At 44.1% G+C, this 121896-nt stretch overlaps 3 protein-coding genes across 9 annotated transcripts; 2 read left to right on the top strand and 1 right to left on the bottom strand.

Moving 5' to 3' along the window:
- Positions 1–636: 636 nt before the first annotated feature.
- LOC143815938 (aldehyde dehydrogenase family 3 member B1-like) lies at positions 637–34367 on the top strand. Of its 4 annotated transcripts, none has more exons than XM_077295774.1 (11): positions 637–803; positions 2032–2107; positions 3684–3885; positions 10184–10294; positions 10396–10516; positions 11088–11173; positions 19233–19314; positions 19484–19870; positions 21383–21549; positions 29161–29260; positions 33838–34367. In XM_077295774.1, exons 2-11 carry the CDS (start codon positions 2046–2048, stop codon positions 34032–34034), a joined length of 1515 nt encoding a protein of 504 aa, XP_077151889.1. In that variant the 5' UTR covers positions 637–803; positions 2032–2045; the 3' UTR covers positions 34035–34367. The 4 variants fall into 4 exon arrangements, with proteins under 4 accessions (XP_077151889.1, XP_077151898.1, XP_077151874.1 ...); XM_077295759.1 differs by having other exon boundaries at positions 701–803; positions 2029–2107; XM_077295765.1 differs by having other exon boundaries at positions 766–1490.
- A 97-nt stretch (positions 34368–34464) lies between these two features.
- MMAB (metabolism of cobalamin associated B) lies at positions 34465–57173 on the bottom strand. Of its 3 annotated transcripts, XM_077295814.1 has the most exons (10): positions 57000–57173; positions 53201–53503; positions 46319–46380; positions 46134–46227; positions 43126–43183; positions 37630–37702; positions 36950–37047; positions 36758–36822; positions 36582–36641; positions 34465–34935 (listed from the first exon to the last, which is right to left on the bottom strand). In XM_077295814.1, exons 1-10 carry the CDS (start codon positions 57080–57082, stop codon positions 34848–34850), a joined length of 984 nt encoding a protein of 327 aa, XP_077151929.1. In that variant the 5' UTR covers positions 57083–57173; the 3' UTR covers positions 34465–34847. The 3 variants fall into 3 exon arrangements, with proteins under 3 accessions (XP_077151929.1, XP_077151936.1, XP_077151944.1); XM_077295821.1 differs by lacking the exon at positions 53201–53503 and having other exon boundaries at positions 57000–57159; XM_077295829.1 differs by lacking the exons at positions 53201–53503; positions 57000–57173 and adding an exon at positions 49754–50246.
- Positions 57174–57291: 118 nt separating this feature from the next.
- MVK (mevalonate kinase) lies at positions 57292–89678 on the top strand. Of its 2 annotated transcripts, none has more exons than XM_077295794.1 (11): positions 57292–57424; positions 58023–58111; positions 59378–59528; positions 61049–61193; positions 61432–61587; positions 61673–61776; positions 64107–64152; positions 64422–64512; positions 66135–66251; positions 67297–67450; positions 89090–89678. In XM_077295794.1, exons 2-11 carry the CDS (start codon positions 58034–58036, stop codon positions 89242–89244), a joined length of 1197 nt encoding a protein of 398 aa, XP_077151909.1. In that variant the 5' UTR covers positions 57292–57424; positions 58023–58033; the 3' UTR covers positions 89245–89678. The 2 variants fall into 2 exon arrangements, with proteins under 2 accessions (XP_077151909.1, XP_077151917.1); XM_077295802.1 differs by lacking the exon at positions 57292–57424 and adding an exon at positions 57516–57538.
- The last annotated feature ends 32218 nt before the right edge of the window (positions 89679–121896 follow it).

Here is a 121896-nt window from a genome sequence, read left to right as displayed (position 1 = left end):
CCTTTTTTTCGCTGGAAAATCCGCGCGGATTTGCCAACGGAAAAAAGAAGTACCATGTCAATTCTTTCAGCGGATTCCGCTGCGGGTTTCCAACAGCACCAATAGGAAACTGCAGTTGGAAACCCGCAGTGGAATCCGCAGAAGAAAAAGGACACAAATCCGCCGAGAGAAGCACCGCCGTTTTCCACTGCGGATTTCCCCGAAAAAGGACCGGAAAAATCCGCAGTGAAAAACGGATCGTGTGAACGTAGCCTTAGGCTACGTTCACACGTTCAGTATTTGGTCAGTATTTTACCTCAGTATGTGTAAGCCAAAACCAGGAGAGGAACAATCAGAGGAAAAGTGTAAGGGCTCATTTCCACATGCGAGGCACACGTCCGTGTCTCGCATGTGGAAACCAAGCTCTGGCGTCGGCACAGTGGAGCGGAGCGTGCAGCTCCATGTGTTGCTATGCAGCCGCACGCTCCGCTCTGGAGTGCCGGTGCCAGAGCTTGGTTTCCACATGCGAGACACTGACGTGTTTCTCGCATGTGGAAATGAGCCCTAATAGAAACATATGCACCACTTTTGCATTTATCACCCATCCCTAGAATAAAGCTATGATCACGGACATGAATGAGTTAGTTCAACAGCTTCATGCAAACGTTTTGATTGGATCGTTAGTGACTACAACGCTCATGTGGTCCTATTAGTTGGATAGATTGCTTCTGTCTGAAATGATCCACAATGAATGCTATTAGATGATTATGTCCTGAAAGAATCAAAGACATCTGGAGATAATCCAGCTCTTACGCCATGACTGTGTAAGTTTTCTGTCCACCTATTTAGAGTAATTTCAGGCAAAAGCTATACATTACAATTTGTATCACCAATGTGACCAGGAAGCATTGAAAAGTAAAAATTTTGGAAAAATGTTTTCACATCTCTCAATATTGTTAATTTGTCAAAATGACGATTTTAGGAAAAATGGTTTCCACTCATGAATCAAGCATGTAATTATGTGTAAAGCTTATATTTATGGCTGTATTTCCACATTTGGTTTCGCTGCTGCAATAACCTGGTGTCTCACATCAGGTTTTTTGGCATATGTGTTATCCATTGTTTTTATGACTCGATGATGGACCCATTACAACCAGGTTTTTTGTGAACTGATTAGCGACAGCAAATTTTTTGAATTGTTGTGTCCTACTTTGATGCTTATCAAACTCGCTTATGCAAGGCAATGGCCCCATGAAAAAGAATGCATGGCATTCGGATGTCTTCTGTGTGCTGTCTGTATTTTCCTGGTAAGAGATGGAAGAAGCTAAGTAAACGGATGTACCAAGGACTGTTCTATAAACTACACAATGACTGATTTTCACTTACGAAAGAACCGTGATGTGTGAAACCAGCCTTTTGGGGTATGAGCAATTCTAAGGGGAAAATATGCACATAAAACCACCAACAACAAGAGAAATTGCCATGTTGCGGAATTCAAACATGCACCACAGGTCAGTTTATGCAGCATAAAGAAAAAAACACATTGGGTATGAGATTTCTATAAATCTCATCCAGTTTGTTGGAACTGTAAGATGCTGCATTTTTTTTTTGTTTGTTTTTTTTTCTTTAAAAGCTCATCGCGGTTATGTAACCTTTAAGGAGGTGTAAGATTTGGCGTATATTCATTGATAAATTTCTTTGAGTATTGTACTCTGGCCTAGACGACCGAGCTGATAAATTTCAAACAAGTCTTCATTATAACTCCTGTTCCTGAATATTGACAAGAGTCAAAATGCCAGCAATAAATTGGAGTGAGCAAAATTCTTGTTGTTTTTTTTTTTTCCATACATGAAAATTTCATTATCATTAGTACATCGCTCTGTGCTACTGCTAACATGCACTGTATATGGGTAGAGCGCAATCTTATTACTGATTATTCTGTCCCTATCTATGTTTATCAACCTACATATCAAGGCCAGGATTCACGATTGTAATTGTTTACTTGTACTTAATTGGAACAAAGTTAGTGGATTTTTTTTTTTCTTCAAGCAGACTGATGTAGGACAATGAAAAGAACAATGGATAATTCCTCTCCATCACCCTCCCGATGGTTTAGGGTTTTAAGAAGGTAAGCAGACCAAAATGCTGCCATATTGTTTTATTTTTTTGTTTGTGAAACCCATAAATTATGACTTCACTGATATGCAACAAATGTGCTGTAAATGAACTCTACTTTAGGTTATGTCATGCAGGGGTGGATTAGTAGTCAAGGCCCTGGGCAGCTTAGAAGGCATGGGCCCCCTTTCACATCTTAGGACAAGGTACAAAAAAGTTTAAAAAAATATGGACAAATTATACCAATAAATACACTTACGGTATGTAAGAACAAAAATAAACAAATTACACATTTGGTATCGCTGTGTCTAGACCGATCTGACCTATAAAACTGTCCCACAAGTTAACCCCTTCAATAAAAAAAAAAGTTACAAAACCTGTTCTGTTCTCCGTCTATTGATGAAGATAGACAGGATGCACCCATTCCCCTATCAGTACCATCTGTTGCGACTTCACGACGACAGGCTTCCACCATTAAGGTTTGGGATATGTTTACCACTTACTTCCTCACAGCAGAGGGTGCAACTCCCTGGCAGGAGTCTAGTTGTGGTTCTATGAATTTAAAATATATTGTAATGTTTTTCATGAAAATTCTATTTGTGAATTCAAAAAAGTGTTGTATTTCATACATTCTAAACCCACACGCATAAGGCCTCTTTCACACTTCCGTCTTTTAACTCCTGTCGAAATCTGTCGATTTGTGAAAAAAACAGATCCAGAAAATTTTCTGCTGGATCCTGTTTTTTCCAATAGACTTGTATTAGCGACGGATTGTGACGGATGAACATCCGTTTCATCTGTCGTGGAATGGATCCGTCGGAAAAGTGCTGTATGTCGGGCGGAGACAACGCACAGAGGAACGTTTTTTCTGTACGTCAGAAAATCGCTCAGCGACGGATCCTGCACTGCCTTTTGTTGGCTATAATGGAAGCCTATGGGTGCAGGATCTGTCGCTGACTGTCAAAAGCAGGAATCCGGCGACAGGTTCCGTCTTTTGAAACTGAGCATGCCAGGGAAATTCTCGCTCACACTCTCTCTCCTTTTACTATTGATGCTGCCTATGCACCCCAAAACAATTATAACTATTTAAGGCAAATGTCTGATGGCTGTCTCAGTGGTGGGACCTCACCTCAAACTATCTGTGCAAGAGGGATCCTGCTTTAGTAGTAGATGAGAAATTAAAGATGCTAGAAAGTGAAGACATAAGGCTACTTTCACACTAGCGTCGTGCACTGCACGTGGCTATGCGTCGTTTTGCAGAAAAGCACCTCACAATGGGGCAGCGGATGCGTTGGAAAACTGCATCCGCTGCCCCCGTTGTGCGGCGCATTCACAGCTAGCGTCGGTGCGCCGCGACGTGCAGTGCACGACGCTAGTGTGAAAGTAGCCTTATATGTACTCCGTTTGTATCATTTCCATTTGATAATGGTATCACGTAGCACACTACTATCATGTGCTAAAGATCAAGGCATGGACGTAGATGCCCTGAAAATTGAGACTAGTTCCCAAGAACTATGTAAAAGCTGACTATCTGTTTGCAGTATGTCTTCGGTTGTGTTGCTCACTTCACATATAACCATATGATATAGGACTGTATCTGGTGAAAGCAGTGCAAGAAAATCCTCCACTTCATCTCTGTGTGAAGACATTCTAAAGAAGTCCCAAGAAGCCTTTTCATCAGGAAAAACCAAGCCTTACTCGTTTAGACTGGAACAGCTACAAGCTATGGTGACCATGCTGGAAAGACACGAGTCAGAATTTGTGGGAGCACTGGAGAAGGATCTGCACAAGGTCTGCATTTAATTTCCTTGGGTACAGTTTTCTGCCATTAAATATCATAGTACATATTGTGTGTGTGTGGGGGGGGGGGTTAACCCGCCGTATGCATTTTTATCAGCACACATTGAACTGCAAGGTGATTTCCCCAAAAAAGTTTCTACCTATTGCCAAAGCTTCAATCAAATTATGGGTTCTTTAATCGCTGCATCATTGCAATAGGCATGCTTCATTACATTGGGGAACGCCCCTTAGTAGCCGGAACAGCTATAAGTATTTGCTGTTGGGAATACGAACTGGGATTCCAAACCACACATCTACTGTAATTATTTAAGGGGTTGTCTACTTCTGATTTAGTCTTAATATACTTCTATAAATATTAGATCACTGGGGGTTCGACTTGTGGCATAGCTCCATACATTGTGCAGTGACTATGAGAAAAGTCGGTGTGTGTGTTTGATGAATGTTATCTGAGTATTTATGGTCTAGCAAGCTATTGCACAAAAAAAACTCGAAGCTTGAGGAGAATCTTTGCCCTCACTGAGGGATTGGTGATATTTGTTTAATCCAAAACACCCCTGTAATATTAGTATGTGTTCCATGATTTTCTCTGATCGCCCATGACGGCACCACGGAGAGGGGATCCGCCCACCAAGGACAGGAAACCTACGGATAAAAAGGCGGTACCACTCTCCTGCATCAGTTGGTTTCCTGTCCTTGATGGGAGACCTACGGACTTACCGAATCGACGTGGGAATTCCGGGGCCATCCAGTCCGGTTCAGGCAGCTGGGGTCCCTCTGCCTCGGCTGAGGTGGTGACCCGAAGCGCCACCGCAGGGGGCTAGTGGGCCTCTAGGGTGTGCGGGGGAGGTGACAAGGAGTTCGCGGTCACCTCCCCAGGTAAGATGCAGCAGGCAACATCCAGGGGGGTCCCTCTGTGGTTGCGGGAGGTGCGGCGCGGCCCTCCCCCCCCAAAAAAAAACATGCGTCAGTCTGCACACTGCACCGCCATCGGGCGTGCAGAGCCGCACGGTAGAGACTGCATAGGACCGGGGGCGCCGGTCAGCAGCGCCATATCTGCACTCCCGGCGCCATCTTGCAAGTTCGGCGCATGCCCGGGATTAAGCTGGTCTCGCGAGGCGCCGGCGGGGTGTCGCTCATGCGGATTCATGCTTCTGCGCAGGCGCCGCTGAAGCCCGACTGCGCAGGCGTTCGGTGCTCCTCGCCATCAGCTAGGCGCTACTGCGCAGGCGCGGATAAAAAAAAAAAAAGTGGCGCGAAGGCTTTAAATGGGGAAAGTTACTTCCTCCTAGTGGCTCTGCAACATATCAGCAGGAGCCTCAAAAAAAGCTAATTGCGACTACACCAGAGTGCTGTCAAAGCAGTGACCGCAGACTAGCAGCAATATGAGCGACCCGGCATCTCCCTTGCCAGAATCACCTCCACCTATAGCATTGCCACAGCAGCAGCAAAAAAGGCGACAGCAGCGCCAGGACACCAGCAAAGAACGCCAGAGGTCCCAACACAGTAAAGGGTCCAGTACGGCGTCGGGGAAAAAGCTAGAGGCAGAGAATCCCCAACCGGTATTTATGGGTCCTGGAGGTGGTAAGTGGATCTTCGTGAAAGTCAGAGACAGTAAGGTTATTATTTGTCTTTTAGGGGAGGAAGAGCGTAGGCAAAACAAAGCATAAAATTTGTGCCATCTGTAGAGAAGATCTTCCACCTGCCTGGGAGAAGACGCTGTGTAACGCTTGCATACAGCAGACAGTATCTGAAAGTCTGCCAGGGTTTGCAACCGACTTAAAAAACCTGATTAAGGAGCAAGTGGAAGACACCCTTAGATCCCTAAAGAAGGGGAAAAAACGGAGAAAGACCAGGGATAGGTCTCCGTCTCCGGTCTCAAAATCTGACAGCGACAGTGCGAGTTCAGTATCCTCCGACTCCTCCTCCTCCTCATCTGCATCATCCACTTCTTCCTCGGGGGGGCACAACTGTTTCCCACTAGAGGACACCGATGGCCTCATAAAGGCGGTGAGAAGTACTATGGGGTTAGTAGACTCCCACCCCAAAAAATCGGTACAAGACATCATGTTCGGGGGCCTAGAACAAAAAAAGAGGAGAGCTTTTCCACTTAATGATGCAATTGCAGCTTTAATTAAAAAAGAATGGAAAAAGCCCATGAAAAAGTCTCTCTTAACTCCCAAAAGAAAATACCCTTTTGAGGATGAATCCTGCTCCTATTGGGAAAAAGCCCCCAAATTAGATGTAGCAATAGCTAAAGCATCAAAAAAATTCGCACTCCCGTTTGAAGACATGGGGGTACTAAAAGACCCTATGGACAAGAAGGCTCTTGGGAGGCAGCAGGGGGGGGCTTAAAACCTGCAGTAGCAGCGGTGTGTACATCTCGCTCCCTAATGATTTGGCTAAATCAACTAGAGGGTCAATTAAAAGGGAAGACCTCCCGAGACTCGATACTGAATACTTTACCAGTAATGAGGGGAGCTGCGGCTTTCCTGGCTGACGCCTCGGCCGACTCAATCAGATTAGCCGCTAGGTCAGCAGCACTGGCTAATGTGGCCAGGCGCGCCCTCTGGCTTAAGAACTGGCCAGGCGACCTCCAAACTAAAACAAGACTGTGTACCATCCCCTGTGAAGGAGAATTCTTGTTTGGTTCCACTTTAGATGACATTTTAGAAAAAGCTGGGGACAAGAAAAAGTCCTTTCCTCCTCTGGGCCTCCCCTCTTACCGGAAGCCCTTTCGGAACAAGAGGTTTTTCCGCAAAAACCCGGGGAGAGGCCAAGGGAAATGGGAGGATAAGAGGAACAAAAACAAGGGGTTTATCTTTAATAAAAACCCCAATGATAACAAGAAACCTCCGCAATGAAGGTTCGCCCCAGGTGGGAGGGAGGCTGTCTCTCTTTCTCCCAGCCTGGGAAAAGATTACCTCCAGTCAATGGATACTGAACATCATAGAATCAGGACTGAGGTTAACATTCAAAAGATACCCTCGCCCCTCTTTTACGATGACATCTACAAGGTCTTCGGCAGAAGAGCAGCTGGCACTAGAAAAAGAAGTCATCGGGTTAGTAGAAAAGAGAGTTCTCCTGGAGGTTCCCCCTCAAGAAAGAGGACAAGGATACTATTCTCAGAAATAGAGGGGAAGAAAACCAGACGGGTCTTTCAGAACCATCATAAATCTGAAAAGTCTAAACAACTACTTAGAGGTTCAGGCATTCAAAATGGAAACGATAAAGTCGTCTATCAAAATGCTGTTTCCTCAATGCTTCATGGTTGTCCTAGACCTAAAGGACGCATATAATCACGTCCCAATACACAAAGACCACCAAAGATTCCTCAGGATGGCGGTTCACATCAGAGGAGTCCTAAGTCACTTCCAGTTCTCAGCTCTGCCTTTTGGTCTAGCCATAGCCCCGAGGATTTTCACAAAACTGATTGCGGAGGTAATGGCTCACCTCAGGGAAGAAAATACCTTGATTGTACCATATCTGGATGATTTTTTGGTAATAGGCTCATCCCCGCAGCATTGCGAGGATCAACTGGCAATTGTGATTCATTCCCTAAAAGAACTGGGCTGGCTAATAAACATAGAAAAATCCAGACTAATACCTTCTCAAGTTCAGGAGTACCTAGGTCTCACCCTAGACTCCATAAAAATGGAATGTCGGCTCCCGGAGAGCAAAATACAAAAACTAAAAAGTTTGGTATCAAGGGTTCAATCTCTCCCCTCCATAACACTCCGTCAGGGTATGTCCCTCCTAGGCTCCATGACCTCTTGCATCCCCGCAGTCCAGTGGGCCCAATTACATTCGAGAGACCTCCAATGGCAGATATTGTCAGAACAAACCCATCTAGGAGGGCATTTAGATGGGCGGTTAATTCTATCTCCTCGTACCAGCCACTCTCTGACATGGTGGAAGTCGCAGGAAAATCTTTCCCAGGGGGTCCCGTGGGTAATTCAGATCTCAAAAGTCCTAACTATGGACGCAAGCCCCTCAGGGTGGGGAGCTCATCTGGGCGATCTGGTAGCCCAGGGCACCTGGTCTCCGTCCCTAGCAGACAAATCCTCCAATATGAAGGAACTTCTTGCGGTCAAATTTGCCCTTCAGGAATTCTTGGAAGTCCTTCACTCTCATCACGTAAGAGTGATGTCGGACAACCGGGTGGTAGTATCTTACCTAAATCACCAGGGGGGCACCCGTTCCAAAAATCTAATGGAAGTGACCAACTCAATCCTGCAAATAGCCGAGAGCAACCTCCTATCCCTAACAAGCCTACACATAAAAGGGGTAGACAACTACAAAGCGGACTTCCTCAGTCGGTCCAGCCTAAAACAGGGAGAATGGGAACTGAATCAGGCAATATTTACCCAGATCACAGAAAAATGGGGGGTTCCCAAAATAGATCTCTTTGCGAGCCATCTAAACAAAAAAGTAGCCTCCTTTTGCTCCCTATCGTCTCTGGGGAACCCAGTAGTTGTGGACGCTTTCCTGATGTCTTGGGGTCATCATCTGCTCTATGCCTTTCCTCCTCTCATTCTGATTCCAGCAGTGCTGAGGAAGATTCGGGAGGACGGGGCGCTGGTTATCTTAATTGCCCCGTTCTGGCCGAAGAGACCTTGGTTCTCATGGATGAGGAAGATGTCAATATCCGACCCCTGGGTATTACCAGACCTTCAGGATCTATTGTCGCAGGGCCCAGTCTGTCATCCACAGGTCAAGAACTTGCACTTGACAGCTTGGCTCTTGAAAGGAAGCTGCTAGAAGACAGGGGGTTCTCCCCAGGGTTAATCTCAACCTTGTTACAAAGTAGGAAGCCAGTTACAACGAAGCAATATGGCAAGATATGGAAAAAGTTTCTGTCTTCATCAGGTGAAAAAATAGGGAAAGAAATTCCCCTTAATTCCATATTAGAGTTCCTACAAAATGGGTTGGAGATGGGGCTGGCCACTAGTACCCTGAAAGTTCACGTGGCAGCATTGGGAGCCCTATTCAATTCTGATTTAGCTTCAAATAGGTGGGTCGCTAGATTCATAAGAGCAGCAGGAAGATCAAGGCCTCTTCCGGTAAAAATCGTTCCTCAATGGGACTTAAACTTAGTCCTTAAAGCCCTGACCAGTCCACCATTCGAACCATTACACGAAGCTTCAATAAAAAACCTATCTCTCAAAACCGCTCTGTTAGTCGCCCTCACTTCTGCCCGTAGGGTCAGCGACTTACAGGCTCTTTCGGCTAACCCTCCTTACACACAATTTCTAGAGGATAGGGTCATTTTAAAAACAGACCCAGCATATCTCCCGAAAGTGGCATCAAAGTTTCACAGGTCTCAAGAGATTTCTCTCCCTTCCTTCTGTCCCAACCCTGTAAACAAGAAGGAACAAACATTACATACACTAGATGTACGAAGATGTCTCTTACGCTACCTAGAAGTCACTAAGGAGAGTAGGGAGGATGCCTCTCTGTTTGTGTGTTTCCAGGGTCCCCGGAAGGGGAAAAAAGCATCGAAAGCCACCATAGCAAGATGGATTACGGATGCCATCAGTCTTTCATACTCGGCAAGTGGGATGTCTGTTCCCGGGGAGGTTAAGGCTCACTCGACAAGGGCAGTGGCATCTTCCTGGGCGGAGAAGGCCGGAGTTCCCATAGACCAGATATGTAGAGCTGCTACCTGGTCCTCACCATCTACATTCTATAGGCACTATAGATTGGACCTAATCTCCTCTTCGGACCTTACCTTCGGTAAAAGGGTTCTGGAAGTGGTGGTCCCTCCCTGAATGTACTATCTATGCAATTCTCTCCGTGGTGCCGTCATGGGCGATCAGAGAAAAATATAGTTCTTACCGATAATGGTATTTCTCTGAGCCCATGACGGCACCCGTACATTCCCTCCCTTCACTTATGGGTGCTCACATTAAATAGTGCCATAGTTTATTCATGGTTTATTCATAGTTTATTCATAGTTTTAAAATCACGCGGTATCTCGTTATGCTAAACAGTTAAAGCTAACAAATGTTTTAGTAGTCTCCCATCATTTTCTATGTAAAACAACTGATGCAGGAGAGTGGTACCGCCTTTTTTATCCGTAGGTTTCCTGTCCTTGGTGGGCGGATCCCCTCTCCGTGGTGCCGTCATGGGCTCAGAGAAATACCGTTATCGGTAAGAACTATATTTTTTGAGGCCTTCTTTTGGAAATGGGTTTGTGCATCTAAAAGAGAAGGTTATAAGGCACATACCTCAAGTTTCCCTCACTGTACAGTGTACACCATTCATTGTAGCTTCACATTTTTGATTGCAGCCAAAGTTTGAAACCATCTTATCTGAGATAACTACAGTGAAGAATGAAGCTATTTATGCGATGAATAACCTAGAACAATGGATGATGCCTGAACCCGTCCAGAAGAGTATGGTATGTTTGACCCTCTCGTGCTTGGCGCTGGTTTGCCACTATTTTGCACTGTATTGTTAAACTATGAACTTTCTCCTCCAACCCTGCATTTTTCTTTGCAGAGTTCATTTTTGGATAGTTGCTTTGTGAAGAAGGAACCAATGGGTGTAGTCCTGATCATTGGTGGCTGGAGTTCACCGATACAGCTTTGTCTCATTCCAATGGTTGGAGCAATGGCTGCTGGTAGGGTTTTCTTCCAGGCCATTTGAGGTCTAAGGGGGGAAATTAAGGTCCAAAGCCTACTAGAGTAACATACAACCCTGAATAGATATTACAAATTTTGGACTTTCTATGAACCAAAACATTAAATCGACACCAGCTATAATGTAGGTTTCATGTACAATGTACGTCAATTTTTTTTTTTTTTTTTAATATTTGCTATACTAAACCTTTGTTGTGATAATCCACACCCCTTTGGATAAATCTCACTTAAAAAAAAAAATGGCAAAAAGTCACATTTTCGTGTGTATTCCAGTACGGACAACATTTTGCTACTTTTTGACAATAGAAAACTGGCATAGAGGAAATGTTAAAGTTTCCAGTATCTGAATACTTCTATTCATCATGCATTATTTCATAAGCAGGGTAAAAGCTTTGGGCTCTTTTCTGACTTTTCTTCTCTCATTTACTTCATGTCTTTTCTGACTAAGTTCAGGCTAGTTGGAATATCATTGTGAGCACTCGCCACAAGTGGTTTTACATTTGTGATATTTGGGTAGTGATATTTTGTTAATTCACTTATTCTCTTGGGCAGGTAACTCTGTAGTACTGAAACTGTCACAGACTTGCTCTCATACTGCAGGCCTTCTGCAAACACTTCTTCCCCTCCATTTGGATAACGTAAGTGTGGCTCTGAATTTCAATGATGCCCTATATACTAGTATAAGTTAAGGTTATAATCAGAACGTACAGCAAGTTGTTATCCTGACAACCTAACTCCCTATGTATCCTCATCCCCAGGGCCGGACTGGGACTAAAATTCAGCCCTGGCATTTGAAGTTACACAGGCCCACTTGTCACATGGTGACTGTATAATATCTTTGTACACTTGTAGGCAGGACCGGTTTTAGGCAAAGTGGGGCCCTACGCCTAGGCAAAGTTTAAAATGGGGCCCCAAATGCTAACATATTGCACATCACACAAAAGCATTTCGGTTGTATTTGCATGCGCTGAGTTCAGGCCGCTAAATAAGTTTGATCGTCCATACTGAAGTTGTTCAACGCTTGTTTCCCGGCCTCTTTCCACCGTCTGAGAAAGAATGATGGGACAGAACGATCACTAACAGATCACCATACAGTGTCATGTTATCAGCAGCACATCTACAGTTTACGCTGGCGATGTGCTGCTGAGAACAATGTTTTTGCCGGAACAAAAATCAATCTGAATATGCAGCATTTTACTTGTTTAGTAAAATACACCCCATTGTCCTCCATATATTATAATGTGCACCACAGTCCTCCATATAGTATAATACACTCCCTATAGTCCTCCATATATTAAAATTCATTGCTCAGTCCTCCACAGAGCATAATACACTCCTCATAGTGCTCCATATAGTATAATGCACCTCTATAGTCATCCATGTAGTACAATTCACTTCCCATAGTATAATGCACCCCATAGTTCTTCATATAGTATAACGTATTCCCCATAGTCCTCGATACAGTATAATGCAGCCCACATACAGTATAATGCAGCCACCACCCTACAGAGTATAATGCAGCCACCCCAGAGTATAATGTACCCCCCATAGAATATAATGCAGCCCCCCATAGAGTATGATGAAATCACCCCTCATAGAATATAAATATAATACAGCCCCCCATAGAATTTAATGTAGCCCCGAATAGAATAGAATACAGCCCACCTCCCCATAGAATATAATGCAGCCCCATCAGAGTATGATGCAATCATCCCTCATAAAATCTAATACAGCCCCCCATAGAATATAATACAGCCCACCTCCCCATAATATATAATGCAGCCCCCCATAGAATATAAGACAGCCTCCCCCATAGAATATAATATACCCCCATAGTATATAACACAGCCCCCCCTACAGAATATAATATACCCCCGCTATAGTATATAACACAGCCACATAGTATATAACACGGCCTCCCCCATAGAATATAATATACCCCCTATAGTATATAGCACAACTTGCATAGTATATAGCACAGCCTGCATAATATAGCACAGCCCGCGTAGTAGTATACAGCACAGCCCACACAGTGGTATATACAGCACAGCCCACACAGTGCAATATACAGCACAGCCCACACAGTGCTATATACAGCACAGCCCACAGAGTGCTATATACAGCACAGCCCACACAGTGCTATATACAGCACAGCCCACACAGGGGTATATACAGCACAGCCCACACAGGGGTATATACAGCACAGCCCACACAGGGGTATATATAGCACAACCCACACAGGGGTATATACAGCACAACCCACACAGGGGTATATACAGCACAACCCACACAGGGGTATATACAGCACAGCCCACATCTCATCTCTCCCCCACCAACCCCCCCGATAATGGCCCCACAGTCCAGTTAAAAAAAAAAAAAACACTCTCCTCACCTTTCCTTTTGCCCGCGCTGCTCCCTGCTCCTGTCTCGGCGGCTGCAGTCTGCCCAGGACACAGCAGGTGCGCGATGATATATTTATAAAAAAATTATAACATTTCACTGCTTCTATATTTTAATAGAATTTTAACATTAGCAAAGGCAATGGTTCTGATCTGCAGAACAAAGTTGTTGACAGATCATTCTCACTACACGGTGAACACCATAAAAACAAAACCCAAGCAAAAATGTCAGAATTGCACTTCTTTTTTTCCTTTCTTCATTCCACTGTTATGGTTTCCAATGGCAAGGAAACATCAGAAGCATAGAATAAACGGACAAGCTCTCGGGTGATGGAAACTAGAGCTGACCGCGATGCTAAACCTACACACCACACTAGAAGTAGCCAGGGGGCATTCCTGCGTTGTCTCTAGATGCCGCGCGCCAGCCGGAGAACTAACTACCCCTGGTAGAAGAAAACACAGTCCTGGCTTGCCTCCAGAGAATGTCCCCACAGGAGATAGCAGCCCCCCACATATAATAACGGTGAGAGCAGATGAAAAGACACACATAGTATGAAAGCAGATTTAGCACAGAGAGGCCCGCTAACTAAATAGCAGAAAGATACAACAGAGGACTTCGCGGTCAGCTGCAAAACCCTTCAAAACACCATCCTGAAATTACCTTAACTCATGTGACAACTCATGACACCGGAGTGGTAATTTCAGCCCAACAAGAGCTTCCAGCTGCAGAGATTCACATAAGTGCAAACTGGACAAAACATACAAAAATAGACTTAAGGACTAAAGTGTCCAACTTAGCTGAGCAGAAAACTGGGAGCAGGAACATGCAACAGAATCACTCTGGATACATTGATGGCCAGCATTAGAATGACTGAGGAGCAAGGTTAAATAGGATACTCCCACATCCTGATAGGAACAGGTGAACTGAGAAGGCAAAGCTTGCAGGACACCAGTACCACAAGAGACCACCGGGGGAGCCCACGAACCGAATCACAACAGTACCCCCCCCTTAAGGAGGGGGCACCGAACCCTCACAAGAACCACCAGGGCGATCTGGATGAGCCCTATGAAAGGCACGGACCAAATCAGAAGCATGAACATCAGAAGCTGTAACCCAAGAATTATCCTCTTGACCGTAGCCCTTCCATTTCACCAGATATTGAAGTCTCCGCCTGGAAACACGGGAGTCCAAGATTTTCTCCACCACGTACTCCAATTCACCCTCAACCAGCACAGGAGCAGGAGGCTCAACAGAAGGCACAAGTGGTACCTCATACCTCCGCAATAATGACCGATGGAAGACATTATGGATAGCAAAGGATGCTGGGAGGTCCAAACGAAAAGACACAGGGTAAAGAATTTCCAAAATCCTATAAGGACCGATGAACCGAGGCTTAAACTTAGGAGAAGAGACCCTCATAGGGACAAAACGGGAGGACAACCACACCAAGTCCCCAACACGAAGACGAGGACCAACACGACGATGGCGATTAGCAAAACGTTGAGTCCTCTCCTGGGACAACTCCAAATTGTCCACCACCTGCCCCCAAATACGATGCAACCTATCCACCATGGTATCCACTCCAGGACAATCCGAAGACTCCACCTGACCAGATGAAAAACGAGGATGGAACCCTGAATTGCAAAAGAAAGGGGAGACCAAAGTGGCAGAACTGGCCCGATTATTAAGGGCAAACTCAGCCAACGGCAAAAAGGAGACCCAGTCATCCTGATCAGCAGACACGAAACACCTCAAATAAGTCTCCAAGGTCTGATTAGTACGTTCCGTCTGGCCATTTGTCTGGGGATGAAATGCAGACGAAAAAGACAAATCAATGCCCATCCTGGCACAAAACGCCCGCCAAAATCTGGACACAAACTGGGATCCCCTGTCGGAAACGATATTCTCCGGAATACCATGCAGCCGAACCACATTCTGAAAAAACAGGGGCACCAACTCAGATGAGGAAAGCAGCTTGGGCAAGGGCACCAAATGAACCATCTTAGAAAAGCGGTCACACACCACCCAAATGACGGACATCTTCTGAGAAACAGGGAGATCAGAAATAAAATCCATAGAGATGTGTGTCCAAGGCCTCTTAGGAACAGGCAAGGGCAACAACAACCCACTAGCCCGAGAACAACAAGGCTTGGCCCGAGCACAAACATCGCAAGACTGCACAAAAGTACGCACGTCCCGAGACAGGGAAGGCCACCAGAAGGACCTAGCCACCAAATCTCTGGTACCAAAAATTCCCGGATGACCTGCCAACGCAGAAGAATGAACCTCCGAGATGACTCTATTGGTCCACTCATCCGGCACAAACAATCTACCAGACGGACAACGATCAGGCCGATCCGCCTGAAACTCTTGTAAAGCACGTCGCAGGTCTGGGAAGACAGCAGACAATATCACCCCATCCTTAAGTATACCCGTAGGTTTAGAATCACCAGGGGAATCAGGTTCAAAACTCCTAGAAAGGGCATCCGCCTTCACATTCTTAGTACCTGGCAGATATGAAACCACAAAATTAAACCGGGAGAAAAACAACGACCAGCGCGCCTGTCTAGGATTCAGACGTCTGGCCGACTCAAGATAAATCAAATTTTTGTGATCAGTCAAGACCACCACCTGATGTTTAGCACCCTCAAGCCAATGACGCCACTCCTCGAATGCCCACTTCATCGCCAAAAGCTCCCGATTACCGACGTCATAATTTCGCTCGGCGGGCGAAAATTTTCGAGAAAAGAACGCACAAGGTCTCATCACTGAACAATCAGAACTTTTCTGCGACAAAACCGCCCCCGCTCCGATCTCGGAAGCATCAACCTCCACCTGAAAAGGAAGAGAGACATCAGGCTGGCGCAACACCGGAGCAGAAGAAAAACGGCGCTTAAGCTCCCGAAAGGCCTCCACAGCAGCAGGAGACCAATCTGCAACATCAGCACCCTTTTTAGTCAAATCAGTCAAAGGCCTGACAACGCTAGAAAAACCAGTTATGAATCGACGATAAAAGTTAGCAAAGCCCAAAAATTTCTGAAGGCCCTTAAGAGAAGTCGGTTGCGTCCAGTCACAAATAGCCCGAACCTTCACAGGATCCATCTCAATAGAAGAGGGGGAAAAAATGTACCCCCAAAAAGAAATCTTCTGAACTCCAAAAACACACTTTGTTAAAGGTTCAAACAGAGAATTGGTCCGCAAAACCTGAAAAACCCTCCTAACTTGTTGAACATGAGATTCCCAGTCATCCGAAAAAATCAAGATATCGTCCAAATACACAATCATAAATTTATCCAGATATTCACGGAAAATATTGTGCATAAAAGACTGAAAGACCGAAGGGGCATTTGACAGACCAAAAGGCATCACCAAATACTCAAAATGGCCCTCGGGCGTATTAAATGCGGTTTTCCACTCATCCCCCTGCTTAATTCGCACCAAATTATACGCACCGCGAAGATCAATCTTAGAGAACCACTTCGCCCCCTCAATGCGAGCAAATAAATCTGTCAGCAATGGCAAAGGATACTGATACTTGACTGTGATCTTATTCAAGAGTCTATAATCAATACAAGGTCTCAAAGAACCATCGCTTTTAGCTACGAAAAAGAACCCCGCTCCAAGAGGAGACGAAGAAGGACGAATATGTCCCTTTTCCAAGGACTCCCTAATATACTCTCGCATGGCAGCATGTTCAGGTACAGACAGATTGAATAGACGACCCTTAGGAAATTTACTGCCAGGGATCAAATCTATGGCGCAATCGCAATCTCTGTGAGGAGGAAGAGAATTAAGAGTAGATTCCTCAAAAACCTCACGATAATCAGACAAAAACTCAGGAATTTCAGAGGGAATAGATGAAGCAATGGAGACCAAAGATGTGTCCCCATGATTTCCCTGACATCCCCAGCTTAGTACAGACATTGTTTTCCAGTCAAGGACTGGGTTATGAGTTTGCAACCATGGCAATCCCAGCACCAACACATCATGTAGATTATACAGTACAAGGAAGCGAATCACCTCTTGATGGTCTGGAGTCATACGCATAGTCACTTGTGTCCAGTATTGTGGTTTATTACTAGCCAATGGTGTAGAATCAATACCCTTTAAAGGTATAGGAACTTCCAGAGGCTCTAGATCAAACCCACAGCGCCTGGCAAAGGACCAATCCATAAGACTCAAAGCGGCGCCAGAATCCACATACGCATCCGCAACAATAGAAGATAACGAACAAATTAGAGTTACAGACAAAATAAACTTGGACTGCAAAGTGCCAATAGCAGAGGATTTATCAACTTTCTTTGTTCGTTTAGAGCATGCTGATATAACATGAGTAGAATTTCCACAATAGAAGCACAAATGATTTTTGCGCCTATAAATCTGTCGTTCGCTTCTGGACAGAAAGCTATCACATTGCATACTCTGTGGTGCCTCTTCAGAAGACACCGCCAACTGGTGCACAGGTTTGCGTTCCCGTAAACGCCGATCAATCTGAATTGCCATTGTCATGGACTCATTCAGACCAGTAGGCGCAGGAAACCCCACCATGACGTCTTTTACAGCATCAGAGAGACCTTCTCTGAAAATTGCCGCCAGAGCGCACTCATTCCACTGAGTAAGCACAGACCATTTTCGAAATTTTTGGCAATATATTTCGGCTTCATCTTGCCCCTGAGAGAGGGCTATTAGGGCTTTCTCAGCCTGAATCTCCAAATTTGGTTCCTCATAAAGCAACCCCAAAGCCAGAAAAAACGCATCCACATTGAGCAACGCAGGATCCCCTGGTGCCAATGAAAATGCCCAATTTTGGGGGTCACCCCGCAGTAAAGAAATAACAATTTTTACTTGCTGGGCAGGATCTCCAGCAGAATGAGATCTCAGCGAAAGAAACAATTTACAATTGTATTTAAAATTTAGAAAACAAGATCGATCTCCAGAAAAAAACTCCGGTATAGGAATTTTAGGTTCAGACCGAGGAGCATGTAACAAAAAATCTTGTATATTCTGAACTTTAGAGGCAAGATTATTCAAATTGGTAGCCAGACTCTGGGGATCCATATTTCAACAGATAAAAGTCTGAGCCATTCAGGGGTTAAGAGGAGAGGAAAACAGGAGACTGCAATTAGAGCTGGAGTGCAACTTCAGAGGAAGGAAAAAAAAAAAAAGGTTTCACACAGTTCCTTTTCTCTCCTGCTTCAGCCTATAGATTAAACATTTGGGCTGGCCATACTGTTATGGTTTCCAATGGCAAGGAAACATCAGAAGCATAGAATAAACGGACAAGCTCTCGGGTGATGGAAACTAGAGCTGACCGCGATGCTAAACCTACACACCACACTAGAAGTAGCCAGGGGGCATTCCTGCGTTGTCTCTAGATGCCGCGTGCCAGCCGGAGAACTAACTACCCCTGGTAGAAGAAAACACAGTCCTGGCTTGCCTCCAGAGAATGTCCCCACAGGAGATAGCAGCCCCCCACATATAATAACGGTGAGAGCAGATGAAAAGACACACATAGTATGAAAGCAGATTTAGCACAGAGAGGCCCGCTAACTAAATAGCAGAAAGATACAACAGAGGACTTCGCGGTCAGCTGCAAAACCCTTCAAAACACCATCCTGAAATTACCTTAACTCATGTGACAACTCATGACACCAGAGTGGTAATTTCAGCCCAACAAGAGCTTCCAGCTGCAGAGATTCACATAAGTGCAAACTGGACAAAACATACAAAAATAGACTTAAGGACTAAAGTGTCCAACTTAGCTGAGCAGAAAACTGGGAGCAGGAACATGCAACAGAATCACTCTGGATACATTGATGGCCAGCATTAGAATGACTGAGGAGCAAGGTTAAATAGGATACTCCCACATCCTGATAGGAACAGGTGAACTGAGAAAGCAAAGCTTGCAGGACACAAGTACCACAAGAGACCACCGGGGGAGCCCACGAACCGAATCACAACATTCCACCTTGCAAGATCTTCTCCAACCAACCCAGCCACTCACCCTCTCACCACCCTGTTCATCTTGCAAGAAACATGCCTTCATATGGCAAGGTCAATGGAAAAATAAGTTACGGGTCTTTGCTTCTTGGTCCCAATTTTGTATCTTTTTTGGCATTCTTCATTTTCAGTCTGCCTGCTTATAGTGGGAATACACCTTTTTATTTGGTTAATGCATTATGAGCCTGACGTTACAGGTCTTCAGTGTTTCTAGCCCACCTAGGTTCTCATGACATTTATTGTTCTCTGCTCTGGCCTTGTGTAATACATGTCAAATATTTTATTTATTGATTTCAGAACTGTTACCAGCTCCTATCCGGACAACACATTGAACTACTGGAAATTCTGGAGCACAAATTTGACCATGTCTTCTATATAGGTATTTGTTTGCATATGAAATACGATTCGGCAAATCTAATATACTAAAATGAAATGCAGAATAAGATGGTTACTAAAGACACGCCTAGTGTGATGGCAGTTAAATTTCCATTCTACATTTCAGGAGATAGGGCTTTAGTCATCTAACATGTATGGTCTTTATGTTGTAGGTGACAGTATGACGGGTCGGCAGGTGATGCAAGCGGCAGCCAAACATATGACACCTGTATCTTTGGTCCTTGGAGGAAAAAACCCTTGCTATGTGGACAAAACGTGTGACCTTGCAGTGGCTGCTCGTAGGATTGCATGGGCCCGGTTTGTTAATGCAGGCCAAAACTCACTGGCTCCAGATTATGTTCTGTGTGCTGTGGATGTCCAAGATTCTCTAATCCATGAGTTGGAAATATGCATCCATGAATTCTACGGGAAAAATCCTCAAGATTCCCTGCACTATGGGCGCATGGCAAGTTTAGACCAATATAGAAGAGTGAAGGATTTTCTATCCTGTGGTCAGGTGGTCCTTGGGGGACAGACTGATGAGAGCGAGCGATATATTGGTAAGGACTAGGTTGCGACATTAAATGTAACTTTAAAAAGTCCGTGAATTCTAAATCCATAACATTCCCTTGTACACTTGTGGCAAATATGGCCAAAGGGCAGGAAATCAAATGTAATCAGCAGTGGTCCTGCGGCTGTTTTAAAATGGAGAGTTCGCCTTAAGTGCATAGACACAGGTAAGATGCACTACTTTGGTCAGCCTTTATCCACAGCCCTACCTCAGTAAAAAGTGATTTAACTTCCCACTGCACAAGCTAGTAAGAAAAATCGTTGAGAAGTGCATGGTAAACGTATGTGTGAACACATGCTGATGCCTCATTAGAGATGAGCAGAAAGACTCTAAGGGTACATGACCACAATCAGTAATTGCTGTGGGTTTGATGCTGCATATTTATGTAGTGCCCAGCTGTTACAGCATAGTGGATGGGATTTCTAGAAATCCCAATGTCCACTATGCGTCTATAGTTGCCTGTGGCTCACCCACGGACACTGACATGCAACATGTCTTTAAGACCGCAGCATGTCAATTGCCCTTGTGGAGACTAGCGTCTTCGCAAGAGACATTTCATCTAGAGAATGTATTGGATGCTGTGAATCCGTACGGTTCAGTGAACACATGTAGATTTACCTGCGTTCAATAGAAGGCAGCTATTTGGATGCAGCGAACATACACTGCATCCAAAACGCTGCTAGTTCTGGATTGTGGGCATCCGGCCTAAGAACTCTGCTCCAATGGCCACTTTATCTGTGACCTCTGGACCAGAGCTGTGCAAAACTCTTACTACTTGCAGCCTCTATGATATAGCTTCTAATTGGCGTTCTCCACATCATTACATTGCGATGTACGCTTGAGGTCAAGGGGGGACTACAGATGAGATCGGAACAGGTGCTGGGGATGACAAATGTGGGAGGAAGTTCATAAGGCTCTGGTTCACCAGCCATGGACTACTGGCAGGACAAGGGTCCCGAAAATCTATATACTCAACTCTAGCCTCATTGAATGGGCCAAATACATTTTCACTCAATCCAAAGTGTGTGCTTGTGGAACCGAATAAGGCTCGGTCTGCTCCAGAAGAACACTTTAGGCAGGGTGGATAGATATCTGGGCATCATACACATATGATATGACCCTGTTATAGATATTTGGAATGAATAGAAGTTGAAAAATGCACTTCAACTACATAATCATGATGTGCAAATCCACCCTTTTTAAAGGTATTTTCTAGAAAATAAAGACACTGGGGCTACAACTTGTGAACGCAACCTTAAAGGAGGTCTAGATTAAAATATAATACATAGATTAAAATATACTACCTAGATTAAAATATACCACCTAAAGAGCAGTTGCCTATTTGTCAACATTGTTGTTTTTTTGTTTGTTTTTTTTCACCCACAAAACCATTATTTAGTCATTATGAAAAATTTGGTATTGTTGCCTTTTTTTTTTGTAATCCTGAGTTATCTTCTCTGTAAAGAATAAAAAGGGGACAAAAACCTATTCTATTATTTAGCTCCAACAGTTCTGAGTGATGTAAAAGAGTCAGAACCTGTTATGAAACAAGAAATTCTTGGTCCGATCCTCCCCATCTTGACCGTAGACTCTTTGGAACAGGCAATCCAGTTCATCAACCAGAGAGATCGGCCCCTAGCTGTGTATGTTTACTCTAACGACGCACAGGTAAGACGTAAGAGTAGTTGTATGAAATGCGATGCAAATAGAATCTGCATATCTACTGTAGATTGTATGCGATCTGCGACATGGTTTTGCTGTGGATGTCACTCATTGCAATATGTATTCTTGAATTTTTTTTTTTTTTTTAAAGGGAACCTGTTATGTTGAAAATGGGAGGGAGCAGATCAGAATGATATACATTTTTGTGGGAAAAGTTTCAGTTAAACGCTGAAAGAATGAACACACAGAGGTAGCTGTCAATCACTGAGCTGGAGCATACAAACGCCAGGTATTTCAATGAATGAAATACTAGTTGGACCTCAGTCAGACGTCCGTGTTGCGCTCACATGTTTTTCTTGGATAGAACATGTGCCCATTATAGTCTGGTGCTGTTCACATGGCCAGGTTTTGGTTTTTTTTACAGTGTTTTGTGTTGTGGTTTTTTTTTTTTTTTAAATCCAAAATGCTGATAACACACACTTTTTCCACATACACCCCAAAAAAAAAAAAAAAATAATGGATGTCTGATTAAGGTCTTATAATAATGAATCTTTTCCAGCAAACCTATATATCATTCTGTTCAGCTTCTTTCTCTATACCCTGCAGTCCACAGATCAGGCTGCATGTAAGTCACCGGTTCCCTTGTAAGTCTGGTTCCACAGCATATTTTATATGCTACATGCAAATCCAGCCTTGGTCATAAATTTCTCTCTCATTTACATAAAAACTCTGTTTTATGGAGCTAGAAGAAATCCATAAATCTGCTGCAAAAACTCCATTCAGATTAAGTGGACTTTCAGCCGATTCAACAAATTTCTGGCAGTCTGGCCTGAATTTTAGCTTGCGTGTCTAAACCCGACCTTGGTCAGTCGTGACTAGAGATGAGCTTCCTGGATCACGCCGGTCGATCAGTTGTTCGGCACCGCAGCTGCATGTATCGCGGCTGTGTCAATGTCTCATGGAGAGCCTGTTTGTTGGGCTCTCCATTCATGTGATGTGACTGTCACACAGCTGCGACACCTACAGCTGCGGCGCTGATCGGCCGGCACGATCCAGGAAGCCGAGTTCCCTCTGCAACTTACTCAAATAAGAGGGAACCCGAGCAAATTGACTCATCTCTAGTCGTGACCTAAGTAACAAAATGAACTTATACTCTGCTGTAAGTAAAAAGCAATAGTGAATATAAATCACATGGGGAACTTAGTAAACACCTGTTTTTAATTTAAAAAAAAAAAACGTAAAAGCCATCCCATGGCCAAGTTGTACTCAATCGTGACAGCCCTAACCTCTAATATTAAAACATTTACCATGTGTCAAAAATTACCTCAGTGTGAATAAGGGCCGAGCTGGACTGGGACCAGACTACGGACACCCAGCAATGGGAAGCTATATAAACGCAAGGCCCAGCTGAAAGAAATAGAGGCCACCCTCTTGTATGCATGGAGTGCAAGAAACTAAAGCAAAACCAAAAGAAATGAGCTGGAGTATAAGTTGGTATACATCAGGGGTGTCAAACTGCATTCCTCGAGGGCCTCAAACCATGCGGGTTTTCAGGATTTCCTTAGCATTGCACAAGGTGCTGGAATCATTCTCTGCAGGTGATTAAACTATCACCTGTGCAATACAAGGAAATCCTGAAAACATGACCTGTTTGCGGCCCTCGAGGAATGCAGTTTGACACCCCTGGTATACATGCAACGTGTAGGAGCCATTAAACAGACAAAACCTGAGATAGAAACAAAACAAACATATACCCTGCTATAAGTAAAAAGCAATAGTGCATATAAATAACACAGGGTACTTAGTAAAGACGGTTTCAAATTGTAAATGTGACTGTCTCCCCACCTTGATATGTAGACGAGCGCAGGATCTGCTGTTTATAGACATGTGCCTATCGTACCAGATCAGTGCATGTTGCTGAGGTTTTTTTTATTTTATTTTTTTCTTCTCCTATTTTGCACACACTGGTGTGCACACTGATAGCTGTCTAAGCTGCAAAGGCTGGGGTACAATGTAACTGCTTCATAAAGGTTACTGTACCATTAGCAATGAATTATAAATGGCCTGTTTATTAATGGCGGTACATCCATTAACAAAAGGCAAGCAATTTGCAATTAATTTCTAGTTAAGTGGCTGCGCTGACCTTGGCCTAATTAATCTGTGTTTAGCCGATCTCAGATCGGTTTCCACTCTGCCGTGGTGTCAATTGTCCATCTCTAATTGTTAGTGAAATTCAACTTTTCTTTTTATTATTATTCTTTTTCAGAATTCCACTATTTTTGAGGGTCCTCTGGTGTTCTAATATGCAAAAAAAAAATAAAAAATAATGCTTGGGTAACGCAAGTTGATTTTGCTAAGTAAAATTTATGGGTGGGAAAATACACTAAAACTATAGCCAGATCCATTTTGCAGTGTCAAAAATCAACACCATGGTGCAGACTGTTATTCTGCTTTAAGGAGTCTGTTACCCACAAAATGTTGGTTATTCTAACTATACAGTCATACAGGGGATTTCACCCTTATAAACAATTATACAAACCCTGTACCTGCTGATGGTGCTTCTGAAAATAACTTTTTTTAATCCATATGATATAAATAAGGGGGCTTCAGTGCACTCATGATGTAGTCATCTGATGGGTGCACCTTTACACTATCTCCATTTACATTTTGGGGGGCTTCTCTCACTTGTGGCTGACAGTTCTCTCTCCAAGAGCAAATGCTGCCCCACATGTGCGCATACGCGCGGATACTGGCTGCATCGGCCATATTCTTCTACCTGGCTCTCTGTGGGGGACATTAGCTATACTTCCTGGTGTATGTATGAGTGGCATCAGCAAAGAGGAACCAGGAAGAAGGAGCTCAGACACTGTGTTCCGGGGAGTTAAAATTCAACAGGCCTAAGGCCGGCGTCACACTAGGCGTATGAAAATATGGTCCGTTTTTTATGGCCGTAATACGCAGTAATTGTCCCAAAACACTGTTCCGTATTCAATGCGAGGATACGATTTTTACGCACAAATTTATCCGCGGGTTATCCTTATGGCTTCCGTGCGGCGTTTTTTTCTCGCAGGCTTGCAAAATGGACATATCATGGATCCATCGGCCCAAATATTCTAAAAAACATATATACAGTGTGTGTGTGTGTGTGTGTGTGTGTGTCTCTCTCTCTTTCTCCTGTGTGTGTATATGTGTGTGTGTGTATGTGTGTGTATATATGTGTATATATATATATATATATATATATATATATATATATATATATATATATATATATATATATATATATTTTCAGTGCTAGATAGCTTAAAAGCCGGTAATACAATTGCCGGCTTTTGCTATCTCCTTCACAAACCTGACAGGATATGAGACATGGTTTACATACAGTAAACCATCTCATATCCCTTCTTTTATTACATATTCCTCTTTACTAATGTAAGAAGTGTCTTTGTGTCAAATTTGGGGGCTGTAGCTATTAAATTAAAGGGTTAAATCCCGGAAAAAATTGGCGTGGGCTCCCGCACAATTTTCTCTGCCAGAGCGGGAAAGCCAGTGACTGAGGGCAGATATTAATAGCCTAGAGAGGGACCATGGTTATAGGACCCCCCCCCCCCCGGCTAAAAACATCTGCCCCCAGCCACCCCGGAAAAGGCACATCTGGAAGATGCGCCTATTCTGGCACTTAGCCTCTCTCTTCCCACTCCCGTGTAGCGGTGGGTGTCATGATGTGTACTTTTGCCCTGTCCTGTATTTGAATAATATGCCATTTGATGTATGTAACTGTTCTCTGGTTTCTATTAGCTGTAATTTATGTATTTTCTTGTGCTGGGAGTCACCTGTAACAATGTCTCCTTCCCCCAATACTTGCAGCCCTAAGCTTTAATGTAATTAAGCTTTGTCAACTAGTGAAGGAATAGCCATTCTTCCTCACAGCAGGTGGCTAGTCAAATGTACATACTACATAGACTAAGCGGAGCCGACCAGCATAGAATCTTCTGGTGGACCCAACCATTGAACAGAAGGTGTGACCCCTACCCCCCTTCATGGGCGGATCCCAGGAGCTCAGACAATCCATTCTTATTTTTGAGATCAGATGTGAGTTGATCCTAAAAGGAGAAGGAGTGGGGATTCTTAGCTGAGGCAAGACCCCAAGTCCATCTGTGACTGCGGAAGCGAACGGGGCGAGACTTGAGCTGAGGACATATCTCGTCATTCGTGAGATTGTTTTGGGATCTGTTGGACTCGTGGAAGGACTATTGCTTTGTTAGCTGGCACAAGGATTATCGGGAGGTGCCCCCGTATCTGTTCTGTGGGACTCGTGGAAGGACTATTATTTCGTTTATCGGGTGCGGGATTACTGGAAAGCACCTCCAGATCTGTTTCTTTACTTGGACTTATTGTGGACTTCTCGTGAACTTGAAGGACTTTATGGATATTTGATGTTGTACGCTCCCTGCTTTAATAAATCTCGTTGGATCGTCCCTCGGCCTGTTGTCCCTTCCTGCTCTGCCGTACACCCCGTCACAGTGGGATATGGGGTAATGAAGGGTTAATGTCACCTTGCTATTGTAAGGTGACATTAAGCCAGGTTAATAATGGAGAGGCATCAATTATGACACCTATCCATTATTAATCCAATAGTATGAAATGGTTAATAAAACACACACACATTATTAAAAAGTATTTTAATTAAAGACACATGGTGTTTTAATATTTTATTATACTCTTAATCCACCTGAAGACCCTTGTCACCTGAAATAAAGTTAAAAAAACAAACAACAATATTCCATACCTTCCGTCACTCAGTCTTGTCCCACGCTGTAAATCCATCTGAAGGGGTTAAATCATTTTACACACGGGAGCTCGGCTAATGCAGCTGTGCTCCTGACTGTAAAACTTGGTGAATGAATGGAATGCAGGGGAATGTACTGTAGTTACCTCGAGTCGCGGTGATGCGCCCTCTGCTGGATGAACTCATATGAACTCGAGCCTGGGAACTTTTCAGAATATTTTCCCACGCTCGAGTTCATATGAGTTCATCCAGCAGGGGGCGCATCACCGCGACTCGAGGTAACTACAGTACGTTCACCTGCATTCCATTCATTCACCAAGTTTTACAGCCAGGGGCGGCTGCATTAGCAGAGCTCCTGGGTGTAAAATGATTTAACCACTTCAGATGGATTTACAGCGTGGGACAAGACTGAATGACGGAAGGTATGGAATATTGTTGTTTGTTTTTTTAACTTTATTTCAGGTGACAAGGGTCTTCAGGTGGATTAAGAGTATAATAAAATATTAAAACACCATGTGTCTTTATTTCATTAAAATACTTTTTAATAATGTGTGTGTTTTATTAACCATTTCATACTATTGGATTAATAATGGATAGGTGTCATAATTGACGCCTCTCCATTATTAACCTGGCTTAATGTCACCTTACAATAGCAATGTGACATTAACCCTTCATTACCCCATATCCCACCTTTACACGGGCGTGGGAAGAGAGAGGCTAAGTGCCAGAATAGGCGCATCTTCCAGATGTGCCTTTTCTGGGGTGGCTGGGGGCAGATGGTTTTTAGCCAGGGGGGGTCCTATAACCATGGTCCCTCTCTAGGCTATTAATATCTGCCCTCAGTCACTGGCTTTCCCACTTTGGCGGAGAAAATTGTGCAGGAGCCCACGCCAATTTTTTCCGGGATTTAACCCTTTAATAGCTAGAGACGCCAAATTTTACACAGACACTTGTTACATTAGTAAACATGAATATGTAATAAAAGAAGGGATATTGAATTGGTTTACTGTATGTAAACCATGTCTCATATCCTGTCGGGTTTGTGAAGGAGATAGGAAAAGCCGGCAATTGAATTACCGGCTTTTCTGCTATCTAGCGCTGAATTAAATATAAATATATATGTGTCTCACTGTTATATTCTATTCTGTCAGTGTGATTTTACTGTACACCGCACTGAATTACCGGCTTCTCTATAGAACACCGCTGCGTATTTCTCACAAGTCACACGCATGGTCCGTGTGTAATCCGTAATTTTCTTGTCCCCATAGTTTCATTGGCGGATTTTTTGCGCAATATGCTTACAAACGCAGCATGCTGCGATTTTCTACTCCAGTAACATACCGTATATTATGGATGCGTAATATACGTCAGATAGGAGCTGTCCCATAGAGAATCATTGGGCCGTGTGCAATGCGTATTTTCTGGACGTATTTTCTGCGCTCATACGTCCGTAAAACTCGCTAGTGTGATGCCGGCCTAATCCTTCCCTTCCCCACATCATCAGCTGGGAGGCGACTATGTACATTAGACTGTCCATCAAAAAGAAGAAAAGTAGGTAGCACTCACCAATCTTTAAAATTCTATCCTTTATACGGGACGGTAGAAGCGCTATACCAGCGCGAAACTGCCGTCGTCAGCACCTGCACACTCCTGCCCTCACACTCCCAGGCCATGATGATTTTTTATCGTGACTGAATTAAGGATGGAATTTTAATGATCGGTGAGTGCTACCTACTTTTCTTCTGTTTGATGGACAGTATTCACGTTCTTTTCTGAGGAGCACCCAAGATCCTAAGGCACAGCTTTAATCTGTATTGCACTCAAGGCGCACAGATCCAGTGAGGCCGGCGGTGCTGTCTGCCTTTTGCACTTGACACGGTGAATATACATTAGACTGTCGGCTAACTTGTCTGTTTGGGGGCTTTAGCCTTTACAGGAGTCGAGAGGATACATAAGTTGCTAGAACATATTGTAATCCTCCTCCTTCTGTTTTAGTCCATAATTTACAATTTGATGCCATAAGACAGGGATGTTTAACTCAAATGCACAATAGGCCAAAATAGAAAATGTAGACAGTCGAAGGCCACCATTGATATTTATTGAAAACCTGTCTATAATTGGTGTTCCTTCTCGCCAAATATAACAATAAACCTTTTTCATATGGAAACAAAATTGACTTTCTTTTGCTAAAACATTGAATCTGGAATAAGCAAAGATTAAGTGATGGAGAACCTCAATACTGCAGGAGAAGTTAGGGTAGTGGGAATGGTAGATGAACATATACATGGGAATGCAAAAGGTGTGGTGACTCTCGCATGAAGTGGAGAACATCAGAAGAAGGGAAGTGGAAAACATCAGAAGCATATAAACCACACCAACTATTCAGTTAATGGTGGGGAGTGAACAAAAAGGGTAAGATCTCAATACATAAGGAAAGCATAACAATGTACAAAAAAAAAATAGAATATACATGAGATGTATGGGAGAGCACAAGGGGAGTGCGTGCTGAAGGAGGGAGAAGAGGAAGGGACGCGTCCGGCTAAGGTGAATGTTGGTCAGGAGGTGCGTCATGTTACTACATGGTGTTTAGTATACAGTGCGAGATCGGAAATGCGGGATTTGTAGTATTAGCTGTGTATGCGCTGTCTACTGGCGGGCCAGCTCTAGTAGACATATGGTATCTTCTGTCCCAAACATAATTACACTGCTGGCTAGATTTGACCCTCGCGCCTGAGTTTAACATCTATGCCATAAGAAATCGCTAAGATTAACATTATTAAGCCTCATAAGCTGATCTTTGTATTTACCATATGTCCCTCTGAATCCAGGTGATTTCAGAAGTTTTGTACAAAACCTCTAGTGGAAGCTTCTGTGCTAATGACAGTATGGTCCACAGTCTGTACACCAGATTACCCTGTGGAGGGGTAGGTGAGTACACACCTTTAACATTGCTACAATAAGTCTACATTCCCACACTGAGTTTTTGATGCATTTCTCATCTATTGGGTTGTGTATGTTGTGTTTTTTTTTTTTTTTTTAAATCTGATTTTAGTCGCGTTTTATATTTAACTGCTTTGTTTTTGATGTTTCCTAGTATTTGGCTTTGAAATAACTGATAGTCATATGAGGAATCTGTGTTTGGTGCATTCCCACTGCGGAAACTCGCTAAACACACATGCATTTTTTTTTTTTGACCTGCAGATTTTCAGCATCTAATGCAATTCTATGGGGAGAGTCCAAACACAAAAATCTGTGTACTCGCAGGAGAAATTTACATTTTGCTAATTTAAAAAATGCACCACAGGTCAGTTTACACAGCGTTGCTGTGGGGTTTATTTTTTTTCAGCAGTGAAAATATGCGGTGTCAAAAAACTCAAGGGCAACCTTATGCCTCATTCATAGAGGGTAATTTTTTTCTAAGGCAAATAGACTAATTTTCATCCACGTTTGATAATGAGCCAAAGAGGGGAAAAAAAACCTAAAAAAAATTTGCATATCTTCTATAAATTTGATTAAAAAAAAAACCTGACAGCACGCGGATTCTTAAAAATCCCTAGACTTAAATCATTTTGATCTGTGACTCAGATCAAAAGTGAATACGCAATCAGGGTTGTCAACCATCCAGAAATTCCATGACGAAAATGTAGCACTTTTTTTTGCTTTGTTCAGGTTTTGTTTTTTTTGTTTTTTTTATATATAAGTTGAAGGAATTTATACCAATTGTGTTGACTGTAATTATCATCAGACTCATGGGCTGTAGACATCACTTATAACCATAATTTATTTTGGTTTTCTAATGTGTCCTTAAAAAGTATTGTTGTTTTTATTTATTTATTTTTTTACGCACCGGTGTCCTTTTGAAAAGCCAGTAATTCATGTGCTGCATACAGTAACCTGTCACTCTGTGATTTTAGAATAGATATATACACATAGGATAGGTAGCTATACAGATGTCAGTGACAAACACACACACACAAAAAAAAAATAAATATATATATGCTTTCTGGCTGATGTTTTGGTCACTTTTGAATGTTAGTTGTGCTATCACACTTGTGGTAGAGACGGACTCTACAACCCACACAAGTGGCTCAGGTAGTGCAGCTCATCCAGGATGGCACATCAATGCGAGCTGCGGCAAGAAGTCTTGCTGTGTCTGTCAGCATAGTGTCCAGAGGCTGGAAGCGCTACCAGGAGACAGGCCAGTATACCAGGAGATGTGGAGGGGGCCGTAGGAGGGCAGCGACCGCTACCTCATCCTTTGTGCAAGGAGGAATAGGAGGTGCACTGCCAGAGCCCTGAAAAATGACCTCCAGCGGGCCACAAATGTGCATGTGTCTGCAAAAACGGTTAGAAACCGACTCCATGAGGATGGTCTGAGTGCCTGACGTCCGCAGATGGGGGTTGTTGTCACAGCCCAACACTGTGCAGGAAGCTTGGCATTTGCCACAGAACACCAGGATTGGCAAATTCGCCATTGGCGCCCTGTGCTCTTCACAGATGAAAGCAGGTTCACTCTGAGCACATGTGACAGACGTGACAGTCTGGAGATGCCGTGGAGAGTGACCTGCTGCCTGCAACATCCTTCAGCATGACCAGTTTGGCAGTGGGTCAGAAATGGTGTGGCATTTCTTTGGAGGGCCTCACAGCCCTCCATGCCATTAGCTACCGAGATGAGATCCTCAGACCCCCTTGTGAGACCATATGCTGTTGCAGTTGGCCCTGGGTTCCTGCTAAGGCAGGACAATGCCGGACCTCATGTGGCTGGAGTGTCAACAGTTCCTGCAAGATGAAGGCATTGAAGCTAAGGACTGGACCGCCTGTTCCCTAGACCTGAATCCGATTGAACACATCTGGGACATCATGTCTTGCACCATCCACCGTCACGTTGCACCACAGACTGTCCAGGAGTTGGCGGATGCTTTAGTCCAGGTCTGGGAGGAGATCCCTCAGACCATCCGCTGACTCATCAGGAGCATGCCCAGGCGTTGTAGGGAGGTCATACAGGCACGTGGAGGCCACATACACTACTGAGCATCATTTCCTTGTCTTGAGGCATTTCCACTGAAGTTGGATCAGCCTCTAACTTCATTTTCATTTTCCACTTTGATTTTGAGCATCATTCCAACTCCAGACCTCCGTGGGATATAAGTTGTGATTTACGTTGATCATTTTTAGGTTTCATTGTTCTCAACACATTCCACTATGTAATGAATAAAGATTTACAACTGGGAAAAAAAAAAAAAATATATATATATATAATTTTTTACATGGATGGAAGAAAAGCCTACAATTCAGCAGCCGCGTAGTGTAAAGGAGATGGTTTGCATACAGTAAATACAAATAGAATAGTTAGATATTCAGATGTCTGTGACAAATACAATTAGTACGGTGTGTGCAGTTTACTGTACATTTAATTAATAGAAGATTATTTTTCTGAAAAAAATGGCGTAACCAGCAGAGGGAAAGCCGACGGCTGGGGGGGCGATGTTTATTGCCTGAGAAGGAGGTAATACCCGTGGAGCTTCCCAGGCTATTTAATATCAGTTCACAACTGCCTAGGCATGGATACTGCCCCCCCCCCCCCCCAGCCCTAAAAGCATCAGTTCTCAGCTGGTGAATATTCATTCCCTTTAGTAGCAGCACATGTGACTGCCCGGTAGCTGCAGGAAGGCTCCGGCTGACACTGTGCTTGCTGTTTAAAGAGCAATGAATACTCATACTCATTGCTCTACGCGCGCACAGTCCCGCTGTGCAAAGCCGTGAGTATTCTAGCAGCTGCCCTTTTGCTTGCAAGCAGTGCATGACGTCCCTGCCATGCTTACAAACATAAAGCAGCTGCTGGCACCGGAACAAGATGCTGCGAGGGTGCGCCGGGAAAGTAAGTATAATGGTTTGTTTTTTAAATGTTTTCTGATGGGGCCATGCATACCAGAATACAATTAAAGATAAATTAATATTCATTGCTCTCCACGCCCATGGATGGCGAATGCAGTGAATATTCATTTCTCTTTAGCAGTGGGCACTGGCGCTGCTCTGCTGATACCACTCCCCCACCTCCCCACCACAGCTAGAGGCGGTACATCTGGACTGTAAGATGCATCCCCCATTTTCCTCCACATTTTTGCAATAAAAAGTGTGTCTTATAGTCCGAAAAATACGGTATCTACCTTTTCTATGTGTATATATCTATTCTATTCTAACCTGTCCTTTTACTGTACACGGCAGATGAATTGCTGGCTTTTATGCTATCTAATAAATATAATTTGTTTTGATGAATATTTCCTTCAAAAACTATTTGTAAATGACAGAGAAATTCTCTATGTAAATGTTTAAATCGCACTGCATTCGGATGCTAGGTGTGAAAAATCAGATTGTAGTAACATGACACTTGGATTACACTCGTGTGACTCTCGGCAGGGAGACTCGGACTGATTTTATTTATTTTTTATTTTTTCATATGTTTAGTGTGGCTCCGGCCTAAAGCCAGAATTTTGCTCTCTTATTAGCAGGTACTATAAGAAATGTATCCATGTTTTCACAAGTTAGTCTAATTAAATTGCCATATTTCATTGTTGGGGTCATTTGTGCAACATTTTGTTGATCATCTTTTAAAGGGGTTGTCCATTACATTTCATTCCAGTAAAAATGGACCCATGAAGGTTCTAATATAGATAAAAACCTTGCTCATCTACTGGCACCAGCTGCTCTCCCACATTGCCACTGATGTCCCCTGGTTTCTTCCTCTGGTGAGGGTGTTAGGTGGCTGAAGTGTCATGTTCCATCCCAAATGGAGAAAGCTAGGAAATTGGCGGTTTAGGCCAGCTACTGTCTTAACCGAGGAGGATGGGATTATTGTTTAGAAAATGGGCCGTTTTTAAATAAATCTAGTTGACAAATGCTTTTTAAAATGATTTTGTAATTATTTGATACATTAAGAGTTGCTCACTAAGGGCCAGGTCACACTAGTGTATAACATGGCCGACTGCTATGCGTTCGATATACGCTGAGAAGGGTAATGAAGGAGATGAATAACTTTCTCTGTCTATGCTGTGCTGCGATCCTCTCATGGCAGACAATCTGAGCACTGACGCTCGGCTCGCGCTTGCCGAATAGTTGTAGCCGAGGGTCATTAGCATATCTCTCCTATCAGATGCCATTCAGTGGTCTGTTTCCAGCCTAATGGACACTCCCTTATTTACTGCTCTATGGCCATCATAAAACTGCACACTAGCCTCTTGGCCCAGCATAGTTCCTCCAATTGCAGCGCTGTCTCCAGTCATGTGATATTTCATGTGACATCTGAAGCCAATCAACTCCACTGTTCTGCAGCAGCCATGTGACATAATGGTGCCGGGCCAGGAGCAAACTAAACGTGATTTTTTTTTTTTTTTTAACGATGGGCAGAGGAGCTGTTGAGTTTCCAGTAGTGGACAATCCCTTTAAACTGTGACTTGTTATTGATTGCCTTAATTTTAGTTTCCATTTGTTGCTTATGATTTGTTTAGGGAACAGTGGTGTAGGCATCTATGGTGGCAAGTTCAGCTTTGACGCCTTCTCTCACAGCCGTGCCTGTCTACTGCGCAGCACTGCCATTGAATGTGTGACTTACCTGCGCTACCCTCCATACGCTGAGAAGCAGCTACGTCTCATGCAGTGGGCCACATCCCTCTCCAGAACAAGCAGCTGGTGCCACATCTTGTAAAAGACTTTTATAGCCCACCTTTATCTAAAGGCTGCATTCAGTGTCCTATGTAGGCATGTGAATGTTACTGCTTTTCAATGTATAATGTCAGTCCTTTACCCGTATTGATTATTGGCAATGTGTCTGTGGCATAAATGATTTTAATCGGTGTCAAAGCTCCGTACACATGCATGGGGAAAAGCAAACCACATCGCTGTGTATCTTTCACTGATCTGCTTTGGCTCTTTGTGCTCGTTACTTATTGGGCCTGTAGAATAAAATGTTAAAGGATTTTGTATTTTGCTTATGTACTATTAAATAATGTATTTTAATTAAACTATTTATATGATCTCATCAACTCTGAGTTCTGATATTGTCCCCATGTATTAACGTGAAAACAGTCAGACCCCCCCCCCCCCATGTGTCAAAATGGTTTAAGAAAGACTCCAAGAACCTTTCAATCTTTTTATTCAGAAATTAAAATACCAATGGCGCCAGTCTCGGTACTTGTATATACAATGTCCAATGCTAGTAACAATTGTCATTGCAACATGTCATGATAAACAACATTGATCCTTTCAAGTCTGCTGCTTGCTCTGTCAAAAGCGCAGAAGGGTCAGTCTGCACGGCCGATATGACTTCGCAGCATGGTCGTGCAGGTGAAGTGTCTGTTTCCCTTCACGATTAAGTGATCGTGTAAGGAAATGGCGGAAAAGCCTCCACGTCAAAGGCTGTTGGGGTTGAACATGGCAAAATGACCAGAGCGTGAATGCAACAACTTATGACCTGAAAACGAAGTATTTTTTTTCTTGTGTAGCCGCAATCCCTACGTCCTCATGGGTACGTTCGAGTGTAGATTGTCTCGGACCTGCCTTCTGACTTGGCGGCATATCTTGCCAATGTGAAAAGGAAATCGCTCAACCTGTAAAAGATCAGAAAAGAACTCTCAACATTTGGAAATTCTAGCATTATGTGTCTACAGACTAAGAGAAAATATTCGAGAACCTTCAGTTAAAGTTTGCCCATTGTATGTAAAATGCTCACTTATCCACAGAACAGGTGAAAATAAAAGCCTATGTAACATCTAGGGGGCTTGCCGAGAGGGCCACAATGTTTGGCTATCTTAGGGTACCGTCACACAGTGCCATTTTCATCGCTACGACGGTACGATTCGTGACGTTCTAGCGATATCGTTACGATATTGCAGTGTCTGACACGTAGCGATCAGGGACCCTGCTGAGAATCGTACGTCGTAGCAGATCGTTTGGAACTTTCTTTCGTCGCTTGATCACCCGCTGACATCGCTGGATCGTTGTTTGTGACACCGATCCAGCGATGTGTTCGCTTGTAACCAGGGTAAACATCGGGTAACTAAGTGCAGGGCCGCGCTTAGTAACCCGATGTTTACCCTGGTTACCAGCGTAAACTTAAAAAAAAACAAACAGTACATACTCACATTCCGGTGTCTGTCCTCCGGCGTCTCAGCTTCTCTGCACTGTGAGCGCCTGCCGGCCGGAAAGCGAGCACAGCGGTGACGCGGTGACGTCACCGCTGTGCTTTCCGGCTATGGTGCTTACACAGTGCAGAGAAGCAGAACGCCGGGGGACAGACACCGGAATGTAAGTATGTACGTTTTTTTTTTTTTTTACGTTTACGCTGGTAACCAGGGTAAACATCGGGTTACTAAGCGCGGCCCTGCGCTTAGTAACCCGATGTTTACCCTGGTTACCCGGGGACTTCGGCATCGCTCCAGCGCCGTGATTGCAAAGTGTGACCGCAGTCTACGACGCTGGAGCGATAATCATACGATCGCTGCGACGTCACGGATCGTGCGTCGTAGCGATGAAAATGGCACTGTGTGACGGTACCCTTAGTCCCACAGATTTTGCACAGGTTCCGTGGTCTGGGGTGAGTAGCCCCACCATTCTAGAAGTAACCAGTTTCCCAGGTTCTCTAGGGAGACTTCTCTGAATATTATTTAACGAGTATAGTATGTGCCTCCTAGACGCCTTAAACTTACCTGGTCAGAAGATTGTACAGGTAAAAATACAAGCTGAGGGATATGTATTTCGCTTAATAGCATTTGAAGACACAACATGTCTTTGGTCATGTACTACATGTATGCAGAAGCGGCTGCGGTAATGAGTTGTGACCTATTAGTACATGTCTGCATAAAATGAAAATAAAGACAGAAGTCCATTAAATTCAACCTTTCTTTATTGCTAGATTTATAACCAGCAAAGTCATGTGTTGTGAGAAAACATCCATCCCTTTGTTAAAATGCTGTTCTAACATCTGCCATTACTACCGCCTATGGTACAGCACTCAGATTGTGGAATGCCCGAACTGTAAAGAACCCTTTCCTATTTAGATGATAAAACTGCCTTTCCTCCACACGTAACGCAGAACATCTGTGAGGTTTTTGGAAAGAATAAGTCATGTGCCAGTCTTTTGTATCGCCACATGAGTATTTATACATGTATATGAGATCGCATCTGCTAAAAACCAATGAATATGGTAAAAAAAAATATTAACATTTAGTTATAAAACAAGAATTACATGTTATACCTGTTCAAGTATTTTCCAATATTTGGATCTGCCTCTCTAGTTTGCAGCAGCTTGAAAGTTCTAAAACGAGAGGAAATTTATGTTAAGTGAATGTCTTAAGTGGACATAAACCGCTGATCCCCAAAGAGCACGTGTAATTGCGGGGAAGGGGGTGTAAAACAGAAGAAAGGTCTTACACTCTCTCTGCTCTCCGGCACACAGCTCGAGCCACATGTAGTGACGCACTAGCCTTACCGCCAGACTAGAAGGAAAAATACAGGTGGTTAGTTCAGGTCCGCAGCCCCATGTAATAATGTGATTGATCTGTTACAAAGTCTAATGACTACAATGAAATAAAAACAAAAAAGTCTATTTTGTGTTGCACATACTGGTAGAATAAAGCTGGTCAGTGGCGGAAGCTGAACGGTGTATTTATCAATCCATTGCTCCAGCTCCCGGATAGGCTCCTCATTAAATGCTGTATGCACTGCAGAAAGATAAGTCGGGACTAATTAATGAGCCACCATATAACAGGTATGGCTGTCGTATTATATTTTTTTGGAATATTGCAACAAGGTCGTATTGGTAGTCCATGATTGTCAGACCAAAGTCCTGCAAAGCATTGACTACCTGCAGCGCCCCTGGCACTTCTGCTGATTAGTAGGCTTAGGGCTCCTTCTCACTTGCGAGAAATACGTCCGAGTCTCGCAGATTAAAACCCGGCTCTGCCGCCGGCACTCCAGAGCGGAGCGTGCAGCTCCATGAATTGATATGCAGCCGCATGCTCTGTTCTGGAGTGCTGGTGCCAGAGCTTGGTTTTAACATGCGAGACTTGGCCGTATTTCTCGTAAGTGAGAAGGAGCCCTTACACAGGCTTCTGGACTGCCGGCCACTGAACAAGTGCCCTGCAAATATTTTTGCTCAGCTCCAATATTGGACATTATGTATCTATATTGTCTGAATGCTGCATCCAATACGTCATCCCCAGTGTTGGTGAAAATTTAGTCTTGAGCTTTTTTGTTTGTTTTTTTCTCACACATGTCAGAAGCTGAATGGCTAATAGATTTACCTTTATGGCTTTCTCTGGCCGAGGATATTGGTGTTGCAATATTTGAGCCAATGTCTTGCAGCATACACTGTATCTGTTGGGGAAAAATGTATTTTAACCTCTGCTAACAAGTACAAATGGCACATTAGATCCAGAGGCTGAAAGCTGACTTTACTTACTGGAGTATTTTGGTTCGGACCATTCCTATTACAAGGGCAGATAAAATGCCTATATGTTGCCGATCACCATATAGCCATACTTGCATTGATGCATTTGTGCTTCAATCACTCTGAGGGTTCATTCCCCTCCAGTATACAAGGTCCATTACTCTTTACCGGAGATGTGCTGGTGACAAACACTGGTTCTAGGTCAGAAGGCAGCTACGGCTACATGGTCACTGCTGTCCCAAAGCTATTAAACGGATGTAATTTGGCTGTAAATAAACAGTAAAATTACAGAAAGCTCGCATGCAAGTCACACGGGACTTACATTGAAGCCTATGGGGCACAGTTGTAACTTCTGACCAAAAGTTCAACAAGGATGGATTTCATTGGCGGCAGAAACCTCATCTTCATATAGTGAAACCAAAGTCACCATATACTGTCTAAAAGATGAAATCAATGAAAAGCGAGCAAGTTATTCACTGGGCAATGATTGCCCTGTGTACAAAGCCCTTTACTAAGTGGAACCTGTCCCATGAAAATACATTCCAATCTGCAGGCAATATGTTAGATAGAAGGGAGAGCTGACTAGATTGATATAGTTTTATACTGAATCTAAAATGTTTGCATTATTTTTTGTTCTAGCAGGCGGTCCTATCAGTGACTGACAGCTATCTCTGTATGCAAACTTAAAGAAAGCTGTCAGTCACTGGTGGCGCCGCCCACTGGACCAAAAATCTCAAATTGAGCAATGAGTTAACTTGCCACTCCAGGTGCCACTAATCTAATTTCCCTGACTGTAGTACTATATTTACCAGCCGCCGCTGTCTTCAGCTTTTCCCGATGCCACTTCGGCCCAACACCGCCATCTTGTGACCACAAGCTAGGTTTCCACCACAAGCTCTCATTGCCTTGTTCTGGCTCCCATAGTCTTTCACAGTAGTGACTTCCTACTCGCCCAGCAAACACTGGAGTGATCGCGCAAGTCACAACCTGCAGAAGACTGACCTGAGCGGCGCTGATAACAGATGTAGATGGCGGCTGGTAAGTATAACACTAGGGTCAGGGATCTTAGATTAGTGACACCACTCCAGCAGTGAAATAAAAAACCGCTGGAGCAGTGCTTTTATTACTGTGCAGGTTCTACTGAATCTTCTCTCACAGAGCTATATATCAATCTACTCTGCATCTGCTATTCTAATTCATGCGCCGGCAGATTGAGCTACAGTATCATAGTGACAGGTTTCTTTAAGAACGAGGCATGTTTCGATTTAGAGCTTTTGTTTTATTTCTCCCTTTCATTTTTGAGCCATAATTTTTTATTTTTTTTTCTTTATCCGTCAACATAGCCATGTTAAGCTTCGTTTTTGCGTGACACTTTGTAGGTTTGAAGAACACCATTGACATTATGCCATGACATACTGGAAAAAGTTGGGTTGAAATGATTAAAAAAAAAATGCAATTCTGCTATATTTTTTTCAGTCTTTACAGACTTCAATTTGCTGTAAAAATGACAATATGATTCATCAAGTCCGTACAATTATGGTGATGCCACACCTAGGTTGATTTTTTTTTTTTTTTTGTATCCCTCATTTTAATGGTTAAAAGCACTATCTTGAAAGGAGAGAGTGAGGAGGGTTTTTGCACAATTAGGGGATTTGAACCTCCATTCATATAATTGCTCATACTATACACTGCAATGCCACAGTATTGTAGTATATAGTAGAAATGACATTCTTCTATGGAGCCCAGGCAGAGGCTGCGCTTCACAGGAGGACTGAGTTGCGGTGGGCCATATGGTAGCTGGTGGAAGAGTACACCAGTAAACAGGCCATTGGAATGCCCTATGCAGAATTTATATGGTTAAAAGAGCAGCAATCTGAGCAAGCTCCAGCGACAGATGCTAGCTGGGTAGTTTCTTTCATTTCAATGGACAACCGCCTTAAGGCTACTTTCACACTAGCGTCGTTTGTAATACGTTGCAATGCGTCGTTTATGAGAAACAAACGCATCCTGCAAAGTTGTACGCATAGACTTTCATTAGCGACGCATTGCGACGTATGGCCACACGTGTTTTGGCGGACCGTCGGCACAAAAAAAGTTACATGTAACGTTTTTTGCGCGTCTTGTCCGTCATTTTCGACCGCGCATGCGCGGACGAAGCTCCGCACCCTCCTCCCCGGACCTTATAATGGGGCAGCGGAAGTGTCGTAAGACTGCTTCCGCTGCCCACGTCGGGCATTACTTTCACAACACACGTCGGGCCGACGCATAGCGACGGCCCCGTGCCAACGCTATTGTGAAAGAAGCCTAACTTATCAGTTTATAGCTGTTACGAAGCCGCGATGGGGTATGTTATATGATTAACCGGACAGTCAATCTTTAGAAAATAATGGTTATTCATTCTGAGATGGAAAGTTATACAATGTTTCAAGATATTCTCTGTACCTCTGCTTGCTGTCTTTCTATGGATACAAAGCTATCCTTGTCCTGATAGAAAAATACACTTACTGTACTTAATCCTGCTCGCATGAATTGTACATTGACTCTTATAGTATAGGTCCCCATACAGAATGGACTCGTTTGCCCAACAGTCTCTGGATGACGGCCTTCCCCCTGTCCCCCTATAGGTGTCGCCAAGAGACAGAAACATTCGACATGTCTGATTTCGGGCTGCCGCTCCCTGGTTCTCTAAGGGTCCCTTTCCACTTGCGAGGAAAACGGACGCGTGCAATCCGATAAAAAATCGGATTGCACTCGGACCAATGTTAGTTAATAGGTGGCTTTTGATTTGCGATTTTTTTCTCAGCCGAAATCGGACTGAGAAAAATCTGGATCGGCTGAGAAAAAAATCGCAGCATGCTGCGTATTGCTGCGATTCTCGGACGAGACTCGCCAATGCAAGTCAATGGGTGCGAGAAAAAAATCGCACAGCACTCGCACCATGCGAGTTCTGTCCGATTATTACGCACCAGTGTCCTTTGAAAAGCCGGTAATTCAGCGCGGTGTACAGTAAAATCACACTGACAGGTTAGAATAGAGTAGATATATGCACATAGAATAGGTATATATACATATATATATGTCAGTGAGACACCTATATATGTATATTTATATTTAATGCAGCGCTAGATAGCATAAAAGCCGCTAATTCAATTGCCGGCTTTTTCTTTCTCTTTCACAAACCCGACAGGATATGAGACATGGTTTACATACAGTAAACCATCTCATATCCCTTTTTTTATTACATATTCCTCTTCACTAATGTAACAAGTGTCTGTGTGCACAATTTGGGGGCTCTAGCTGTTAAATTAAAGGGTTAAATTGCGGAAAAAATTGGCGTGGGCTCCCGCGCAATTTTCTCCGCCAGAGTGGTAAAGCCAGTGACCGAGGGCAGATATTAATAGCCAGGAGAGGGTCCATGGTTATTGGCCCCCCCGTGGCTAAAAACATCTGCCCCCAGCCACCCCAGAAAAGGCACATCTGGAAGATGCGCCTATTCTGGCACTTGGCCACTCTCTTCCCACTCCCTGTAGCGGTGGGATATGGGGTAATGAAGGGTTAATGCCACCTTGCTATTGTAAGGTGACATTAAGCCAGATTAATAATGGAGAGGCGTCAATTATGACACCTATCCATTATTAATCCAATTGTTGGAAAGGGTTAAAAAACACACACACACATGATTTAAAAGTATTTTAATGAAATAAACACAGCGATTGTTGTAATAATTTATTGTTCTCGCAATCCATCAGGAACACCCTCGCTTGGAAAAAATAATAAACGCACAAGATACATACCCTCAGCTGAACCGTCACGTCCCACGAAGTAATCCATCTGAAGGGGTTAACTAATATTACAGGCAGGAGCCCTGCTAATGCAGCTGTGCTCCGTGCTTGTAATTCCCCAGCGAATGAATGAAATGTAGGTCATTGACCTACATTTCCTTCAGTCGCGGTGATGCGCCCCCTGGTGGATGTCCTCATATGACCTGGAGCGTGGGAAAAAGTTCCCAGGCTGCAGTTCATGAGAACATCCAGCAGAGGGCGCCTCACCGCGACTGAAGGAAATGTAGGTCAATGACCTACATTTCATTCATTCGCTGGGGAATTACAAGCACGGAGCACAGCTGCATTATAGCAGGGCTCCTGCTTGTAATATTAGTTAACCCCTTCAGATGGATTACATCGTTGGACCTGACAGTACATCAGAAGGTATGTATCTTGTGCGTTTATTATGTTGCCAAGCGAGGGACTGCAAATGGATTTGAGAGAACAATAAATTATTACAACAACCGCTGTGTTTATTTCATTAAAATCCTTTTTAATAATGTGTGTGTGTGTGTGTGTGTGTTTTTTAACCCTTTCCTACAATTGGATTAATAATGGATAGGTGTCATAATTGACGCCTCTCCATTATTAATCTGGCTTAATGTCACCTTCCAATAGCAAGGTGGCATTAACCCTTCATTACCCCATATCCCACCGCTACAGGGAGTGGGAAGAGAGTGGCCAAGTGCCAGAATAGGCGCATCTTCCAGATGTGCCTTTTCTGGGGTGGCTGGGGGCAAATGTTTTTAGCCACGGGGGGCCAATAACCATGGACCCTCTCTAGGCTATTAATATCTGCCCTCAGTCACTGGCTTTACCACTCTGGCGGAGAAAATTGCGCGGGAGCCCACGCCAATTTTTTCCGCCATTTAACCCTTTATTTCAGCAGCTACAGCGGCCAAATTTTGCACATACACACTATTAACATTAGTAGTGTGGAATATGCAAAAAAAATGGGGGTATGAGAAGGTTTACTGTATGTAAACCATGTCTCATATCCTGTCGGGTTTGTGCAGGAGAAGGAAAAAGCCGGCAATTGAATTAGCGGCTTTTATGCTATCTAGCGCTGCATTAAATATAAATATACATATATAGGTGTCTCACTGACATATATATATGTATATATACCTATTCTATGTGTATATATCTACTCTATTCTAACCTGTCAGTGTGATTTTACTGTACATGGCGCTGAATTGCCGGCTTTTCAAAGGACACTGGTGCGTAAAAATCGGACAGCAATACGGATGTCATACTGATGTCATACGGATGGTGCGATTAAAAAATCGCATGGCACTCGCATGACACTCGCATGACAATCGCATACGTTCCATCCGTTTTTTCGGTCCAGATTACGGACCGTTTTTTATCTCGCAAGTGGAAAGGGACCCTAAGAGATAAGCCACCTGCAGAGAAGTCTGGCAGCGGAAATAGCTGCTGACTGGCAGTTATCTAAAGTGTATAGAGGGATTGTTCTTAAATACATCCAAGTTTAGTTGACCTAATGAAAATAATAAGGGAGATACCTTCTCAAGTTCTGCGATACATTGGAGATTTGCATCTAGACAAAATTCTTTGGCCAACCTAAAAATAAAAACAAATCTGCTCAGGTGCTATGTGGGATTCCGGTACCAGACTGCGATTGGTAAGTGCATGTAATAATCATTGTGCTTAGTCTGCTATACAAATATGTACGTTCTAAGGTGGTAAACCACTTTACAGTTTTGCATAGGCTACATGCTAATTATTATTAAAGGGGTTTTCCCACAAAGTAAAGTTGATTTTATCATTCCAAGATCCCCCCCCCCCCCAGTACAGGACAGTACAGGAACATGGTCTGATCATGCCACAGCTCCTGGGCAGGGAAGGAAGCAAAAGAGTATATAGACAGGACAGTATGGGATAGAAGCTGATTCTTTTTGTGAGATAAAACATTTCCCTGCCTGTTTTTAAACAATGTTTTACTTCACGGAAAGACTCAGCTGCAATCCCCATGCTGTAATGTCTGTATACTCTTTTGTGTCCTCCCCTGCCCAGGAGCTGTGGTGTGATCAGACCATGTTCCTGTATGGTCAGACACAGCCATTACACAGTACACAGGGACACATTTATAAGATTCTCAGCACAGGAACATTTTCTTTAAACACATCCAATTGTAGAAGTTATTATAATTCCAAGATCTCTTGATTTAAAATTCACTTTTGTTCATAGGACAACCCTTTTAATAGGTCCTGTGCATGTCAGGAAAATCTCCTAATATAAGCCGAGTGAATCCAAAGACTCTCCGACCCCACTGTGGCAGATCTTTCTCTCAGCAATGGAAAGCTTACTTGTCTGCACTTAAGGCATGTGCACACAGGTTTTTTTTATTTTTTTTTTATTATTATTATTTTTTTGGCCCTCAAAAAAATGACAGTTTCCTGAATCGGTTTCTACTAGAAAACTTATTTCAAAAGTCTCTGCAGGAGTTTTGAGGTTTTTTTTTCCTAAAGCATTTTTGCAGCAATTTGATTGAACAGCGTCTAGTTTGAGTAGTTTCTATCTTCGAATGGTATGATGATCAATTTATTTTTTACCAGGTGTTTTCCAAATCCTGAAAGGGAAACAAAAGGTCAAACTACTGAACATGTAACTAGCAAAGTGGTTTTATAATAATAAACAAAAATGCTATTCATTTCTAAGTCAGTTTCAGGCATTTTTAATTTGGAGCAGACCTGCGCTAAAGACTCAGTGCACATACCCTTACTGTAATACAACCCTTTTTTCCCCAACATACAGCTGCACGTCTTCAACATAGTATAAGCAATGCTAGCAACAAAACATTCATTTTTTTTTTCTTTTGCATAACAAGTTTCCCTATATAAAATCAAAGGGAAGAGCAAAAAAAAATGCCTAGAACTTGTTAAAACTTAAAATAACAAAAACAAAAGCCTGTGTATCTTACAAATACAGAGAAAAAAAAATCAAAGGCCATAATCACACTGAGTGGGTGATAAATACAGAAGTGGTGACATGTTTCTATTATACTTTTCCTCTGATTGTTCCACTCCTGATTTTGGCTTCCAAATACTGAGGTAAGATACTGACCAAATACTGCTAGTGTGCACGTGGCCTAAGGGTACCGTCACACAGTGCCATTTTCATCGCTACGACGGCACGATTCGTGACGTTGCAGCGTCGTATAAGTATCGCTCCAGCGTCGTATACTACGGTCACACGTTGCAATACACAGCGCTGGAGCGATAATTTCATGACGTATTTGCGATGTAGAAGCCGTTGGTTACTGTGCGCACATCGTATACAACCTGTGTCACACAATGCAATCATGCCGCCACAGCGGGACACTAGACGACGAAAGAAAGTTTCAAACGATCTGCTACGACGTACGATTCTCAGCGGGGATCCGGATCGCAGTAGCGTGTCAGACACAGCGATATCGTAAATGCATCGCTGGAACGTCACGAATTGTGCCGTTGTAGCGATCAAAATTGCACTGTGTGACGGTACCCTAATGAAAGAATTCACTAGCACTGCATATCTGGTCCCCATGGACAACACAAAAGAAATGGAAACCCAGGGCTTTAACCATTTTTTTTCCTGCCCAAAATGTTCCTCAAATGCTGAAAACTTTTTCTATTTATAATTAATTTTCTTTCTTGTTCATAGGAAGAAGTTTTTTTTAAATCAGGTGGAAAATAAAAAGAGCATGTCACTTTAGTGAAGAGGAATTTGATGGACTCTGTTCCAAACTAGCATTGTCCAATCAAAGGGCTGCAGAAAAAACTTTTAGGAAGTTAAGTTCTTCAAGAAAAAAACCCCTCCAAAAACAAGGAATGTGTCCTGAACCAGTTTGTTTGAAAAATGCATTATTTTTATATGCCTCAAAAAAAATCTTGTGAACATAGCCTTATGTTTGAATTGCGGTGGTCCGACCACTGGGGCCACAATGCTTTATCTTTAGGAAGCATTGTGGCCATTTAAATTTTTTTCTAGTCATAGGTAGCAGCTGTCAAAAGTCATGAACAATGCTATGTTTGGTACAACAGGGAGAAGGTTATGGCAGTTCTGCACCTATGGGACCAGAAAACGAAGCACGACAGAGCACATGTTGGCTATCGGCACCATTATAATCAAGGCCCCCATTGGCACATGCCCATTTTGAGGAGGTTTGGACACAAGCCCCGATGGAACCACTGAACGTGGGCAAGAACGCAATGTGAAAGCTCACTTACAGCTAGGCCATAAATGTTTACTGTAAGGAATTGCCTTTAAGAGGCTGTCTGGAAAATTAACAACCCTAGTCTCCTTTGAAAGTTTTGTACAATGTATTTTTCATGAAACACTTATCAATCCGTATGTGTATAAACACAAAAAATATTTCAAGACTGGAAAGATCTTAGAATAAGGTGGAAAGTTCTGCTCTTAACGTTTACTGTAAATCAATAGTTTCAAAGGAACCTAGGCAAGTTAATTTCTCAATCACTGTTGTAAGGCTTTATTTTATAGGGCCCATGTATATACAATCAGAACTTACCCTATGGCAGAGGTCAGCTCATCGGTACTGCCCAATGCTTCAAACACAAGGTTGTCTTTAGGCCTCCGCTCTCCTGTGTATGTACTTGAGAAGCCTACGGTTTAGACAATAGTTGTCATTTATTGCGATAAGGGTCAGTAATCAAATAAATCTAATATCCTAATAGAATAGCTTAAGAATAAGACCTTTATCGCCTGTTTTTGTGTAGATTTTTGGGATCTTCTCTGTTTTATTTTCTGGAGAGGAACTGCAAGAAATATAGCACAGGACAATGACAGTGGAATTGCTATTGTACTTGCATTTGCTTTAAGTATATTAAAAAAAAAAATCTATCATCAGAAAATCACCTATTGTTTAAATCATGAAAGCTTGCTATTTTCACACTGGCCACTGGGGATATTTTATACTCTATCTTCCTGTTCTTTACCAAAGAATTATCAGAAGTCTCCACTATCTTCACAGACAGGACTACAGCTGATAACACAGGACCCACTAATCTCAAAAGTCAATCTCACAGCGGACCCTGCTTGCCCTCTTTTCACAAGCTCAATAGATGCTTCAATACATATGATAGGGTTTGAATCAGTCCATTGATAATAGACATGTGGATTTCCTAAGCAATTTGCATACTAAAACATATCAGGAAGCTTGAGTGTTAAGGTACCTTCACACTAAACGACTTTGCAGCGATAACGATAGCGATCCATGACGTTGCAGCGTCCTGGATAGCGATATCGTTGTGTTTGACATGCAGCAGCGATCTGGATCCTGCTGTGATATCGCTGGTCGTTGCTGAAAGTTCAGAACTTTATTTGGTCGTCAGATTGGCGAGTATCGTTGTGTTTGACAGCAAAAGCAACGATGCCAGCAATGTTTTACAATGGTAACCAGGGTAAATATCGGGTTACTAAGCGCAGGGCCGCGCTTAGTAACCCGATATTTACCCTGGTTACCATTGTAAAAGTAAAAAAAAAAACACTACATACTCACCCTCTGATGTCTGTCACGTCCCCCGGCGTCCGCGCTGCTGCTCAGAGCTTCCTGCACTGAGTGTGTCAGTGCCGGCCGGAAAGCAAAGCACAGCGGTGACGTCACCGCTGTGCCCTGCTACTGCCGGCGCTTACACAGTGCAGGGAAGCGGACGCCGGGGGACGCGAATGTAAGTATGTAGTGTTTGTTTTTTTACATTTACACTGGTAACCAGGGTAAACATCGGGTTACTAAGCGTGGCCCTGCGCTTAGCAACCCGATGTTTACCCTGGTTACCCGGGGACTTCGGCATCGTTAGTCGCTGGAGAGCTGTCTGTGTGACAGCTCTCCAGCGACGATGCAGCGATCGGCATCGTTGTCGATTATCGCTGCAGCGTCGCTTAGTGTGAAGGTACCTTAAGGCTATGTGCACAAATTGTGGATTTGCCTGCGGATCCGACACTGCGGATATGCAGCAGCTTTCCATGTGTTGCACAGTACCATGTAAACCTATGGAAAACAAAATTCCGCACGGAAAAGCTGCGGTTTATTTTCCGCAGCATGTCAATTCTTTGAGCGGATTCCGCAGCGGTTTACACCTGCTCCATAATACAAAACCGCAGGTGTTAAAACGCAGATGAAATCCGCAGGTAAAACGCAGTGCTTTTACCTGTGGATTTTTCAAAAACAGCGGAAAAATCCGCACAGAAATCCACAACGTGGGCACAAAGCCTAAAAAAAAAAGTCCTAGTGGCCAGTGTGAAAACTGCAACATTTCTATTTTTTTAATTAATACAGATTGTGATATGAAAAAATATATGCCATTTTTTGGACTACAAGACACTTTTTAACAAGAAAAACTCTTCCTAATATGTGTGTGCATGTTATAGTCTGGAAGCAGCTTCCTGTGATGGAGGAGACGATGGCACATCGTCCTTCCCAATGAGAGAGTTGCCCACTCTCCTCCTACTCTGCACTCATCTATGTTACTGGTGCCGAGAAGGAGAGGAAGTCTCCGGGACCCATCATGGAGACTGCACGGAAGCTGCATGGCCTGAGCAGCTGAAAGTCCTTTCAGGTCATATTAACAGTGACATGCCTGGAAAGAACTGCAAGATGTGGTGATATATAGTGTGTGTGTGTGTGTAGCAGAGATGTGTGTATGTAAACGTGCATATGTAACAGAAAATATACACTGCAGAGAAACACTAATAATAGATCTATTGCCTCCCTATTCTACCATAGTGCACCAAAATTAATAATAATGACACAGTCACTAGTTAAGTTTTAATTAATGGGAAAAATGTTTTTCCTATTTTCTAATGTCTAAACCTAGTGTGCATCTTATTGTAAGAAAAATAATGTATAAATACACTAACATATAAACCTGATTTGAACAGTTGGTTTCCTGATCACATATTCCCTTTAACGAGGTTTTGGTAAATAAAACGTAATTCATTGGATAGTAACAACATATACGCTGTGTGCATTAATTCTTCATTTTTAAAATATGATTATAAAAAAGAACATTCTTGCAGTAATCCAGAAACTAAAAACCTGAATATGGGCTCATAACATATGAGATTTTAACATGTGTGAAACATCCCATTTCTTTCAAAGGGTCCGTAAAAAACAAACCTTTGTCTATCAAGACATAAGTTGCATGAATACCTTAGCTGTAATAACCTATGGTGATATAAACAGAAAAACTTTTTGCATTCACTGACAACAACGTTACTTGACAAATTCCTACACAAAATAGTACAACTGCAGCAGGGAGACCAAACCATGCCTTTATGGCTATGTGCACACCTATTCGATCTCAACAGTGTCTTCTCCTGACTAGAGAGGAGCGAATATGTTCAGAAATGATCGCTGAATCCAAATTTGCTATATTCGTGCCACATTTATGTATGGCGATTGTTTACGAACATATTTGCTCATTTCAACTCCCATTGACTCCAAAAGCATTCGGTGAATATTGCAAATGCAATATTCACCGGCGATCGTAATCCGAACAAAATATTGAAAAATTTGCTCAACTCTACTCCTAACTAAACATGAACATTGCAGCCCGATCAGCGGCCACTTATGGGTGTGATACTAATCGTGATGCTCCACTGGATCTAGATGTCAAGGGAATGGCAAAAGATGCATTGTTGAGTAAGGAGGAACGGTGTTTGTCTAGGCGTTGAGATTTCTTTCTCCACCTCCAAGAAATAAGGGATAGTCTACTTGCGGACAACCCTTAATGAGTTACGGTAAGGCTGGTTTCACATTTGCGAACGAGAGGGCTGAGGATGGCAGCGTACTTCCTCCCCGACGCCCCGCCTACGCCCCATGCAGCGATTTGAGGTGTGCGGCGACAGCACGGAAATGCAAAATTTTGCATTTTCGTGCAGTCGCCGCACACCTCAAATCGCCGCATGCGGACGCATCCACATACAGCGCATGTCCCTGCGTACCCAATGTTAAAGATAGGTACGCAGGACGCATACAGAAGTAGGCTGAGCGTAGGTAGGGCTTCAGGGAGTAAGTACGCTGCCATCCGCAGCTCTCCCGGCCGCAAATGTGAAACCAGCCTTATTCCCATATTAATCTGTCTGCATATTATTGGAGCAACGTAGGGGAAATTCCCAAATGGGGCATACCTGAGTGTGGGCAGAATTGAGTGCCAGTACAGTAGGGTCATAAAATGAAGATGCAATGGTGGGAGTAGTAAATTTGGTCATTATAGTCATCAGGGCCACCTTGCATTCGGCTTTCCACCGAGGTGACATTTCTCTTAGAGGAGGGTCCTAATGAGGATGGAGATCTACTGTTCCTTATCACGTTGTTGTCTCTGCCACATCTGGTCCTTCTGTTCTTCCTGATAGGAGACCTGTTGTTCTTGCATATTTGATAGCTTCATGAGGACATTATCTGCCAAGTCAGCCACTTCTCTTCTGCTCTTCCTGGCCGCCATTCCTCTTCTAGATCTCCGAACTGTCTGCTCGAGTGTCTCCAGAGGGTGGGTTATGAAGGATGGCTGGGGTGGACCTGAGCTAGGGACATCATTCTCCTCCGCAGCAGTCATGGCTGACTCGTCAGGTTCTGGTTCATATGGAGGAGACTGAGTCAGGCTCAAGCACATCGGTAAACGACCTTAGGCCGGTTTCACACGTCAGTGGCTCCGGTACGTGAGGTGACAGTTTCCTCACGTACCGGAGACACTGACACACGTAGACCCATAAAAATCAATGCATCTGTTCAGATGTCATTGATTTTTTGCGGACCGTGTGCGGACCGTGTCTCCGTGTGCCAAACACGGAGACATGTCAGTGTTCGTGGGAGCGCACGTTTTACACGGACCCAATAGAGTCAATGGGTCCGCGTAAAACACGGACCTCACACGGACATTCTCCGTCTGGGGTCCGTGTGCGTGCCGGAGACAGCGCTACAGTAAGCGCTGTCCCCCCCACATGGTGCTGAAGCCGGTATTCATATCTTCCCTGTAGCAGCGTTTGCTATAGAGAAAATATGAAGAATAGTGTTAAAAATAAAGATTTAGGTGTCCGCCGCCCTCCCACCCCCTGTGCGCCCCCCCGCTGGTCAGAAAATACTCACCCGGATCCCCCGTCGGCAGTCGCTCCTTCCTGGTCTGGCCGCGGCTTCTCTACTGTATGCGGCCGATTACACTCATGAATATGTGGCTCCACCTCCAATAGGGGCGGAGCCGCCTATTCATGAGTGTAAATGAGCGGCCCCACGTGACCGCATACAGTAAGCCGCGGCCAGACCAGGAAGGAGCGACTGCCGACGGGGGATCCGGGTGAGTATTTTCTGACCAGCGGGGGGGGGCGCACAGGGGGTGGGGGGGCGGCGGACACCTAAATCTTTATTTTTAACACTATTCTTCATATTTTCCCTGCAGCAAACGTTGCTGCAGGGATGATATGAATCGCAGCTTCAGCACCATGCAGAGTGGGTACCACACGCTCCGTGTGGTACCCACTCGCCATACGGGCGGCACACGTGTGCCGCAGGTATGGCCTCCGTGAGTTCCCAGGCACACGGACACGGATAACTCCGGTACCGATTTATTCCGGTACCGGAATTATCTGGACGTGTGGGACAGCCCTTAGGCGGTAAATGATCTACATTTCAATTAAATTGTCCTATAGAAACATTAGGAGCAAGTGCAGCAAGAATGACAAATACTGCCTTTGCTCAGCAACTTTCTGAAGAAAAGCAAGGCATTTCATATATGTGTAGTTTTTCCTTTTGGGGGCCATCACACCGCTAGGGAGCTTCCTCTCCTCTGCAAGATCCCGCATAAAACGGTCTCTAAGGGACCGCCGTCTTGTTTGTATTTGCTTTTCTGTTGAAGACAAAGATTTTTGTGTTACAATTAAACCTGAATTGGATAATAATATACCAGGGATACTGTTCCGATAATGAGGCTTGGAGAGAAGCCGCTACTATTCATCAGGAAATGTCAGGTGGGATGTTGGATAGTGGCCTCAGAAAACGGTCTTTCCATGCCCACTATCAGATTGCCAGACAGCTCTTACTACTCACCAAAAAGGCATAAACAAAAATATATTTCCCACATTACGAGCACTTGTGGGAATCTAGTAATATATTCAGCACTGGCCCACGTGTAGTTATTTTTTGACAATCATACTAAAACCTACGATTGAAGCACTCAAAGGGAACCTGTCCATCCATTCATGCTGGCCAAACCAGGGGCTCTAGGAATAGGAGCCTGGCTGGACAACTGCAGCAAGGTAGGATTTAAAAAACATAGGACCCGATTCATAAAAAGCTTGGAAAAATTGCAAAATTTAGGAGCAACTCTGAGTTATGCCAACATTTTACAGCTTTTGGCATTTTCACGCCAGTCTGTCCCAATTCCGACCAAATGGGCGAAACGTCACAGCTTGTCTCGTCTAATTTAGGACAAGCTTTGGCATTCATGATGATAGAAATGTCACTCCATTACCTGACTGGAGTAGGATTTCTGACACGGCACACTGAGGAGCACAACACTCGTCAGACACCTCACATTCATGCAGAGGCATGAACCTCTCCATTAATCTGGAGTGTCTGACTCCAACGCACCCCCTTAAGACCATGCCGGTCTAGATGAATCAGGCCACAGTTTAAGGCTATGTGCACACGATGCGGATTTGCTGCGGATCCGCAGCAGATTTTACTGAGCAGAAACGCTGCAGATCCGCACTGTGATGTACAGTACAATGTTAGTTAATGGGAAAAAAAAAAAAGATGTGCAGACGGTGCGGAATTGCTGCGGATTTCAAAGAAGTGCATGTCACTTCTTTTGTGCGGATCTGCAGCGTTTCTGCACCCCTCCATGTTAAAAATCCGCAGTGGCAAAATCCGCAGCAATTCTGCATAAAAATAGCACAAAATCCGCATAAAAACCGTGGCAAATCCGCGGCTGCGGATTCTGCCAGGAGATGCGGATTTTGTGCAGAAAATTCTGCACCTCTTTTTCCTACGTGTGCACATAGCCTAAAGATTCTCCTCACAACGCTCTAGTTGATTGACCGGTCTCTTTCATATGTTTAATCAGGGAGAGATCCGTCAATCACCTACAGCCGTGTGGGGACAATGGTAGTGCCGGTAGTTTTCTCTGAAACAAGCCTGTGGTTTGGGCACCATGAATAGGTTTCCTTTTAAAGATTTTCCAGCATGAACAATATCATTTTTGATCAAAGGAGCAGACTTTTGGGTTCTTAGGACCAAATACTGACACTGAATATTATTATTTCTATGAAGAGTTAGGCTGCCGTCACACTAGCAGTATTTGGTCAGTATTTTACCCACTCCAAAACCAGGAGTGGGTGATAAATACAGAAGTGGTGCATATGTTTCTATTATACTTTTCCTCTAATTGTTCCTCTCCTGGTTTTGGCTACAAATACTGAGGTAAAATACTGAAGGTGTGACGGCAGCCTTAAAGGGATTAGCAGCTGTTTTGAAACATGCAATACTCTGAATTATAGGCGAGAAGTGCCAATGCCATCATATCTACAGATAATTCCATTTATTTCCACATATCCTGGAAGGTAAGTATTAGCCTATTATTTTACCTTTTTTCCAGGTACTGAATCCCCTTCTCTTTATCCATATGAATATAACTAAGTATACAGAACTGTAGCTTCCTTATATTTGCATATACCGTACAACACGACACCTTCTTTCTCCAGAAAAAGTCAGCCCATTCTGGAACCAGAGCCTGGAAAATAGATTCCCACACACGACGGGTGACTATACGGTCGGAGTGGCCTGGATCTGTCTGATCCCAAAGAGGAGGGTTCTGCTTCACCAATTCAATCAAGTGATGAACATTGACCGGAATCTTTTCACTTTCACTCGTGTTCCTTTTTGTGGATCTAAATATCATAGAAATGGGTTATAGTCTCTGTACCATATTAGTTGCAAAATATAAAATTATAGGAAATTACCAGGGGCAATTCCCAGATTTGGTCTTAGCTGTCATCCTGGAAGTTATAAAAAAGTATAGTACAGTTACAAAAAAAAATAATAAAATTAAAATCAGTATGGCTGGTAAATCAATTGTACGCCATGATTACCCGGCTGCGATCGTGTTTGCGGTCTCTGCTCATCTTCATGACTTCTTGTTCTGTGCTTGTCTCTTCGAATCACGCTGCCCTCAGTGTTTCCAAACCACCCCACACTCTCCCCTCACCCCTTTTTCTTGGGAGAAAAAAAACAGATTAAATACAGATGATGGCGGTTTTTATTAGTGATGAGCGAGTTTGCTCGTTACTTGGGTTTTCCGAGCATGCTCAGATGTTCTCCGAATATTTGTTAGTACTCTGAGATTTAGTTTGTGTCCCCACAGATGAATGATTTACTGCTGCTGGACAGCCTGAATACATGTGGGGATTCCCTAACAAACATGTACTCAGGCTGTCTGGCAGTCGCAAATCATGCAGCTGCAGCGACACAATCTAAATCTCTGTGCAAGCCAAAATATTTGGAGAACACCCAAGCATGCTGGGAGATCTCGAGTAACGAGCACACTCGCTCATCACTACTTGTCATCTGTTTTACATCCGCTCCTATCGGTTGTCAACCCCTAACCATATCTAGCACTCTGTGCTTTCAAGATTTTACCAAATGTAGATGTGCACATAGCCAAGACCACCAAGGCAAGGTTTGGTGTTATCATATTTATTTATACATAACACATTAAGCCCAAGTCTATGGTGTTGCAAGGCACAGATACAGGATGATCTGCACTGCTTCATTATCTAGTAAAGACACTGGAATTATTACAAGACTTTCCGAACATTAATTTATGACATTAACAAAGAACTCTGCTTAATAGGATATAAATAGTAGCACAAGTGACGCTCCATGATCCATGTTATGAGAGCCCAGAGATGCCGCATCTACATGAACACCCGAGCCTTACACTATGGCTGGTCCAAATAACTAAAGCAATTGTTATCATCCACCTCTCGTGTCTCCCCTTTTCCTCATAGTTTGTAAGCTTGCGAGCAGGGCCCTCATTCCTCCTGGTATCTGTTTTGAACTGTGATTTCTGTTATGCTGTAATGTCTATTGTTTGTACAAGTCCCCTCTATAAGTTGTAAGGCCAGTCTCACACTTCTAGATAATTCCGGTACCGGAGAAATCGGTATCGGAGTTATCCGTGTCCGTGTGCTCACGTGGCACATCAGTGTGGCACACGAGCGGCAGCCGTGTGCCGACTGAGGCCACACGGACCGTGCAGGAGACAGCGCTACAGTTAAGCGCTGTCCCCAGCTTTTGGTGCTGAAGCCGGCATTCATTCCTTCTCCCCAGCAGCGTTCACTGGAGAGAAGGAATGAAAAATCAAGGTTTTTTAAATGTTTTTTGGTAAAAATAAAGTTTGGGGTCACCTACGGCCTCCCACCCCCCGTGCGCCCGCCCGCTTGCAGAGAAATACTCACCCAGCTTCGCGATGCCTCCTCTCAGCGCCGGCAGCCTGTCCTGTGTGAGCGGTCACGTGGTACCACTCATTACAGTGATGAATATGCAGCTCCACCTCCCATGCTGACATGTGCAGAGACACATTGATTTTAATGTGTCTACGTGAGTCAGTGTCTCCGGTACGTGAGGAAACTGTCACCACACGTACCGGAGCCACTGACGTCTGAAACCGGCCTCAAGCGCTGCGGAATATGTTGGCGCTATATAAATAAAATTATTATTATGTGACCGTTCCAGCCGATCACTGGACACAGCAGACATTTCAGACTTATTTAGCAGTAACTGTCCAGTGAGTAATTCTATTAAAGTATCCAGAAGATGCATTGAGGGCCTGCATTTATACAGGTAAGTTCACACTGGATTACTCTACCAGACTATTGGGTGAGATTTTACATCCACAGAATGTACATTTCCGTTGCAGATTTTCAGTGCAGTGGGGTGAAATCCGCATTGCAATTAACAGAAAAATCTGCACGTAAGATACAGATTATGAATGTGCAGGCTAAGCGTTTAATGGGTTTATATCCAGGACTTAGCTTTTAGGCCGATTAGTAAAAAAACAAAACAAAAAAAACCACAGGCAGGTAGGTGCTGTCTGTTGTGCCCAGCGCCAATGTCTGCCGGCACAGAGTGGTCACAGAACGCTTCAGCCGGCAGGTCAGCAGCTCCAGCTAACGTCACATTGTCAAGAGTAGCTGCTTCTCTTCTGCTCCGTTGATGAGGCGTGACTGCGCATGTCCTGCTGAGTGACAGGCGGCTCCTTGCTGCCTATCTGTGGGTAACCGGCTGTCACTCAGCATGACGTTGGGAGTGATGCCCCGTCCATAGCGCAGACAGGAAGACGAAGAGCTGATCTATTGACATTGAGCAGCTGAATTGCCGGAAGGAACGGCGCTCTGTGCCGGGTAGAACAGGCAGGCAGTTAGCAAAACTATGTGTTTTATTACATTAGGTTCCTATAAAAGCCAGAGCTGTCCAAATAGGAAAAAGAGGTGGCTATAGAACCCCAGTACATGGAGCAGTGCACTGAACGCTCCGGCCACGCCAACCGTGCACCCAGCACCTGCATGTGATTAGAACATTCGTTCTGTGCTGAAGGATTCTTAGAACTTCTCAGCGCACATAGTGATGAATATGGAATGGGAAATACATCTGCAATAGACACCAATGGGAACACAATAGTATGCCCCCATAGGCTCAGCTAGTGACAGTTATTGCACCCACCAGCTCCCGGGTATAACAAGGGCACCTATGTTACCCAGTGAGTGTTGGCAAGGGTCCCAGGCTATTGGATCCAGTTTAGATCTCTTTGAAAGCGTCCCACCATCTCCTGACGTCTGTGTTAGTAAATATGAGCATTTCCAATAAAATCACCGCGGATCGTGCAGCATCGCCTCTTGCAGTGCCGTTCTTCTATTACTCCTATATATGTGTGGGCAGAATGAGAAATCTCTAACTAGTCTTCAACAAAGGGGCGTGTCTGCAGTCTGACACAAGCAGCACTGATTGGGCAGTGTCAGGGACACTCCCCCAATAGGTAACGCCCACCTGTCAACTGATCCATCCTAGGAGGAATAACAGGAACAGCCCAACCAAGTCATAGGAGGGAACCACAAACAGATGTGGCCCCTGTGCACGGACTATATATGGGGCCACTGGGGTCCGACAGCTCATTGTAGAGCACAATCACAGCTAGTATGGAGGCAGCAGTGCCCCCTTATCTCTTGGGCGCCTGTGGGGCCACAATACTATTGTGTATAGCCGGGGACAGGATAGAGACAGTACTGGATGGGGAATGGACTAGGTATGCGCGTGCGCAGTCTATAGCAGCATATGTACGTCGTAGGTAGCAGGCACACGCTGGCGTAACACGCACGGGGCTCTCACCTCCCGTCCTTAGTACTGCACAGACGCCCTCCCTGGGTCATTCCTCTCAGAGTTCTCCGTAATAACAAGCGAGCTGCTGCCATCACTCCACGCACCGCCCACACGTCGTCCCACACTGGGACACACACGCCCTATTGGTCGGGAAGCTCTGGCTATATCACCCAATCTCCGCTTATTGGTCAGAGGCTCTGTGATTGGCGCTGCTGCTAGCACGCTGTTAGCGATTGGAAGGGAGAAATGGGCGTGACCGTCACCTATTGGCGGAAAAAGCGGAAGTCCAGCGGCTAATGCTGATTGGTGGAGTGTGAATGAGTTGCAGAAGTGCTGATTGGTGCGCCGTAGTGTGGGCGGAGCTCCCGGTGCGTGCTGCTGGTTGCTGTGAGGAGGCTCTGGTGGTCGGACCGAGGTGACAGCTGGGAGATCAGGTAACAGCCCGGTGTGCACTGCTACCATAGGGCTGGCGCTATATATACAGGTGGCATCTGCAGCAACAGTGCGGACATGAATATCCGGGTACAGAGGGGGAGATGTGCTGCAGGGTAAAGCCGGTCATTGCTCATCCCTGTCATCGGGCACGTTATGGGGGAAGTGTATAGAGGTGGGGACAAATGTAGGGGAATGGTTGCCGGGCACATTACTCCGCAGCGTATTCCAGCAGCAGCAAAGCGGATGAGGGTCTGTGTACTCTCTGCACACTGTGCATCTAAGGCCAGCGAGGACTCTGCACTGCTTGCCTCATCAGTGGGTGTGAGGAGATCAGCCATATCCTCATCCTCCTCCTCACTTTCCCGCGTCTGGCTGTAAGACAACTGACTGCAGCAGTAGTCTGCAATAGCATCACTAAGCCACGCCCACATTGCCCAAGGAGGCGGGGCTTGTGCCAATCCCCAGCTGGAGAGGACTGTTCCCATCATCCAGATCAGGGAGGGGCTATAGCTGTAGGGTTAGTGCTCCTGAGGTTACAGTGACACTAACACGGGGCAGATTTCTGTGAAATTCACCTCTGAACCTTTCTGATTGCAGGAGTACCTAGGATGGCCGCTGCAGAACTGCTGGTGTCGGCTCCGGGGAAGGTCATATTACATGGAGAGCATGCTGTCGTGCACGGGAAGGTAGGGCGAATGTCCGGCTCATGCCTGCGGATGTACACAGGAAGCGCAATCATCGAAATAGTATACAGAGAAATGAGTGAGGAAGTCTTCTCAAGTAGTGAGCGACTGGAATGCCTAGAAGCTTCTATATCATCGCTCCCAACCGTCCTGGGTGCAGCAGGACAGCGATGTCCTAGGAGGCCAAGGATATGGCCGAACTTCACTGTCTCCTGTCATGGAGGCTCCCTGCACGTTACGGAGGAATTCATTCACCAGTAGTCCCTCCAACTCCGGGGCACGGACTGACATCTGTCTGTGCTCTGTACATAATTACATTCCTTTAACTCCTACTTCACTTTTCTTGAAATGTGGCCTTTCCCAGGACTCAAACACTGACCTCCTGCATGGCAGTCAGCGGCTGCAGCAATGAGCCAAAGGCTGCATTTCCCAGTATAGGAGAAGTTTCTGTGCTTGAAAGTGACTGGTATTCTTCATTACAGGCACGTTGTACTGGTACATAGAAATGCATCTCCAGATTCCAGTGCATTTCTATATACTTGTATTCTAGGAGTAAAATAAGAGATTTTTTTTTTCTTTCTATAAAATTACCAAAAGAGCAATGAAAAACAATTATAATATTGACATTTTTAGTTTCAACAATTTTTATTTTAGGAAATATTATTAAACATGAATAACATAGATCATAAAGTTCAAGGATCCCCTCGCAAGGGGAATATATGACGGATTATGTAAAAAAAAAAAAAAAAATACAATATTCCTGACGGTTTAGTCATAGTTGTCTAAATCTAATATATAACAATTTTAGCTCAAATATGTTTGGGTTAATGAGAGGGGGAAGAAAAAAGTGGGGGATAGAGAACATTGAGTGTTAAGTTGACGTGAGTTACTAAATTATATAAATCAAAAGTTAAAGTTATCAATAAGTATTGGTATAGTTGTGTGTTATGTGGCTAGAGACATTATTCTAGAAAGGTTGTCATCATTCTGTGATAACAATGACATTTTTAATGCATTTTTTTTCTTAAAATAAATATCACAAATTGTCAAAAAGACAGAAATATTTGGCATGCCTCTAATTGTAGCAACCCGTACAATACAGTGATAAGATTATTTAAAGGCACATCGCACAGTTAACCTCTTTTTTTTTTTTTTCTATGAATGTTGGGAGATATGTCTACATTTCTACATATGTTTATTGTCTCCAATAAGTATCTCCTATATCTTATCATGACATCTCTGCCTTGTACATTTTATGCTTCTTATTAGGTGGCTTTGGCAGTAGGTTTAAATTTAAGGACGTTCCTTAGACTGAAGCCACATAAAGATAATGGCACTGTGGTAGTTAACCTTCCAAATATTGGAACCAAGTTGACCTGGAAAGTCTCTGACCTTCAGACCCTGGTACCTTCTTTCCACGGTGAGTTTAATCCCTTCCCGAATGGGTGATTTTTCTTTCTTGCACGTTTGTTTTTTTTTCCTTCTCTTCTTCCAAGAACCATAACATTTTTATCTTTCCCATCAACCTATCTGTATGAGGACTTGCTTTTTGCAGGACAAGTTCTAGTTATGAATGACACATAATTTACTGGAAAACGAGAGCAAAATATCAAGTTCAATGAAATGCTGCATCTCTTTCTCTATCCTTTTTGACACCTCTGCAGTGGTGACATCACATCTACAGCATGTGACCACTGCAGCCAATCACTGGGCTAAGTAATGATTCCGAGGTGGATGGTACAAGTCTGGCAGAGAGGCAGTGTGGGTGCAGCAGTTTAAGCAGAGCAAACTGATAGACTATTACACTTTAAAAATAGACCAACCCCTTTAGCAGACTGCTTGGATTTTGATGTGCCACGTGAAGATCATTCGGAAAACCGAAATATTTTTGACTATGACTTTATTTAGAAAATATGTGAAATATAGACCCATTTGTCCTATATATAGATGTAGGTGTTCGTTACTAAAAGGCTTATTTCACAAGGGTGCCCATCTGCTGGAGTAATGGGTGTCATCAGCATTGCGTTTTAAAGGGAATCTGTCAGCTGTTTTTTTCTATGTAATCTGATGACAGCAGAAGATAGAGGCTGAAATACAGAATTCAGGGATGTATCACTTGTCAAAGTGCGTGCTGTTTACGAACTGTGAAAAGTTCCAATGCCGGACTAGTCCGGCACCGTCCCCTCCTGTGATTGGCACCTCACAGTTCATGCACATTATATATACAGATCCTGGTGTGGGCGGGGTTAGCTTCCTCAGCTCTGCTTCATTCTTAATCTAAAAGCTCTGATTGTGTCAGAACAGCTGCACCCAGTAAACTAAGTGATACATTATTGGATTAAGGGTCTATTTACCTACATTATGCTGGTCTCAGATGAGGTAGCAAAAACCTGCGGACAGATTCCCTTTAAGGAGGGCATAAACAGAAAAACTTAATCAAAAGCACTTGCCAAGTGATCGATAGTCTACTTTTTGTGTTAGGAGAGAATCATCACACTACAAACTGATAAAGGAAAAGAAGGATTAGGCATGTTGTATTTCAACGTGCCCAATACTTTGTTCTGTCCCAGAGGTGTTTGGCCGCAATTTATTGTTTTGTTGTTTTTCCCAGTTAGAACACATCAGCAAACTGAGTGTGAATGTGTGTTAAGGGAGTCATGAGAAATCCAATTCTCAGTGGCTTTCCAGATGTTCACCGCTAGTGCAGGGTATTTCTCAAGCTTCAAGATGCTTTTCATACTATCAGCATAAGTGAGCACCTGTGGAGTATAAGCAAGTACATTGCAGGGCTGTCACTTTGCTATGCCCAGGATATATGGCTTTTATGGGTTTTCTCTTGGCACATAGTCAGAGTCACAGAATTATATCAGGTTGTCCATGACTGACTTTATGTGCAATCCATGAGTTGTTAGTCTTTTCATGTGCTTTTCACTTGTCTAGTTTCTCCAGGACATGGACCGGTCAGTCCTAGCCCGGAACAGCTGGATCTTCTAAAGACATTTGCAGGCATTTCCAATGGAACCAAAGATACCGAAAGTCTAGCTGTCTTGGCATTCCTCTATCTTTACCTCTCCATCTGTGGCACGTAAGTGTAGGCAGATTGTAAATTATTGAAAGGACTTCCTAGTTGTGCTCTTTGGGGTCATGTGTCTTCTTGTGAGTGTTGGCTTACAAGATTTTCATTTAAATAAAATTTACCCAGAAATCACTTCTAATTAGCCTATATAATTATATAGCCTGAATTGCGAAATGTTTGTTTTATTTCTTTCCCTAGTTAATAGCAGATGGACACATTGACCTATAAATTGTTTTAAATTACTTAGAAAATTGTCAAGTTTGGAAATCGTGGTTTGGTCTCAGCTGCCTACAGGAGCAGGTTTGGGATCCAGTGCAGCATATTCTGTGAGTATTGCTGCCGCCCTATTAACCTCAACTGGAAAGATTTCCTCTCCAGCGCAGGAAGATGTTGACACCATTAGGTACGTGGCTGGGCTTGAAAAGTTTTACTAGAAATCTTGTAGTAATTTATGTTGTCTTAATGTAACTTTGTAATTGCTGTGACAGGTGGACACACACGGAATTGAATCTCATTAATGGTTGGGCCTTTCGGGGTGAGAAGGTCATCCATGGGAACCCCTCCGGAGTGGACAATGCTGTAGGAACATGGGGTATATAACTTCGGTAAATTCTGTCAATGTAGAAATAGTACTTAGTCATGGTTTTTATGATTTTTAAGCACATTAAGTAGAAAAAAGTCTGGAGCTGATTCTAGATGTGACATTTGCGTTTTGAAGCTGTTGCTGTGAACCCACAACATGCAGGCAAAGTAGCTAAGAAACTAAGATCTATCTGTACCAGAATTATGGAAAGAAGTATGGAGAGGGCTTGGAAAGGCTCATGATTCAAAGCACACCACATCCTCTGTAAAACCTGGTGGAGACAGCTCAGGAATTTAAGGCAAAGAAGTGGAAGTCAGCTGCAGTAAAGGCATTGAAAAGCATCACAAAGGAGGAAAGCAAGTGTATTAAACATTAACATTTTATTTATGTTAAAGTTAATATGTCCAATTACTAAGTGGGCTTTGTAGAAAATGGTTGCAATTCCTAAATGTTTCACAGGATATTTTTGTTCAACTCCTCGTAGCAATGCTAGATAGGGGAGGGTTCAATCCTAGCTGTGCAGGTTTTGATTAGTGCACCTGGCTAGCTTTGCATATAAAAAGGCAAGGTGTTCATGGAAGTCAGTCTGCTGAGGAAGCTGAGCAGACTGGAAATGTCTTGGAGTTAAAGAAAGGCCAGAATCTCTCTTTGAGAAGACTCCGCAGAAGTCATGTGCAGAGTACCTCAAGTGTTAGTGGTTGCGATAGACAATAGCAGTTTTGTTTGCCCGAGCTGGGGCTAGCTCAGTCATGTATGAGTAGCCAGGGTCTGTTCTGCCTAGTTAGCGCCTGTAGAAGGCTAGGGATTAGTGATGAGCGAGTATACTCGTTGCTCGGGTGATCCCAGAGTATTTGTTATTGCTTGGAGATATAGTTTTCATCGCCTCAGTTGCATGATTCACGGTTTCCAGATAAGCTGAATACATGTGAGAATTCCCTAACAAACAGGCATTCCTCACAAGTATTCAGCGTATCTGGAAGCCATAAATCATGCAACTGAAGCGATGAAAACTATATCTCCAAGCAATAACAAATACTCGGAGGTCACCCGAGCAACGAGTAAACTCTCTCATCACTACTACGGATATATCTTTATGATTTTGTTTTGCTTCTGTGCAAGTTACTTGTGGAAAGCAATAAAACTGCACATGTTGGGACCAAAACCGCATTGCCTGTGTGAAGGCTACCTAATGCCTACCTACCTCTGAAAGTGAGTCTCTACAATTGGTGGATGAAATGCGGTTGTGAAGTTCCAGAGGGCACAGGCAATTGCAGTGTAAAGTTTGAATGTCCTGGATAAAGGCAGCTACAACACTGCAAACAGTCTAAAATCATGGAGGAGCTTGTTAAGCAATTATTCTATCTGCAGTAGCTGATACAGCTGCAGACCCAACAAGAAACCAACAAAGTCCTGATTCAGTAGTTTACGCAGCAGCAGTGAGAGTTGCGGCAGCAGGTTCAGCAACAGCATGAACAGCCGATGCTCTCCTGGCAGAAACTGGGCCAGGTAGATGGCACCAACCTCCAGTCAATGCGAAGGTAACCAGGTGAGGTGAGCCATTCGGGAGGCCTTAGAGAAGATGACTCTGAAGTACGACGTTGAGGCTTTTCTGACTGTATTTGAGAGTGTGGCAGACAGAAAGAAACTGCCCCCAGCAATGAACAGTGGTCCTAGCTCCATACCTTACATTTGGGCATCACCCTGTTAGTCCGGCTACACCTTAAACTTATTACACTTGGTGCAGAAATGACTGCAGCCTGAGACCTGTTTCCAGCACAGATGGTGGAAACAGTGGTACTGGACCGATTTATCCATTCACTACCAAAATCCATACAAGGCTTGGTTGCCCAAGGAGATCCCTAGAATGCAGATGACTTTTTGGGCCTCATGGACAGATACTTGGCTATGGATAACTCCCCTGATCAACCAAGGGAGACTCCAAAAAGGGTCCAAGTCAATACCTGAGGGGCACACAAAGACTTAGGAGGGGTCAGAGCCAGGTTCAAAGAGTACATCTCGTACCATTGTCTGTTGGAGGAGTCTTGTCCTGGGTCATATATCAGCCATTTGTCCTTGACCTCACAGCCAAAGGACTGCAGTGGAGGCCAACGCTTCTCCTACTTCGCCTATCTTGGCTGCAGTGCTGTTCCTCATCAAATATTTCTGGACCTAACTATGCATACAGTGGTTCAGGAGGGATATCTGTCAGACAAATTGATCCTCCAGCTATTGATTGTGTATGGCCAGGATTTATTTTAATCATTTATTGCAATGGTAGCAAACTACTAAGGATATGAGCTGGAAAAAGAATATGTGCAGATATCTTGTTTTCATTGTAGGGGGTGCGTTACGATATCAGGCTGGCCAGATAACCCCAATTGAAAGGTAAACATTGAGGTTTTTTTTCTACTTTGTTATATAAGACACGACTGCTCTGTAAAAGGAAGTTTCCCGAAAAAGAAATTTTCAAGCTTTGTTGTGGTCAGTTTTCTTCAGCCAGAGTTTATTACTATGTTCTTTTAGTATTTTTCATTTTTGTCCTTATTTATTCTTATAAATAACTTTATTATTAGCAAGGATTATTTGGTATCCTAGAATTCTATTACTGTCAAAACAATACCTTTACCCGTTGTAACATTGAGTTATCTTTCTAGGGTACCAGTATTGCAGATCTTACTCACAAACACGCGTGTCCCACGCAGCACCAAGACTCTTGTATCGGGGGTGAAAGACAAGCTGCTCAAGGTGCATTCTTATTCTTTATCTGTCAATGGGTTTTTAGCATATTCAAAGATAAAGCTGTGTGCACTACTACTGGTGGAGCCCAGGTAGGTTCCCACACCATGTAATACTAGAAGAAAGAACCTGCCACTCAACTTAATGCTTGTGAGATTTTAATCGTAGTAGCCAAAAACGTTTCGGTCCTATATCTGGACCTTCATCAGTTACGTACTATGATGAAAAAAGTAAATGACTGTAGTGTCATATAAGGCACAGCATGGTCTGCGTCTGGTATTTGCGCAGATAGGTTTAGGCACACAGAATGGACTTATTCACGCTGATAGGTGCTGTGCTTGTGTCCAGACACGGTATCCCCGCTTGTCTCCAAGACAAAAACATAATTTTTCCCCAATTTGACAATAGTAATAGTAGCGGAGTTTAAGATAAAGTATATTTTTGTATTTTGTGTTGAGAAGGTTTTCCATTTATAAGAGCTGTACAGTTATTCATTAAAAATAAGAAAATACTTGGCCATCTGGAAATATTCCACCACTCTTGAAAATAACCATGCGTTTTTGAAAACGCACGTCTTTAACCCCTGAAGGACCATGCTAATTTAATAAATATAAATCTGTCTATCTATAATGTGTGTATACATACATACATATGTATGTGTGTGTGTATGTGAGTGAGTGTGTGTGTGTGTATGTGAGTGAGTGTGTGTGTGTGTATATATATATATATATATATATATATATATATATATATATATATATATATATATATATATATATATATATATATATATATATATATATATATATATATATATACTTAACGAGTACTATTTCTCAGTGACACCATTTTGGGGGTCTTAAAACCCAATACTTAACGCTTTATGGGAAGAAATAGTAAAAACTCTGTAAAAAAATATCTTTGTTGGCCAGTAGATAGAAAAATATTAGAATTTGAGAGTCCTCATACATAAGGATTGTGAAAAATGTATTGTCCCTGATTGAGGTCTGGTCCAGGGTTATGATGGTGTGAATGTGCTCCTCAGACCATTTGGGGGCATCACAACCCTGGCGCTGCTCTATGGGAGGACCATAAAACATTCACACTCTATGAAGTCCTCGGCTATTTGCTGCCCTTCCCCTACGGATAGTTCTCCTTCAATCACTTGTCTTATTTACTGCACTGTTCTATGTTCTATTGTGTATAAATATGTGACCCTTCAGATTTTGTTATTTTATCCCTATGAAGAGACCTGAGTAGTCTCGAAATAATAGTGTTATTTATTATCATATTTTCAGTTAACCGTTAAAAGCTATCAACTACTGAGGACTCTCAAATATTAATATTTTAGTAAAAACACAGGAATGCTCTGGCATCTTTAAAATATAAAATTATAATTTGCTGCACAAATAAGGTGTTAACTTTATTTTTGTGGGTATGCAATTATGGCAATACCAAATTTACGTAGTTGTTTTGCATCCTATCCTGAGAGCCATAACTTTTGTATTGTGTTTTTTTTATTTGTTTGCATAGCTTCATGAGACCTTTTTTTGGTATAAAGAGCTGTAGTTTGTTATATCATATAGGTGTTGATACTTTTTGATCCTAACAGTAAGCATCTATTCTCACAGTATCCAGAAATCATGGAGCCTGTACTTTCATCCATCAATGCAGTATCTGAAGAGTGCCAGCGAGTCCTACGAACTGCTGATAATGGGCTTTCTAAAGAACATTATTCTATATTGGAGGTAAGGTTTCTGTGGACGATAACCAAAAAATAGAAATCCTGTCCCAGGTATTATTTATGTGCAGTGGTTACAGTCACATCTGTGCTCTAGAGCCTAAAATGTCCCTTTGACCCTTTTGAATACCAGTGCTATTAACCCCTTAATGACCGGACCTTTTTTCGTTTTGCACTCCCCTCCTTCCCAGAGCCATAACTTTTTTTTATTTTTCCGTCAATATGGCCATGTGAGGGCTTATTTTTTTTGTGGGACAAATTGTACTTTTGAATGACACCATTGGTTTTACCATGTCGTGAAAGGTGGGTGATTTAAACTTTTTATATTTATATATTTTTTTTTTTCTTTTACTTTTGGCATGCTTCAATAGCCTCCATCGGAGACTAGAAGCAGGCATAGCCTGATTGGTTCTGCTACATGGGAGAGATTCTCAGATCGCCCCTATGAGAGCATTGCTATGAGTGCCGACCACAGGGTGGCGCTCACTGCAATCCAGCATCAACAACCATAAAGGTCTCAAGGAGACCTCTGGTTGTCATGCTGATGGACTGCTGATCACATGACGGGGGTCAGCGGTGCGCGTATTCATGGCCAGAAGCGCTTGTTAAATGCCGCTGTTCAAAACAGCTGACATGTCCTGGCTTTGATGGGGTCTCACCGTCGGAGTCTGCATCAAAATTAGGGTTCTGCCATCGGACGTACTATTCCGTCCGATGACAGAAAGGGGTTAAGGACCCATGATAATTGAACCCTGATTAGAGATTTGTGTGGACCCCACATGTTACATCCCTGAATACTACTGGTGCAATAGCATTTAGATATACAAGTCTGTAACTGAAAAGTGTACAGCATCAAGATGTGCCAGATCTAGTTATTGGGATTTGCGTGTGCACCAGTTTATAAATGTCGGGGCTCAGCTGTGGTGCATTATGCAGCAGATACATCAAATTAGCACTTATACTGTAGGTTCAATCATCCTGGAGAATATTTAGCATGCTGGTTTTTGTTTTTATTTCTTTTTGTTTATGCTATGGCTTTTCCTTTTTCCCAGGAACTAATTGACATTAATCAACATCATTTAAATGTAATCGGTGTCGGTCACCCATCATTGGACAAAGTGTGTCAGGTGACTGCTTCCCATGGTCTGCATAGTAAGCTGACTGGAGCTGGAGGTGGTGGCTGTGCAATCACATTACTCCAGCCTGGTAAGTACTGGATTTAGATATAGATAAGATATAAAAGTGCAATAGGGTCTTACACAAGAGGAAAGAACGAGTAAATGTGCCCCATTTGCATGGGTGTGTGCGACACAACCACTGAAAAGGCTAAAATCCAGATGTTGCAGCTTTGAGAGTGTCAGAAAAAGATATCCGTGAATTGGAAGTATTCTGCGCTGATTGGAAGGATGACATCCACAATTGGCTATAATATGCTAATATATTATCAATGCGTTTCTGAATCCCACAGAATCCTTCTTCAGGTCAACCACACATAAAACAAGACATGTATGGCTGTCCTGAAGAAGGAGTCGAGGTGACTCTCAAACGCGTTGAAAATAAACCAGGTAATTATATCAGACTAGATGGTGGCCCGATTCTAACGCATCGGGTATTCTAGAATATGCATGTCCACGTAGTAGTATATTGCCCAGTTGCGTAGTATATTGCCCAGCCACGTAGTATATTGCCCAGTGACGCAGTATATTGCCCAGTGACGCAGTATATTGCCCAGTGACGCAGTATATTGCCCAGCGACGCAGTACATTGCCCAGTGACGTAGTATATTGCCCAGCGACATAGTATATTGCCCAGTTATGTAGTATATTGCCCAGTTACGTAGTATACAGCATAGAGCCACGTAGTATATTGCCCAGCCACGTAGTATATTGCCCAGCCACGTAGTATATTGCCCAGCCACGTAGTATATTGCCCAGCCACGTAGTATATTGCCCAGCCACGTATGTCACAGGTTAAAAAATAAAAAATAAACATATACTCACCTTCCAAGGGGCCCCTTGTAGTTCTGTCGCCTGTGTTCGGTTCAGGCGGCAGCTTCCAGTCCGAGGGTGTGATGACGCCGCGGTCACATGACCGTGACGTCACGGCAGGTCCTTCTCGCGCAGGGCCTGTGATGACGTCGCGGTCACATGACCGTGACGTCATGGCAGGTCCTTGTCGCACACCAACCTTAGCACCGGAACCTGCCGCTTGCATGGACCAATCACTGGAGCGTTGGAAAGGCGGCGGAAGGTGAGTATATAATGATTTTTTTTTTTATTATTTTTAACATTAGATGTTTTTACTATTGAGGCTGCATAGGCAGCCTCAATAGTAAAAACTTGGTCACACAGGGTTAATAGTGGCGGTAACGGAGTGAGTTACCCTCGGCATAACGCGGTCCGTTACCGCTGGCATTAACCATGTGTGAGCCGTGACTGCGGGGAGTATGGAGCGGGAGTAGGGAGGGACTAATTGGACTGTGCCTGTCGCTGATTGGTCGCGGCAGCCATGACAGGCAGCTGGCGAGACCAATCAGCGAATGAATATCCGTGACGGAAGATGCCAACAGAAAGACGGAAGTACCCCTTAGACAAATATATATGTATGTATGTATGTATGTATGTATGTACACTCACTGGCCACTTTATTAGGTACACCTGTCCAACTTCTTGTTAACACTTAATTTCTAATCAGCCAATCACATGGCGGCAACTCAGTGCATTTAGGCATGTAGACATGGTCAAGACAATCTCCTGCAGTTCAAACCGAGCATCAGTATGGGGAAGAAAGGTGATTTGAGTGCCTTTGAACGTGGCATGGTTGTTGGTGCCAGAAGGGCTGGTCTGAGTATTTCAGAAACTGCTGATCTACTGGGATTTTCACGCACAACCATCTCTAGGGTTTACAGAGAATGGTCCGAAAAAGAAAAAAAATCCAGTGAGCGGCAGTTCTGTGGGCGGAAATGCCTTGTTGATGCCAGAGGTCAGAGGAGAATGGCAGACTGGTTCGAGCTGATAGAAAGGCAACAGTGACTCAAATCGCCACCCGTTACAACCAAGGTAGGCCTAAGAGCATCTCTGAACGCACAGTGCGTCGAACTTTGAGGCAGATGGGCTACAGCAGCAGAAGACCACACCGGGTACCACTCCTTTCAGCTAAGAACAGGAAACTGAGGCTACAATTTGTACAAGCTCATCGAAATTGGACAGTAGAAGATTGGAAAAACGTTGCTTGGTCTGATGAGTCTCGATTTCTGCTGCGACATTCGGATGGTAGGGTCAGAATTTGGCGTAAACAACATGAAAGCATGGATCCATCCTGCCTTGTATGGAGCATCTTTGGGATGTGCAGCCGACAAATCTGCGGCAACTGTGTGATGCCATCATGTCAATATGGACCAAAATCTCCGAGGAATGCTTCCAGCACCTTGTTGAATCTATGCCACGAAGAATTGAGGCAGTTCTGAAGGCAAAAGGGGGTCCAACCCGTTACTAGCATGGTGTACCTAATAAAGTGGCCGGTGAGTGTATGTATGTATGTATGTATGTATGTATGTATGTATGTATTGTGGATGTCATCCTTCCAGTAAGCGCAGAATACTTCCATTTTCCCAGCTATCTTTTTTTCTGAAATAGATTTTGGTAATACCAATAAAACCACCAATATAATAAATATTTCTCCTACGCCTCATTGGGGGACACAGGACCATGGGTGTTATGCTGCTGCCACTAGGAGGACACTAAGTTAACACATAAAGAATAGCTCCTCCCCTGCAGTATACACCCTCCTGCTGGCTCTCAGTGAACCAGTTCTTGCTTAGTGTCTGTAGGAGGCACTTGGGTCTGCTTTCAGACCCCACCGTTTTTATTTTCTATTTTTTATTTTTCGTTCTATTTTTTCCGTTAACGGAGTGAATGGGGGCAACTGATCCTTTCTTGGTTCCGATCTCCCCTGAACCATCAACAGGCAAGTACGTGGAGCGTCCCTCCCGTATCCTTTCCTGCGACGTTGGATGCCAGCCCTGAGCTCACCTTACGGGCGACGGTTCCTTCGCGTTACGATCTCTCTCCCCCCCCATAGCAGGCGACCACATGGAGTAGCCCTCCATCTACCTCTCCTGGAGCCAGGTGCATAGCCGGACATAATGTTTATGGTGTCCGTGCAGCCCCCCACTGCATCACCACTGATACAGCGGATGACGCAAGGCAGCAGAAGCTCTCCACCCCCTCCCTTACTATGGCGACGGTGGATTGAGCACCGGCCCACCGCACCTACTGTAAGTACACTGCGGGGGCCGAGGTGCTGTGGGAGGGTCCTGGTCCCCAGGGTATGGAAGGTTCCTCACAGGGCATTAAGCCCGGGTCTGTGGGTGTCCGCAAGGCATTTTTTATTAAAATGTGCGTGGCTGACCAATGGCACCTCTAGCGGTCGCGGCGCCGCAGGCCGCAACTGCAGGCTGTTTTAAAAATGTACTCCCCGGCTTTTCCATTCATGCAGGCCCGAGTTGTAGCCACGCCCACCGGCATTCACCGCCGCCCACCCTTTCCAGCACTTCTTGTTGTGTGAGAAGTGCTCCCACAAGATCTCGGCGGCCATCTTGGGACTCCCACAACGCTGATACTGCAGCGCTGCTACAACCCTCTTCATCAGCCCTCAGGACATAGATATCGCGGACCTCCCCTGGGGACTCAAGACACAGGACCCCTGGGTAAGCTGCACACACATAGCTTAACCCTTCCCCTGCCAGTAAGCGCTCTCCTCAAGGCCACTATGTCTCAATCAAGGCCTCACAAAGTCTGGGAAAACCCACACAGTATTTTTTGCTTCATGTACCTCTTGTAAGGTCTCATTACCCCGGGGTCACAATACTGCACTGTGCACAGCTTGTGAACCGGTGCCTGTTCAGGAACCTCCTGTTACTGATATCGAACCTAGTGAGCCCGGTCCCCCTGAGTGGGCAGCCTCCCTTACCCGGTCTATGGCATCCCTGACAAAGAGTTGGAATCGTTCCGAGACCCCCCTTCCATTCAGGGCACTCTGACACACGACGCTCCTGATCCTCAGAAACCCTCGTACTCTAGGGGTCGTACCAGCTCTCGCTCTTGCAGAAAAAGGGCTTATGCCATATCCCCAGACCGTCATCGGGTTTCAGGATTTGAGAGCTCCGCTTCTCGCTCCCCTTCCATCAGGGCTAGCAGAGATCCTGTTTCAGAGGACGATTCTAACACGTCCATAGATCAGGAATTCCATCACAATCAGGAGACGCTCGACTCTCATTGAGTCAGTAAATAAGGCCTTAAAACTTGAGGAGGAACCTTCATCTAAAGTGGATCATGCCGTCTCCTTTAAAAGAGCCAAGCAATCCCACAGAGTGTTCGCCACTCATCCCGAATTTAAGGATATCGTTGAATCCCACAGGATCCGTCCAGATAAACAATTCACAGGGCAGAAGTCCATGGAATCAAAATATCCCTTTGCCCAGGACCTAATGAAGAATTGGGCTCAATCTCCCCCGTTAGATCCTCCGGTATCTCGCCTGTCTACTAAGTCCATTTTATCATCCTCAGAAGGGGCCTCTATTAAGAACCCAACCGATCTTCAGATCGATAATATGGCGTGTTCAGCCTTTGAAGCCTCAGCAGCCGCACTCTTCCCATCATTCGCGGCTACGTGGGTGGCTAAGGCCATGACCCACTGGGCAGAGGTCCTGTCCGCAGCGGTACTGGATACCGATCTCCCTCCGGAGAAAGCAGACCTCGCTACTCAGATAGCCAGAGCCGGAGATTTTGTAGTTACCACGTCCCTGGACGCTGCTATCTGTGCTTCACAAGCAGCAGCAAACGCCATCACCATCCGGAGGTCCCTATGGCTCAGGGACTGGTGCGCGGATTCGGCCTCCAAGAAGTCATTGACTTCTGTCCCGTATCAGGGCGACCGCCTTTTTGGCGAAAAGCTCGACCAACTAATCTCCGACGCCACTGGAGGAAAGAGTCAATTTCTTCCACAACAGAGACCCTTTCGGCCCTTTCGGAACAAACGGCAACAGGCTCGGTCCCGATTCTTCCGCTTCAACTCAAATTGGTCCTCTATTTCCACATCTTCCACACCGGGCCGGGCACAACGAAGGGATAGAGGTCCCCAGACCTCTTACAAACCCTCCCCGTCTTGGAGAGGCAGGCCTAGACAGTCAGGAGCCAGAGGGTCCAGACAGGGCAGGTCCCCCACACAATGACTCCTTGCGGTATCCGGAGGACTCCCTCAAAGTAGGCGGCCGCCTGCTTTCTTTCAGCTATGCGTGGCTTTCGGTCGTTCACGACGAATGGGTCCGCGATCTAGTGTCCTCCGGATACAAGATAGCATTCTCCTCTCTTCCTCCAAATCTCTTCTTCCGGTCTTCTGCTCCCAAGGCAAAGACAGCAAAGTTCTTCCAGGCCATAAGTGCCCTAAAGGAAGACGGGGTTATCATCCCAGTCCCTCAAAGCGAAATGTTTCAAGGTTTTTATTCAAACCTGTTCATTGTTCCAAAGAAGGACGGTACAGTACGGCCCATACTGGATCTAAAACTGCTGAACAGGTTCGTCAGAGTGTGACGGTTCCGGATGGAATCGCTTCGCTCTGTCATCGCCTCTTTGGAAAAAGGCGAGTTCCTGGCGTCAATAGACATCCAGGATGCGTACCTCCACATTCCAATCTTCCCTTCTCACCAAAGGTTCCTTCGCTTCGCAGTTCAGGAAGATCACTTCCAGTTTGCTGCTCTGCCCTTCAGCCTCCGCCCCCAGGGTATTCACCAAGGTCATGGCGGCTGCCGTGGCCATCCTTCAGACCCGAGGTGTGGTGGTGCTACCGTATCTAGACGATATCCTTATCAAAGGCCCCTCTTTCCACACCTGCAAGGAGGCCGTGTCCATCACAGTCGATACCTATTCTCGCCTGGGTTGGAAGATAAACTTCCAAAAATCTTCCCCAGTACCAGCTCAGCGAATTTCCTTTTTAGGAATGATACAGGACTCGTCCCAGGGGTTGGTAATTCTTCCCCCAGAAAAGATCTCAGTCCTACAGCGGGAAGCTCAGAAGCTCTCCCAACCCCACTGTCACTCTACGCTTCTGCATAAGAGTCCTCGGCAGGATGGTAGCAGCTATGGAGGCGGTCCCATTCGCTCAGTTACACCTCTGGCCATTACGGGTAAATATAATTTTTATTAAAGAGAAGAGAATTTTACAAGAAAAACAGTAGTTGAAAACTACGACAATGATCAAAGTACTTTTCCTTATAATATACAATTCGAGAAGAGTAACACAAAAAACACTCGTTCACAAACCTTGCATAAATCTTACATAAAAGAGAGAAGAAAAAAAAAAGTTAGAGGGAGTAAACCCTCTAGAATGACCACGGTAACTTAAACATATAAGCAATAACTCCTTGCCCCCGCAACAGGCGAGGACTTTCATTACCGTGAATAAAAGAAAGCATACCTAAAATCAGTTCGCCCATGTCCCCTAGAGCGAGACATGTACGCAAATAGTATCATTATATAAGTAACTGGTAAATCATGGTACAGACCTATCACACCGAACTGGTGGAAGGTGAACAGCTCACCCAGGGGGGAGATAGAAAGAGGAGGAAATAGAGGGGGGAGCCCAAGTAGGCAGGGCTCAAAAAAAGAAATATAGAATTAGAACACGAAAAGAAGAGTAGCTTAGTAATCGACTGTAAAATAGACAGGTGTATTCAGGTAAACAGGTCAGGGAAACGAGCAGAATCTTTAAATAGAATCCATTCAGTCCAGATACTTAAAAAGGAGACCCTTGTCTGTGAAAGGTCTGCATTAATTTCCTCCATCCTAAAGATGGTTTCAAATTCTGAAAACCACTCCACAATATCGGGGGGAACCGGGTTTCGCAATCGGCGGGGGATCACCGTCCTAGCAGCTGCTAGGCAGAATTTAAGGATGTCCTTTTTTTGGGATCCCACCGAACCGGGAATCATGGATAGCAATGCCATCTCCGGAGTACCGGTGATGTGCTTGCCTGTGATCAAACCATAATTTCGGAACACTTGGTCCCAGAATGTTCTAATCAAGGGGCAGCCCCACCAGATGTGCAAAAGGGAGCCAATGCCATTTCCACACCTCCAGCAGCAGCTTGAAATTGAGGGAGAAAATTTGTGTAACCTGTCAGGTGTGAGGTACCACCTATATCGCAGTTTATACCCCTTCTCCGAGGCCTCACTGGAACTCGGGAGTTTATGGTTCATCAGGAAGCAACGCTCCCATTCCTCATCCGACAAAGTCCGCCCCAAATCCCTCTCCCAAGCAGACTGGAAATAGAGCCTTGCGTCAGAGACAGGTGTTGAAAAAAATTGAGTAGAGGGAAGAGATTCCCCTGCTCGGGGCGTCTCCACCGGCAAACAACAGTTCCAAGGGAGAGAGTTCACAGTTCGAACCCCTTGGCAAATTCAAAGAGGCCAGGAAGGACCGGACCTGCAAATACTCCCACCAAAGAAGTTTATTGGAGGGAGATTGGGTTTGGAGGGAACAGAGGGTGGGAATCTCGCCACGCTGTAAGATATCACCAACCCGTATGTCATCCTCGTATTTCCATCCCATGATGGCTTTCCTGTGAATGCCCGGAGGAAATGCCGGGTTGCAAAAAATAGATGTAAGAAGGCTGGCCCCAGGAGGAGCGGACCCCCTTCACACCACTGCAGTGCCATGCCCTCATAGCCTCTGAGGTTAGGAAGGAAAATCTCCCCCGTTGAAGAGCATATTGCTTTGGGATCCACTGTAGATAATGAAGAGGCAAATCGGACCATTCTTGTTCCAACTCTACCCATTTTTTAAATTTAATTTTATATTTCCAGTCCAAGAGGCGAACTAATATGGCCACCCTGCAATAGTTTCGGAGGTTGGGTAGACCCACCCCACCAAACTGGCGTGGCCTAGATAAAACCTTGTAACTCACCCTCGGTGTTTTCCCCTTCCAGATAAAACTGGAAATCAAGGACTGTATGTTAATAAAAAACGATTTATGTGGCCAAATGGGAATCGCCTGAAAGATATAAAGAAATCTCGGCAGGATATCCATCTTAACCACCTGAATCCTACCGAGCCACGACAGCCTCGATGTGCCGTAAGACTCCAGAAGGGATCCCACCCTGTTCAAAATGACCTGATGATTCAAAGAAAATAATTGAAGAGGATCCGAGGTGAGGTTCACCCCAAGATATGAAATCTGATCCTGTTGCCATCTAAAGGGGAAGGTCTGCTTCAAGGAAGCCACCACGGAAGAAGATAGAGAAATGTTTAGGACTTCAGTTTTGGAGTAATTAATCTTGAAGTTGCTTAAATCCCCAAAGGATTCGAACTCCTTCATAAGCACTGGAAAAGAGACGACTGGGTCAGAGACGAAGAGGAGGATGTCGTCGGCAAATAGGACCGTTTTATGGTTAGAGTTTCCAACCTGAATCCCTGAGATACTGTCATTAATTCGGATAGCCTTAGCCAAATGCTCAATAACTAAAACGTACAATAGGGGCGACAACGGGCAGCCTTGTCTAGTACCGTTCTGGATATAAAAACGATCGGACAAGGATCCATTGACTCTAACACGAGCTGAGGGTTTTGAATATAATGACATAATTTTCCCCAGGAAATTGGATTGTAAGCCAATATGGGTCAGGGTCTCCCGTAGAAAGTCCCAGTGGACTCTATCAAAGGCCTTTTCCGCGTCGATCGACAGAAGACAAAGAGGGGACTTTTGCATCTTGGTCCTCTCAATAAGGAGAAGAGACCTGATAATGCAGTCCCGCGCCTCCCGGCCCTTGACAAAGCCCACCTGATCAAGGTCGATAATAGGTGGGAGAAGTCCCGACAATCTGTCAGCCAATACCTTAGCAAATAATTTTACATCGACGTTGATCAGAGAGATTGGCCTATAACTCCCGGCCAGCAGGGGATCCTTATTAGGCTTTGGCAGAACAGAAATATGAGCCTCTAGGGACTGGGGGGTGAAACTATTCTCCTCAGAAATCGCATTAAAGGTGAGGACCATTTGGGGAAGCAAGTCAGATAGAAGGGATTTATAGAAAAAGGGAGTGAACCCATCCGGCCCAGGACATTTAGAGGTGGACGTAGATTTAACAGCTTCTGCCAGCTCCTCAGGGGTTACGTCCTTTTCCAGGACCGCCAAATCCGCCTCAAGGAGGGACGGGACCTTGATCCTATTCATATAAGATTTAATTTTATTTTTCAACGTGGTGGGATCCAAATCAGCGAACCTGCCCCTAATGATATATAGGGATTTATAGAACTTTTGAAAGACCTCTAGGATCTCCTCATTACTATGGACCAGTTGGCCCTTATCATTTTTGAGTGATGAGATAAGGGTGGGACCCGATCTGGGATGAAGCAGTCATGCTAGAGGGCGCCCACAAACATTAGCTCTTTTGTAGAAAAACCCTTTAGTTCTTTCCTTGTCACCCATAAACCGTCTATCCAGCAGGCCTTTAAGTTCAAGCCTTTTTGTAGTAAGCTCGACCAAAGTCACAGAGGACCTCGAATTCTTATGCCTGCTTTCCAGGGTCTGAATTTGTGACAGCAAAGCGTCTATTTCCTCAGTCTGAAGTTTTTTGATTCTAGCCCCATGTTTGATTAAGGTGCCTCTCATGACGCACTTCAGTGCTTCCCATTTAATTGCCTGAGGTGTGGGATCTGACGCATGAGTATGGGCAAATGCTGCAATGTCAGATTTCAAATCACTCAAACAGGTGGTGTCTCGTAAAAGGTTGCCATTCAATTTCCATGAGAATTTTTTCATAGCCAGCCCGGGTATCTCCAAGGACAGAAAAATAGGGCAATGATCCGACTGAACCATATTACCAATCTTGGCATCAGGCCTCCAAGATAAAACCCCCCTGCTGACCAGAAAAAGGTCAATTCTGCTGTAGGAGTTATGTGGAGTAGAATAGAAAGTATAATCCTTACCTCTAGGATTGAGGATTCTCCAAACATCTATCAGATGAAGTTTAAGTAAGAATTTTTGTAGGGCTCTCACCTTTCTCGATGGGACCGCCCCCCGACCAGAGGAGGTATCTAGTTTGGGATCAAAGACAAAGTTAAAATCACCACCTATCACAACCTGGCCCTCCGCAAATGAAGACAATTTTAACAATAGAGACTTACAGACCTTAGGCTGTTCCCGGTTCGGGAGATACCAGTTAACTAGGGTCAGGATCCGTTCAGCAACTTTAACTTTCATAAAAATATAGCGTCCCCCTTCATCTATGACCTTGTCTATCAATATGATATTTAAATTCTTATAAAAGGCTATTGAGACACCTTTTGTCCTCGATTCGGGGTTGGAACTATGGGACCATCTATCATAAAGTTTACCCCCGACAACTGGTATCCGGTCAGCTCTAAAATGAGTTTCTTGAAGAAAAAGTATCTGAACCCCTAGGTTGTGCATATCTGAAAGTACGTGGCTTCGTTTTTGGGGAGTATTGAATCCCCGTATATTTAGGGAACCAAATTTTAAGGAACCCATTTTTCAATAGAACGTCGAGTACCCAACCGTTGGGCCCCAAAAAGGGGGTTATCCTGCCACCTGAGAGATAACAGAAAACAAGACGCAGCAAATTAGAAGAAAAAGAAGAGAAAAAGAGTAGGCAAATATAGAAGAAACAAGGAATATAGCAGAAAATTGTATCCCCGGGGGAGCTGAAAATTAAAAACTCTTACTTAAGATATGGGGTATAGTCGTTTCACGAATATCACGGTTTGGACCAACCGTATAACCCCTTAACGGGTCGTGTCCTTTCCACTGAAGAAAGGAAGAAAGTCAAAACAATATATAACAAAATAAATCGTATACCGACGGATTCGATAAACAATATAGCTGTATAACACACCATGTTCCCCGGCGAACATCCCTGAGACAAAAAAAATACACCAAATTACCCAGTACAACCGAACCACCAGAGGGGGAGGGAAAGGGAGAAGAAAAAGGGGGGGGGGGGGGAAGGGGTAATCAAAGGAGAGGAGAGGGAGGGGGAAGAATAAGAAGGGGGAAGGAAGAGAATGGAATAGTGGAGAGGGAAGGGAAAATGACCAAGGGAAAAGAGCAAAGCATATATCATCAACACGGCCATTACTGCCTAAAGCTAGACCAAAGACCTAAAGGTCTACAACCGACTGAACTAAAAATACTGGACGCTTGCAAATCAGCCGTCTTCAGATACATCATTACAGATCTGTCCTCGACCACGAGAACTAGTGCGGCCTCTTCCACGGTTGCGACGCGCCCTCTTTCGGCGCTGTGGCATAGGGCCCATATCCTGACCAACGGAATAAGGCCAGTCAGGGAATTGTAAGCCCGGATCCTCGAGGTTCAAGAGGGAGAGAAATGAACGATGCTCCCTGGGGTGAGATAAGGACACCATCTGGGTTCCCCGCCGAACCTGAAGGCGGAAAGGATATCCCCAAGAATAGGGGATCTGGCTCTGGCGAAGGAGGTTAAGTAGAGGTCGCAGAGCTCTCCTCTTTTGGAGGGTTCTCCGTGACAGATCCGAGAGGAACTGTAATTTGGTAATCTTGGAATCGGATCTCCTGGGTCGTTCTGGAACAGTTGAGGATTTCTTCCTTAACTTGGTACCTATGAAAACGACAAATCACGTCTCTAGGGGGACCTCCATCCTCAGGGGGAGGACCCAGCGACCTATGAGCTCTGTCAAATTCAATACCCAACTCTGGGGCAGTGTTCCTAATGGAGTTGAACAAAGTTTGAAGAGTCGCAGTTAGGTCACTGGTTTGGACTGATTCCGGTAGACCCCTCACTCTCAGATTTTGCCTTCTCTCCCGATTCTCCAAGTCCTCCATATGATCTAGAAAGCTCTCAAAGGTGGACATCTGGGCTGACCGTTTATCCTCAAGGGCTAGGATCTTGTTGGAGAGATTTTCCACAGTAGTGTCAGTAAGTGTGACTCTGCCCGCCAGAGCTGAGACGTCCCCTCTCAGGGCCATCGTTTCAGCTTTAAAGGAGTTCTCCACCCTGGAGATAAAGCCCTCAAGTTCTTCTTTAGTTGGAACGTTGCTAATACGGGCCTTAAAAGCTTCCCACATGTCTGGGTCAGGGCTATCTTGTGGCCGCATATTTGGTAAAATAGGGGAACCACTGGGGCCTCCACTGATGGTCGGCTCCACTCGTCGCTCACCCCCTGTGGCTTCTGTGGGGTGGTTTAGTAGAGGGGGGAGAACCTGCTCCACAGCCCGGTTTCTGAATAGAGAGTTGTTGAAGCACCCCCTCTGCAGGTGTAAGTGGCCGAGGTGACAGGCTAGGAGGCAGCCGAGTCTCCTGCAGCACAGGCCGCTCAGTTCTCTGTGTCCAGGACCTCACCGCTTCTCCCTCTGTTTGTCCAGTCTCATGATCCGAGCCCTCACCATCCTCCATTTCCCTTCCGGTACCTTCATCTGAGACCCCCTGCAGGGGGGCCTCCAGCGGCCTCTCCTGAGTAAACAGACTGGTGACAGACGCTCTGGAAACCTCCGTGCGGGCCTGCGGTGTCTCCTTCTCTCTGTTTGTTTTTTGCCTCGTGTAGTGCTGCAGGGCTTGGGGGAGGGATCAGCCATCTTAGGATCAGTGCAGCTCCAAGGCCCCTTCCCAGAGCTTCTTAAAAAGCGAGATATACTCGCAGAGAACTCCACAGGGGGTCCAGAAGGGGTGTTGGGGCATGCAGGCTTCCGTTTAGCAGGCATAGACTCCGGTAAAGTCAGTTTCTGGGCTGTTGCAGGGCTTTATTCGGCCGGGAAAGCAGGAGCTCAGGGATTAGCAGCCTTCCTCCATCATGGTCAGGACACGCCCCCATGGCCAGGACACGCCCCCATCACCTCTGGCCATTACAACACGCTCTACTGGCCGTGTGGGACAGGAACCCGCTCTCCCTCGATCGTCGCTTCCTCCTTCCCCAGCGATTCAAGGAATCTCTCAGGTGGTGGACCCTGGAATCCTCCCTGAATCGAGGAAAATCCTTTCTCCCAGTTCATTGGCTAGTGGTGACAACAGATGCTAGTCTTCTGGGCAGGGGGGCAGTGTTTCACCATCACACTGCCCACGGACGCTGGTCTCGTCAGGAAGCCCGCCTGCCCATCAACATCCTGGAAATTCGGGCAGTCAGATTGGCCCTTCTTCAATTCCACCCCTTCCTGTCGAGCCGTCCCATCAGGATTCAGTCTGACAATGCCACAGCAGTGGCATACATCAACGGGTAGGGGGGAACACGCAGCAAGGCGGCCATGAACGAGGTAGGCCACATTCTCCGCTGGGCCAAGAAAAACCGATCATTGATCTCAGCGGTTCACATCCCCGGAGTGGAAAATTGGGAAGCAGATGTCCTAAGCCGTCAAGGCCTCGACTCCGGGGAGTGGTCTCTCCATCCAGAGATCTTCCACCAGATCTGCTGTCGCTGGGGAGTCCCGGACGTGGATCTGATGGCCTGACGGCTAAATTCCAAGGTTCCCGACTTCATAGCTCGTTCCCATGATCCAACAGCTATCGGGGCAGATACACTAGTTCTTCCGTGGCACCAATTGCGCCAGATTGGCCGCGCAGGGCCTGGTACGCCGAACTAGTTCAACTTGTCGCCGATGTCCCCTGGCGTCTACCGAATCGCGTGGACCTGTTGTCCCAGGGCCCCATTTACCACCAGAACTCTGAGGCCCTGTGTTTGACGGCATGACCGTTGAGTCCTGGGTGCTAACTCAGGCAGGTTTCTCTCAAAGGGTCATGTCATTTCTACCATGATCAGCGCTAGGAAGCCTACATCTATGCGTATTTATCATCGCATTTGGAAGTCCTTTTTCCTCATGGTGCAAAGACCGAGGACGCTGTCCTCTCGATTTTTCCATCCCTTCCGTCCTCGAATTCCTTCAGTCGGGTTTGGATTCAGGGCTCGCCCTTAGTTCCCTCAAAGGGCAGATTTCGGCCCTGTCAGTCCTGTTCCAACGGAAGATTGCCAACAGATTACAGGTGAAGACGTTCATTCAGGGGGTCTCCCATCTGGTCCCGCCTTATAAGATGCCGTTGGAATCATGGGACCTTAATTTGGTCCTCGGTGTCTTGCAGGAGGCTCCTTTTGAACCCCTGCAGGACGTTCCACGGTCTCTTCTGTCCTGGAAGGTTGCCTTCCTGGTTGCGATCACGTCCATCCGACGAGTTTCTGAACTGGCGGCTCTGTCCTGTCAGGTTCCCTTCCTCATTTTTCATCAAGATAAGGTGATTCTGAGAACTCCCCCATCTTTTCTACCGAAGGTTGTCTCATCCTTCCACCTTAATGAGGAAATTGTCTTGCCTTCTGTTTGCCCGACACCTGTCAACCGCATCGAGAAGGCTATTCACACACTGGATTTGGTGAGAGCTCTTCGGAGATACATCTCGAGGGCGGCGTCTTTCCGCAGGTCAGAGGCTCTGTTTGTGCTCCCGGAAGGGCCAAGGAAGGGTCTGGCCGCTTCCAAGGCTACGATAGCAAGGTAGATTCGTTCTGCTATCCAGGAGTCGTACAGAGTGAGAGGTCACCCCGTCCCAGCAGGGATTAAGGCTCACTCCACTCGGTTGGTAGGTGTGTCTTGGGCCATTCGGCACCAGGCATCGGCAGCACAAGTCTGCAGAGCTGCGACTTGGTCCGGCCTGCATACCTTTACAAAACACTACCAAATTCATTCTCAGGCCTCGGCAGATGCGACCATCGGCAGACGAATTTTGCAGGCGGCAGCGCCGCATCTGTAACTCGTGGGTACAAGTAGCAATTGCAGTGGATTGTTTCCCACCCAGGGACTGCTTTAGGACGTCCCATGGTCCTGTGTCCCCCCAATGAGGCGTAGGAGAAAAGGAGATTTTTGTGTACTCACCGTAAAATATTTTTCTCCGAGCCAATCATTGGGGGACGCAGCACCCACCCTGTTAGCCTATGGGCTTTGTTTTTTTCTGTGTTGTCTTGGTTTTGCCATTGTTCATTCTTGTTAAATGTTAAGCTCCCACTGCTTTTTTACCCAACTGGTTCACTGAGAGCCAGCAGGAGGGTGTATACTGCAGGGGAGGAGTTATTCTTTGTGTTAACTTAGTGTCCTCCTAGTGGCAGCAGCATAACACCCATGGTCCTGTGTCCCCCAATGATTGGCTCGGAGAAAAAGATTTTACGGTGAGTACACAAAAATCTCCTTTTTACCCGCATCATGATGTATTCACGGATATCAACAATTTTATACACTTGCCTATGTAAGGAAAAATATATATCTAAATTTCCAGTGTTAGTCTAGGTTCACATTGCTTTAAAGCAGTCCGTTCAACACATGCGTTAAACGGGCTGCGTTAACGCAAGTGCCGACATGCGCTAGCGCAGATAGAGCTAGCAGATGTTCTATCTACGCCTGCGGTGACAGACCCGGAAACGCTGCAGCCCGCGTCCAGGGGTCCGTCACTCAATGACGGCACATCGCTAGCGCACGCCCATTTGGGCGTGTGCCAGCGATGCGCCCAAAATAGGGCTTAATGGCAGCGTTAACGGACTGCTTTACACCGCTTTACGCTGCGGTGTAACACAGTCCGTCTAACGGATTGTGAACCCAGCTTAACGGAGTAGTAGCCATGATGTCTACCTGAGTGCCGGTGTTGCTTATGTAATACAGATGATCTATCGTATTGCTTCAGTTCCAGCTCAATCATGATAATCACCGCTACCTGCCCTTATGAGGGGCTCAGACAGGTCCCTCCTAATGTTTAATGACCGTGACAAATAGTTTTCCATCGAATTGTCAGTGACGAATTATTAGGCAAGTGAGTATTTTGAACATATCATCGTTTTTATACAGATTGTCCAACTCCAAGCTGTATGCTTATTGGATGGAGCAGATCAGGTGATCTATATGTGTGTAATGAGGAAGGGGTGGCCTAAGGATATCAACACCCTTTATCAAGGTGTGCAGAATTATTAGGCTGCTTGTTTTCCTCAGGCAAAAAGGGCCAAAAAAGAGATTTAATCAACTCTTAAAAGTAAAAAAAATTGTTATGTCTTACAGAGGGATGACACACTCTTGAAATTGCTAAAATATTGGGGTGTGATGACAGAACCATCAGCAGTTTTGTTTCAAATAGTCTACAGGGTCGCAAAAAAAATTAAAAAGAAAATGAGCATTAGCTGCCAAAAGTTTGAGAAGAATCAAACTTGAAGCGACCAGGAACCCATTATCCTCCTGGGTTGTCATATTCCAGAAGTACAACCTCCCTGGAGGGCCCAGAAGTTCAAGGTGTTCAGTGCTCAGAGACATGGCCAAGATAAAGAAGACTGAAACCCGACCGCTACTGAATAGGACACAGAAGTTGAAATTATAAGACCGGGTCAAGAATTATCTGAAGACTTAATTTTCAAAGGTTTTATGGAGTGATGGGATAGTAGTTTTCTTGATTGACCAGTTGAATGAACCTGTGGCTAGATCAGTAATGAGCACAGACCTCCACCTTGACTCAGACGTCAGCGAGGTGGAGGTGAGGGTACTGCTATGAGCTAGTTGGATCTTTTCGGGTTGAAGATAACTCAAAGTCAACTAAACCTACTGACAATGTTTAGGCTATGTGCACACTGTGCGTTTTTGATGTTTTTTCGCTGCGTTTTTTCCGCTTAGAAATGGGCCAAAAATGCTATGGAATCCTTATGCAAGCTAATTCATTGACAATCCTGACATCCTGTGTACATGATCAGTAAATTTCCTTTGAGTATTTGCAGTACTTTTTTTTCTGCAACATGTCAATTTTTTGTGTGGATTTTTAGCGTTTTTCACCCATTGACTTCAATTGAGTCAGTCAAATCCGCAGCAAAAACACAGGTATAAAAATGTTTACGGATTTGCTGAGTTTTTGATTGCGTTTTACCGGCTTCCTTTCGTGTTTCCCATTCTGTTCTCATTGTGACATCGTGGAAAACACCTGTGTGGTTGTTCTTATCGACGGTAACGCTGCCGCCAGTGACACCGTCTATCAGAGTTCTGCGGGGTCATGCTGTCAGATGGCATCGTGACCCCGCAGCTGTGACCTGCGCTAAAAAGTTTACAGTAGGTCAGCAGGTGTGGGCCGATGAGACTACTCCCATCAGGCTATGTCTGCTGTCATTAATAACAGTGATGACAGGAGCCACTGATGGGAGAATTAGTCTCTCGTCAGCTGGCGCCTGTGCTCACACTTAAAAGAAAAAAAAAAGTCAAATAATTGCATACATATTTAAATAAAAAAACATTATACTCACCTCACACCAAATCCCCGATGCCATCATCTCCTAGAAAAAATGTAAAATATAAAAACATATACTCACCTTAATGCCCAATCCCTGATGCCCATGTCTGCTATAAAAAAATAATAAACCACCCTATACTCACCTGTTCGCCATAGTCCACGTAATCTCGAGTGTCCTACGGCGATCTCAAGTGTAGAACAGTCACATCGGGAAATGTGACTGCTCTTCCCGGCTGCCAGCGATCTCCCTTAGGCCGGCGTCACACTGGCATATTGCATCCGATGCGAGAGCTAATGACACTCGGCTCCTGCTCGCAGCAGAGCAGGAGCCGAGTGTCATGCGTCTGTGCTCCGATTCTATCGCACAGGGAGGATCAGAGCACAGCTGCGGAGGAGGCGGAGAAATTAATTTCTCCATCTCCTCCATTGCTGGGGTCCGCTTATATCGCACATCACTCAGATGATATCCAAGTGATGTGCGTTGTCTCACTCGCACCCATAGGCTTATATGGGTGCGAGTGAGCCCCTCGGTCCAAGACAAATCGCAGCATGTCACATCAGTGACTGCTCTCAGTGATCAGGATCTTTGTGGGACATTATGGATTATCTTCTCTGTGGATAGGTGAGGAATATTGTGGTTTATTATTTTATTTTTGTTGCAGGAGATGGGTGTCAGTGGATTTGGCATTCGGTGAGTATGGTTTAATTTATATTCAATAAAGGAGTCTGTCATTATTTCAAATAAAGGACTTTATTGTGTGTGTGTGTGTTTTTGTTTTTTTTTGTTTTTGTAATAATATCACTATGGGGTTAGTAATGGGAGCGTCTTATAGACGCCTTTCCATTACTAACGTTTTGTCTTGATGTCACTGGACAATACAAAGGTGACATCAACCCCCATCCAACCATTTCCCTACCGCTACAGGGCAAGTGGGAAGAGCAAGCCTAAGCACCAGATTTGGCGCATCTTATAGATGCGCCTTTTCTGGGGCGGCTGAGAGATGATGTTTTTAGTCTGGGAGAGGGCCAATATCCATGGCCCCTTCCTAAGCTATTAATATCAGCCCGCAGCTGTCTGCCTAGCCTTTGCATGTTAGATTTTATAGGGGAACCCTATGTCAATTTTTTTTTCTGGGATCCCCCTGTAATCTAGCCAGTAAAGGCTAAGCAAACAGCTGTGAGCTGATATTAATAGCATTGGAATCTTTATGGCTATTGGCTCCTTCCCAGAATATAAATGTCAGTGGGAATTTTTCAGATTATTTTCTCATGCTCGAGTTCATCTGAGGTTATGCCAGCAGGGGGCGCAGCACCTCAAGTCTAGGTAGCTACGTTCCCCTGCTTTCCATTCATTCCCTAGATTTTACAGCCAGGAGCGCAGTTGCATTAGCAGAGCTCCTGCTTGTAAAATTATTTAACCCCTTCAGATGGATTTACAGGGTGGGACAAGACTGAACGACGGATGGTATGGGATATTGTTGATTTTTTGTTTTAACTTTGTTTCAGGTGACAAGGGTCTTCAATTGGATTGAGAGTATAATAAACTATTACAACACCCTGTGTCTTTATTTCAATAAAATACTTTTTTCCTAATGTGTGTGTGTGTGTGCGTGTGTTTTATTAACCATTTACTACTATTGGATTAATAATGCATAGGTGTCATAATTGATGCCTCTCCATTATTAACCTGGCTTAATGTCACCTTACAATAGCAAGGTGACATTAATCCTTTATTACCCCATATCCCACCTCTACACGGGAGTGGGAAGAGAGAGGCTAAGTGCTAGAATAGGCGCATCTTACAGATGTGCCTTTTCTGGGGTGGCTGGGGGCAGATGCTTTTAGCCGGGGGGGGGGGGGGGGGGGTCCTATAACCATGGTACCTCCCTAGGCTATTAATATCTGCCCTCAGTCACTGGCTTTCCCACTCTGGCGGAGAAAATTGTGCGGGAGCCCACGCCAATTTTTTCCGTGATTTAACCCTTTATTTTACCAACTAGAGCCCCAAAATTTTGAACACAGACACATGGAACATTACTAATGAGGACTATGTAAAAAAAATAAGGGATATGAAATGGTTTACTGTATGTAAACCAGGTCTCATATCCTGTCGGGTTTGGGAAGGAGATGGCAAAAGCCGGCAATTGAATTACCGGCTTTTCTGCTATCTATCTCTGTAATAAATATAATATATATATATATATATATATATATATATATATATATATATATATATATATATATATATATATATATCCCCCTATACTATGTGTAGACATTTATTTTAGCTATTCTAACCTGTCAGTGTGATTTTACTGTACACCGCACTGAATTGCCGGCTTTTCTATAGAACACTGCTGCGTATTTCTCGCAAGTCACACTGTTGGTCCGTGTGTAATCCGTATTTTTCTTGCCCCCATTGACTTTCATTGGCGGATTTTTTGCGCAATACGCTGACAAACGCAGCATGCTGCGATTTTCTACGGCCGTACAAGACCGTGAAATATGGCAGATAGGAGCTGGGCCATAGAGAATCATTGTACCGTATAGAATCCGTATTTTCTGCACCTCTCATACGTCCGTAAAACTCGCTAGTGTGACGCCGGCCTAAGGATGAAAGAATAATTTCATGGTTCCTTACTCACCTGACTTAGACCCTGTTGAGGCACAGAAAGACTGTTAAAACTAAATATAGCCGCTCGCTGCTTCATGGACGGGGCCAATCATTTAAATACATTCCACCTGTTTTCTCTTTATCTCCACCCTTCTACTCTTCTTTGATTGACAGCTCTGGCTTCATAGAGCTAGAGAAGGGTGGAGATAGTTAGAAAACAAGAATGTGTGAAGGTGTATATAAATGATTGGCCACGTCATGAAGCACCAAGCACCTGTACGTGATTTGAGCAGTCATTCTGACAGTCCCATTAAACGGGAAATGTATGTTGAAGGAAAACCGTACACCTCTCTGAACAGCGTCTCAGAGGCTGCAGTTGGTGCTGCCCAAAAAGTTAATCGTCAACAGATTAGTGTTAAAATGTTTTACCAATAAAATTATTTGAACAAGAAACTTGTGAGGCTATATTGGTTACTGATAGATAGATAGATACACATACATACACATACAGCTCTGGCAAAAATTAAGAGACGACCACATCAAAACCCTGTCATGGGCAGCCCAATCTCCAGACCTGAACCCCACTGAAAACCTCTGGAATGTAATCAAGAGGATGATGGATAGTCACAAGCCATCAAACAAAGAAGAACTGCTTACATTTTTGAGCCAGATGCAGCGTAAAAGACTGATGGAAAGCATGCCAAGACGCATGAAAGCTGTGATTAAAAATCATGGTTATTCCACAAAATATTGATTTCTGAACTCTTCCTGAGTTAAAACATTAGTATTGTGGTTTCTAAATGATTATGAGCTTGTTTTCTTTGCATTATTTGAGGTCTGAAAGCACTGGGTTTTTTTTGGTTTTTTTTGTTTTGTTTTTTAATTTTGACCATTTTCCTTTGTCAGAAAAAACATACAAATTTATTGCTTGGAAATTCGGAGACATGTTGTCAGAAGTTTATAGACTAAAAGAAGAATTTACATTTTACTCAAAAATATACCTATAAAGAGAAAAGTCAGACAAACTGAACATTTTGCAGTGGTCTCTTAAATTTTTGCCAGGGCTGTATATATTTTTTTTCATGTCAGAAATGTATTTTTTTTTTTTTTACATTTTGAGTTTGGGTATTATTCTCACTTTAACAGATGAAAATAAGCAATTGAGATGGAAAATGTAAATTGTGCATTTAGTTCCATAATAATTCTGCACAATAATAGTTGTCTAATAATTCTGGACACAGATATTTTTTTTATGAAAGACAAAACCTCACTTCTACTTTATTAAATATTCAGGTTTATTAACCTCTTGGGTTGACCAACAGCACTGTAGTTGTTCAATGACACAATTAATAATCAAAAATACAAATTGCCTAAAAATTGTGCACACAATGTATTATTACATCTCATTAAATAAAATACTAATTCATATTCACTAGTAATAAAGGAAAATAAAGATTCCTACTGGGTTTCAGCCCTATTAACTAGTTGTATTTTAATCTAGTCCAAGTACAGCTGTGGTGAATGTAAGATTCCTGCAGGAAAGTATGGCTGTCATCTTCTAGGAGCAGTAATCCGCACAGAAATCTGTTGCGTCCTGTAAATGTATTCCTGGACTGTTAGATACAGGGTGTCCTCATACATGTTTTTGTGCACAGTGCCTTTATGCCATATTACGGGAGGTTTTATTCCCTGTGATAAATTCTAGAATACTGTTCCCTTCACCTGCAAAGATTGAGTGTTCAGTTCCTTTACGGTCTGCTAGGTGGCAGTATTTCACAGAAGGTTGTAAAATAGTAAAACATAAAGCTGCTCTTGTTTCCGCTAGTACCAGACCTGCGTTCTACATTTATAGAGTGGTGGTAAATACAATAACTAAACTAAGAACTATATGTTTTTATAATGCTATAATGGCCATAGATGCATCTACAATACACTAAATGAATGGTCTCTTCTTTTAGACATTGTGCCCACGACGGTGGATGCAGCCAAACAGCAGCTTTCAGACTGTGGATACGAGTGCTGGGAGACCAGTATTGGAGCCCCTGGAGTTACTTTGCATTTTTCATCATCATCATTGCCTGAAGATGTCAGACGATCATTGGAAATAGCATAGAGAACAACAACATACGAAATGCAAAGACAGCCAAGAAGATGGCAGTTATTGCTGTGCTTTCTTTAGGTCTTGAGCTCCCGGTGCTGTGCGGAGCTAGTAACTTACTATAATTCTACAATTACCAGCTTTATCCCGCACATACCAGAGGCGTAGATGTGAATTACATTGCAAAACTCAGATGCAGCAATAAGTAAATTGGGATCCTTGTGATTGAGAAGAAGCCTCCAAAGGATGAGGTTAACCAGACCTGGACATCTGTAGGAGCTCTCTGTGGGTGCTGTGTGCCTGTTTTGGCAGGAATGACTACATATATTAATTAGAAAGATATTTAATTTAATTCCTGGAGAAAACTAACATCAAACATTGTATTGTCTGTAGCAGATGAGCTGTATTATACTGTATAATGAGACTAATAACAGGTTTTTTGTAATTTAGCTGGAGCACAAGAGTGATATTTGTAGTTTTCTTAAAAAAAAAAAAAAATCTTTCTCCTGCATATTGATTGTTTCCAGTGACAAAGAAGAAATGTGAATCCTCTTTTTGTCTAAATATTGCAAAGTGTAACTAAGGATCAATACAGGATTCGGCAGTAAAACGAGGTGGTTACAGGATAAGCAGAATTTGTTTTCTTTAGAGCAACTTCTTAAATGGGTTTTCAAGCTTGGAAGTTACCCACGATCTACAGGATGGGGAATAACTTCCTGATCGCTAGGGGTCCGATTGCTGGAATCCCCACGATCCCACAAATGGAGTGAAAGTCGATCAGGCCACTAGTGTCATATGGGATCGCAAAGACCAGGCGAGCATAGATCTCTGCAATCTCACGTGGTCCCACTTATGAATGATTGGAGTGACAATATGCTTGATCGACCACCACTCCCTTCACAAGAGCCTCGGTTCTGTGCTGCACCATTCTTTCTTTATGGGACCACCAAAGATTGCTGAGACCTGTTCTTCGGCACTCTCATAAGAATGAATAGAGCGACAGGGCTCATGGTCAACTTCTGCTACCATTCTCACAGGCCTCTTTAGAGCCTCAGTTCTCAGAATCAGTGGGGATTCCAGCAGTTGGACACCCAACGATCAGGAAGCTATTCCCTGTCCTATCTGTAGGGTATGGCTTTCTAACTTGAGAATATGCCTTTAAAGGGAAACTACCAGCAGCTTCTAGCTCCATAAACTCTTCTCACAAATCAACAGGTGCTGGACCAACATGTTCAACCATTGCCAAGTTTGCTATAATAATCCAGGTATACATGAGAAAGTTCTGTTATATTTTGTCACATACCATCTGCTCATGAATAATGAAGTGTCTGCTTAGTGTTCATTTTGCAGTGACATTTTCCAAGTTATTGGTGACAACTAGAGTTGGGCACAAAGATTCACAAGATCCTGGTCCAGCGTCCACATAGGTAGTCCGTGGTTGCCAGACTAGAGCTGTGCAAACCTCCTCCTACCTGATGGATTCTTCTGATTAGTAGGCCCGGTGTGTCTGTATGCGTGTGTCATGCTGCAAGGATGAAGTTTTGCATGGCCTACTAATCAGACATGGAACCAGGGATGCCAGCAGGCAAAGGAAGAGGTTTATAGGGCTATGGTCTGGTGACCATACATTACAGACGTGGACACTGGACCAAAATGCTGCTAATCATTTTTCTATTTTTCTCCACTCTAATGGCTGGTGAGTAAACGGGGACCAGGGGCACCTTTTCTGGCCCTAGCACTAGGGGGCGCTCTAGCTCACCCTGTTCCCTGGGATACCTCAGATGGCGAGGATGCCGGGCCTCCATCCTTGCCCTGTCTCCTAGCTGCAGCCCTGCGTCTGTCCCCCTCCCCCACCTGGGGAAGAGAGGCTCTACTGTGTACTGTAGTACACCAACCCGACAGACAGGAGAACAAAGACGAGTAAAAGAAAATTCCACTCACACAAAATACACTCACAAATAACAGAGGTATTCATCAGGTGTGAAGGATGGGGGAATAAAATAAGGCAGGTAAGGATAAGTAATTTCCAAGCGTGCAAACCAAGCAGCAGTCACACGATAAACTCCAGCTCGCCTTATCCACACCAGCTCCTCTCACTCCAGGTCTATGTAGCAAGTGCTAACTCAGACAAGGACCTGGCCAGAAGGCCTAGCTTTTATAGGAGAGAGGAGTGGCTAACCGAGCACAGCTGAATGCAGGGATTTCCACATGGCTGATTAACCCCTGTCCTGCTGAAAGAAAACAAACACATTTAATACACCGGAGACGTGCTTCTCAGCGGCGAAGCAGGAGCCATCAGCCGCTGCGGTCTTCTGGCACTGCTCTGTTGCGGTATCTCCGTGACACCTGGTGACAGATTATTTTTTATATTTACTTACAAATTGTTTTCTTTTTCTCTTGTGCTAAACAACCAATCTTCCTTTGTGTCTAACGAGACCTATACCGAAGTGTGGATTTCCTGAGTGTGATATGAAAGGGGCCTGAGTCGTATACCTTTTACTGAATGTTAGGAGACCTGACCATTCATATCATCAGGCTGATCTTTCACATCACTTTCAATTGTATTACATAAATAATAAATAACTACGTAATGACGTCCATTAGGATGTGAGGTCGGAAAAAAAAGAACTGTTTTCTTCCAATATCTGCTAATACTAAAGAATGCATGGGCACCTGTATACTTTCAAAGCTAGAGCATGGACAGGGCCGGCGTTTGGCACAGGCAGACAAGGCAGACGCCTGGGGCCCCCACCTAGAAAGGGGCCCCCCTGCCTCTGCAGCCCCTGTATGAATTACCCAGAGGGTGTACAGCAATGAATGCTGTGCATTGCTCTGTCCCAGAGCGTCTCTCCTAAACCCCCCTTGAGACCCCCTCAGTGCTGTGATTTACTCATGTGGTCCCGGAGCTCTGTGCTGTTTGCTGTAGGATCAGGTTTCACAGTCACATAGGCAGGGATCAGCATAGGCTCTGACCAGTCACTAAATCATTGATTGTAATCTGACAGGGCGACCTGCTGTCACTACTGTCTGGATGACACAAGGCAGGAATATTGTCTGCTGAATCAGGGCATTTATTATATAGAGATAAATGAATTCCCACGTGAAACAATAAGGGTAAACCATACACATATAGTACAGGTGTGCATAGGAATCAACGTTTTTGGTGCTTTTTTTTTTTTTTTGCAGCCAAAGCCTGCTCTCTTGGCAGTAAAAACACTGCTTTCAAAACACCCATTTTTTAGGGTATGTGCAGAGGATCCGGAAATGGCAGCCCTTTGGACGCAGTGGACATGTGCTGCGTCCAAAGTGCTGCCATGTTTTGAATACAGGTGATTCCGCGTGTGTTCATTGATCTGTGCGGAATCCCTGCATCCTATACATTGCAGGGGTGAGATTTGTCTTGTGGAGACTCGCGCCTGCGCCATATAAATTGACATGCTGCAGCCTGGACAGACGCGCCCCATGTCCGTCTCCGCAGGTGAGGTGCGGGTGTCAGTGCACGCATAGTAGAGATGGAATTTCTTGAAATCCCATCCACTATACTGTAACATGTGGCCGCTGCGGGTTGGACACTGCACAAGTACACAGCAGCCGACCCGCAGCGTTTACTGACTGTGTGCACACACCCATAGAGCTTTTGCTGTTTGTTTTTTACAGTATGCATTTTGTCTACAGTACATGTTTAATAAAGTTAGTGTTATTCACAAAAAACGCAGTGAAAAACAACGTTGCAACATTTGCAGCATTTTTTTAAACTTTCATTGCTTTCTACGGGTGAAAAAAATTGCTGAAAGATGCTACTGAAAAAAAATGCTGCATGTGAACATAGTCTTACTCTGAAATGCTATGTCTATCCGTGGTGTTACATAGACTGCATGTGATATATACTAAATTATCTGTACTCAGAGAATTATCACTGCTATCTCTGGTGTTACATAGGACTGCAGGTGACATCTACTACATTATCTGTACTGAGAGATATCACTGTTATCTGTGGTGTTACATAGGACTGCAGGTGACATCTACTACAATATCTACTCAGAGAGTTATCACTGTTATCTGTGGTGTTACATAGGACTGCAGGTGACATCTACTACAATATCTACTCAGAGAGTTATCACTGTTATCTGTGGTGTTACATAGGACTGCAGGTGACATCTACTATATTATCTATTCTCAGAGAGTTAGCACTGTTTTATCTGAAGAGTTAAAAAAAAAATTAAGAGGGGGTTGGGGGCAATTCTTTGTCTTGGGCCCCAAATCTTTTCTGACCCTAGCAACGCCCCTGCGTACAGCTAATAGTGGCAGAACCGTTGGCCTATATAAGGCCCAAAATATGGGGGCCACAGTGCAATGTTATCATTTGGGGCCCCACTTTAAATTTTTGCCTAGGGCCCCATTTTGTCTAAAACCGGCCCTGAGCATGGATGCTATCGTCATGGTAAGGCCGGGGTCACACTAGACCGTAATACGTACGAGTGCTATGCGATAAAAAATCGCATAGCACTCGGCCCAATGTTAATCTATGGTCCAGCTCCCATCATCCGATATTTTCTCCACCGTATTCAGGATCCGAGTGAAATCGCAGCATGCTGCGATTGTCAGCGTATCTCGGCCGAGACTCGCCAATGCAAGTCTATGGGTGCGAGAAAAAATCGGATTACACACGGACCATGCGTGTGCATTGCGAGAAATACGCAGCGGTGTTAGAGAAAAGCCGGTAATTCAATTGCCGGCTTCTCATTTCTCCTTCCCAAACCCGACAGGATATGAGACATGGTTTACATACAGTAAACCATCTCATATCCCCTTTTTTTTTGCATATTCCACACTACTAATGTTAGTAGTGTGTATGTGCAAAATTTCGGCGCTGTAGCTATTAAATTTAAGGGTTAAATCGCGGAAAAAATTGGCGTGGGCTCCCGCGCAATTTTCTCCGCCAGAGTAGTAAAGCCAGTGACTGAGGGCAGATATTAATAGCCAGGAGAGGGTCCATGGTTATTGGCCCCCCGTGGCTAAAAACATCTGCCCCCAGACACCCCAGAAAAGGCACATCTGGAAGATGCGCCAATTCTGGCACTTGGCCACTCTCTTCCCACTCCCGTGTAGCGGTGGGATATGGGGTAATGAAGGGTTAATGCCACCTTGCTATTGTAAGGTGACATTAAGCCAGATTAATAAAGGAGAGGCGTCAATTATGACACCTATCCATTATTAATCCAATTGTATGAAAGGGTTAAAGAAACACACATTATTAAAAAGTATTTTAATGAAATAAACACACAGGTTGTTTTAGTTTTTAATTGTTCTCTCAATCCATCCGGAACACCGTCGCTTGGCAAAATAATAAACCCACAATATACATACCCTCTCTGATGAACTGTCAGGTCCCACGAGGTAATCCATCTGAAGGGGTTAATTATTTTACAGGCAGGAGCAGTGCTAAAGCACTCGCTCGTGTCTGTAAGCCCCGGGTGATGAAAGGAAAGCTGAGTGATCTGTACTTACATTGAGTTGCGGTGAGGCGCCCTCTGGTGGATGTTCTAATGAACTGGAGCCTTGGAAAAGTTCCCACGCTCGAGTTCATATGAGTTCATCCACCAGAGGGCGCCTCACCGCGACTCAATGTAAGTACAGATCACTCAGCTTTCCTTTCATCACCCGGGGCTTACAGACACGAGCGAGTGCTTTAGCGCAGCTCCTGCCTGTAAAATAATTAACCCCTTCAGATGGATTACCTCGTGGGACCTGACAGTTCATCAGAGAGGGTATGTATATTGTGGGTTTATTATTTTGCCAAGCTAGGGTGTTCCAGATGGATTGAGAGAACAATAAAATATTAAAACAACCTGTGTGTTTATTTCATTAAAATACTTTTTAATAATGTGTGTGTGTTTCTTTAACCCTTTCATACAATTGGATTAATAATGGATAGGTGTCATAATTGACGCCTCTCCATTATTAATCTGGCTTAATGTCACCTTACAATAGCAAGGTGGCATTAACCCTTCATTACCCCATATCCCACCGCTACACGGGAGTGGGAAGAGAGTGGCCAAGTGCCAGAATTGGCGCATCTTCCAGATGTGCCTTTTCTGGGGTGGCTGGGGGCAGATGTTTTTAGCCACGGGGGGCCAATAACCATGGACCCTCTCCTGGCTATTAATATCTGCCCTCAGTCACTGGCTTTACCGCTCTGGCGGAGAAAATTGCGCGGGAGCCCACGTCAATTTTTTCCGTGATTTAACCCTTAAATTTAATAGGTACAGCGCCGAAATTTTGCACATACACACTACTAACATTAGTAGTATGGAATATGCAAAAAAAAAGGGGATATGAGATGGTTTACTGTATGTAAACCATGTCTCATATCCTGTCGGGTTTGGGAAGGAGAAATGAGAAGCCGGCAATTGAATTACCGGCTTTTAACATATCTCGTGCTGAATTAAATATAAATACAGAATATATATATATGTGTCTCAATGACATATATATATATATATACTGTATATATGTTTTAACGAACATTTGAGCACATAAATCCATTAGATGTCGGTTTTGCAAGCCTGCGAGAAAATCTCGGCATACGGATGCCATACGGATGTCACACGGATGTCAAAGGGATCATTTGATGCGAGGAAATCGCATCCTCGCACTGCACACGGATCACTGTTTTGGAAACATTTGTGCGATTCTCATCCGTGAAAAACGGACCGTTTTTTTATACGTTGTGTGTGTCCCCGGCCTAAAACAAAGTATAACCCCCTACAGGAATTTGGCAGGGACTAATTGTAGATCAACTGTTATGTTAAGGTTTCATTTGGCCGAGGGTAATATGAAAACCCTAAACTGTAGTGAAACACCTGATGTAGTGACAATGTCTTCCCTCACATTGTTGGTGCTGCTCCCTTGGAGGCCGGTGGCAACTGCCTGCTATATAGTGTGCTGGAGGGGGTGAGGAAGGAAGCAGGAGAGGTCATTATAGATAACAGAAAGTGTTTTACTGAGGTAGACGTTGAAAAGACAACAAAACTGACCTCAGACTGGATGGTATTCTTACTTGGATTTAACAAAGTTCTCATGTAGATGGTTAGACATGGCATTCATTACTTTACATTTCATCTTCAACACAATCTTAAAATCATATAGTTACATATGAGCAGAATCCTTGTGATAGTTCCTGCACACAGACATAGCAGCTACAGTACCTTTCCAGATGCACCCATAAGTCAATGCTTAGAAATAATTTTCGATATCTTTCACACTAGGTTGGCAGCTTACAATTCACCACCATATCAGGGCAACCTTGTCTATCCCACAGTAGTCTTAGGACCACCACCATTCTCAACTTATGCTCTTGTTTGGGCCTCTCCCTGTTTCCCACTAAGCTGTACTCACTTTAAAAAAAAAAAAATGGTACAACTATTCTCAGTGTCTCGTCAGTGTGTCATCAGTCTTTTTCATGTATAAATAAATAATAAAATATAGTACAAAATTTCTTCTTTAACCATAGACTGCACATGGATACCATCCGTGTGCTGTATGTGTTTTTTTCAGACACCTAGACTTTTATTGGCCCTGTCACGACTCTAATGTTGGGTATCCTGGGGCCAGGGTGTCCTTCCCTCTCCCTAGCGCTAGGGGGTGCCCTAGCTGTCCCTGGATTACTTCTAATGGTGAAGACCCCGGGGCCACGTACCTTGCTGAACTCCTGAATCCACCCCAAGTCTGTTCCCTTCCCCCACCCAGGGAAGCGTGGAGTACTAGTGTATGGAAATAGAGCAACTAAAATAACAAGGGAATACATACAAGGATAAAGGAAAATACCAATCACACAAATATGCACTCACAAACAGAAGCGAACACAGAAGTGAAGGAAGGGAAAAATCAAAGTAGGAGAAGAAGGGGATTTACACAAAACCAAGCCACAGTCTTTAGATAAATCCACCAAACGCCTCCTCACACAACAAAACTCCAGCTCCTAAACCATGCAGCATGTATCTAACTCTGGCAATGCCTGCTTACCAGAGGCCTGTATAAATAGGAGAGGGAAGTGGCCAACACTGAATAGCTGAGAACATCAACTCAAGTAAGCTTCTAGGACCTCTCAACTGAGCAGATTAACCCCTGCACAGCTTAAAAAAACCTGCACTGTTTAATAAAAAGGTGAAAAGTGCTTCCAATGAGCACAGTAGTAGGAGAAATAAGACAGCGCGGTCTTTTGGCTCCTCTCTGTCGCGGGAAACCTGGGACAGTCCTTTTTCATCCGTGCTGCTGAAAAAAACGGACATGTCTCCATGAGTTTTGCATAGACACATAGTCCGTGAAAAAACAGCAACATGTGAACAGCCCCATAGGCTACAATGGTTACGTGTTGTATCTGTGAAAAATAAAAACGAATACCACATGTACGTGAAACATGGATATCTGAACAGCAGTGCTGGAAACTGCTGAGTGCTGCTCTCTGATCTTTGGCACTTCCATTCGAATGAATGGCGCAGCAGTATCCATGATCAACCACCGCTCCAGAGCTCTCATTCTAGGGATTGCTGGCGGTCACTGTGGTTGGACCCCCAGAGATCAGAAGGTTATCCCCCATTCTCTGGACAGGGAATAACTTTCAAGATTGAGAATACATCTTTTAAAAACTTCCCATAGATAAATTTGTATGTATTGATTTTTTTTCATGTATTTCATTGATTTACGCATTATTATTTATGCATGTATGAGTATTTCATATCCTTAGACGTTGTGCACTTTTCCAGGCTTTATCATTTAAGGCTATACAAAAGGACCTCATAAGAGATTAATTTATAGTCAATTCTCTATTTGTAAAGTCCTGAATAGAAAGTTAATAGCCAAGGCAATAATTCACAAAGCTATATTTTCTATGTCTGTATTTGAAATACACAGCATGCTATATCATTTTCCATATCGGAAGCATAGTCTCTTTGTAAAAGTCAATAGAGCCAGATGAATACACAGCCTACAGTTTTTGTTTTTATTTCTTGTATGCGAGAGAATCCAGCTTAAATGACAGAAAACTAACACAACATGCAGCTTAAGAAATCTATGCATATACAATGCCAGTATTGTGCTTATTATAGAGGTTTATACCGAAATATTTCAATAGTCCGTAAGTGATAAACAATTATATATGTATAAAAGGATTTAAAGTGAGCAGAAAAGCAAACTAAGGCCCAGAATAATTCCCTGGGAGTTAATACAACTTGGAGGCATTGTACAATTGTTTTGGGTTTTACATTATTTTAGATTTGGCTATTATTTAAAGCAATGGAACCTGACTAGCAATTGCCAAACTCTGATTTACGTATTTTTATGATGATATTGCACTAAATGGACATTGCTGTGTTGTCAGCAAGTGAGAAAGTCGGCAATATTGTTCTGTCACTGTCTAGCCACATTGACTGTTTCTGTCTATGTTAATGGAAGTGTTCTGTGCTTTATTGTCCTTTTCCTGATGGTGATTGATTTCCCTGACTTGACTCTATTTCACATGGTGAGCCAGGAGGGTCAGCAGTAGCGCGCCTGGCCAAAGTGTGTGCCACATGAGTGGACTTGAGCGTTACGGCATGTATCCAGGGGTAGCCTGCTACGGCTACGGCTTTGGCGGATTGCATTACGTAATGCGATTTGGCAAAATGTATCCGGCGCCATCAAAAAATAATTTAATTCTAATGATATTAAATAAAGTTCCATGTCATCCATTGTGTAAGGGATAAGGAAATAATTGCCAAAATATTTATCTAAGAAATGATACATAAGGTAAAACAAATGATCATATCTAGGAACACTAAATAAAAATGATCTATTTAATATACAGCTATATACAGTGGTATATGATTTATTACATGGGGGAAGATATGAAATATGTATGCGCTCTTCATTCTGCTTGGAATCGTAACAGCCCGAGTGTGACTGAGAAGCTCAGCAAATACTATATCTAAACCCTACGTTAAATTAAATTCTACTATCGCTCAGTATTATTATTATCATCATTTTCCGTTTTTTGATTGATCCAGCCATGCTCTGTGGGCGCCAGTGCAGACTTTCCCCTTGCACAGATGGCAGACTTTCTTTTGCTATGGCCGTCAGCACTTGTTAATTTCCGCTCTGATGAATTGATTCTAAAGAGGCAGTGACATTACGTGAGATAAGATAGACAGCAGCAGGGCCAAGGCTGGGGGAAAAATGTCAGAGGAACCAGATAAATGGGGAGAGAAATGACGGAGAAAGACAACATGACAATTAGAAGGAAGGAAAGTGAATGGAATGGAACTAAAGCGTGTTTTCGGTAAAGCAGAAAGGTACAAGCCCACATAGTCTAAAACAATAGTCTCATTCCGTCATTCACATTAATTCATTGCTGCTTTTCTCATGAGATTCGGAGAGATTTTAGGAGCGTGTTATCTTTAAAATGAATTCTAATGGGAAACATTGTAGTTAGTGTGCCTCCTATAGATCCCTGTGCCGTGGAAGCCATGAATGAGAACAAGATAATAAATGGGTGTCTTGTCTGCCTCCCTATTATCCTGGACTACCCTCGTTGACTATGTGCCACAAACTCCTTTCTCCTTTATAATCACCATTGAAATTTGTTTTCCATTGTTGCAAGTAACATATGATTCCCTTTAAGAACTACTAGACCTTGAGCTATTTTTGAGAAATTGGGACTACTTTAATTTGTATTATTTTTTTTTAATACTACCATAATTATTCCCTAATGAATAAAAAAGGTTCAGTCTACAAGCCCAAGGGCTTCTAGACTCTAGATCAACATTTTCTCTAAGTATTAAAGTGGTTGTCCAGCTTTAGGGTACAAGTCTGCAGTCACTCTATGTGACTGCAGACTTGTGAATCCTCACATTGTGTGCATTAAGTGCTGTGAGGATTCTCCAGTGCTGGGAGCGGTGGGCGCGTGATCACAACTTTGCGATTTGCAAACATGTGTTCACATACCGACTAGACTTGCATAGCCTTGCTCAGTACACCTGCAAACAGGACATGTCTAATCGTAATGTGGCTGGAAGTATGCAAATTGCATACTTGCAGTCACATGACTGCCTGCTACGCGCGACTGAGATTGCTCACAGCGTGTGCACCCTGTGAAGATTCACAGTATTTGCAGTTACATAGAGCGACTGCAGAATTTTACTCCAAGGGCGAACAACCCCTTTTTAATGGATTATTCAATTTCTTAGCATTAATAAAAACCCAAGGAAAATGCAGCAAAAAAAGCAATAGTCCCCTATCTCCTTTCAATGCAATGCAAAAACTTTGTCATCCCACCGCTTCTGTCTACAAGCAGCCAGCACCCAATTGATGCAGCCAATCATTGTCTGCAGCGGTCACATGGTGTTCTACTGGCATAATAGCTCAATGTTCTGTGGTGATGTACGGCATCTGGCCACTCGTGAACAAAAACTGGGGGGCAACACTGGAGCTTCATCATTAGATATGCAAAGTAGATGCTGCGGAAGATGTGGTTAGACAGACAAGGGGGCTCTAACTGTCACCCCATCAGCATCCTCAAAATGCAATCTCCGGGAAACTCCCCCCAGGTCTGCCATGTAGAAAATACCTAAAAATGGGTGTAATAGAATGCCTATTAGTTTTCCACCGAAAGGCAATAATATGCTGCAGTAAAGAAGTACAGAGTGGGCCATGTATATGGATACACCTAAATAAAATGGGAATGGTTGGTGATATCAGCTTCCTGTTTGTGGCACATTAGTATATGGGAGGGATGCAACATGCATAGAGCAGGATAGATGTCTATATTCCCCTGACAATACGACCTATGATGAAACGCGTTGGGAGACACTATTCAACAAAAAGGCCACTTGGCGAAGCTATGCGCCACATATTTCGCTGAGATGGATGCCTTCTAAACCTCACTGAAGGACTTGTCGTACACATCGGTCTGTTGTGAATTTGCTTTTTACTCCCTCTAGTGGTTACTAGTTTTTTGACTCTGGTTTTTCTGTCATTCCTTTTATCCGCACCTGGGTCGTTAGTTAGGGGTTTTGCTATATAAGCTCCCTGGACCTTCAGTTCAATGCCTGGCAACGTAGTTATCAGAGCTAGTCTGCTGTGCTCTTGTCTACTGATCCTGGTTCCAGTTATATCAGCTAAGTCTGCCTTTTGCTTTTTGCTATTTGTTTTGGTTTTGTATTTTTGTCCAGCTTGTTCCAAATCTATATCCTGACCTTTGCTGGAAGCTCTAGGGGGGCTGGTGTTCTCCCCCCGGACCGTTAGACGGTTCGGGGGTTCTTGAATTTCCAGTGTGGATTTTGATAGGGTTTTTGTTGACCATATAAGTTACCTTTCTTTATTCTGCTATCAGTAAGCGGGCCTCTCTGTGCTAAACCTGGTTCATTTCTGTGTTTGTCATTTCCTCTTACCTAACCGTCATTATTTGTGGGGGGCTTCTATCCAGCTTTGGGGTCCCCTTCTCTGGAGGCAAGAAAGGTCTTTGTTTTCCTCTACTAGGGGTAGCTAGATTCTCCGGCTGGCGCGTGTCATCTAGAATCAACGTAGGAATGATTCCCGGCTACTTCTAGTGTTGGCGTTAGGAGTAGATATATGGTCAACCCAGTTACCACTGCCCTATGAGCTGGATTTTTGTACTCTGCAGACTTCCACGTTCCTCTGAGACCCTCGCCATTGGGGTCATAACAGTTTGCCAGGCCAGTATTAAATGTTTAATGCATTGCAGAAGAGGGATTATAAGAAAGAAGATTCTGAGTTTTTTTTTTTTTCTTCTTCCCCTTTACCTCAGAGTGGCTATGCTTGCTGCAGACATGAATGTCCAGACCTTGATTACAAGTGTGGACCAGCTGGCTACTCGTGTGCAGGGCATACAAGACTATGTTATCAGAAATCCTAGGTCAGAACCTAAAATACCGATTCCTGAACTGTTTTCCGGAGACAGGTTTAAGTTTAGGAATTTCGTGAATAATTGTAAATTGTTTTTGTCCCTGAGACCCTGTTCATCTGGAGATTCTGCTCAGCAAGTAAAAATTGTTATTTCGTTCTTACGGGGCGACCCTCAGGATTGGGCTTTTTCGCTGGCGCCAGGAGATCCGGCATTGGCTGATCTTGATGCGTTTTTTCTGGCGCTCGGTTTACTTTATGAGGAACCCAATCTTGAGATTCAGGCAGAAAAGGCCTTGCTGGCTATGTCTCAGGGGCAGGACGAGGCTGAAGTGTATTGCCAAAAATTTCGGAAATGGTCCGTGCTGACACATTGGAACGAGTGTGCACTGGCCGCTAATTTTAGAAATGGCCTTTCTGAAGCCATTAAGAATGTTATGGTGGGTTTTCCCATTCCCACAGGTCTGAATGATACTATGGCACTGGCTATTCAAATTGACCGGCGGTTGCGGGAGCGCAAAACCGCAAATTCCCTCATGGTGTTGTCTGAACAGACACCTAATTCGGTGCAATGTGATAGAAAAACCGCAAATTCCCTCATGGTGTTGTCTGAACAGACACCTGATTTAATGCAATGTGATAGAATCCTGACTAGAAATGAGCGGAAAATTCATAGACGCCGGAATGGCTTGTGCTACTACTGTGGTGATTCTACACATGTTATCTCAGCATGCTCTAAACGTATAGCTAAGGTTGTTAGTCCTGTCACCGTTGGTAATTTGCAACCTAAATTTATTCTGTCTGTAACTTTGATTTGCTCACTGTCATCTTATCCTGTCATGGCGTTTGTAGATTCAGGTGCTGCCCTGAGTCTCATGGATCTCTCATTTGCTAAGCGCTGTGGTTTTACTCTTGAACCATTAGAAAATCCTATTCCTCTTAGGGGTATTGATGCTACACCATTGGCAGCAAATAAACCGCAGTATTGGACAGGTGATACGTTTCCTGGTTTTACATAAAATGCATGATTTGGTTGTTTTAGGGCTGCCATGGTTACAGACCCATAATCCAGTCCTGGACTGGAAGGCTATGTCAGTCTCAAGTTGGGGCTGTCGTGGTATTCATGGGGATTCCCTGCCTGTGTCTATTGCTTCTTCTACGCCTTCGGAAGTTCCGGAGTATTTGTCTGATTATCAGGATGTCTTCAGTGAGTCTGAGTCCAGTGCACTGCCTCCTCATAGGGACTGTGACTGTGCTATAGATTTGATCCCAGGCAGTAAATTTCCTAAGGGAAGACTGTTTAATCTGTCGGTACCTGAACATACCGCTATGCGTTCATATATCAAGGAGTCTCTGGAGAAAGGACATATTCGTCCGTCTTCTTCCCCTCTTGGTGCGGGATTCTTTTTTGTGGCAAAAAAGGACGGATCTTTGAGACCTTGTATTGATTATCGGCTTTTAAATAAGATCACTGTCAAATTTCAGTATCCTTTACCGCTGTTGTCTGACTTGTTTGCCCGGATTAGGGGTGCCAAGTGGTTCACCAAGATAGACCTTCGTGGTGCGTACAACCTTGTGCGCATTAAGCAAGGTGATGAATGGAAAACCGCATTCAATACGCCCGAAGGTCATTTTGAGTACTTGGTGATGCCTTTTGGGCTCTCCAATGCGCCTTCAGTTTTTCAGTCCTTTATGCATGACATTTTCCGGAAGTATCTGGATAAATTTTTGATTGTTTATCTGGATGATATTTTGGTTTTTTCTGATAATTGGGATTCGCATGTGGAGCAGGTCAGGTTGGTCTTTAAAATTTTGCGTGAAAATTCTTTGTTTGTCAAGGGCTCAAAGTGTCTCTTTGGTGTACAGAAGGTTCCCTTTTTGGGGTTCATTTTTTCCCCTTCTGCTGTGGAGATGGACCCAGTCAAGGTCCGAGCTATTCTTGATTGGACTCAGCCCTCGTCAGTTAAGAGTCTTCAGAAGTTCTTGGGCTTCGCTAACTTCTACCGTCGTTTTATCGCTAATTTTTCTAGCATTGTGAAACCTTTGACGGATATGACCAAGAAGGGCTCCGATGTAGCTAACTGGGCTCCTGCTGCCGTGGAGGCTTTCCAGGAGTTGAAACGCCGGTTTACTTCGGCGCCTGTTTTTGTGCCAGCCTGACGTCTCACTTCCCTTTCAGGTTGAGATCCTAATACACCACAGAGGACACAGTTGATATATCCCATAAAATTATATCTTTATTAAATATATTTATATAAAAAACAACAGTACATAGGAACAGTACAAAAGCAACCAATGGGGCTAGTAAGAAACACCAGTGTCAAATGCACAAAGCACATTGGGCCATGAGGTCAAACCACCGTAGTAATCAATAACAATATCATACCACAAAACGTGGATATATAAGATAAATATAAGAATAGATAGATAAATAATATACCATACTATAGGAGCACATCATAGCCATCCTGAAAGGTGACAAAATAGTATTATGCCTAATGCATTTGCATACATCAATTTAAACCACTAATGGCAACCAGGATAGAGTCTGTAATGAATCAATATTGCCCGGAGGAGTTACCTGATGTGCGTCCACGGTGGGAAGACCTCACGCCCACCCCGACGCGCGTTTCGGAACAAATGAAATGTTCCTTCCTCAGGGGGTGAAATGTAAGCCGATAGTGACAGCATTTATATGCCGCCACATCGGAAATACATAACGCCGCAACGTGCATCGCCCGCCTAACCCGCCATCCACTGCCGCCGCTGCCATCCGGAACCGGAAATACGTGGGGCCCCACGTCATCCGGCATCACCAGACAGCGGACGCCCAGGGATGCGAGCAGGCGGGTGAGCATGAAGCGGAAGTGCACAAGCGCCATATTACTAGAGGGCAAGAGGACGGGCAAATGGCCATACATAAATATGCACAATAAGGAAAACCATATACATAACTAATCACCAAATAAAGAACATAACGTGCCAATGCCATAAATATAAACTATAACACAAGACATATAACACAAAGACAAACAAGTAGATATGTCTCTATATAAACATCTATATGTGTATATATACAACATAATAATAAGACATGAAACGGATTAAATAATACAAAATGAAGAAATATAGAAAAATATAAAAGAAATATGCAAATAAAACAATAAGACAAATACTATACCATATAACACACACAACAATAACACAATAACAGATGTATACATATATATTTCTTAATACAATAAATGAGTGACGAAGATTATACACATATTATACAACAATATATAAAAATAACACACCAAATAATAGAAATAGTGATACATACATATATATACACACAAAAATCACATAACCACCTTCATAGAATGGTGCACAACCCTATTAGAAACACATATACAAAATATATAAATAGTATAAGTTGGCCCAATCATGGATGTCTTCTTGGGTTTGCAACTATCCTTGTCTTTATTCCAACGACCCTTAGAATATGACGTATAAGAAATCTATAATGAAAGATTAAAAAATTTAAAATTCAAGAAAAAAATGAATTAATAAAACCACATAGTGCACGACACACATGAATCCACTATGTCACCAACAGATGGAAAACTCACAGAAATGGGACGAATGATAAATACTCGTTAAGTCCTTTTGGGTGGATAGTCCCTAGTGTCCAAATCCATTTACATTCTAGCTGCGCTAGACGTTTAGAGAGATTACCTCCCCTAATGTTAATTGGTAGTAGGTCAATGCCCCGTACTCGCAATAATTTCTCATTACATTGATGGAAATCAAAAAAGTGGCGCGGCAGGGTTTTGAGGGTGGATGCGTCCGTGCACGTAGCCGCTGCGCTAATCCCAAGTACGTGCTCCCGAATACGGACTTTAAACTGCCGTGTGGTCAGACCAATATAGATCAAGCCACACGGACAAGTAGCATAATATATCACGTATCGGGAGACACAGGAGATGCGTTGTCTGATCTTATATTCCCTCGTACCTTCCGAGTTCCTAAAGGAATCACATCTCTCAACATTAGGGCACGCAACGCACTTACCGCACGGAACGCACCCACCACCTGGCCGCATCCTGTCCAAAAATGTGGGCATAGTTTGACCCACATAATGACTCCGTGTTAATTGGTCACGGAGGTTTCTCGCACGTCTAAACGCAATAGATGGGTTATCAGGAAGAAATTTGGCAATTATTGAATCAGCCTTCAAGATAGGCCAAGCATTCCTAATGGCTGTACGAAGTTTATCGTGTTGGGGATTGAACGTCGTGACGAATCTCACCACATTATTACCCATAGGTTTTCTCGATCCCTGACCATACAGTAGTTTATTGCGGTCGGAGTATTTTGCACGGTGGTATGCTTTCTTAACACACCGACCGCTATACCCCCTGGCCAGGAAACGACGTTTCAATTCACCCGCCCTTGCCTCAAAGTCAGCCGCATCAGAGCATATCCGGCGGAGGCGTAAAAATTGCCCCACCGGAATAGCCTGTACTAAATGACGCGGATGACAGGACGAAGCATGCAATAGGGTGTTCGTGGCTGTACTCTTACGGAAGATGTCCGTCTGTAGATACCCCAATCTATCCTTGAGTATAGTCACATCAAGGAAATCGATCCTTTCCCTATCCCACACAGGGGTCAATCTAATATTATAATAATAATTGATTACTACGGTGGTTTGACCTCATGGCCCAATGTGCTTTGTGCATTTGACACTGGTGTTTCTTACTAGCCCCATTGGTTGCTTTTGTACTGTTCCTATGTACTGTTGTTTTTTATATAAATATATTTAATAAAGATATAATTTTATGGGATATATCAACTGTGTCCTCTGTGGTGTATTAGGATTTCTGCTTTTCAGTTGTCCCTTGATTGAGTTCTAGCATACACACTTGTAGCACCATTTTTGGTGTGTATTTGGTCCCAGTAATATGCATAGTATAAGTGTGTAAAAATGCATGCCGCAATATTTTCATTATTTCCTTTCAGGTTGAGGTGGATGCTTCGGAGATTGGGGCAGGGGCCGTTTTGTCGCAGAGAGGCCCTGGTTGCTCTGTTATGAAACCTTGTGCCTTTTTCTCTAGGAAGTTTTCGCCTGCCGAGCGAAATTATGATGTGGGCAATCGGGAGTTGTTGGCCATGAAATGGGCATTTGAGGAGTGGCGTCATTGGCTCGAGGGTGCTAAGCATCGTGTGGTGGTCTTGACTGATCACAAAAATCTGATGTATCTCGAGTCTGCTAAACGCCTTAATCCGAGACAGGCCCGCTGGTCATTGTTTTTCTCCCGCTTTGATTTTGTTGTCTCGTATTTACCAGGTTCAAAGAATGTGAAGGCCGATGCTCTTTCTAGGAGCTTTGTGCCTGATGCTCCTGGAGTCGCTGATCCTGTTGGTATTCTTAAAGATGGAGTTATCTTGTCAGCTATTTCTCCGGATCTGCGACGTGTGTTGCAGAGATTTCAGGCTGATAGGCCTGAGTCTTGTCCACCTGACAGACTGTTTGTCCCGGATAAGTGGACCAGCAGAGTCATTTCCGAGGTTCATTCCTCGGTGTTGGCAGGTCACCCGGGAATTTTTGGCACCAGAGATCTGGTGGCCAGGTCCTTTTGGTGGCCTTCCTTGTCAAGGGATGTGCGGTCATTTGTGCAGTCCTGTGGGACTTGTGCTCGAGCTAAGCCTTGCTGTTCTCGTGCCAGCGGTTTGCTCTTGCCCTTGCCTGTCCCGAAGAGACCTTGGACACATATCTCCATGGATTTCATTTCTGATCTTCCGCTATCTCAGGGCATGTCCGTTATCTGGGTGATATGTGATCGCTTCTCCAAGATGGTCCATTTGGTTCCTTTGCCTAAGCTGCCTTCCTCTTCCGATCTGGTTCCTGTGTTTTTCCAGAACGTGGTTCGTTTGCATGGCATCCCTGAGAATATTGTGTCAGACAGAGGATCCCAGTTCGTTTCCAGGTTCTGGCGATCCTTTTGTAGTAGGATGGGCATTGATTTGTCGTTTTCGTCTGCTTTCCATCCTCAGACTAATGGACAGACGGAGCGAACCAATCAGACTTTGGAGGCTTATTTGAGGTGTTTTGTCTCTGCTGATCAGGACGATTGGGTGACATTCTTGCCGTTGGCTGAGTTTGCCCTTAATAATCGGGCTAGTTCCGCCACCTTGGTTTCGCCTTTTTTCTGCAACTCTGGTTTCCATCCTCGCTTTTCTTTGGGTCATGTGGAGCCTTCTGACTGTCCTGGGGTGGATTCTGTGGTGGATAGGTTGCAGCAGATCTGGAATCATGTGGTGGACAACTTGAAGTTGTCACAGGAGAAGGCTCAGCGCTTTGCCAACCGCCGCCGCGGTGTGGGTCCCCGACTACGCGTTGGGGATTTGGTATGGCTTTCTTCCCGCTTTGTTCCTATGAAGGTCTCCTCTCCCAAATGTAAACCTCGTTTTATTGGGCCTTACAAGATATTGGAAATCCTTAATCCTGTATCTTTTCGTCTGGATCTTCCTGTGTCGTTTGCTATTCACAATGTATTTCATAGGTCCTTGTTGCGGCGGTACATTGTGCCTGTAGTTCCTTCTGCTGAGCCTCCTGCTCCGGTGTTGGTTGAGGGCGAGTTGGAGTACGTGGTGGAGAAGATCTTGGATTCTCGCCTCTCCAGGCGGAGGCTTCAGTACCTGGTCAAGTGGAAGGGCTATGGTCAGGAGGATAATTCCTGGGTGGTCGCCTCTGATGTTCATGCGGCCGATTTAGTTCGTGCCTTTCATGCCGCTCATCCTGATCGCCCTGGTGGTCGTGGTGAGGGTTCGGTGACCCCTCACTAAGGGGGGGGTACTGTTGTGAATTTGCTTTTTACTCCCTCTAGTGGTTACTAGTTTTTTGACTCTGGTTTTTCTGTCATTCCTTTTATCCGCACCTGGGTCGTTAGTTAGGGGTGTTGCTATATAAGCTCCCTGGACCTTCAGTTCAATGCCTGGCAACGTAGTTATCAGAGCTAGTCTGCTGTGCTCTTGTCTACTGATCCTGGTTCCAGTTATATCAGCTAAGTCTGCCTTTTGCTTTTTGCTATTTGTTTTGGTTTTGTATTTTTGTCCAGCTTGTTCCAAATCTATATCCTGACCTTTGCTGGAAGCTCTAGGGGGGCTGGTGTTCTCCCCCCGGACCGTTAGACGGTTCGGGGGTTCTTGAATTTCCAGTGTGGATTTTGATAGGGTTTTTGTTGACCATATAAGTTACCTTTCTTTATTCTGCTATCAGTAAGCGGGCCTCTCTGTGCTAAACCTGGTTCATTTCTGTGTTTGTCATTTCCTCTTACCTAACCGTCATTATTTGTGGGGGGCTTCTATCCAGCTTTGGGGTCCCCTTCTCTGGAGGCAAGAAAGGTCTTTGTTTTCCTCTACTAGGGGTAGCTAGATTCTCCGGCTGGCGCGTGTCATCTAGAATCAACGTAGGAATGATTCCCGGCTACTTCTAGTGTTGGCGTTAGGAGTAGATATATGGTCAACCCAGTTACCACTGCCCTATGAGCTGGATTTTTGTACTCTGCAGACTTCCACGTTCCTCTGAGACCCTCGCCATTGGGGTCATAACATCGGTCATCAGATGAGTATAAAAGAAATTATGTTTATTGAGAACTGTGAAGACCCACTACGAGAATCAGAGTATGCCACTAATATATATTAGATAAGGCATTTTTATATCTCCTGAAGTGAGTTAGTATATCGTCAAGGATTGTGGGACATACATAGAATCGATGTCCTAGGCTGTATGTCATTATATTTGTATGGTTGCATGGATAATACCGCCTTTAATTCATGAACAATTGCCTAGATCAATGTACAAATGGCCAGTTGGATCTAAAAAAAGGGGGATGATGCCCCTAGTGAGCAGAGTTGTATGTATACATTGAAGGACCCTTTGGTTGAAGTTGAATGGTCTAATTGATGTACTTTATAACATAATACATATCTAGAGGTAACCCGAAAAGATTTTAGGGTATTGGACATGACAATTCATGTGTGGCATTATACCTCTAGTGAAAGTCTGCTCCACCTGAATGTTGGCAGACTCTCTTTTTGATACTGTTGCAGTTTAAATGGCGGTATACCGCATTTTGTAAATTTTATTTGCACTGTTTGACACTTGCACTTTTTTCGCACCTTTGCACTTTATTCCTTAGGTGCTTTTATAAGATTGGCATTAAATGTTAAGTTTTATTATCCCAGTTTTGCTTCCAAATGTTTGTAATCTTGATTGGGTTAATTATAGCCCTAGCTGAGTTAGTATATGGGAGGGGGAAAACTTTTCAAGATGGGTGGTGACCATGGTGGCCATTTTGAAGTATGTCATTTTGGATCCAACTTTACTTTTTTAAATGGGAAGAGGGTCATGTGACACATCAAACTTAAGTCTAAGGGGTCAGATCAAGAGACCTTGGTGGCCATTCAACTGGCTCACGATGACCAATCTGTTATGGCTGGACCTAGTGGTTAGGAGCACCTGGAATGACCTGATAGTCAAAACTGAAAAATAGAGCGAGCTCTGGGAAGTGGGAGCTCTGCTGACCGCAGCCCTAATCTATTATCACACACACTAGAATTAGCCGTGGATCGTACCTGACTCTGCCTAGACGACTCTTCACAGCCTGAGAGGTAACTACCCCTAAAGAGAAATATAGCCTCACCTTGCCTCAGAGAAATTTTCCAAAGGAAAAGAGCAGCCCCCCACATATATTGACTGTGAGTTAAGAGGAAGGCACAAACATAGGAATGAGACAGGTTTCAGCAAAGGAGGCCCGACTTACTAAATAGACAGAAGATAGATAAAGGGATCTTTGCGGTCAGCACAAAAAACTACAAAAAGCCACGCAGAGTGAGCAAGAAACCCCCCGCGCCGACTCACGGCGCGGTAGGTGCCACTCTGCAACCCAGAGCTTCCAGCTAGCGAGACAATATCATGATAGCCAGCTGGACAAAACTTAGCAGGTACTCAGAAATATATTCAGCACACAAATGAACAACAAATGAGCTTAACAGGGACTTAGCTTCTGCTGAAGTAGACAGGTCATCAGGAGATCCAAGTGAGATCTGAACCAGTACAGATACATTAACAACTGGCATCAGGTAACGATCTGAGCAGAGTTAAATAGGGGAACCAGCCCAGTCCTAAACGATGCAGCTGAGGAAGCCACCTCCAGACCAGCAGCTCCACTTTCAGCCACCAGAGGGAACCCACGGACAGAACTCACAGAAATACCATTCCTGACCACAGGAGGGAGTTCGAGAACAGAGTTCACAACAGTACCCCCCCCCTTGAGGAGGGGTCACCGAACCCTCACCAGAACCCTCCGGCCGATTAGGACGAGCCAAATGAAAGGCACGAACCAAATCGGCAGCATGGACATCGGAGGCAAGAACCCAGGAATTATCTTCCTGACCATAGCCCTTCCATTTGACCAGATACTGAAGTTTCCGTCTCGAGATACGAGAATCTAAAATCTTCTCCACCACATACTCCAATTCTTCCTCGACCAACACCGGAGCAGGAGGGTCAACGGAAGGAACCATAGGCGCCACATATCTCTGCAACAACGACCTATGGAACACATTATGGATGGCAAAAGAAGCTGGAAGGTCCAAACGAAATGACACAGGATTGAGGATTTCAGAAATCTTATAAGGCCCAATATAACGAGGCTTAAACTTAGGAGAAGAAACCTTCATAGGAACATAACGAGATGACAGCCAAACCAGATCCCCAACACGAAGTCGAGGACCAACACGGCGACGGCGGTTAGCGAAACGTTGAGCCTTCTCCTGTGACAATGTCAAATTGTCCACTACATGAGTCCAAATTTGCTGCAACCTGTCCACCACAGAACCCACACCAGGACAGTCCGAAGGCTCAACCTGCCCTGAGAAGAAACGAGGATGGAAACCAGAATTACAATAAAAAGGTGAAACCAAAGTAGCCGAACTGGCCCGATTATTAAGGGCGAACTCAGCCAATGGCAAGAAGGTCACCCAATCATCCTGATCAGCAGAAACAAAGCATCTCAGATAGGTCTCCAAAGTCTGATTGGTTCGTTCAGTTTGGCCATTTGTCTGAGGATGGAAAGCAGAAGAAAATGACAAATCAATGCCCATCTTAGCACAAAAGGACCGCCAAAACCTCGAAACAAACTGGGAACCTCTGTCCGACACAATGTTCTCCGGAATGCCATGCAAACGAACCACATGCTGGAAAAACAACGGAACCAAATCAGAGGATGAAGGCAACTTAGGCAAGGGTACCAAATGGACCATCTTAGAGAAGCGATCACAAACCACCCAGATGACCGACATCCTTTGAGAGACAGGGAGATCAGAAATAAAATCCATGGAAACATGCGTCCAGGGCCTCTTCGGGACCGGCAAGGGCAAAAGTAACCCACTGGCACGAGAACAGCAGGGCTTCGCCCGAGCACAAGTCCCACAGGACTGCACAAAAGCACGCACATCCCGGGACAAGGAAGGCCACCAAAAGGACCTAGCCACCAAATCTCTGGTACCAAAAATTCCAGGATGACCAGCCAACACCGAACAATGAACTTCCGAGATAACCCTACTAGTCCATCTATCAGGGACAAACAGTCTCTCTGCAGGACAGCGGTCAGGTCTATCCGCCTGAAACTCCTGCAGAACCCGCCGCAAATCAGGGGAGATGGCAGACAAAATCACCCCCTCTTTGAGAATACCAGCCGGCTCAGAAACTCCCGGAGAATCAGGCACAAAACTCCTTGAAAGGGCATCAGCCTTCACATTCTTAGAACCCGGAAGGTATGAAACCACGAAATCGAAACGGGAGAAAAACCGTGACCATCGAGCCTGTCTAGGGTTCAACCGCTTGGCAGACTCGAGATAAGTCAGATTCTTGTGATCCGTCAAGACCACCACGCGATGCTTCGCGCCCTCAAGCCAATGTCGCCACTCCTTGAATGCCCACTTCATGGCCAACAACTCCCGATTGCCAACATCATAATTACGCTCAGCAGGCGAAAACTTTCTAGAAAAGAAAGCACATGGCTTCATCACAGAGCCATCAGAACTTCTCTGAGACAAAACAGCCCCTGCTCCAATCTCAGAAGCATCAACCTCGACCTGAAAAGGGAGCGAAACATCTGGCTGACACAACACAGGAGCCGAAGAAAAACGACGTTTCAGCTCCTGAAACGCCTCAACGGCCGCAGAGGACCAATTCACCACATCCGCACCTTTCTTGGTCAAATCAGTCAGTGGTTTGACAACACTAGAAAAATTAGCGATAAAGCGACGGTAAAAATTCGCAAAGCCCAGGAATTTCTGAAGGCTCTTTACAGATGTAGGCTGAGTCCAATCATAAATGGCCTGGACTTTAACTGGATCCATCTCGATAGTAGAAGGGGAAAAAATGAAGCCCAAAAAGGAAACCTTCTGAACTCCGAAGAGACACTTAGACCCCTTCACAAACAAGGAATTAGCACGAAGGACTTGGAACACCATTCTGACCTGCTTCACATGAGACTCCCAATCATCCGAAAATACCAAAATATCATCCAAATATACTATCATGAATCTATCCAGATACTTTCGGAAGATGTCATGCATAAAGGACTGGAACACAGATGGCGCATTAGGAAGCCCGAATGGCATCACCAGATACTCAAAATGGCCCTCGGGTGTATTAAATGTGGTTTTCCATTCATCGCCCTGCTTAATATGCACAAGATTATACGCTCCTCGAAGATCTATCTTGGTAAACCAACTAGCCCCCTTAATCCGAGCAAACAAATCAGACAATAGAGGCAAAGGGTACTGAAATTTGACCGTGATTTTATTAAGAAGGCGGTAATCTATACAAGGTCTCAGAGAACCATCCTTCTTGGCCACAAAAAAGAACCCTGCTCCCAACGGTGACGACGACGGGAGAATATGCCCTTTCTCCAAGGACTCCTTGATATAGCTCCGCATAGCGGCGTGTTCTGGCACAGATAAATTGAAAAGTCGAACTTTAGGAAACTTACTACCAGGAATCAAATTAATAGCACAATCACAATCCCTATGAGGAGGCAGGGCACTGGGCTTGGGCTCATCAAATACATCCTGGTAATCCGACAAGAACTCAGGTACTTCAGAAGGAGTGGAAGAAGAAATTGACAACGCTGGAACATCACCATGGGCCCCTTGACAACCCCAACTGGACACAGACATAGATTTCCAGTCCAATACTGGATTATGGACCTGTAGCCATGGCAAACCCAACACGACCACATCATGCAAATTATGCAACACCAAAAAGCGAATATCTTCCCGATGTGCAGGAGCCATGCACATGGTCAACTGGGTCCAGTACTGAGGCTTATTCTTGGCCAAAGGCGTAGCATCAATTCCCCTTAATGGAATAGGATGCTGCAAGGGCTCCAAGAAAAAACCACAGCGCCTGGCATACTCTAAGTCCATCAAATTCAGGGCTGCGCCTGAATCCACAAATGCCATAACAGAGTAGGATGACAAAGAGCAAAGCAAAGTAACGGACAAAAGAAATTTAGGCTGTATAGTACCAATGGTGACAGACCTAGCGGACCACTTAGTGCGCTTAGGACAATCAGAGATAGCATGAGTGGAGTCACCACAGTAAAAACACAGCCCATTCTGACGTCTGTGCTCTTGCCATTCAGTTCTGGTCAAAGTCCTATCACATTGCATAGGCTCAGGCCTCTGCTCAGAGGACACCGCCATATGGTGCACATCTTTCCGCTCCCGCAAACGCCGATCGATCTGAATAGCCAAGGACATTGATTCATTCAGACCAGCAGGCATGGGGAACCCCACCATAACATCCTTAAGGCCCTCAGAAAGACCCTTTCTGAAAATTGCTGCCAGAGCACACTCATTCCATTGAGTAAGCACAGACCACTTTCTAAACTTCTGACAATACATTTCAGCATCATCCTGACCCTGACATAGAGCCAGCAAGATTTTCTCTGCCTGATCCACAGAATTTGGTTCGTCATAGAGCAATCCAAGCGCCAGAAAAAACGCATCTACATTAAGCAATGCAGGATCTCCTGGCGCAAGGGAGAATGCCCAGTCTTGAGGGTCACCACGCAACAAGGAAATAATGATTTTTACTTGCTGACTAGGGTCACCAGAGGAGCGGGGTTTCAGGGCAAGAAACAGTTTACAATTATTCTTGAAATTCAGAAACTTTGATCTATCCCCAGAAAACAAATCAGGAATTTGGATTTTAGGCTCTAACATAGGATTCTGAACTATATAATCCTGAATGCCTTGTACCCTTGCAGTGAGATTATCCACACAAGAGGACAGACCTTGAATGTCCATATCTACACCTGAGTCCTGAACCACCCAGAGGTTTAGGGGAAAAAAAAGACTAAACACACTGCAGAGAAAAAAAAAATGGTCTCAGAACTTCTCTTATCCCTCTATTGAGATGCATTAACACTTTCTGGTCAGTTGTACTGTTATGGCTGGACCTAGTGGTTAGGAGCACCTGGAATGACCTGATAGTCAAAACTGAAAAATAGAGCGAGCTCTGGGAAGTGGGAGCTCTGCTGACCGCAGCCCTAATCTATTATCACACACACTAGAATTAGCCGTGGATCGTACCTGACTCTGCCTAGACGACTCTTCACAGCCTGAGAGGTAACTACCCCTAAAGAGAAATATAGCCTCACCTTGCCTCAGAGAAATTCCCCAAAGGAAAAGAGCAGCCCCCCACATATATTGACTGTGAGTTAAGAGGAAGGCACAAACATAGGAATGAGACAGGTTTCAGCAAAGGAGGCCCGACTTACTAAATAGACAGAAGATAGATAAAGGGATCTTTGCGGTCAGCACAAAAAACTACAAAAAGCCACGCAGAGTGAGCAAGAAACCCCCCGCGCCGACTCACGGCGCGGTAGGTGCCACTCTGCAACCCAGAGCTTCCAGCTAGCGAGACAATATCATGATAGCCAGCTGGACAAAACTTAGCAGGTACTCAGAAATATATTCAGCACACAAATGAACAACAAATGAGCTTAACAGGGACTTAGCTTCTGCTGAAGTAGACAGGTCATCAGGAGATCCAAGTGAGATCTGAACCAGTACAGATACATTGACAACTGGCATCAGGTAATGATCTGAGCAGAGTTAAATAGGGGAACCAGCCCAGTCCTAAACGATGCAGCTGAGGAAGCCACCTCCAGACCAGCAGCTCCACTTTCAGCCACCAGAGGGAACCCACGGACAGAACTCACAGAAATACCATTCCTGACCACAGGAGGGAGTTCGAGAACAGAGTTCACAACACCAATCCACTTTCCAGGAAACTGTTCATGTAGGAATGCTCAGACCAGACACCCATAATGTGATGGTGCACTATCTTGGGTGTCAGGTCCGAGCATTCCTATATGAACAGTTTCTTGGCAAGTGGATAGGTCGTCGTGGGCCAGTTGAATGGCTACCAAGGTCTCCCGATCTGACCCCCTTAGACTTTTATCTTTGGGGTCATCTGAAGGCAATTGTCTATGCTGTGACGATGCGAGATGTGCAGCATCTGAAACATCGGATACTGGAAGCATGTGCTAGCATTTCTTCTGTGGTATTGCTATTGGTGTGTCAAGAGTGAGAGAAGACAGCTGTATTGACAATCCAACACTATGGGCAGCACTTTGAACACATTGTATAAGTGGTCATAAACTTGAAAAATAACTCATGAAAGAATAAAGTTATGTTAAAACCAAGCACACCATTGTTTTTCTTGTGAAATTTCTCAATAAGTTTGATGTGTCACATGACCCTCTTCCCATTGGGAAAATTTAAAGTTGGATCCAAAATGGTCGACTTCAAAATGGCCGCCATGATCAAAACTCATCTTGAAAAGTTTTCCCCCTCCCATATACTAATGTGCCAGAAACAGGAAGTTGATATCACCAACCATTCCCATTTTATTTAGGTGTATCCCTATAAATGGCCCACCTTGTACTATAAGTGTGTTATAGGAGCAATCGGAGGAATGCATGTTCAATTATTCTACTAGGACTTAAACAAAAGTTGGTTTGTGTTTTCCACAGAATTGCCACAACTTTACAACACCAGAAACACAAGCCCCAAAGCATTTGTCCCTTGCACCTAACAAAAAAGGCCATTGTCCCTTAAGTAAACCCCAACTTAGTAAAAGTACCATGGTTACCCAAAAATAATAATTTCAAACACAGTAAAAATGTATCTTTTGTCCTGCCATATCGTAATGGTGCCCCTAATTAATATACAACACAGTAAAAATGCCTCTTTAGTGCCACTGATCCCATATTGTAATAGTCCCCCCTAATTAAGGCCCAGCACAAAGTGCCACGTAGAAAAATTACTACTATCCAATCCATGAAACTACTGCATCTCTTGTAATATTTCAGGCTGAAAGAGTGGTATATTAGTATGTATTACTGCTCATTTATTGGAAAAGTACAAAAAAATCAAGCAGAGATGAAATTGCACATGTATATATTTCTCTATGTCTCTCAAATCTAAGAAGAAAAAGAACAGCTGTATGAAGACCTCATTTTACAGCACGCATGAAAATCTACTAGACCTGTGACTTCACCAAGGCAAATGTGTGAAATCCTCCTTAGTTCCGTTCTACAAAAGTCAAGACTCTCACCTGGGAATTGACAAGTAATCTAATTTTAATGGCAATAAAATATGATAGACAGAAAGATAAATGTCTTCCCCTATCTCCCGTATGGTAGGACAATGACATCCATTTACAACTGTTACACGGTGGAAAGTGTATGTTTTCTGCCATTGACCTTGTGTGATGGAGGCTTTCGGTTTGATAAATCCTTGTAGTTCTGTCCTTCACACTGCAATCTTTTACTGAATTGTTTTTTCAGCTATTTCAGTATTTTACTTCATGCATTCTCCTGAGGCATAAAGTGGGCATTACAGGGAAAACCTCAATAACATATATACAGTTGAAACCAGAAGTTTACATACACTATATAAAGACACATATGCATGTTTTTCTCAATATCTGACGTGCAATCAGAATAAACCTTTCCCGGTTTTGGTCAATTAGGATTACCATAATTATTAATATTTGCCAAATGCCAGAATAATGAGAGAAAGAGAGAATGTTTTAAGGCATTTTTATTACTAAGTCAAAAGTTTACATACATTTCATTAGTATTTGGTGCCATTGCCTTAAAACTGAAAGACTTGGGTCAAACGTTTGGGATATACTTTCACAAGCTTCTCACAATAGTTGGTCGGAATTTGGTCCCATTCTTCCTGACAAAACTGGTGTAACTGATTCAGGTTTGGAAGTCTCCTTACTCGCACCTACCTTTTCAGCTTTACCCATAAATTTTCAATAGCTTTGAGATCAGGGCTTTGTGATGGCCACTCCAAAACATTAACTTTGTTATCCTTAAGCCACTTTGTTACCATTTTGGCAGTATGCTTCTGGTCACTGTCCATTTGGAAGACCCATTTCCGCCCAAGCTTTAACTTCCTGGTTGATGTCTTGAAATGTTGCTTCAGTATTGCCACATAATCTTCCATTCTCATGTTGCAATTTATTTTATGAAGTGCACCAGTCCCTCCTGCAGCAAAACAACCCAACCACATGATGCTACCACCCCCGTGTTTCATAGTCAGGATGGTGTTCTTAGGCTTCCAAGCCTCTTCCTTTTTCCTGCAAACGTAACGATGGACTTTATGCCCAAAAAGTTCAATTTTAGTTTCATCAGACCACAGGACATGTCTACAAAATTGAGGTCTTTGTTCGTGTATGCATTTGCAAACATTATTCTGGCTTTTTATGTTTCTTTTGGAGTAATGGCTTCTTCCTGGCAGAGTGGCCTTTCAGCCCATGTAGATACAGTACTTGTTTCACGGTGGATATTGACACAATCTCATCAGCTTCTGCCATCATCTTCACAAGATTTTTTGTCCTTGGGTTGATATGCACATGTTGGACCAAAGCACGTTCATCTCTTGGGACACAGAACCCATCTCCTTCCTGAGCGGTATGATGGCTGGACATTCCCATCTTGTTTGTATTTGCGTATAATTGTTCGTACAGATGAACGAGGCACCTTCAGGTATCTTGAAATTTTACCCAAGGATGAACCAGACTTGTGTAAATCCACAATTCTCTTCCTGATATCTTGGCTGATTTCTTTAGACTTTCTCATGATATTACACAAAGAAGCAGCGTGTTTCAGGTGTGCATTAAAATACATCCACAGGTGTGTCTCTAATTAACTCAGATGTCAAAAAAACTATCAGAAGCTTCCAAACACATGACATCATCATATGGGCAATCCAGAATTGTTTAAAGGCATAGTAATCTTAGTGTATGTAAACTTATATGTAATAAAAATGCCTTAAAACATTCTCTCTCATTATTCTGGCATTTGGTAAATATTAATAATTATGGTAATCCTAATTGACCTAAAACGGGAAAGGTTTATTCTGATTTCATGTCAGATATTGAGAAAAACATGCATATGTATCTTTTCATATAGTGTATGTAAACTTCTAGTTTCAACTGTATATACGCGCACATGCACGCACACACACATGCGTACACAGTGTCATGGCCAAAAGTGTTGACACCCTTGAAATTGTTTGATAAAATTAAGTATTTCTCTCAGAAGATTACTGCAATTACACATGTTTTGTTGTACACATGTTTGTTTCCTTTGTGTGTATTGGAACATCACAAAAAAAGATAAAAAAGGCAATTGAGCATAATTTCTTACAAAACCCCCAAAATGGGCCACATAAAATTGTTGGCACCTTTCCAAAATTGTGGGTAAACAACTTTTCAACCATGTGATGCTCGTTAAAACTCACTTGTGGCAAGTAACAGATGTGGACAATAAGAAAATCACACCGTAAACCAGATAAAAAGGGGAAAAGTTGACTCAATCTTTGCAGTGTGTGTTTGTGTATGTGCCACACTAGTGCAGTCAAAACTAGGGTTGAGCGAAATGGATCGGACAAATTCAAAAATCGCCGACTTTCGGCAAAGTCGGGTTTCATGAAACCCGATCCTAGTGTGGGATCGGCCATGAGGTCGGCGATCTTCGCGCCAAAGTCGCGTTTCATATGATGCGTTCAGCGCCATTTTTCAGCCAATGAAGGAGGACGCAGAGTGTGGGCAGCGTGATGACATAGGTCTCGGTCCCCACCATCTTAGAGAAGGGCATGACAGTGATTGGCTTGCTTTCTGCGGCATCACAGGGGGTATAAAGGGGCGTGCACGCCGACCGCAATCTTATTTCTGCCGATCTTAGCATAAGGAGAGGTTGCAGCTTCATCAGAAGAAGGGATATAGTTAGGGAGGGAAGATTAACCCCCAAACCGCTTGTGCTGTAGCGATTTCCACTGTCCAATACCACCTTTTTTTTGCAGGGACAGTGGAGGGTATATTTTTGTGCATCAGCTCTGTAGCTTATTAGGCTGCCTTATAAGGCTCCCTGATAGCTGCATTGCTGTTTGCACGCTGCTGTGCAAACCAACTGCTTTTTTAAAAGCAAAAATCCTATTGCTCCTTTCTGCACAGTTAGCTTGTTTATTTGTCCACACTTTTGTGTACAGCAGTCCTTTGTATTGCTGCCATACTTGTCCGGAGATCATTGTAGGGAGATTGAAATTGTACTACAGTCCTTGTATTTTTTCATATATCTTCCAGCCACTTTCTGCCACTTACATTATGTTGTGTTATACACTGGGCCTGAGTTTTGGTGCAGTCTCCCCCCCAAAAAAGGGAGATTCAAATTGTCACAAAGTGGATATACGTCAGTTCGGTTAGTTTGTCGTATATCAGCTAGACACGTTCTGCCACTTACATTGTGTTGTGTTATACACTGGGCCTGAGTTTTGGTGCAGTCAAGCAAATAAGGCAGCACACTGCAGCGCTGAAACATGCAAACATGAAACATGAAAACTGAACTGCATTACTGCACTAGCAATATGAAAAATGAGAGCGTTTAGCTCATAAAAATGTTTATGCGCTAAACGCTCTCATTTTTCATATTGCTAGTGCAGTAATGCAGTTCAGTTTTCATGTTTCATGTTTGCATGTTTCAGCGCTGCAGTGTGCTGCCTTATTTGCTTGACTATATACGAGTTGGTGACTCTGGGTTCAGCACCTGTTCACACTTGGTCTGTGTGTGGATGTGACGGTCAGTTTTTTTAAATGTATTCTTTAGCCTTCTGACCGAGCACTCCGCCTCCTAGCCACAGGTGTCTTAATTGCAACAGGTCCATTACCCCTCCACAGAGAGAATGTTAGTCTAAGAAGAGGTTTTCACAGGTACCCACTCACATGGAGACGTTTATTCTCAGCGAGGAAAGGAAAGCGTAGGACCTGGTATAAGAGAGATGCCCTAAAGTGGCTACCAGGTACACATAATTTGGCCATTTTTATGTGCTAAACGCTCTCATTTTTCATATTGCTAGTGCAGTAATGCAGTTCAGTTTTCATGTTTCATGTTTGCATGTTTCAGCGCTGCAGTGTGCTGCCTTATTTGCTTGACTATATACGAGTTGGTGACTCTGGGTTCAGCACCTGTTCACACTTGGTCTGTGTTTGGATGTGACGGTCAGTTTTTTGAAATGTATTCTTTAGCCTTCTGACCGAGCACTCCGCCTCCTAGCCACAGGTGTCTTAATTGCAACAGGTCTATTACCCCTCCACAGAGAGAGAGAATGTTAGTCTAAGAAGAGGTT

Source organism: Ranitomeya variabilis, chromosome 1 (genome assembly GCF_051348905.1).
Source record: "Ranitomeya variabilis isolate aRanVar5 chromosome 1, aRanVar5.hap1, whole genome shotgun sequence".
In the NCBI taxonomy this organism is placed as follows: domain Eukaryota; kingdom Metazoa; phylum Chordata; class Amphibia; order Anura; family Dendrobatidae; genus Ranitomeya; species Ranitomeya variabilis.
The sequence above is the reverse complement of the archived record's forward strand: the minus strand, read 5'-3'. Positions and strand labels throughout refer to the sequence as shown.

Coding starts and splice junctions, on each gene's coding strand:
- LOC143815938 (XM_077295774.1), top strand. CDS start 2,046: ATGAAAAGAACAATGGATAATTCCTCTCCATCACCCTCCCGATGGTTT. Junction 2,108..3,683: donor TGGTTTAGGGTTTTAAGAAG/GTAAGCAGACCA, acceptor CATATGATATAG/GACTGTATCTGGTGAAAGCA. Junction 10,295..10,395: donor AACCCGTCCAGAAGAGTATG/GTATGTTTGACC, acceptor TTTTCTTTGCAG/AGTTCATTTTTGGATAGTTG.
- MMAB (XM_077295814.1), bottom strand. CDS start 57,082: ATGGCAGCAGCTCGCTTGTTATTACGGAGAACTCTGAGAGGAATGACC. Junction 46,228..46,318: donor CACAAAAACAGGCGATAAAG/GTCTTATTCTTA, acceptor TCTAAACCGTAG/GCTTCTCAAGTACATACACA. Junction 43,184..46,133: donor GAGCTGACCTCTGCCATAGG/GTAAGTTCTGAT, acceptor TTTTATTTTTAG/GTTGGCCAAAGAATTTTGTC.
- MVK (XM_077295794.1), top strand. CDS start 58,034: ATGGCCGCTGCAGAACTGCTGGTGTCGGCTCCGGGGAAGGTCATATTA. Junction 61,194..61,431: donor TACCTCTCCATCTGTGGCAC/GTAAGTGTAGGC, acceptor TAAATTACTTAG/AAAATTGTCAAGTTTGGAAA. Junction 64,513..66,134: donor TGAAAGACAAGCTGCTCAAG/GTGCATTCTTAT, acceptor CTATTCTCACAG/TATCCAGAAATCATGGAGCC.